Source organism: Pan paniscus, chromosome 12, assembly GCF_029289425.2.
Source record: "Pan paniscus chromosome 12, NHGRI_mPanPan1-v2.0_pri, whole genome shotgun sequence".
In the NCBI taxonomy this organism is placed as follows: Eukaryota; Metazoa; Chordata; class Mammalia; order Primates; family Hominidae; genus Pan; species Pan paniscus.
In genome coordinates this window covers 51485357-51591866 of record NC_073261.2, presented here as the reverse complement: position 1 = coordinate 51591866, position 106510 = coordinate 51485357, and the positions used below count along the sequence as shown (strand labels likewise).

Below are 106510 nucleotides of genomic sequence, written 5' to 3'. Positions count from 1 at the left end.
AGTTTGAGACCAGCCTGGCCAACATGGTGAAACCCCCGTCTCTACTAAAAATACAAAAAATTAGCGGGGCTTGGTGGCGTGTGCCTGTAATCCCAGCTACTCAGGAGGCTGAGGCAGGAGAATCGCTTGAACCCAGGTGGCAGAGGTTTCAGTGAGCTGAGATCGCACCACTGCATTCCAGCCTGGGTGACAGAGTGAGACTCTGTCTCAAAAAAAAAAAAAAAAAAAAGTTCTGAGTGAGAAAGTGGCAATTCAATAAAATCCTGCAGGAAGTGAGGGAGGAGCCATATGTGTACCTGGGGAAGCTCATTTCAGGAAGCAAGGGGACAGCCGGTGCTAGAGTCCTGAGGCATAGCACTAAGGAGGCAAGTGTGGCTGGAGCACAGTGAATAAGTGGGGGAGAGCTGCAGGAAATGTGGCCAGATTGCTAACAGCGGACATGCCGTAAAGGGTCTCACAGACATTACGAGGACTTTGGCTCTTACACTGTGTGAGATGGGAAGTGTATTCATTTTCTTGTTGCTGCTATCGTAAATTACCACAAATTTCATAGCTTAAAGGAATGTAGATTTATTCTCTTTCAGTTCTGGAGGTCAGAAGTCCAAAAATGAGTCTTCTAGGGCTAAAAGCAAGGTGGCTGCAGGGCCAGTTCCCTCTGGAGACTTCAGGGGATGATCCAGTCCTTGCACTTTCCAGCTTTGAGAGCCCACTGGCACTCCTTGGCTAGTAGCTGCACCACTCCAAACTCGGCTTCTGATATATCTCCTTCTCTGACTTGGACCCTCCTGTCTTCCTGTTTTAAAGACACTCATGATGACATTGGGTCCACCTGGATAACCCAGAATAATCTCTCCATTTCAAGATCCTTAATCACATCTGCAACATCTTTTTTACTGTGTAAAGTGACATCATCTCAGGTTCTGTGAAATAGGATGTGAAAATATTTGGGGAGAGCATTATTCAGCCTACCACAAGAAGCCATCAGAGCTGTGACAGTGTTATGTGCTTTCTAAGAGTCATTACAGATACTGTGTTGAAAATTGTTTTGGGTAGGCAAGAGTGGAAACAGGAAAATTAGTTATTATATCAAAGTCCATCTACTCTTTAACTCCTAAGGACCTTGTAGGCTGTTCCCACACAAATGAGCATGTGATTCTGTTATGGGCTGAATTAAGTTCTCCACCCTAATCCATATGTTGCAGCCCAATCCCTCAGTACCTGAGAATGTGACTGTATTTGGAGACTGGGTCTTTGGAGAGGTAATTGAGTTAAAATGAGGCCATTAGCTAGGGGTTCCTAAAACACTCTGACTAATATCCTTATAAGAAGAGGAAATTTGGATACACAAAGAGACAGCAGGGATACGAGGACACAGAGAGAAGGCCACATGAGGGCATGGCGAGAAGGCGGCCATCTGCAAGCCAAGGAGAGAGGCATCAGAAGAAACCAAACCTGCCACTCTACACCTTGGTCTTGACTTCCAGCCTCCAGAACTGTGAGAAACAACTTTCTGCTGTTTAAGCCACCCACTCTGGGTATTTGTTTATGGCAGCCCTAGAAAACTAATACCAATTTTAAATGCTTTCCTGAAACCCAGACACAGACCCTCCTCTTAATCCCCTAGTTCAGGATTCCTGTCAGGAAAGGAAGTCACCTAGTTGGCCAGATATTTTTGAAGCAATCCTCCCTACATCCTAGGAATGAACAATTGAAAAGAAAAGTCTTTTGCTCTTCAAAAGACACCATTCAGAAAATGAAGACAAATCAGACTGGGAGAAAATATTGGCAAAACACATATCTGATAAAGCACTTGTATCCAAAATATATAAGCCACCTAAATAAAACACCAGTTAACCAAGTAGGTAAAAGATCTCTACAAGGAGAACTACAAAACAATTCTGAAAGACATCAGAAATGACACAAACAGATGGAAATACATCCCACACTCATGGATTAGAAGAATCAATATCATGAAAATGACCATATTGCCCAAAGCATTCTATAGATTGAATGCAAATTCTATCAAAATGCCAACATCATTTTTCATATACTTAGAAAGCAATCATAAAATTCATATGAAATAAAAAAAGAAGAGGTTGAATAGCCAAAGCAATCCTAAGCAAACAGAACAAATCTGGAGGCATCACATTACCTGACTTCAAATTATGTTACAAGGCTATAGTAACCAAAACAATAGCATGGTACTGGTATGAAAGTAGATATATAGACCATTGGAACAGAATAGAGAACCCAAAATAAAGCCAAATACTTACAACCAACCAATCTTTGACAAAACATACAAAAACATAAACTGGGGAAAGGATACCCTATTCAATAAATGTGCTGGGAAAACAGGATAGTCACATGTAGAAGAATGAAACTGGATTTATCTCTCTCACCATATACAAAAATCAAGATGGATTAAAGACTTAAATCTAAGACTTGAAACCATACAAATTCTAGAAGAAAATCTAGGAGAAACTCTTCTGGACATTGGCCTAGGCAAAGAATCTGTGACTAAGACCCCAAAAGCAAATGCAACAAAACCAAAAATAAATAAATGAGATCTAATTAAACTAAAATGCTTCTGCACAGCAAAAGAAATAATCTTCAGAGTAAACAGACAACCCACAGAATGAGAGAAAATATGTGCAAACTATGCATCTAACCAAGGACTAATATCCAGAATCTATAAGAAACTCAAACAAATCAGCAGGAAAAAACAAATAATCTCATCAAAAAGTGGGCAAATGACATGAATAGACACTTTTCAAAAGAAGATATACAAATGGCCAACAACATATGAAAAAATGCTCAGCATCACTAATCATGAGGGAAATGCAAATTAAAACCACAATGAGATACCACAGCCAAAATGGCCATTATTAGAAAGTCAAAAAACAATAGATGTTGGCATGGACATGGTGAAAAGGGAAGGTTTATACACTGATGGAATGGAAATTAATACAACCTCTATGCAAAACAGTATGAAGATTTCTCAAATAACTAAAAGTAGATCTATCATTCTATCCAACAATCCCACCACGGGTCATCTACACAAAGGAAAATAAGTCATTATATCAAAAACACGTCTGCACTCATATGTTTATCACAGCACAATTCACAATTGCAAAAATATGGAACCAACCTAAGTGCCCATCAATCAATGAGTGGATAAAGAAAACGTAGTTTATATATACCATGGAATACTACTCAGCCATAAAAAAGAATGAAATCATGTCTCTTGCAGCAACTTGGATGAAGCTGGAGGCCATTATTCTAAGTGAAGTAACTCGGGAATGGAAAGCCAAATATGGATGTTCTCACTTATAAGTGACAGCTAAGCTATGGGTACACAAAGGCAAAGAGAGTGGTATAATGGACTTTGAAGACTTAGGAGGAGAGAGGATGGGAAGGGGATAAGGGATTAAAAACTACATATTGGGTACAGTGTATACTACTCAGGTGATGAGTGTGCTAAAATCTCAGACTTCACCACTACACAATTCATCTATGTAATAAAAAACCACTTATATTCCAAAAGCTATTGAAATAAAAAAGATGTATTTAAAAATGTGAGCAAAAGATTTGAACGGACACTTCACATTAGAAGAGATATGGCTGGCAAATAAGGGCAGAAAAAGATGCTCAACATTGTTAGTAATTAGCAAATTGAAATCATAATGAGATATCATTACATACCTACTAAAGGACATAAAAAAATCTGATGATATCAAGTGCTGACAGAATGCAGAAGTGCTGGAATTCTCATGCATTGCTTATGGGAATGCAAAATGGTATAGCCGCTTTGGAAAAGCAGTTTGGCAATTTCTTAGAAAGTTAAAGATATTCTTTACACATAACCCAGAAATCTCAGTCTTAAATATTAAACCAAGAGAAATAAAAATATATTTTACTGTATGGGAATAGCAGCTTTACTCATAATATCTCAGAACTGGAAACAAACCAATGTCCCTCAACTGGTGAATAAAGAAACCATGGTACATCCACAAGATGGAATCCTACTCAGTAATAAGAAGGACTGAACTATTGATAAGTGGAACTACATGATCTCGAAAGCAATATGCTAAATGGAAGAAAGCAGACATAACTGGCAGCATACTGCATGTCCCATTTATAAGATTTTTTTTGAAAAAACGAAACTATAGGGGCATAGTTCAGGTTATTGGTTGCCAGGGGCTGGGAGAGGATAATTACCCTAATTAAGACAACATATGCAGCCGGGCGCGGTGGCTCACGCCTGTAATCCCAGCACTTTGGGAGGCTGAGGCGGGCGGATCACCTGAGGTCAAGAGTTCAAGACCAGCCTGGCCAACATGGAGAAACCCTGTCTCTACTGAAAATACAAAAGTTAGCCGGGCGTGGTGGCACATGCCCGAGGCTGAGGCGGGAGAATCGCTTGAACCTGGGAGGCGGAGGTTGCATGAGCCGAGATCATGCCATTGCACTCCAGCCTGGGCAACAAAAGCGAAACTCCGTCAAAAAAAAAAAAAAAAAAGACAACTTATGCAAAAGTGTAAAATGCTACATGAGAAGATATTATAGTATTGTGAAACATCGACAAACCTTCCTCAGGAAGGCAATCCGTGGGAGAGAATGTCTTTTATCACCTTTCTTGAGGCAATGGTGCCTGCTGTCTTACACTTTGGCATTTAAAAGGAGGCCCTTGAGAGATTTATTTGCAAGCTTTGCACCAAAGTGACTTGCTAGCAACTTACAAGGTAACTTCTTTCACTAAGTTCTTTCTTTCCAGGCAGTTATCCTGTGGCAGTTGTCCTTTTCTGCTCCTCTGAGGAGCAGAATTAGAACTGATTCTTATTTTATTTTTTTTATTTCTTTTTCTCCCTATACTTCAATGGATGCAAATCTTATTTTATTTTTTATATGGCTCTGCATTTAAAAAAACAAAAGCATAGAAATGCGTATAGTTGGGGAGAGTTTGGGAAACCTCAAGAAGTCAGGTGTGGCTAGAAGTTGGCTATATGGGGAAGTGGCAGCAGATAGGGCAGGAGCTCTATGATGGCCGTAAAGGAGATTGTGTCTGTGGGGTCCTTTTTGCAAAGGTCCTTACAGCCATTCTGCTCCGGGTTTAAAGCAGTGGATCTCAATGTGTTACACCCAGACCAGCAGCATTGACCTTGCCTGAGAGCTTGTTAGAAATGCAAATTCTCAGGCCCCACCTCAAACATTTTGCATCAAAACTCGAATCGGGCTCAGCTCTGTGTTTTAATGAGCCTACCAGGTGACTTTTTATCCATGTTGAAACCTGAAAACCATTGGTTTAAAATATTTCCAATTTGAGATTGGAAATCTCCCAATTTGGCTAGCTCCCCAGTGAGCTAGCCAAAAAGCCAGCTACCTTCCTGATCTCTTAGCCCATCGTCTTGTACAGGGTCCCCTGTCTTGGTTCTCTAAACCCCAGCGAAGCCCTCTTCTCTGAAATAATGGCGAGGAGGTAAGTACTTGCCTCTGAATGAATAGATGGGATTTTATTTACAGGCAAAGAAGCGTCTGGGAGGGCCGCACTTCACAGTGCTTGCCCAAATCCAGATACTTCTCTCTTTGGGTTAAAAAGACCTAGAAGTAACCCAGAAGAGGTGCTCAGGAGGCACTGGGTCATCTAGTGCTAGGATGTTACAATGTGTTCTCTGCTGTTTCTCTAGATTATGTGGCTCTTTTCTGTCTGTTCCCATTATCTAAGGACAGAGCATCCCACTCTGACCTCCCTGCAGAACAAGGAGGCCGTGGCTGTTTGAAATTGCTGTGAACCCTCAGGGGCACCTCCAATGCCTTTGACTTTCAGACCCCTCACCTGGAAGCCATCTCTGCTTCACCAGAACTTACTCTACTCCCAAATTCTACCTGGGATTACTGCCTGTGTGTCTTGTTTTCCTTACAGTCTAAAGTGCTTAGCATATGGGAAAGAACCCAATAAATGATAATTACTATTTTTGGTGGGTTTTTTTTTTTTTTTTCATTAAACAGGGAGAAAAGAGGGAGGAAACCCTAAGGAAAGGGACAATTAGAGCCAGCTACATAATTTGCGGGGCCCCGAGCAAAGTGAAAATGTGAAGCTTGGATGCTGGAAAAACTCTCTCCTTCCCATAGGCCCACTCTTCCAGGCCATGTCTGATAGGTAACCCCCAAGAGGTTGCAACCTCCTTGCAGGGACATGCTTTGAAACTGAGATGGTTGAGAGGACCCACTGAGTGACTTGCCAAACACAGCATCACCAGGGCACTTGCAACCGAGGGCACTTGCAACCCAGGGCAGGGATGGCTGTTACCTTGTCCTGCAAGGAGCATGCCCAACCCTGATCCTCCCCATTTATGCACCCAATCCCTGGCTGAGGCTGGAGGGCAATGGAGGAATAACATCATTGTCACTCCGGCAGAGGGTGGTGGCTGTCACAGAATGGGAAGGAAAATATTGGCCTCAGGTTCAAGGATCAGGTGGCTAATAACTCATCCCAGGGAGGTGCTGGGAGGGGACCACACATGAATCATCTGACCATATCACCTTGTCTCATTAGTGACATCTGTGGCTTACCAGATAGAGCCACCCTCATGGGCATATGCCCCGGGTAGTCACACAGGGCCATGCTCAGAAGGGCCCCATGCTTGATGTGATACTCTGCTGTTGCCATCTTGAAATTCTAATGACTTTATCTTTGAACTTGTGTTTATTTAGTGAAGTCCAACAGGACAATGAAGCACACGTGTAAAGAGAGGAGGAATGCGTGTCCGCCATTCCTTTCTGCCCCATTTGCCTGTAGTATTCACAAGACCCCATGAGCATAGAATCTAGTGGACTCATGGCATGTAGGAGTTTAATGAATACAAGGAAGTGCACATGAGTGCAAGTTAAGTGTGGTATATCTATAACTGAGTAAGTAGGGGATATTACAGCCCTAGATGCCACACCTTCTGTTCCAACTAGAACTTGCTTCAAATACAGAGAGAAGGCATTTTAAGAAAAAAAGCAATCAAGGAACCTATCATCTTTTCTTACTGTACCAGTCAACCACTCATGCTGAAGAAGATGACATAGAAGGAAAGGAAAAGATTGTACAACCCATAGTTTCTCTTCCCTTCAGTCCTTCCTTCCCCATCAGTAAGCATAAGATAGTATTAGAATGTGCATGTATTGAGAAGTGGTACAAAAATAGTTGAGTTCGTTTTGCACAGCATTTCTACTGTCCTGGTAAGAATGAAATACACATGCACATTTGAGCTTTGAAATACAAACTGTGGGCCGGGCGCGGTGGCTCACGCCTGTAATCCCAGCACTTTGGGAGGCCAAGGCGGGTGGATCACGAGGTCAGGAGATCGAGACCATCCTGGCTAACATGGTGAAACCCCGTCTCTACTAAAAATACAAAAAAAAATTAGCCGGGCATGGTAGCAGGCGCCTGTAGTCCCAGCTACTTGGGAGGCTGAGGCAGGAGAATGGCATGAACCTGGGAGGCGGAGCTTGCAATGAGCCAAGATAGCGCCACTGCACTGTAGCCTGGGCGAGAGCAAGACTCTGTCTCAAAAAATAAAATAAAATAAAATAAACAAACTGTGTAATTTTAATGATTTCGAATATGAGTTAAATGTGCTTCTTTGCATTTAAAACTGGCATTGCCGGGTGCGGTGGCTCACGCCTGTGATCCCAGCACTTTGGGAGGCCGAGGCAGGTGGATCACAAGGTCAGGAGTTCAAGACCAGCCTGGCCAATATGGTGAAACCCCATCTCTACTAAAAATACAAAAATTAGCCAGGCGCAGTGGCAGGCACCTGTAATCCCAGCTACTTGGGAGACTGAGGTGGGAGAATTGCTTGAACTCAGAGGGTGGAGGTTGCAGTGAGCTGAGATTGTGCCACTGCACTCCAGCCTGGGTGACAGAGTGAGACTCCGTCTCAAAAACAAAACAAAACTGGCATTGGACAATATAAAGAAGAACAGTAAAATTTATGCTAATAATTTAAATGTTAAATTTTCTGTACTTAGAATGACACTAGTAGTAAATGAAAAACACCACGACGAATCAACAGAGAGAAAGTGGAAGAAAAAAAAGCCTTATATTTTAGTATCTTTAATGGCCCTTACTCTTTGAACAAAGGGTCTACATTTTAATTTTATACTGGGACCTACAAATTATGTAGCTGGCCCTGCCCCAATCATCCAGGACTTACCCTCATGTCCCACAGGCTTCCTTTCTACCCCAAGACCTGGCATCATGCTCTGCAATTTCAGCATTCATTTGACTGATCCATATTCCAGGTACATAATGCTTTGGAAAAGGGAATGTGTTATATTAAGACACAAAGTTGTATATGCATGAAAAACTTATAAAAAATGATCTGATTTTAGACAAGGATATTTATCTCAACACTTTTTATAATAGCAAAAATTTGGAACAACATATCTGTTACAATATGGGAGATCAATTTATTAAATGAATTTATGTCCATGCAGTGGAATATTTTGATCCTTTAAAACTGATGTCAGAGCTACATATTTATTGAATGGAAAAACATTCTTGCTATATTAATAAATTTTATTTTATTTTATTTTTTCTGAGACAGTGTCTCTGCACTCAGGCTGGAGTGCAGCGGTGCCATCTCGGCTCACTGCAAGCTCCGCCTCCCGGGTTCATGCCATTCTCCTGCCTCAGCCTCCCAAGTAGCTGGGACTACAGGCGCCTACCACCATGCCCGGCTAATTTTTTTTGTATTTTTAGTAGAGACGAGATTTCACTGTGTTAGCCAGGATGGTCTTGATCTCCTGACCTCGTGATCTGCCCGCCTCGGCCTCCCAAAGTGCTGGGATTATAGGCGTGAGCCACCGCACCCGGCCTATTAATACATTTTAAAAGTAGGTTACAAACCAGTAAGGATAGTGTGCTACCAGTTTGCTATAAAAGTACAACTGTGGCTGGGCATGGTGGCTCACGCCTGTAATCCCAAGACTTTGGGAGGCCCAGGTGGGTGGATCATCTGAGGTCAGGAGTTCTAGACTAGCATGACCAACATGGTGAAACCCTATCTCTACTAAAAATGGAAAAATTAGCTGGGTGTGGCGGCACATGCCTGTAATTCCAACTACTTGGGAGGCTGAGGCAGGAGAATCTCTTGAACTTGGGAGGCAGAGGTTGTGGTGAGCCGAGATCGCGCTATTGCACTCCAGTGTGGGTGACAAGAGCAAGACTCTGTCTCAAAAAAAAAAGGAAAACTGTAACCATACACTACATATGCATTTAAAGTATCTGAAAGGACAAATATAAAAATATTTACAGTAATTGTTCTAGATTATAAGGTTATAGCTTTTAAAAAATCTATGTCTTCTAGCTTTTTCTCAATGAACATGTATTACTTGCATAAATAAATAATATGTTTGGTTTTTGGTTTGAAGTCTCTGTTTCAGCTTCATTAGGCTAAAGATGTTTGGACAAACTATTCTTTTTTTTTTTTTTCTGTGATGGAGTTTCGCTCTTGTTGCCCAGGCTAGAGTGCAATGGCACAATCTCAGCTCACCACAGCCTCCACCTCCCAGGTTCAAGTGATTCTCCTGCTTCAGCCTCCCGAGTAGCTGGGATTACAGGCATGTGCCACCAAGCCCGGCTAATTTTGTATTTTTAGTAGAGACGGGGTTTCTTCATTTGGTCAGGCTGGTCTCAAACTCCCGACCTCAGGTAATCCACCCGCCTCAGCCTCCCAAAGTGCTGGGATTATAGGCATGAGCCACCTCGCCCGGCCAGACAAACTATTCTTTTAAATGTGATTATCACTTAAACCAGTAGACTTTGAGTAAAGCAGATTACCTTTCATTATGCAGTGGGCTTCATCCAATTAGATAAAGTCCTTAAAATTTAATAACATAAGGCCGGGCGCAGTGGCTCACGCCTGTAATCCCAGCACTTTGGGAGGCCGAGGTGGGTAGATCATGAGGTCGGGAGATCAAGACCATCCTGGCTAACACGGTGAAACCCTGTCTCTACTAAAAAAAATACAAAAAATTAGCCGGGCGTGGTGGAGGGCGCCTGTAGTCCCAGCTACTTGGGAGGCTGAAGCAGGAGAATGGTGTGAACCTGGTGGGGGCGGAGTTTGCAGTGAGCCGAGATCACGCCACTGCACTCCAGCCTGAGCGACAGAGCGAGATTCCGTCTCAAAAAAAAAAAAAAAAAAAATTAATAACATAAAATTAACTATCCTAGTTGAGTAGCTGAAAAAATTCACATTTTTATTAAGAAGTATTTATTAAGCACATAGAATATGTGATGTGTTGAGAGCATAAAGTTGGATAAAACCTAGTCCTTTCCCCCAAGAAGCTCCTCATCTTTTAGAAGAAGGTGGTCAAAGAAGCAGACAATAATAATACAAGATGATAAGAGCAATGGTGGAAAGGCTCCTGGAGGTGAGTGGGGTGTTATCTTTTTTTTGGGGGGAGCTACAAAATTTGGTATAAGTCTATGAAATGAACCATAAGATCAAGGAGCTTATGTCTGAATCCAGACGCAGAATGAACCAACCTCATGACTAAAGTTGTCTAGGATGACGTAGAACTTGGTTTAGACAAAAAGGTGACACTGAACTGCATCTAAAGAATAAGTAGAAATGCTAATGAAGGGGGAAGAGGACAGTGCATTCCAGGTTGAGAATGGGACGATGGGGTAGCACACAGCATGAGTCGAATCAGAGATAGCATGGTGCATCAGGAATTTGTGTTACTCAAGTGGGAAAAGTGGGGAGAGCCACAGGAAAGATTCTTGAGATCCATGAAGCAACCTATATTTACTGGGAGTCTGCTATTGCCAGGTACTGAGCATGTGTGTGGGTGTTGGGGAGGGGGGATGAAGTATGAAGAAGAGTGTGGTGTTTCTGCCTTCAAGGAGTTAACAGATAGGCTGGACACACACACACACACACACACACACACACACAGAGCATTCTGCATAGGCTGGAGTGATCGGAGATGGTTTTGTCCATTGTAGTTGTATACGTCTTGTGTCTGGGGTGGAAGATGGGAGTAGACCAGGGTGAAGGGGAGGGACAACAGAGAAAGGGTGCAGCCATATGTAAGCAAAGGTTCAAAGAAGGCTCAGAGGAGCCCAGTTTCCACTACCCTGGGAAGAAATCAAATTTGCTGGATAGAAGAGTTTGCATCAGGAAGGAGGCTAGGGCAGGGTGGAACTGGGAGAGTGATAAACACCAGCTGAAGTAACTTGGACTTCATCCTGTGGGCAGTAAGGCTTGATCAAAACAGGAGTGTGGCAAAATTTTAGGTGTGTAAGATGGTGATGTGGGTGTAGGAAGAGCAGCTGAAGTGTAGGGATTTTGAGGGAGGGAGCAAGATCAGGGATGGGGCAATATTATAAAGAGCTTTGAACAATAAGCTAAAGGCTTTGAAGTTTATCCTTCAGGTTACTAGTGTTTTTCCAAAAAGTTTTAAAGCAGTGGCACCTGCCCCCCTGTTTTTTTTTCAAAATAATCTTAGCAGAAGTTCAAAATATCAAACAGAAACCAGCAGCCATCAAGTTTGCTTGGTTCAAAAACTGCTGAAAGCAATGGGGATTCAAGGAAGTTGTAAACTCTGATGGCAGTGTAGGATCTGATTGACAGGAGAGAAGCTGAAGGCTAGAGGCAGGTTAGAAAGAGATGATGAAGGTGTGGATGGTGGAGAAGAAGGGAGCGAGATGGATTTGAAGGGTTTAGGAGGGAGAAGCAATAGGGAGGAGAGGGGAAGAGCCCAATCCCAGCCAGGAAAGAGAAAGCAGAGCCCTTGATGGTGGTTGTGGGGTGAGGTTCTTGGCTGCCATCAGGGAGGAGAACTTGAAAACATCTGGTCCAGTTGTGTGGCCTCTGCTACGGATGGACAGTACTGCCTGTCCCCTAAACTTTGTTCAGTGCTGAGACTTTTTGGAGGAACTTTTGGAAGAAGATTTGAATTTTGAGTCTTACAAAAAGTACAATACTGTGCATGTGTCCATGCAGTCTGAGAATCAGAAGTAAAACAACTCTTCTATCTGGGCTGTCAGAAAAGTTTTGTTTGAAAGTTCCAACACAGTGCCTTTTCTGTTTTAATTTTTATTTTAAGTTCAGGGGTACATGTGCAGGATGTGCAGGCTTTTTACATAGGTAAATGTGTGTTAAGGGAGTTTGTTGTACAGATTATGTCATCGGCCAGGTATTGAGCCTAGTATCCATTAGCTATTTTTCCTGATCCTCTCCTTTCTCCCACCCTCTGCCCTCCAGTAGGCCCCAGTGTGCGTTGTTCCCCCCTGTGTGTCCATGTGTCTATGTGACACAGTTCTTGGTATTGCTAACAAAAATAAGCTTGAGTCCTGGGCTAAAATGACCTATACAGATCCCTGACTGTCGAGAATTGTGAAGGATTTGAGATTTTGCTGTACTTGCAAGCTAACAAGCCTGACTCACAAATGCCAACAGAAGACAGAAGACTCCTGGGTCAGAGGCAAAGAACAGGTTAGTACTTAAATAATAGCAGCAGCCTAGTATCCCTATTTTTGCATTGGTTCCTCAAACCTCAATTTCCACAGGGTGACAAAAGACCCAGGTAATTCTTGCACTTGTTGTGGGTTACATTATAAGAGAGGAATTCCAGGCTTAGTGAACTCAAATCTTTTGTGATGGGCCAGGTGCGGTGGCTCACATCTGGAATCCCAGCACTTAGGGAGGCTGAGGTGGGAGAATTGCTTGAGCCCAGAAGTTGGAGGCCAGCCTGGGCAACATGATGAAACCCCATCTCTACAAAAAATACAAAAATAGTCAGGGGTGGTAGCATGCACCTATAGTCCCAGCTACCTGGGTGGCTAAGGTAGGAGGACGGCTTGAGCCGGGGAGGTCGAGGTTGCAGTCAGCTGAGATTGCACCACTGCACTCCAGCCTGGGTGACAGAGGGAGACCCTGTCTCAGAAAAACAAAATCTTTTGTGACAGACAATAAGCCTACCTGAACTTTGCCCTGAAAAAAGATACTATCTTTGTTAATACTGGGCGTAAACAAACCTGACCCTGCCCTGGAGGGAGACACTATACCTTCCAGGGCTGTTAGCTGCACAGACATCCTTGAAAAGATAGTCTGAAATAGAGGCAGGGAGTGCTCCGACTCTAAGATATGCACAAATGCCAGAGACCTGTGAAGAATTGTCTCCTAACATGACAAGGCTCTGATAATGCTGAGCTGAAGAGAAGACACATTTCTTTCACTCCATATCTTTTTCCTCCGTGGAACCCATAATACTAGATGACTTTTCCAGTTGACCTAAAAGGTCAAGTCTTCTCTCACACTGGAATTCTTTGAAGTGTCTCAGATATCTGACCACTAGGTATCTGAAGTTCTACCCTAAAGGGAAGTTCTACTTGTCTATGCATGGCTAGTTTAATGATTTTTCACTGACCATGCCTTTAAGTTACTTTGATTCTTCTTACCTCAAAGCTCTCAGCTTCTTTAGTAGCTTGAAATTTTGTAAAACTGAACCAATCCTATTTACTTGGACCAAATTGCTAAACTCAAAATTAAGAGGTCTATGAGGAACGTTCAGAAACTCTCCTAAATAATTTTCTCAAGTTTGAAAGAAATAAAATGCATATAGAGCTTTGCAGAAAGCAGTTGTAAAATAGAGCAGCCAACACATCATGGTGAAAGATTTAATGAGGCAATTGAAGAAAGTACTTCCATATCTTGCGGGTTCTTCTAAGCTACCAGTCTTGTTACTTTATAATCTCACCACACTGAAGAGTCACACTCTGGAACCTACAGATATGATGAGTTTTGTCAAAACAGCTCTGCATATGGGACGAGGAACTGTAGTTCCTTTGAGCCAGATCTCTAAAGGGGATCCCCTTACCCGCTTCTGAGTCTAGAGGTCTCCAGCAGAGGCTGCATCTTATTGCAGTGGACCCGCCTTGTATATCAAGTGAAACTAACTTTGCTTCTGCTGCAATAACTGATTGAACCAGGGATCATTACCCAAACCAAAGGCGATTGGGTATAGATTGGACATCATGGAGCTCAACCCATTGTGAGGTGGCTTGGAGAAAAATTTAGCTCTTAGTACAGGTGATCCACATCGGATGGGACAGAAAAACCCAACCAAATCTTCTCTATAAGGCATATAAATGTCAGATCCACAGAGGGATGTTGGCATACCCTTAGTAAACAAAGCTGTCGGTGGTTCGGTTCTCCTTGAGTCCTGGTTATCAAACCCAGCATACACTGGGACTCAGACAAACAGAAGAGTTGAGAAGAATAAACAGATCCTGCATGCTCTCACATTCCCTTGTATGCTCATCTCTATTTCCAAGCCACCCTTGAAATAGAAAAACATCATTATATCCTAAAACAATTTAAGGACCTTTTAATCAATGTGTAAACAGACCTAGGATTGGAGTTAAAGAGGTGGAAAGTAAATCCCACATGCAGAAGATCTGAGACCCTGGAGAAGAGGCACTGTGCTCTAGCCCAGCACTCTATAAGCATCAAGTTAGGCAGACATCTGCTGGTGAGGAGAGAAAGGTAGCTTCGCTGTCGGTACTGCCAAAGACAAAGGTGAAGACTTGCTCCCAGCTGCTGCAGGAAAACATTCTATAGTGTGGTCCACAATGTATGAGAGACTAAAAAAGTTCAAGCACATTAGGAATGAAAGCTTCTTTGTCCACGCCCCTTCAGTAGAGGATCTCATCCTTTCCCATGTCTCTAAATATAAGTGAACTTGACAACTCCCAAATTTTACCTGCAGCCAGATTTCTGATATGAACAGAAACTCATGTAACTGTCCACTTGTGATCTCCACTTGAGTTATCACAGGCATTTCAGTTTAGCATGTCTGAAATGGAACTCCAGATCTATCCATCAAATCCATTCTTCCCCATATTTCTGTCTCAATAAATGGTACTTCTCATTTGCTTAAGTCAGGAACCTGGAGTCGCTCTTCATCCTTCATATCCAATCCACCAGCAAGTGCTGTCAGTTCTATCTCCAAAACATGTCTTGACTCCACCCGCTTTTCTCCCTCTCTACAGCCGTCATCGTTTGCCAGACCACAATAATCTTTTGCCTGGTTGGCTCAGTGGCCTCCTAACTGGTTGACCAGTTCCCCTTCTGCTCTTTTCCAATCCATGTTCCAGACAACAGCCTGAGTGATTAAAATATCACCCCTCTGTATTTGCAGATTCTGCATTCAGAAATTCAACCAACTGCGGATCAGAAATATTTGAAAAAAATTAAAAATAACAATACAACAATAAAAATAATGCAAATTAAAAAACCAATACAGTACAACTGTTTGCATAGCATTTACATTGTATGAGGTATTAGGAGTAATCTAGGGATGATTTAAAGTATATGGGAGGATGTGTGTAGGTTATATGCCAAAACTATGCCATTTTATATCAGGAATTTGAGTATTTTGGTGTCCCTGGGGAGTTCTGGAAGCAATTCCTTGAAGATACCTAGGAATGCTGTATATATACACAGTCAACATGTCTCTTAACAATGAAAATATGTCCTGAGAAATGCGTCATTAGGTGATTTTGTCATTATGGGAACATCATTGAGTGTTCTTACACAAACCTAGATGGTAGAGCCTACTACACAGCTAGGCTGTATGGTATAGCCTATTGCTCCTAGGCTACAAACCTGTACAGCATGGTACTCTATTGAGTACTGTAGGCAATTGGAGTACAATAGTATTTGTGTATCTAAACATAGATAAGGTACAGTAAAAATATGATATTATAATCTTATGAGACTGCTGTTGTATATGCGGTCTATTGTTGACTGCAATATCATTATGTGGCACATGACATGTATACACACACACACACACACACACACACTGAACCATGCCACTGACCTGCTTAGTACCCTTTAGAGGCTTCCCATTGAACTTGGAATAAAAATCCCACCTTCCTCTCATAGCCTTTCAGATTCTCCCTGGAGCTGAGGTTCATCTCACGCCCCCTTCATCTATGCTGGCCCTGCTCTACTTCTCACAGAGGCATGTTCTTGCCAAGATATTTCCTGCTCCAGTGCCTGTGAGCATGTGGTTCCCTCTCCTGCAAGGCTTTCTGGCCCCCACTCTGCCTGGCACTGAGGCATGTCATGCACATTGTATTTTCATGAGCAATGTCCCTTAGAGCTGTCCATCAAGGCAGCCCTCTTTCCTGACCACACAACCTAAAATCAGCTGCCAGCTTCTCACTCTCAGAGACCACATTTTTTTTCCCTCATAGCCTGTAACACAACTTGTAATACATATTTATTTGGGTATTTACTTTTTAAATCTCTCTTGCCTCCTTAGACTGTAAGCTTCCTTCAGGTAAGGATCACACTTGACATGTTAACCACTGTATATCTATGGGCTTGATACAGTGCTTGGTGTAAATTGGTGTTCTGTAAATTCTTGTGGAATGAATGAAGGAAGGAAAACCCACAGGGCAAGGGGAACAGGGTCTAACAGGGCTGGGTGAGAGTGAATTAAGCAAAAATATGACACCAATACTGAGCAAACTCCAGGCTTGAGGGCATGGCATGCTGGTGCTTCTCTGAGAGTCCCATCTGCCAAGGCTCTTAGAACTGTGTGCTGATAGCTCTTTAAGTGAGGGTAAATATTAACACACCAGGATTACCCCAACTGTGAACTCAACCTATGTGGTCCGAGTTAAAGGCCTTATCTCTTGCTACAATCACTAGACACAAATGAAGAGAGATCAGTATTCTCTGCTTCTCTCCCTCCTCCCACACTTCCACTCCATATCCTGGTATTCTTTGCCCTTTCAAGCTTCTGTGCTCTGCCTTCACTATTTATTTATTCTTTTGCTTCTCCTTTCTCCATGCCCAGGAGGCTGCCCTTTCTTTTTGGCCCCTGTATTCCAGAGGGATCTCAGGCATTCTAGCCCTTGACTTGGGTCACCACTGCTGAATCAACCGCCCCATTCTCATGTCTTTCCTTCTGGTCTTTCGGACAGTCTTGGCTAGAGAGCCCCAGCCACCTGCCTGCCCCTGCTGACCAGCACAGGCTCCCACCGATCAGTCTGTTATCTTTGCTCCCTGATCCTCACTCTCTGAGGCTGCACGTAGCTCTCTCTCTAGAGGGAGGGAGAGCCATTTCTCATGCTCCTGTGATTTAAAAAGGCAGGCATTACTTTATCACAAAGCACCCAGAAAAACCATAGCCCAGAATAAAAACAGATCCCTTTCTCTGTGGTCTCTTTCTGCTTCCTTTTTAAACTTCTCTTTTTTTAGTTGTACATATAGTCAACAGAAATTAAAACCATCAGTCAGTGGATATCAAGTTACTGTTGGAAAAACTACTGGTAGCATTATGTGTATATACTTTTATTCAAAATGTCATTACATGTTATCATGATGCACATACTATAAACTTCAATGGGTGTGAAAGGTAGAAATGAAATGTTAAATTTCCCTTCTATGTCCACACCGCCCCACTTCCCCTTAGCAAGTTTCTTGCATAACATTCTGAAGATCCTGTGCATTTACAAACATGCATATAGCTGCACTTTCCTTCCCCTCCTCCCACTCTTCCATTGTTCTGCACCTTGCTCTGTTCTCTGAACAATATGTTCTGCATCAGGAATCCAAAAGTGTTCTACCTTTTTTTTTTTTCTTTTCAAGATGGAATCTTGCTCTGTCACCCAGGCTAGAGTGCAGTGGCTCAATCTCGGCTTACTGCAACCTCTGCCTCCCGGGTCCAAGTGATTCTCCTGCCTCAGCCTCCTGAGTAGCTGGAACTAAGGGCACGTGCCACCATGCCCAGCTAATTTTTGTATTTTTAGTAGAGATGAAGTTTCACCATGTTGGCCAGGCTGGTCTCGAACTCCTGGCCTCAAGTGATCTGCCCGCCTTAGCCTCCCAAAGTGCTGGGATTACAGGCTTGAGCCACTGTGCCTGGCCTCAAAAAAGTGTTCTAAGTTTTTATAGCTACATAGTATTTCATTTTTTGGACAAATCATAATTTACATTAAGAAAATGGCATGAAATTTCACACATATATTACAATATATTTATGAATAAATTCCTCAAAATCAAGGGGTATAAATACATTCATTTTTAATTTGATAGAGATTGTTGAATTGCCATCTGGAGTAATTTATGACCATGCTTGTTCTATACATCTTTGTCAGTATAGTTTACAAAATTTTTCTATTTTGCTAATCTGTGAACTGAAAAATGCAGTTATTATAATTTTAATTTGCTTTTTTTTTTTTTTTTTTTGAGATGGAGTCTGGCTCTGTCTCCCAGGCTGGAGTGCAGTGGTGCGATCTCCGCTCACTGCAGGCTCCGCCTCCCGGGTTCACGCCATTCTCCTGTCTCAGCCTCCTGAGTAGCTGGGACTACAGGCAACTGCCACCACGCCAGGCTATTTTTTTCTGTATTTTTAGTAGAGATGGGGTTTCGCCGTGTTAGCCAGGATGATCTCGACCTCCTGACCTTGTGATCCGCCCACCTCGGCCTCCCAAAATGCTGGTATTACAGGCATGAGCCACTGCGCCCCGCCGCATTTTATTTGACCTCAAGCGTATATTTGTATGTTTAGAGCAGGGGTGTCCAATCTTTTGGCTTCCCTGGGCCACATTGGAAGAAGAAGAATTGTCTTGGGCCACACAGAAAATACGCTAACACCAACAATAGCTGATGAACTGAAAAACAAAACAAAACAAAAATCACAAAAAAATCTCATAATGTTGGCCGGGCGCAGTGGCTCACGCCTGTAATCCCAGCACTTTGGGAGGCCGAGACGGGCGGATCACCTGAGGTCAGGAGTTCAAGACCAGCCTTAACATGAAGAAACCCCGTCTCTACTAAAAATACAAAATTAGCCAGGCGTGGTGGTGCAGGCCTGTAATCCCAGCTACTCGGGAGGCTGAGGCAGGAGAATTGCTTGAACCTGGGAGGCGGAGGGTGCAGTGAGCCGAGATCGCGCCATTGCACTCCATCCTGGGCAACAAGAGCGAAACTCCATCTCAAAAAAAAAAAATCTCATAATGTTTTAAGAAAGTTATGAATTTGTGTTGGGCCACATTCAAAGCTGTCCTAGGCCACTTGTGGCTTGTGAGCCGTGAGTTGGACAAGCTTGATTTTGAGCATTTATATTTCCTTTTCTATGAACGCTTCATAATCTGCCTATTTTTTCAAATGGAACAATAATTTTTTCCTTATTGATTTGTAAAAGTTATTTATATTTTCAGGAAGTTTGTTTATGGTGGGCTTGTCTTGAGTAATTAAAAAAATTTTAATGTAATTCAATTCAGCTTTCTTTTAAGGCATCTGGGTTTTTGTGTGATACTTAGGAAAGCTTTAATTACAGGGTATTACATACATTCTCCCATGATTTTTTCTAATAATTTGATTTTTTACACATTAATATTTGCTCCATCTGTAATTTATCTTGTTGTAACCAATAAGATAGGAATCCAAAATAAATTTTTCTTCCCAGATGGTCACCCTGATGTTCCAACACCATTTACTGGTTAATCCATCTTTTCCCTGATGACTTGAATAACCAAAACTTTATCGTATACTAAGCCACTACGTGGCTCTGGGCTTTTTATTCTGTCCACTAGTCTGTCTAATCATGTCTGGTGTCATGTCTTAAACTCTTTAACCTCTACTGTTATGTCAAAGGGTTTACAACAGTTTTTAGGCTAGCATTGGGGATGGTGTTGGTATCTGGCAAAGCTAACAGAGGGCTATATGGAGACTGAATCATTAATTCTGGCCGAAATAACTCTTCATTCAGCTCAGTGCCAACTACTATAAAACAGGTCCTGATACTTTTAAGGAACACTGGTCTGAGATGTCTAGACACCACATCCTGCTCTCAGTTAAGCCCCACAACCATCCTATGAGGTAATGTGTTCTTTGGATTATTTTAGTTTCAAGAAACAGACTCACTGAGGCTGGTTCAAATGCTAAGAGATATTATACTGATATGTGTATATGGGAGACAAGAATCTCAGCCATTTCATCAGAAGCCATGTCACAAGACCTCATAGGAAGATCTCTCTTTTATTTATTTATTTATTTATTTTTATTTTATGAGCTAGAATACTTGAATATAGTTTTTTTGTTTGTTTGTTTTTTGAGATGGAGTCTTCCTTTGTCTCCCAGGCTGGAGTGCAGTGGCCTGATCTTGGCTCACTGCAACTTCCGCCTCCTAGGTTCAAGCGATTCTCCTGCCTCAGCCTTCCGAGTAGTTGGGATTACAGGCACGCACCACCACACCCAGTTAATTTTTGTATTTTTAGCAGAGACGGAGTTTCACCATGTTGGCCAGCCTGGTCTCAAACTTTTGGCCTCAAGTGATCTGCTCGCCTTGGCCTCCCAAAGTGCTGGGATTACAGGCATAAGCCACCGCCCCAGCCTTGAATACAGTTTTGAGACAGAGTCTGGCTCTCACCCAGGCTGGAGTGCAGTGGTGTGATCACTTCTCTCTGCAGCCTCAACCTCCCTGGCTCAAGTGGTCCTCCCACCTCAGCCTCCTGAGTAGCTGGGATTACAGGCATGCACCACCATGTCTTGCCAATTTTTGTATTTTTTGTAGAAATAGGGTCTCCCTATGTCTCAAACTAGCCTGGGCTCAAGCAATCCACCTACCTCACCCTCCCAAAGTGCTGGGATTACAGGTGTGAGCCACTGCACCCAGCCTGAATAAATGTCTATTTAAAGACCTACTTGAAACATATTAGAATTCTAGCCTATGACAAGGGCTAGGAAGAAAAAAGGGTACAGGTATCAGGATTGAAGGGTAAAAAGAAAAAAAATGAAAAGAAATAAACTACAAATAGAGGGGCCCTCCCTGGGCAGATGACAGTGTGCTATGCATTAAAGAATAGTGAACCACTTACATCTGAGGTCTTTTAAAAAATTAAAAGTCAAAATGTAAAACTCCAAATGTTGGGATATGAAAAGAGAAGTAGGAAATTAGATAGAGGAGAGCAAAAATGGGGCAATACAGGGAGGAGATGTAGGAGGAGGCAGATGAATGGAGGAGAACCAGCATTTCAGGTATTGTATCAGTCAGGATAAAATAGGTTATACTGAGTTAACAAATGACCTCAAATCTCAGTGGCTTAAAATTAAAAGGGTTTCTTGCTACTTGTCCATTGCAGGTGGATGGGGACTCTCTTCCATGTTGTCCTCACTTAGGGATCCAGGATGACAAAGGCTCTCTCTCTGTGCTTCCACGATAGCCAAAGCTCAACTTTTTGTGTGCACTTGCTCAATTTTTCATTGGCCAAAGCAAGTCACATGACTTTATCTAACTATAAAAGGATATGATTATGCAATCCTACCATGAACTTAGAGAGAAGACTAGAAATATTTGGTGAATAGAACTAATGATTACTACAGGTAGTGACTATAGCTTTTAGGGATATGAGACATAGGGTGAATTAACCTGACTTTAAATGTTAGGACAGAACTCTGGGATGAAGTCCTGTTGGCTCAGAATCAGCTGATGTCCACTGGGGAGTGGTTGAGTCCTGGTGACACCAGCTCTCTGCACCTGTTCTATAGGCATGAGTTAGTCCTCAAGGCCTTGCCAAAGGCTTAGCAATCAGTAACACACACATGCATACACAATTCCTAGGAGGGCATGTCAACCCTGATCTTTGCCCTAAAAAGCTGGTCTCTATAATTAATGATTTTGTTTTCAGTCTAAAGAGATAGTGGATAAGTAACTGTTGCAGAAAAAAAAAAAAAAAAAGAACAGGGACATATTGTTCTTTTGGGTGTTTCAGCTGATACTTTAATCTTAACTCCCTGAGCTCCCATGTCCCCTTGGGATACCAAACAATGTTGCAAATGGGAGCAGCCAACCCCACATTTTCCTTGCTGGCTAAATTCTACGAATAGTGATGTCATGCTTTGCTCTCTGATAAGATTTAGAGAAGCAATTTTGTAATGTTCTCAGACTGGCCAATAAGTAAGTGTCTCAAGGCCATTTTGAGTGACAGCCTTCTCGTTCTGCAGCAGTATAAATATTAAATAAAGAATGTTAGCCTCACTGGGTTCTGGGATGATAGAGCCATATAATCTATTGTAATTAACCAACAATTTCTAAACTGTCTGTCTGGGTTACCCTGAAGGAGGCAGATGCTGAACCTCAGCAACTGTGAAGCACTGACATGGGGGACATTGCTGGCTGTCTACTACACCCCTTCTTCTCTCTAAAAAAAAACCCTAATATTGTTTGGGATCCATCAGATCACTAAGGGGAAGGTGACCCCATCCTCAGCTCTCGGGGTAGGTCCTGATTAGTCTAATCCAGGGTGTTTCAGTCTCAGCACTGTTGACATTCTGAGCTGGATAATTCTTTGTTGTGGGGGCTATAGTAGGTATTAGAGGATGTTTAATAGCATCCCTGCCAGGGGCATGCCCCAGTGCAGTTTAACAGCCCAAAATGCCTCCAGATATTGTCAAATTGTTCCTGGGAGTCAAACTCCCACCCAGTTGAGAGCCACTGGTATAAGCCCACCATGGTAATCCTTTTCCTCTTTCCAGGTAACTGGTTTAAAAATGGGTATGTGACAATTTGGCTAATGAGATTAAGGGGAAAGAAAGCTGCTGGGGGTTTCAGGAAACATTTTTTTTTTTCCTTATAAGAAAGAGACTCAGGAGGAGATGGTGTCCTTCTCTTTCTCTGGATCTTGTTGTTTACATTCGAAACCTGGTCACACTGCAGTCGTCTTAGCACCGGTTTGAAGATGAAGCCAACTCAGAGGGAGGCAGAGCCAAGAGATTCTCTGAGAAGCAGGGCCAGAGCCCTGATGCACCAGCCTGGAGCCTGGCCTGGAGCCTGGCCCACTGCTGGGCAGCTTTTTATCTGAAACAACAAATATCCTTATTGTTAGAGGCAAAGTGTCCTGTTACTTGCATCAGAAGTGACATTCTAACTGAAGTCATTGAAAAGAAGTGTCACAGAGAGAGGTCCTGCTGGAGCTGCCAGAAACAGGGCCCTGGCTCATTCCTGCTGGGACAAGTACCTTTCTAATTAGAAGGAATGCATTGCCCATCTCTAAAGTGACAGGAGATTAGGAAATTAACTTGGGTTTTGGCAAGTTCATAAGAAGGAAACTGAGCTCCCACTGTCTGGAGGGGAGGGATTAGGCAGCTACGAAGATGAGAAGCAGATGCTACTTATGCAGGAAGAGATACGGGCTCAGAGAAATGCAAAGGGATCAAACTAGTGCTTAGGGGGTGGAGGACTCAGATTTAGATGCTAAGACTGACACTAACTCAACAGATCTCCCAAACTCTGAAACCAAAACACTCGCAGTCATGTGAGAGTCCTGGTTTTTACCACTGGCTGCACTTTGGAATTGCCTGGGGAGCTTTAAAAATATTGATGCCTTGGTGCCACCCACAGAGTTACTTATGTATTGGACTGGGGTGTGGCCTGGATATAATCTTTTTTAATTTTTAAATTATAATTTTTGTGGATTCAGATGTCTTTACTACTCTCGTCCTTTCTACTCAATTGTGCTGCCTTCACACCAGTAGGTCGTTTTCTTAATTTACTTCAATTTTGTGTGTGTGTATGTGAAGAGATAATACTTGTGACTCGTACAAGGCAATACAATAAGATCTCTCTCCCATGCCTGTCTCCCAGTCCCCTAATTCTTCCACCTAGAAGATAGTTTATGACTATACACAGGTATATGTTTATTTTATTTTCAGTTACTCTGTATATACCAATGGTGACTTCCTATGCACATTGTTCTACATCCCCTTTTTAAACTTAACTGTATTTTATAGATCATTCTATATTAATATTTTGAGAGCTTATTTTTATTTAATGTGATGGCAAGTTAATTTTGTGAGTATGCTGTAAGCTACCTAACCAGTCCCTAAATGATAGCATTTAGCATGGTCTCAGTCTTTCTATGGCAAAGGATGTTGCAATGAATAACCTTACACAGCATGTATGGGTGTACCTATAAGAAAAATGGAGGCTGGGCGCGGTGGCTCACACCTGTAATCCCAGCACTTTGGGAGGCCGAGGCAGGCGGATCACGAGGTCAGGAGATCGAGACCATCCTGGCTAACATGGTTAAACCCCATCTCTACTAAAAATATAAAAAAATTAGCCAGGCGTGGTGGTGGGCGCCTGTAGTCCCAGCTACTCAGGAGACTGAGGCAGGAGAACGGTGTGAACCCAGAAGGCGGAGCTTGCAGTGAGCAGAGATGGCACCACTGCACTCCAGCCTGGGCGACAGAGCGAGACTCCGTCTCAAGAAAAAAAAAAAAAAAAGAAGCTTCTGAGGTTCAAGTGCACAAGAGTCTACAAAATATTCTCTTATTTGGCTGGGTGCGGTGGCTCATGCCTGTAATCCCAGCACTTTGGGAGGCCGAGGTGGGTGGATCACCTGAGGTCAGGAGTTCAAGACCAGCCTGGCCAACCTGGTGAAACCCCATCTCTACTAAAAATAAAAATTAGCTGGGCGTGGTGGCACATGCCTGTAATCCTAGCTACTTGGGAGGCTGAGGCAGGAGAATTGCTTGAACCTGGAAGGCGAAGGTTACAGTGAGCCAAGATCGCCCCACTACACTCCAGCCTGGGCAATAAGAGCAAAACTCTGTCTAAAAAAAAAAGAAAAAGAAAAAGAAAAAAGAAAAATCGGATTGCTGGGTTAAAGGGCAGGTGTACTTATAATTGATAGTGTCAAACTGACCTCATGGAGGCTGTGTTCTCCCACCTACAATGTATTCTACCCTTATAATAGTGAACAAGCCACAATGCTTGGGAACTTAAACTGTACAAGGAACTCAGAAGGCTAGAATAAGTAGAGAAGGTTAACAGTACTTCACGAATTTCATTTCCTCTTAGGGAAATCTGTTTACTTTAAAGAGTGCCTCTTTCCCTATGGTAACGTATGTTGTCATTATTTGATTTTTGTTCAGCTGATGGGCAAAAAATGGTATGTCGATATGGTTTAAATTTGCATTCATCATTATTCTGGGTGATGTTAATTATCTTTTCATATATCAAATAGACATTTGTTCCTTTCCTGTTAACTCTCTAATGTGTCCCTTACCCAAGGGTTGGATTTCTTTTTCTTAGTAATTTGAAAAAGCTCTTTTATATAGCAGGAAAATGAGCCTTTTGTTTCTGATATATATTTTTGTCTAGGTTGTTTTTTGACATTGCTTAATAGAGACTCTTTTGTGGGTCTTTTGTGACACTTAGGTTTTTAGTCTTAGAAATGGCTTCAGCAGTCTAATATTTATTTATTTATTTATTTATTTATTTATTTATCACCAGTCTAATATTTAAAAAGCAAATGAACAAGCTTCTTGCTATGGTTTGCAGAAATTTTGGGGGTAGTCCTACTTGTTTACTTTTCCATAGGAACATTATAATCAGCCTGGTTTCTTTTTAAGTTCATTATTTTTACGTGGATTGCATTTAAAATTTACAGATTAACCTAAGAGGAGGTGAAATTCATGAAGTACTGTTGGGACTCCCTATTTGTTCTAGTTTTCTTCTGAGTTCATTGCACAGTGGAAGTCCCCAGGAATTTAATATTTTTTCCACTATTATAATAGAAGAAAAGATGCCATTAACATCTTAAAAAAATTTTTTTTTAAAAGACAGGGTCTCACTCTATCGCCCAGTCTGGTGTGCAAGCGGCTCAATCATAGCTCACTGCAGCCTTGAACTCCTGGGCTCAAGCGATCCTCTCAGAGGCCTCAGCCTCTAGAGTAGCTGGGACTGCAGATGCACACCGCCATGCCTGGCTAATTTTTAAATTTGGTGTAGAGATGGGAGTATTGCTATGTTGTCCAGGCTGGTCTTGAACAATTGGCCTCAAGTTGTCTTCCCACCTCGGCCTTCCAAAATGCTGACATTATAAGCATCAGCAACCGCAGCCAGCCCTCATTAATATCTTTTGATTATTAATTTGGCATCAGGATTATTAAAAGCTCTTCAGGTGATTCTGATACAGTGAGTGGACAAGGAGCAGGAAGGGAGGGATAAGCTGGGCGCTGTGGCTCACGCCTGTAATCCAGCACTTTGGGAGGCCGAGGCGGATGGATCACAAGGCTAGGAGATTAAGACCATCCTGGCTATCATGGTGAAACCCCGTCTCTACTAAAAATACCAAAAAACCCAAAAAATTAGCCAGGCGTGGTGGCGGGTGCCTGTAGTCCCAGCTACTCGGGAGGCTGAGGCAGGAGAATGGCATGAACCTGGGAGGCGGAGCTTGCAGTGAGCTGAGATCACACCACTGCACTCCAGCCTGGGCGACAGAGCGAGACTCGGTCTCAAAAAAAAAAAAAAAAAAAAAGGAAGGGAGGGATACTCTGGGTCAGCTGGCTGTAATTCAGGAAGAAGTATTTTGTCACTGATATTGTTTAGAATTGCCAGCCTATGGTGATAATTAAAAAAACCAGACAGGGTAAAGATTTTATTATTGTTTATAAATTCTCTGCAGCAAGGCACCCATCATTGCCTGTACCCAGGGCCAACCACTCACTCCCCTTGGTACAGCCTGTTCTAAAGAGCAGTCAAGGATGAAAAGCGTTGTCTTGGAGTCTTCCAACTCTCTCCCACGTCTCTCCACACTCAATCACTTCATGTGTCCCGTTCAGGTTACCTCTTACATTTTCTTCACTTCTTTCCCCTCTTCTCTGTCCTTCTGCCATGAGTCTAGTAGAGGCCTCCAGCATCTTTTCTCAAGACTCTGGTTTCACTCTTTACTAATCTATCTTCCACATTGCTTCCAGCCCGGATACTATGTCTTTAAGCACTGATGGGATTCTATTACCTCCCATCCTTTCAGCTGAGCCCTGTCTACTTGCCCAGCATCCTTCCTGCCATTCCCCACGAAATTATCTCTCTAGACCAGAGCACTGCATTTCCATTTGGAACAAACCAGTCTCTCCCATGTACCTGAGACTCCACATTTGCTAGTCTTGACACCTGGACTTTTTTTTCTTCTATTCTTTTGAGACAGAGTCTCCCTCTGTTGCCCAGGCTGGAATGCAGTGGCATGATCTCAGCTCACTGCAACTTCTGCCTCCTGGGCTCAAGCAATTCTCCTGCCTCAGCCTCCCGAGGAGCTGGGATTACAGGCGCCCGCCACCATGCCCGGCTAATTTTTGTATTTTTAGTAGAGATGGGGTTTCACCATGTTGGCCAGGCTGGTCTTGAACTCCTGACCTCAAGTGATCCAGACACCTGGGCTTTTAATCACTGAGTTCTTATAGAATAGGGGACTTGATATTACAAGCAGTGTGTTTAGGAAACTAGATTCAGGATCTACTAGGTACCAGGCTCTGAACTAAAGATTTTGCCCATTCTACATCATGATATCCACTGTGCTGATGCGGAAACTAGGGCTCAGAAAGGCCCAAGACCACAGTGTTTCCATGCCAGCCTCAGCATGCCACCATGCCCTTCTCATGCGGATTGTTGGAGGGGTATACCTATGGCTCTATGTCCATTAGGATGAGAAGATCAGGCATGACAGGCCTCACGTTTGGGATGGCCTTGGATGGGACTCCCTGGCAACATTTCACAGTGGGCTTTTCCTTATCTTCTGTGACACTGACGGCATCTGTGGACAGGTGCTGGGTTACACCTTGTGTGTGGAGAGGATAAATAATCCAGCTCCATGTCAATTGATTTATAGTCAGATTTCCTGGTGCTGATTTGCCTCCTGACTACTTTTCCCCTGAATTTAACTCCAATCCAGTACAGATGTCTTATTTTTTAATCTTTCTGATATATTTCGGATGTCATAAAGCCAGTTTGTCTAAGGGCATTTTAAACTTAGCACATTCAGTGACTGTTGCGAGTGGTGGAGGTTTGTCAGGCTTTGGGACTGGCCAGCCCCTTTGAACATCTTTCTTATGTTTTGGAACTTTTCTGCATTATGGCTCCTCACCCCCTGAGCCCACTTTCCCAGATTCTCTTGCAGCGAGGGCATGGGAATGTGATCCAAGCTCTGCCAACCAGCTGTAAAGTGCCAATTTGGAAATAAATACCATAAAATAGGAGGTGCCATGCAGAATTCCTTTTATCAAGGGTGCTGAGAGACAGATATTCAGCTGTCAAAGGTGGCTGTGGCACCTCCAGGCTAAACAGCATCCCATGTTCAGTGTCAGGAGTGTGGGCAGAGATGCCAGCCCAGTAGCCATAGCAATAGCATCTCCCCTGGCAGAGTTTAGTGGTATAACTCGAGCATCACTCTTGGCTCAGTTAGCCTCTGAGCCTGATCCTCTGGCCCTCCTGAAGAGCCTGCAAGGGACTTAAATATTCTTCAATAAACTCATTTTCTGTATAAATTAGCTTGAATGGGTTTTGTTTGCAACTGTGACAGATAAAGTGGGGTGTTGTGTATCTATGTGGCTTCCACTTTTCTAACTGCTTTCCATTTTCTTTCTTTCCCAATCCCTCAAATACATACATTATAATTGAACTATAAAACATAGGGCACAGTATTAAATGTAATAGCATGCATAGACTCATGAGTATTTACATGCAGGGCAGGTCCACCCTCAGTCTTAAAATTTTCTACATAATACCATCGCTTATGATATGCTGCAAACTTGATAAATCCTAATTAGAAAAAGGAATATTTGGCAGTTGGAGGTCATTTGGCAAAGTGGTCTCTTCCCAGGACATAGCTCCCTGGAGCCTGATGGCTAGGCTAAGGTCAGTCATATGTGGAACCAGCACCAGCAGTAGCCTTGTGTTAAGATCAGGAAGCTGCATTTGCATCTGTCAGACCACCCTTGGCCAACTCTAGCCTGTGGCTCTGTCTCTTCCTCCTTCAGAACTCCACCATGTATAAAGACAGATACATATTTGGCTCTTAATGATAGGCTTTTCTATTCTGTAATATTTGTTTCATGTGTTCGTTTATATCTCTGACTAAACAGTTAATCCCTCAGGTGCAAGACCCACATTTTGTGTTTCTTTTTGTATTTCACTTTGAGGAGAGTATCCTGAACACTATAAGGGTTTACTAATCTTTGCTGATTGATTTCCTTCCTAGGGCTGTGGAATATAAATTACATGACCATCTGTCTCTTCAATTTTCAACATCTCTGTGTGTGCATGTGTGTACATGTGCACGTATGTATAAGAGAGATCTGAGATTCAATAAATAATAAACTTGAGGAATGGAGTTCGGAGGCAGAAGAACCACAGAAGCAAGTCAGCCTTATGTGGGTAGCCTCCCCTCAGTTTATTGTGTATCAATTGGGGTTAATAACAATTTTTTTTTTTTGAGACCTGTCTCGCTCTGTCTCCTAGGCTGAAGTGCAGTGGCATGATCTCTGCTCACTGCAAGCTCCGCCTCCCGGGTTCACGCCATTCTCCGGCCTCAGCCTCCTGAGTAGCTGTGACTACAGGTGCCCACCACCATACCCGGCTAATTTTTTTGTATTTTTAGTAGAGATGGGGTTTCACCGTGTTAGCCAGGATGGTCTCGATCTCCTGATCTCATGATCCGCCCACCTCGGCCTCTCAAAGTGCTGGGATTACAGGCGTGAGCCACTGTGCCTGGCCTATAACAATACTGATTCCAACCACCTCCCAGGATTACTGGGAACTTTGTAAGAGATAACATGTACTTAAAGTTCCTTATGATTATTATCCGGTTCACATGAAATGGGACCACAGAGGGGAGTGGAGAAGAGGCATTAAAACTAGTGTGTGAAGAAAGGATCATAGCTGACCCAACCCCACTGGCTTTGGTTCTACCTGCCTGGAGACAATACATTTTGTAGCACCAGGCTATTGAATTTCCATCTGATTCTAGGCAGCAGGCATCCTCCTCTTCATTTTCCTTCACCCACCCCAGCCAAAGCCATCAGTTCCACCTCTGACTTCACAATACCTAAACCCATAACCTTCCTCCCTGCCCCACTCTCATCTTGGCTTAGGTCCTAGTCTTACCTTATAGCTTCTGCCTCTTTCTGCCTTTGGTCTCTGACCTCTTTCCCTCCCCATCCACATGGAGGGCAGTTATGGCCCTAAAAAAGCAAACGCGATTGTATAATTTCCTGCTTTGAGAATCTTTGGGCCAGGTGTGGTGCCTCATGTCTATAATCCCAGCACTTTGGGAAGCTGAGATGGGCGATCACTTGAGGTTAGGAGTTTGAGACCAGCCTGGCCAACATGTCAAAACCATGTCTCTACTAAAAATATAAAAATTAGCTGGGCATGGTGGTGAGTGCCTATAATTTCAGCTACTTGGGAGGCTGAGGCAGGAGAATCGCTTGAACCCAGGAGGCGGAGGTGGCAGTGTGCCGAGATTGTGCCACTGCACCCCAGCCTGGGCGATAGAGCAAGACTCCATCTAAAAAAAAACAAACAACAAACAAACAAAGAATCTTTGTTAAATATCTAAGTCTATATATTTATGGTGTCTATATCTGAAGAGGGAAGCCCAGTTATGAGGCTGTTCCAGTCAGGTGAGAGATAACTGGGCATATGATCTAGGGTAGACAGAGAAATGGGAAAAGATTTGGGAAATAATATATAAAACTATAAACTCTATGTGTGTGTGTATTGTTACACAACATGTGAACAGTAGTCATCTCTAAGATTCTTCTATGAATTCATTCAATAAATGTTTATTGCATGTCTGCCATGCGTCAGGCACCATTTTAGGCACTGCAAACGTGAAGGAATGACAGACACAGACCCTGCTGTCTTTTAGCTTATCATCTATTGAGGAGAGGAAGAACATAGCGAAAATAAATAGGAAATCAACTAGGGCCAAGTGATAGTGACTTGGGGAACTATTTGAGATAAACTGGTCAAGGAAAGCCTTCTGATGAGGTAGAAGGTGGGGACTTGACTCTGGAGGTGGGGGCTAAGACTCGGGACCAGACTCTAGATTAGAGTTCCAGATTTAACACCTAGAAGTCACTGCCCCTTTCCATGGCAATGACTCAACAACCCGTTACCAACCTTTTTCTAGAAATTTCTGTATAATCTGCCCCTTAATTTGCATGTTAACTAAAAGTGGGTAGAAATATGAGTGCAGAGCTGCCTCTGAGCTGCTACTCTGGGCACACAGCCTATGGGGTAGCCCTGCTCTGCAAAGACCAGTGCCACTGCCACTTCAATATAAGCTGCTGTCTAATGCCACCTGCTTGCCCTTGAATTCTTTTTTTTTTTGAAATGGAGTCTCTTTCTGTTGCCCAGGCTAGAGTGCAGTGGCGCGATCTCGGCTCACTGCAAGCTCCGCCTCCCGGGTTCACGCCATTCTCCTGCCTCAGCCTCCCGAGTAGCTGGGACTACAGGAGCCCGCCACCACGCCTAATTTTTTGTATTTTTTTTTTTTTTAGTAGAGACGGGGTTTCACCGTGTTAGCTAGGATGGTCTCGATCTCCTGACCTTGTGATCCATCCACCTCAGCCTCCCAAAGTGCTGGCATTACAGGTGTGAGCCACCGCGCCCGGCATCCCTTGAATTCTTTACTGGGTGAAGCCAAGAATCTTCCCAGGCTAAGTCCAAATTTTGGGCCCTGCCTGCCCTGCATCATGAGGAGTTATCTGAGTGGAACCTCAATGAGGAGGAAGAATGAGTTGGAGACAGGCCTGGAGAAGAATATTCTAGATAGAAGGAAAAGGAAAAGCAAAGACCCTTGGGTGAGAAAGAGTTTGCATTTTTGAGGAAAGCATGCTAGTGTGAATGCCAAGCAGTATTCTGTGGGAAGATCTCAGGAGGTGTCTAAGGGCATGGAGATAAGTGGTCAGATGCACGGTCTGTTTTATAGGTGGAATTAACTGCTTGCTGATGGATTGACTGGATGTGAGGGTGAGTGGCAAGAAGGAATCGAAGATGAGTTAGGGTGGATGGCGATGCCATTTGCTGAGACAACTGGGAAAGAAAAAGATTTGGGAAAAAAAGTTGAGTTCAGCTTTGGACATGTTAAGTGTGATATGCTAGTCACTTCAGTGGAGATGACAAATGGCAAGCTGGAGAAATAAGCCTGCAACTCCAGGAGAGGACCTTGCTGTAGATTTACTATGGTGAGTCATCAGCATGCAGATGATATAACAGTCATGGGGCTAGGAAGTTAGTTTCTCCTCAGGGAGTTTGCAACTGTAACTAGTTCAGAGAAGAGGGTGGAGGGCAGCCCCAAATACCCCAGCATTTACCAATAGAGCAAACAGGGACTCAGGAGCCTGGGGAGTGAGGTTAGCCGGAAACCCTCAGAGTGGAGCACTGGTGCTCTTACTGAGCGAGGAAGGTGTGTCCAGATGGAGGATGTGATTAACTGTCCTCAACATCCCTGAGAGGAGGAGTAAGACAAGGGCAGGGAAGAGAAGAGAATGCAAGATTTGGCAACATGTAGGTCATTATGATGACTATGACAAAAGCAGTTTGAGCTCAATTCTGTGTGGAGTATAGGGAAAGAGGGTTGAGGACGTGCATTTAGAAGGGTACATAGTTCTCAAGAAGTTTTGCTGAGCACATCTGTAATCCCAGCTATTTGGGACGCTGAAGTGGGAGGACTGCTTGAGCCCAGGAGTTCAAGACCAGCCTGGGCAACATATCGAGTCCCTGCTTTAAAAAAAAAAAGGAAGTTTTGCTGAGAGGCTAGATGGATTATGATTTTTGTTTATTTTTCCTGTTTATCCATATATTATTTTTCAACAATGAGTATTGATTACTTATATAATAATTTTAAGGCTGTACACATTGCAGACAGCACCCCACTGTTTGAAAAACTCCTCCTCAGTAGAACATGGCAGACCTTCATCTTCCTTCCCTGAACCTTTTCCAACCTTAAGTTTGCCATTCTCCACCAGCGCTAATGTCGTGTCTCTTGAAATCTGTATTGAAGTCAGTATTTCATTCTTGCCAGTTTCCACTGTGTGTTTAAATTTGGAGTCTGGTGTCTAGCATTAGCTGGGATTGGGGCTTCCACTCCTCTCAGCATTGGTAAGCCTCCTCACCCACCCCATCCCATGTCCAAGATCACCCAGTTACACACTTACCATCTACCCAGTTCATTCACATCATCAGTCCCAGAGCTGCAGAGATGCTCTTTTTCTACCTCCTACTTCTCTGGCTCTTAGAGAGGCAGCATGGGATAATGGGGCAAGCGAATAGGGCCTTAAAGTAGAGGGACAGGGGTTCTCTTCCCTATCTGCCACTTATTAGCTATGTGACCTCGTGCAAGTCTCTTTTCTTTTTGAGACAGGGTCTCCCTCTGTCACCTAGGCTGGAGTACAGTGGTATGATCATAGCTCACTGCAGCCTCGAACTCCCGGGCTCAAGCTATCCTTCCACCTTAGCCTTCTGAGCAGCAGGGACTACAGGCACATGCCACCATGTCCAGCTGATTTATTTTATTTGGTAAGATGGGGGTCTCACTATGTCGCCCAGGCTGGTCATGAACTCCTGGTCTCAAGCAACCCTCCAACCTTGGACTCCCAAAGTGCTGGGATTACAGGTGTGAGCCCTGGCCTTGCCTCAATTTCCTCATCTGTAAAACGGGGTTAGTGAAACTCACATCCTATCAGTGGTTTTGAGGATGGGCCGACTCTTGTATTGCCTGCTCTAGTACAATCAGCAGCTAAGGCGGCTCACTTTCCAGCCGTGCTACAATAGGTAAGAACTAGGATGCTTTAGACGTGTGACTGGGCAGTGGGAACCCCTCACATGATCCCGAGATGCCAGACAGTGTCTCTCCGCACAGGGCGTGTGCTGGTCCAGTGGCCCGTTTTTCCAGTCGCCCCACACCCCGGGTCCGCGATCACGCTCCCCCCACCCATAGCCGAGCCTGACGCGGCGGTGGCTCATGCGCCTTTCCGTCCCAGCCTTTAGCCACGGACCACACGTCCCATCTCAGGCGCCCCGCCCCTCCCCCGCCCCCCGCCCCCGGCGCGCCTCCCCAGGCTGCCGGACCCGGTGTCTGAGCGGCCGCGCCCGCGAGCCGTGAGCGATGATTGGCTGCGCCACGGCGGCGGGCGGCCCGTGGGCGCACACACCCTCCCCGTGCAGCCAATGGGCGTGCGCACGTCACTGATCCGGAGGCCCGCGGGCCGGCAGCCCCTCAATAAGCCACATTGTTGCATGAAACTCCGGCGCAGGAGTCCCGGGCTGCCGCTGGCAACATCGTGTCACCCAGCTAAGAAAATCTGCGGGCCTGAGCCACGCGCCTGTGAATCGGAGAGGTCCCACTGCCCGAGTGGAGCCGGGCTGAGATTCTTCTCAAGTTGAGCCTCAGTGATCCTGTGGCCGAAGTTAGCGCCTTGACGTGGGACAACCGGACACGTCGCCAGGAGAGAACTGAGGCGCCTTCTAGCAGTTGTGACGCCAAAATCACGTCTCCGGAGACCCGCGCCCTCCGCCAGCCGGGCGCACCCTCGCCGGTAGCCTTCTTTGTGCGCCGTCCGGACTCCCAGCTCCCGGCCCGGCAGCCGAGCCCCAGCACAAAGCAGTCGGACCGCGCCGCCCGCCTCCCCTCTCGCGTCTCCGCCTCGGTTTCCCAACTCTGCGCCGTCGGGCCGCGGCAGGATGATTGCCTCGCATCTGCTTGCCTACTTCTTCACGGAGCTCAACCATGACCAAGTACAGAAGGTAAGTCAGCGCGGGCGGGGCGGCAGGCTGGGCTCTGGCAAAGTGGCCTGGCCTCCATCAGTCTCTTCCTCGACCCTGCGGGGACCCGCTTCCTCCCTACTCGGGGCCTGGGACGCGGAAAAAGTTTGGGCAGCCGGGACACTCCTGGGCGCCAGGAGCCACGTCCGCTAAGCACAGCCGGCGAGTGCGCGCGGGCGGGGAGCCGAGGTCGCGCTCCGCCTGGCGCCCTCCCTCCCTGAGCTCCGGCACGCGCTCACGCTCTCTCCCCCAGTCCCTTTTTCCCTGTTACTGGAGGGGCGGGTCACCCCGCAGGTAGTCAGGGATTGCTGCGCCCACGTGGGAGGGAGCCCCCTTCTGCAGCGCGAGTTCCGGCGAGAGCACGTGGAGAGAATCGTGGCTGCGGGAGGGTGCTCCGCTGCCGCGTGGGGCTGCCGGGGGCCGTCCGCGCTCGCGGACCGCGTGTAGGAGACGAGCGGTTCCCTTCTCCTTCCCCGCGGCCCTGCGGGGGTGGGCTCGAGGAGAAGCTGACCCGGGAAGGAGTAGGAAAGGGGCAGAGGAACTCCGCCCGCCGCGCCCCCTCCCCGGAACTGTGGCGCCCGGAACTGAGGCTCGGCGAGGGGCGTCCCCCATTAACCCCCGCCCCTCCAAATCAGCCTCGGGACCGCCCAGCCTCGTGTCCTCAGGATCTGCCTCTGAGTAAGGGGAGGACTTTGGTTGTTACTTTCTGGTTTGCCCTAAAAGTTACTCGGAGAGGCCAACGCGCCGCGTTCCTGGATTACTTGAGATTCTTGAGATTTATGTCCTTCCGAAAACGAGCTTTTTTTCCCTTAAGCCTCGACCTGTCTGTTCCCACCTCGCTCCGCAGCTCCCTACGGCTGAGCGCTCACCGCGGCCGGGTCATTTACATAAGAAAGAGCCTCAGGCCAAGCCGGGAATCTCTCATTCCCCGCCTCGGGGTATGGGGGTGGGGATGGGGCCGGGGCCGGGCAGGGCCAGGGGCGCGCTCAGAATTGAGTTTCTGAAATGCCCGGGATTAGGGGATTGGCTCCTGGCCCGGGCCTGGGCTACGATTTGAGGTAGGGGACAAGTTGGGAAGGGATTAGCTGGAGGGAGGTTGTTTTAAGAGCTGTGAGGCAACGGAGCGTTGCTCAATTACATACTTGGAATTTCAATATCTGATGGGAACACATTTTTGGGAAAATGTCTTGCCATTACCGTTCTGTGCGACAACCTGCTCATATTCCCATTCTGGCGGTCCCGAGGGCATAGGAGGCATATTAATGTAGTGATGGCGCGTGAACCTCCAAGAAAAGCAGAAGTTACCCAGCCTCAAGTCTGGAGGAGCGAGCAGAGGCGGTTGATTTACTTGGGTTTTACTGTTTGTAAATGGCTGTTATTCTCTAATTCCTGGGATGTGGCTCTGCACCTTGATTCAGTTTACTTAAAAACGTGCCTTTGATTTGAGCTGGCAGGATCTTGGTAACTTCTCAACTTCTAAGAACTCTTGAGGAAGGCTATCATCTCTTGGCAAGTCCTAAAATACACAGTGGAGCGTCATTAATCTCAGGGAGTTCTCCTTTGGGTATTACCCCAGGACATTTGAATCCTTGCATAAATTTACTCTTCCTCAATCCAGAGGAGGGCACCAGGGTTGGAACCCCGTTGGAGTTATACCACTCTCAATCTTGGAATGGGGTTCATCTCTCTTCCCCCAGAGTGGAACGGGAATTAACCAGGGTATCTGGAAATGAGTTGTAATCTCTGTCTTGTGGTTTATTAACCATAGCACCCTGAGCCTCTTTGGACAGCCCGTTTCTCTTTGTGAAATGCAATAATAACAGTAGGCTTGTCCACTTTATGGAGTTGCGATTATGAAGCACTGCAGTGTGCAACTGTCATTCCTGTAGGTTTTCTCTACCCTTGCAGCCACCTGTCAGTTTGAGAAGTGTCCCTGAGGACCCTTGGGTGTATTTCCTCTAAACTACCAATAGGGGCAGAATTGAATCAGGCCTTTAACTCAGTAATTGTCAGAACCTGGGATTTGACTCCCAGCTTAGGTGAGCGAAGCTGTTTGATTCCAGTGGCAGTTACATAGAAAGCAGAGACTCAGAGTATCTTGGAACCATCTTTCTGAGCTGCCATTGGAAAGAAGAATTAAGAGAGAAGAATGAAAATTTAGTATAACTTTAGAGTCTTTTGAAAAGACCTTTTGATTTGGACCCTTCTGAAATCCCCTTGTGATAAGATAATCTTACATATTCTGGGTTGTAGTCTGAGGACGTGGAAGGCTTGGGTTCACCTGCCCAACGAGGTCACTTGTCGTCTCCTGATGGACAAGCCCAGTGTTTTGGGGCATTAGAGATGAGAATCAGGGTTATTTCCTCACTTTTGCCAATTGGAACTCAGGAGCGACTGCAGAGCACCTACTGTGTACCTGGCACTGTTCTAAGCTCTTTAGGTATGTCAGCTTATTAACATTCAAATCAGTCCCATGAGGTGAAGACTGATTGTTATTAGCATCCCTGTTTAACTGAGGCCCAGGGGTAACTTGCCCAAGGTCACCAGCTTTTCTGTACGAGCTGGGAATCGAAGCCATGCATTTGGCTTTAGAGCACTACGCTCTTGAGCACATACTCGCCTGTCTCTGGGGAATGTGAGCGGACTCCTGGCCCGGGCCTGTGCCCACTCCTGGCTGCTGGTAGCACCCCCACCCATCATGACCACAGATGGAGCTAGCTCTTCTGTTGGTTTGATCAGTGGCACCAGTACCCTCTGGCTACTCCAGCTGAGAGTCCTGGATTCATTTTCATCAACTCTCTAACTCTGTCAACTGGTCTCTTGGTTACTTTGGAGGCCTGCTAAGGGTGTCCCTAAAACTCTTTCTGGAGCCAGACTGGATCATTTCAGGAGCTCTCTACAGCTCTTAATTGCCTTCCGCTTCTACCCCCCAGCTTAGCCTCATCTTCCTCTCCATCCTTTCATTCCTCTGTCCTGCCTGTTCACACTAGGTCCTTTTGCCCTTGCCTTTTTTTTTTTTTTTTTTTTTGAGACACAGTTTCACTCTGTCACCAGGCTGGAGTGCAGTGGCGCTATCTCGGCTTAGTGCAACCTCTGCCTCCCAGGTTCAAGCGATTCTCCTGCCTCAGCCTCCTGAGTAGTTGGGATTACAGGCATGCGCCACCATGCCCAGCTATTTTTTGTATTTTTAGTAGAGACAGGGTTTCTCCATGTTGGCCAGGATGGTCTCGATCTCCTTACCTTGTGATCCACCTGCCTCAGCCTCCCGTAGTGTTGGGATTACAGGCGTGAGCCACCGCACGCGGCCTGCCCTTGCCATTTTTGTGGCCCTGAACTCTGCTTGGCTTCTTTCCACTTAACCCCTTCCAGCTCAAATGCAGTTCTGTCTTAATTTTCTTTCTGCTTCCTTCTCCCCCTCCTGTGTGCCAACATTAGTGTGTTTGAACCTTGCATGACATTTGTTTCATTCCACCATCTGTTAGAGTTGATGGTTTTCAGTTTGGGTTCCTTCCTCAGGGCAGGGAGAATCTTGGCTGTTAGGTTTGTCGCTGCAGTTCCTGGCCACTGGTGAGGTGCTCGGTGAGTACAAGAGTAAAGGAGGAGACCTTTCTGGAGAAAGAAGCTAAACCAGGGCTGCAGGAAGTGGAGGAGCTGGGCGGGGGCAGCTAGTCTTAGGCTAAAGTGATGGTATATGGGTGGACACTTGGAGGGGCAGTTCGCAGTTATCTCTTCATCCAAAGCGTGACCTGAGGCCGGTCCTGAGGAGGGAGAGAGAAAGGGAGGAGAGTTTCCTGTCCTTCAGCAATCAAGACTGTGTGTCCTGCCTATGGAGAGATAGAAGAGTCTTTCTATTTTTTTTTTTTTTTGAGACGGAGTCTCGCTCTGTCGCCCAGGCTGGAGTGCAGTGGCGCAATCTCAGCTCACTGCAAACTCCGCCTCCCGGGTTCACGCCATTCTCCTGCCTCAGCCTCCCGAGTAGCTGGGACTACAGGCGCCTGCCACCATGCCCGGGTATTTTTTTGTATTTTTAGTAGAGATGAGGTTTCACCGTGTTATCCAGGATGGTCTCAATCTCCTGACCTCGTGTCCGCCTGACTCCGCCTCCCAAAGTGGTGGGATTACAGGAGTGAGCCACCGCGCCTGGCTGATTCTTTCTATTGATTGAGATAAGTTAGTATACAAGATGCAGGATTTTGTCTCTTAAGAATGGAGAATCAGGGTTAACCATAGAGATAAAATGAAGTATATACTCCTTTCTCTGACCATTGACCAAATTGTTTTAATACGCAGAGACTGGTGACATTTGCACTGGAATCCTGTAATAGACATAGCTCATGTAGATTCCTTGTTGTATGAGCAAGGGGTGACCTTCAATGCTGGGCTTGAGAGGAATATCTTGGAAGTGAAAAGATTGAACAGAGACCCCAAGAGTCAAGAAAGCCAAGAATTTTAATGTTTTTTTAAGAACCTGCAGTGAGTGCAAGGCCCTCTGAGTGTGATGTGGGAGACAGAAACCCAGATACTTTTCAGTTGTCTAGAGAGATATGGCCGCTAAGTCAAAAGAGTGAATTACCATGGGTGGGGCTGGAGTTAGAGCCTCAAGGAACCTTGGCACATTTTGGACACCTACCACGTGCCATTAGTCCGCACGTATGGGATTACAGTATCAAGAGTAAATTGCTGATTGAAACCTTAGTAATATTATTTTTGTCTGTGTTAATTTTGATTGGACGAACTGACATTGACAGGTACAATTCACTCCATTTGTTCAATATGTAACATCTTGGTAACCTAACTCTGTCCCTTTCTCTGCTCAGAAGACAACTGATGGTAGTAGGAATACTTTGTAGCTTTTGTTAACCATCCGTTTGTTTTATATTGCCAAACTTACATTTCAGAGAGAGCTAAGAAGCACTTTTTCCTCTACCTTTGAATGAATTAACTCCCCTGAGCTCAGCCAAAGTCAATTTTTTTTTTTTTTTTTTTTTTTTTGGTGAGACAGAGTTTCGCTCTGTCACCAGGCTGGAGTGCAGTGGCACAATCTTGGCTCACTGCAACCTCCACCTCCTGGGTTCAAGTGATTCTCCTACCTCAGTCTCCCGAGTAGCTGGGACTACAGGTGCGCACCACCATGCCCAGCTAATTTTTGTATTTTTAGTAGAGATGGGGTTTCACCATGTTGACCAGGATGGTCTCGATCTCTTGACCTCGTGATCTGCCCACTTTGGCCTCCCAAAGTGCTGGGATTACAGGCGTGAGCCACTGCGCCTGGCCTTTTTTTTTTTTTGAGATGGAGTCTCACTCTGTCGCCCAGGCTGGAGTGCAGTGGCGTGATCTCAGCTCACTGCAACCTCGGCCTCCTGGGTTCCTGCCGTTCGCCTGCCTCAGCCTCCCGAGTAGCTGGGACTACAGGCGCCCACCACCACGTCCGGTTAATTTTTTTATATCTTTAGTAGAGATGGGGTTTTTCACTGTGTTAGCCAGGATGGTCTTATCTCCTGACCTCGTGATCCACCTGCCTAGGCCTCCCAAAGTACTGGGATTACTTTGGCATGAGCCACCGCGCCAGGCATTTTTTTTTTTTTTTTAACATCACTTTTCAAAGTTGAATTTTTCCAGTACTCTGGGGAGTTTGGGGCAATTGGAGGTCCTTTTCCAGGGGGGAATTCAGAGCAACACAAACCACAGTTGGCAGTGGGAGTAAGGAGATCTGATGAACTGAAAGAACTTGGAGCCCCAGAAAACTGGCTTCCTTTGTTCAGATACTTCCGGTTTAAAAGACCAAATCTTGATAAGACGTTCCTCATTATCATCGTTGAGCTTTGAAGTCAGCAGGTTTGGTTTGTTTTCCAACACTGTACGTAGTCTGTCTTTGCCTCTTCAAAGCTGTGGGGGTTATGCCGGGCGCGGTGGCTCTCGCCTGTAATCCCAGCACTTTGGGAGGCCAAGGCGGGCGGATCACAAGGTCAGGATATCAAGACCATCCTGGCTAACACGGTGAAACCCCGTCTCTACTAAAAATACAAAAAAAAAAAAAAAAAATTAGCCGGGCGTGGTGGCAGGCACCTGTAGTCCCAGCTACTTGGGAGGCTGAGGCAGGAGAATCAGTTGAGCCCGGGAGGTGGAGCTTGCAGTGAGCCGAGATCGCACCAATGCACTCCAGCCTGGGTGACAGAGCAAGACTCTGTCTCAAAAAAAAAATAAAAAATAAAAAAAGCTGTGGGGGTTGGGATGTGGCAAATTAAATCCCACAGCTCACTGGACACGTCTTCATATCACACTCTGTGGATCACACACCATGCTTCCTTGTGCTGGAGTGGCTCTTTCTGCTTATCTTTAAAGCAGTTTTCTCAGCCTTGGTGCTATTGACATTTTGGGACAGATACGTTTTTTGCGAGGGGCTATCCCAGCCTATCATAAAGAGCAAGAATTTCCACCTTACTCAAATTTCCAGAGACAAAGCCTATCTTTTTAAAATTCTTCATTTAGAGCAGTAGTTTTCAACTAGGAGTGATTTTGTCCCCCAGTGGACTTTGGCAACGTCTGGAGACATTTTTGGTTGTCACAAAGGTTTGGGTGAGTGTGTGTTACTGACATCTAGTAAGCAGAGGCAGGTTTGGGTGAGTGTGTGTTACTGATATCTAGTAAGCAGAGGCTAGGAATGTTGCTGAATATTCCACCATGCACAAGATAGCTCCCCACAACAAAAAATTACCTGGCCCAAAATGTCTACAGTGTCAAGTTTGAGAAACTGCTTTAGAAGAACCTGGTCCATCCCCGCCACCCCCTTCTGTTTTCAGGTGTATTGCTGATGGTCATACGGCAAGTTAGTAGCCCTAGTTGGGATCAGAGCCCTGAGTTGTCAACAGTGTGCCATGTCATGTGACCGTCATAGTGGGAAATGGGCTTCTACAAAAGACGAACTTAAGATGAGGTCTACAGTTCACAGCAGTCTGCAGATGCCCACAGTCCCTTGCTGGGGGGCAGGTTTCCAGGGGACGGGAGCTAGTTGCTGTTTCTGTATTCTCAACCAGAGAAATGTGGGCAATACAAGTGCTCCAGAAAGCCAGCAAGAGGAGTTTACTCAGTTGCCCTTGGAAGATGCTCACCCTGGTGCTGCTGTAGTTTCCATGGAGGCTGGGCATGAGCCAGGCTTCCCAACAAGACAGGCATGTGAGCTGGTGTAATGGAAATTCAGAAGGCACTTGAGCTGGGGAGCAGAGGAGGTAGGCCAGTGACATCCATTGAGGGACAGCCTGACAGTTACTGGGAGAGGCTGTTTGATGAGCTGGAGTCAGGCTCCCTGGGGTTGAACTCTGGCTTTCTACATAACACGCAGTGTGAGCTTGGGTCAGTTATTCTACCTGTCTAGGCCTCAGTTTCTTTTCCCTATAAAATGCAAAGATTGTTTGGATAACACTTTAATTGAGTAGTTGTAAGAATGAAAGAGAAAGAGGGTTAACAGGTGTCAAGCTCTGAGAACTGTGCCTGACATATAGTCAATGCTTTATGTATTAAGTATTGGTACTTAACAAAGGTTCAACTTAATGATTTTTTTTTGACTTCACAATGGCACAAAAGTGATACGCATTCAGTAGAACCTGTACTTTCAGTATTTATATAACCATTATGTTTTGCACTTTCAGTACAGTATTCAATAAATTACATGAGATATTCAACACTTTATTGTAAAATAGGCTTTGTGTTCGATGGTAGGTTAGGTGTATGAAATGCATTTTTGACTTACTAATCGGGACATAACCTCATTGTAAGTCGGAGCATCTGTACATAGGGAGAGACACAGTCTTAGATGTCCCACTGCACCGTCCGCCTGGACAGGAGCAAAAAGAGGCCCTGCTTTACCCTGGATAACTCCCAAGGGCTTCTTTTAGAGTAAGTGGTTTCAGGTCCATTTGTGTCTCTGTGTGACGTTGGATTGAATCAGAGGACAGAGAAGTCAGAAGGATGGAAAATTCCTGAAGCCAGGGAAGAAGGATGCGTCCACCGTGCTTCTAAAACCTTCTCTTTCCTGGGCGTAGGAGATCCATCCTTAAGCTCTTCCTCTAAATTGCTTTTCTTCTGGTCCTCTACAGAGGTGGCTCCCCCATTCGAGGTCTCTGGGATGCCTGGGACATTAGTGCACTTCAGGTTGAAGCATCCTTGCGATGTCGCAGGAGACACAGCTGTGCTGAATGATCACAGGGTTAGTTCCAGCTCCTTTTCCCTAACCTCTCTCTCCCCGGTAACTAACCCAGAGAAGAGCAGAGGCTTCAGAGGGCATTGTGGAGGCTGCTTACTTGGGATTTCATATTCTTCTGCTGTGGAGTTTGTCAGTTAAATACTTGCTCACTCATCCTCACATCTCTCCCAGACCTGGCTTTCCACAGGGGAAATCATTTGCAGTGCCCTGTGCAGAAGAGTCACAGGACCCGCCATGATAGATTTGGCCCCACCGACCCCTGGAATTTCACAGAAGGGAATGGCCATTCTCACATTCTTTCGGCAGATTGGGTGAGGTTCCCTGGGCATCCTGGGCTTTGGCAGACAGCTCTTTGCCCCTCATATACAGACCCTGGGCTGTTGAGTGTGTTCCTTCCTGCTGAGCCCAGGGTGCCCTGGGTTCTTCACGAAGCCCAGGGGGATTCTGCATGTGGAACCCATACCCTCCATCCCACCTCTTGAACAGCCGTTGCCTTATCCACGTCAGGAGTCAGGAGTCTTGGCCCTGTTCCTGTGAACAGAGAATCTCATTTCCCCTAAAATGCTGCCCTCTTTTAGGGGTGGTCACTCATTTTGTTTGCAGATGGATCTCTAAGCATTTCCTGGACATTCTTTCCTGCCTTGGTTAAATCTTATCTCAGCGTTAACCAGGAGAGTGAGTCAGGCTCTGAGAAACTGGCTCTGGAAGCCCTTGGGGCCCACCCACCTCCCGCCCACTCAGCCTTCCTGCCTTTCCACCATTTCTGCCCTGGATGCTTGGAGGTGGTCCATGTTCTTAAAAGGCCTTTTTCCCAATCCCTTCCTTCTGGCATCTCCATATTGTCTGAAGGAATAAAGCCAGATGAACCATCTGACAGCTTTAATTAGGGTTAAATGAGGGCATTTGAAACTGCCACTTTTCCTTCTTTCCCATTTGAGGGACTTCCTCTTCCTGCTTCCTGTTTCCTCCCAAACTTTTCTGTCTCAGTCCCCTCCACGAAGTCCTGTAGCCTCTTCCCATCAGCTCTGTGTGTAGTAACTCAGGCCACCCTCAAGCTGCCCTCCAGGTAGGTCCTGTTATTATCTATTATTCAAATGAAGAGACCAGGCACAGAATAGGATAGTACCTTGCCCCAGGGCAAGCCAGAATCCAGACCCAGGCAATGTGACTCCAGAGCCAGTGCCCTTAACCCCCAGCACAAAGCTGCTGGGACAACTATGTTTCAGTTTCACTTATGTTTCAGTTTCATGGGGTTATGAGTCAGGTATCAGCTGGGAAGGGACCTTTGGGACCATGTAGTCTAAACAAACCCTTCATTTTACAGTTAAGGAAACCAGATGTTGTGTACTAAGGGACCAGCCCAAGCTCACATAGGATAAGCCCCAGATCTGGAACCCAGTTTCTTGATCCCCATCATGTTTTTTTAAAACACCGTTTGTGCAGCATGAACTCTTATCATTTTAGGTGTCAGTTTCCCAAGATCAAAGGCAGGATTTACTTAGCTGTATCTAGGGGGATGCCCTAATTGTCCAAACTGGGCCGCTTTTGAGAATGGAAGAAAGCACTATCAGTAGTTATGCCATGACCACAGGTGTAAACTGAGATTGTCTTGGGTAAGCAGGGAAGTGTGGGTACCTTGCCTGTGGTGGGTGTGATCTTGGGGTGGATGGGGCAGACTGGGACAGACCCAGAGGTATTTGATCCAGCAGGTGGACCGCTGGCAGCAGACAGGAGTGGGGAGTTCAGATGCCACTGTGGGGCAAGAGGCTCAGAGGCAGATTCTGGTCCCTGGCCTGGGGCTGTCAAGGGGTAGGCAGAGTCTGACTTCTAGGGACCTAGCATCCTAGGCAGGGCAGACAGGTGGACTGGGAGGAAACCATGCTGCTGCGGGGAATCCCATGCAGTGTGGGCGCCGGCCTGAAGAGCAAGGCCCGACACAGAGCACCTGGTCAGTCGGGAGTAGCCAGCTCTTCCCCTTCACCAAGTTACTTGTCCAACTTTTCTCTTTGGTGTTCCCATAGCCCCTTGTGTATAACTATAACAAAGGTTTCTTGAGCACCTATTATATCCTAGTATTGAGATAGCTGCTGCTATGACTGCAGAGAGGCCATTTATGCTGGGCTATGGAGGGTCAGTGGGAGTTTGTTAGACAAGGGGAGGGGATATTCTGGGCAGTGAGGCCAACACATACACATTTCTAACCATTTCAAGACAAACACTCCTCAGATTCACATTGATGTATGTGATTTAAGTGATTGTAAATCCATATTTTATTAATGTAAAAGAAACTGCCCACTGTTCTGCCCTTCCTGTCAGTTTGTAATTACTTGTTAATGTATCTGTCTTCTGCCAATAGACTGAGCCCCTTCCTGGCGGAGGCTGGTATCTCCTTTATCCCAGTATCCTCAGTGCCCAGCCCTGGCACACTCAACTTGGCACTCAGTCAATATCTGTTGGCAGGTGAACTGTGCCAGGGTCACGTGCATCTGGGACATAATCCCCCTTTGCTCTGCTGCTCCGCAGTCAGAACAGAATGTCTGAGGACAGGAGGACCCTGGGCCGGGTGTCCCAAATGCCCATCTCCTGGACCCTGGACAGGTGCTGCTGCCTAAGGTCTGTCTGGCTGTAACTTGATGCAGCTGAGACTGAGAACTGGAAGAACAGGAAGCCCTGTGACTCACAACCGCTGCAACAGGATCCTGGAGGAGTGGCCCGTATGCCTCCCTGGTCAGCTCTGCGCTTACCCGCTGCCTCGGGTTTGTGAGTCTGCAGTGTGTCAGAGCTGGCATTGGCCTGAGGTGGCATGGCTGCCCTGGCGAGGACAAGTTCCTTGTCCCATCTGAAGAAGTGGCATAGGAGATCTGAGTTTCGGTTCATGGGCTTTCAGAGGACAGGAGACTTACAGAATCCATGTTCTGCTGTGTGTCTTCCCCACGGCTCATCTTTTTTTCTTTTATCAGAAACATCTGGCCCTGCCCTGGCAACTTTGTAGAATAAACTTGCTGCTCTTTGTACAGCCTCAGCCTTCCCAGGAGGAGTCTGTGAGGGCATTATTATTAATGAGGTCACTGACGGCAGTTGCTTGGCTTTCCCAGGGTGGGCACACCTGTGCCCTAGGTTAGGGCACTCGGCTGGTCACTGGATGCTATGGGTCTTCAGGGACTAGGCCTGTGATTTGGGGAGGCTTCTCCAAGTCTTGGTTTCCTTGTCAGAGAGTTGTAAAACACTGGCAAAGGAATAATGCAAAAATATGAAATTCTTTTGAAATTAAGTTGCAAGCATGTGTCAGCACAGAGTCACTGGAAGTCTTTGTGTGGCCAGATTTAAATGATGGATCTCTCTTTGTTTGGCCTCTTTTGACCTCTTTAATCTTCTTTGGCTCTTTGACTGTGTATAGTGGGTAAACTTGGGCCAAGTCAGTGCCACCTGCCTTTTTTTTTCCAGCGTCTTTTGAATTGAAGTATAATGCACATGGGAAACTGAAAGCAGCAGGTAACCACCATCCAGATCCAGTAACAGATCATTACCTGAACCAGCCCCATGTTCTCCTACCCACCACCACCATCAAGTGTAATCACTGTCCTGACTAACAGCATAGGTCTGTTTTTGTACTTAATATAAATAGACTCATACAGGATATAAAAGATGCCATTTGTGTCTGGCATTTTTCAGCCAGTGTTTTACTGTATTTTGAGATTCATCTATGTGGTTGCATGTAGTGGTAGGTGGTGCATTCTTGTTGCTGTATACTATCTCTTGCACCACTCTGGCTTGTTTTTGTTTTTAAGAGACAGAGTCTTGCACTGTTGCCCAGGCTGAGTGCAGCAGCGTGATCATGGCTCACTACAGCCTTGACCTCCTGGCTTCAAATGATCCTCCTCAGCCAAAGTATTAGGATTACTGGTGTGAGCCACTGTGCCCATCCCACCACCCTGTTTTGACTGTGGTTGATTTAAAGCAGACGAAAGTAGTCATAATAAGGCCCCTGACTTCCAGAAGGTATGGTCCTTTCTAAGTTTCTGTCAAAGGGGCCAAATAGGAGTGTTGACCTAATATATAGATGACCTGATTGTATCTTCAGGACAAGAACATGCATGTTAAGAAAGGTGAAGTTCAATCAGTTGGTCTTCTAGGGTCTAGAAACTAAAAGGTAGGATTTTTAGCTGTGGTCATCTAGGGCACCTGGAGAGACGGTTCTAGATAATCAATTAGAAATATCCCAAGACTGGAGAGACAAAGTTCAGCTGTGCCACAGGCATCCTGCATCCTTTGCTTTGATGCTTCTATGCTTGTGGAGTAACTTTCTTATCCTATGTGATCACTTGAATTCAGCCCTCTACCAGGAGGGTGTGCCCTGCAGACACAAGTGATGAACATTTGCTTATTCATGTATTATGTATTTTCTGCTTGCTTACTAAAAGGATTTAGTGATTTGGTTCAGCTTTCAGTAAAAAGATTTCTAGAATGAGAGTCATCAAACTGGCGAGATGATTACTGAAAAACTTGACAGGCCAGGTGTGGTGGCTCATGCTTGTAATCCCAGCACTTTGGGAGGCCAAGATGGAAGGATTGCTTAAGGCCAGGAGTTTGAGACCAGTCTGGACAACGCAGTGAGACTCTGTCTCTACAGAAAAAATAAAATTAAAAAAATCAGCTGGGTACGAGGGTGCATACCTATAGTCTTAGCTACTTGGGAGGCTGCAGTGGAAGGATCATGAGCCCAGGAGTTTAAGGCTGCAGCCTAGGAGTTTGAGGCTGCGGTGAACCATGATTGCGTCATTGCATTCCAGCCTGGGCAGCCGAGCAAGACTCTGTCTCTAAAGTTAAACAAACTTGACGAAGCTCCAAGCTTCCTGACAGTCAAGGCAAAAAGGATAGTTAGTTCTCTTTGAGTCAGTCGTTTTCATCCCATCGGCCTATAACAGGTAGCACAGTGTGTCTGGGCAGCCAGACTCTCTCCTGACACTAAACCCTGCTGGGGACTGAATGGCTAGGGAAGCATTAGTGAAAGACACAGCAGCTTTACATGGTGCGGTGGTCTTTATAGTCTTTCCTGTGAGCCCTTGATTAAAAATGATAGAACTAAACCTATGAAGCATTTCATGGGGAGCTAATGTAAGGTTGTGAAGGTGAGGAGCTTTCTGTTCCTGGAATTGGTAATTTCCCTGGGTCTTAGGGGCTTGCCCATGCCTCCTGAGCCTTTTCACACTGCTGTCTCTAGGTGAGCATTTATCTGCTAAGATGGCTGAGCTCCAAAAGTATCCCCTTTGATTGCCAGTCTCTCAGGCCACTTAAATCTGTGACACTTCCCATGGGCTGCCTTGTATTCTGCCCGACATTCTTATTAGACAAGATTCATCTCTCCACGCGTTCTAGAGACACTCGTTGGTCTATAATATGAGCCAGCTTCTTTGATATAAAGTCCTAGAGGGCAGGGCTGTTGATTTCTTAAAATTTTAAAAAATTGTAATAAAATATTAATCACAAAATTTACCATTTTAACCATTTTAAGTGTACAATTTAGTGGCATTAAGTGTGTTATTCACATTGCTGTGCAACTACCACCACTATTCATTTCCAGAATTAATTTCTTGTAAAATTATGTTTCTGTACACTAGTGCTTTGTATATAATAGCTGTTCCATAAATGCCATAACATGGAAGATGCTGGGGTTGCAACAGTAGTCAGGATTCAGGGATTGAATGATACGGATCTTACAGACTTAGACATTGAAATTTAAGGTTTTGTTTCTTCTACACTTCCCTTTTAAAACCCTTGAGTACCTTACTCAAGGTAGGATCTGTAGTACTTCATATAAAAACTGTCAAAATTAGAATATTGCTGTCTTCTGGATGTAAATAATTTGATCAAGGCCAGGTTCCCACAGGGACCAGATGGGGTGGGCTCAGGATCCAGGCAGTGGCACCAGTCTTTCAGTTGCATTGGGCCTGCAGAATGACATGGGCGCTTCTGGACCAGAAGGGTTGACATTCATCCAGGTGGTCCAGATTCTAGTTTCAACTGTGTGACCTGGGTCGAGGCTGCTCCCTGATGGGCCTGGTTTCTCTGAGATCCTTTTCTTGCAGTCACCTCCAGGCCTTTCCTTCCTGGGCTTCCCCATACCTGGCCAGGACTGTGTATGGCCCACCCTGCATACTTCGAAGTGGAGCCTCCATGAATGTCCCCTTTTGTTCTCTCCATTTGTTGCTTTGTGACAGTGACACAATTTCCTCTCCTTTTTTAAGTGCTGGTCTGGAGGAAAATGCAGGTACTTAAGGGGATGGGTGTTAATGGCTTCCCATTTTGGGTATTATCTTATTTCCTAGAGAGTATGGGGTTAATTTGTCTTTAGGGCTTCCCCTGACACCAACCCCAATTCTGTAGAGGAAGTGGGCATGTCAGACTGGTATGTTATGGGAAAAACTGAAACTGACCAAAATTACCCAATGAGGAAGCTCTGATCTAACCCTTGCTGAAGAGATATCAACTAACAGTGCTATCTCTTTCTGTCTAACACGCCCTCGCTTCCTGGGCTGGCAGCTTGGCAGGCAGACGGGAAGGTAACCCGTTCCTCAGCCAGGCTTTGCTCTGGCCTGCCTCCGATTCCCCAGCCTGGAATGCCCCCTACTCCTTTCCTCCTCTCCCAGATAGAGATTTAAAGAGAAGCAGCCTTGTCCATGCCCATCACAGAAAGAGAAGGAATAGTTTGGGGAAACAGCCTCTGCTTTGTGACTAAGGAGGGTTGAGAAATGTCTGTGATTGCCTGAAGGTGCCCCTGGGTGGAGAGAAGCTTTAGAAGAAAGAAGGGGTGGAAGGAAAGGGGGGGTGATAGAGAACTCTTTTGTCCCCACAGTTATGCTAATGACTCTGTCATGTGGGGCTATTCATCCTGTTTTGTGGCGAGGAAGCTGGGGTTCAGATGAAGAGTCCTCTAATGTCGCACACCTGTACGAACGCTACCACTAGGATTTGCATACTGGTGTTGCTGATGCCAGAGCACTCCCTTCACCACCAGCTACAAATCAAGGGTTGACCTGAATGAGTCTGCTTCGATAGTATCCAGAAACTTACATCTCTTAACAACAAATGCAGAGTTTGTCTTCCCAGCTCCCAGCAGGCTGGATCAACACAGGATTACTTCACAGGGTCACACCTGGCCTAATATCTTAACCACCGACTCTCAAAGATCCCAGGCAGAAAAGTGATATGCGGTGTTGATCAGAACAGGGCCAACCACGATCACGTTATTGGCGTATTGGAAACCTCCCAGAGGAGAGGGGAAGGTGTTTGAGCCCCAGCCTTAGAGGTGTCATTTGGTTAGTCTGGAATGGATCCTTGGAATTCTTACTGTTTTTTTTAAAAGCTCCTTATGTGATTCTGATGTGCAGCAAGTTTGGAAACTCTTATCACAAGTGACAGAATGGAGATTAGGCAGAAGTATCAGAAAGCACATTTATCTTTGATTGAGGAAACTCTTTGAAACAAGTAGAGCTGTTCAAAAATGGAATTTAGAGAAATAGCGAGCCTCTCAGGCTTGGAAGTATTCAAACCTAGGCCACATGACTATCAATTAGGTGGAGAGAGACAAACTAGATAAATTCGAATACTATGTTTAGTGGGATTTTCGAACTAGTTACCCTAAGGGCCTTTCCTTTCTATGGATGAATACTTTTCAGCTGCAGTCCCACTGCTGTGTGTACATCTGCTATCACCTGCTTGGCTTTCTCCTTTGACTTTGGGCCTGGTGCTCCCTCCCACTGATGGCACTGTCGGTGAAAGTTGGCAAGATTCTGAAAATTGCATTCATCTCCTTCTCAATCCAGGAAAATCATCTTTGTATGGTGGCTGCTTCTTGTTTCTGACTTCTGCTTCTCTTGGCTACCAACACAGCAGTGCCTACCAGGGCTGGGTGGGCTCCACTGGTGTGTTTGGGAAACTGTGGCATTAAGTGATTATTAATTATCCCTTCCTGAGTGGCCCTAATAAGCTGAGTGGACACATCATCATGCCCTGGTGCCATCTGTTCTCAAGTTTTGAGAGTTCAAAGAGCTCTGATGTGAAAGAGGGGAAGTTTGGGCCAAGCTACTGGCCTGGACATTTTTCACTGTTTCATATCCACAGCTGTTTCATATCCTCTCTCTTAGTCTCCTCATGTGATGGAGAGGAAAATAAGGTCCCGGGGTCATCCAAGAAACCACAGGGCAGGCTGGGAGTGCCCATCCACACTAAGAGGGGCCCACAGGACAGGTGAGGGTAGCTGTCCTGACGGCCTGGCAGTGGGGCCAGACAGACCTCTGTGGAATCCCATCTCTGCCCCTCATTACCCAAGTGATCTATAAAACGGAGGTGCAGAAGTTTTATGAAGACAATGGAGAACAGGTCAGGAAAGCCAGAAGTGCCTGACAGGTGAGAAATGCTTGAGGAATGCTTAGCCGCTGTAACCATCACCCCATTACTGTTTTCATCTGTCATTGAACATGTGGAAGATGGTTATCTATGGGGCAAAAGCAACGTGGATAAAGGGTGACTGTTTAACTCGATTCTTCAAGGGTTGAGGATGAGAAGTGTCTGACTGGATTTCCAACATGTCTTGAAACAGTTTAAACATCGAAGACAAACTAAGATTGGCTGTCGTAGAATTTGCTTTTTTGTGTGCATAACCTCATGCTTCTGGACATGATGATAGGACCATTTAATGAGGTGGAACAGGCTCAGCTCCTCAGTGCAGGAACTCCTGTGCCCTTTGCAAACACCTGAAGCCTTCGATAGAGGGTGGAGGTGGGGCGGGGGCATCAAGAAGCTTCTGGGCCTCTCTTCTCTTTGGGAAAGTAGTGAGGTGGGAGTGTCTTTGTCAGGTGTCACCCTCATGACAATGTTCAGAGACATGTCTGCTGCCCCAGACCTGCTCAGTCACCTCTGTGTGCCTCACTCTCCACTGCGTGCTGTTCATGTCTGCATTGGGAGGTGACTGGAATAGAAGATGGCCTTTTAATGGATATGGACAGCCTGCATTCCCTGCAATGCTGTTTGACCTGTATAGACCCTGCTGTATCCAGGCAGGCAGGGGGCAGTCATCTAGCAGAGTGGACAAGAGCACAGACCAGCCAGACTTCTCTATCAAGCCAAACGTGGCCCCTCGTGTCTGTGTGACTTCCCCTCTCTGTAGAATAGAGATGCTGGCACTTCCTACCTCAGAGGGCTGTTCTAAGGATGAAATGAACTAATGGGAGCAAACCCGGAGAATAGGATCTGGCACAAAGCAGGAGCTACGTGAGGGCTTGCCATTATTACAGTTGCCCATGAGGGCATCTCAGGCTTTTCCTGGATGTGGCCTCGCATTGGCTTCTGGTCTGGGTAGCCCCAGACTTTGCACATTAGCCCTGAGATGTGAAAGTTGTGATGTAGCATTCCTGGGCCAGTCAATGTCTCATTGGATCTGGAGTGGGAAGCCTCCAGGGTGGTCAGAGTTACCCTTGAACTAGGGTCACTGGAGGTGGCTAGAGACTTGTCTGACACTTCACTGAAAAGGAAGGGGCCTTGTCTAGTGTCAGGCTGAAGCTGCACCGTTTTTCCTCCTGGGGAGCCTCAAATGTCCTTGTTGGGGAGGCCCAGGCCTCCTCAGGAGCACCTTGGTTCCCAGATATTGTAGGAACCAGAGGTCAGAGACCCAGCTTGTGGGATGGAGGGTGGGGGGCTAGTGCCCCACAGCCCTGGAGGTTGTGGTAGATTCCAGGAGTTGGAAACAAGCTGGGCAATATAGCAAGACCCTGTCTCAAAAATAACAATTAAAAGATTTAAAAAAAAACAAAACAAAAAACAAGTGAGAGTTATCTGATGCTTCTCATTCTCCTGGTATTAAATCTGGGAAAAGTTCATGTGAATTTATGTGGGAAACAGGATCAGTGAAAGAACTAGGGAGAGTTGCCTCCGCATGAGCACAGAGGCTGCATTATCATTTACATAGAGCCTCTCCATTGTGCCAGGCACCGTGCCAGCCTCCAGGTACGCAAAGGTGAACAAGCAGACATTGTTCTAGCCTTTGGTACTTATGATTTGGACCCTAATAAATATTTAGTTCCAAATTGTGGATAGTGTTGCAAAGGGAAAAGCTCAAGTTCTTAGAATAACAGGGAGGCCTGGCTGTTGTGATCTGGAGGATAAGAAGAGGCCTCTACAGAGAGAGGCCTGAAGGAGTGGTAGCAGATCGGCAGGGCATGTACCTGGAGGGCCTGTGTGTGTGAGCTCCAAGGCAGGGATGGGCAAGTTGGGGAAGTTGGGGAACTGAACCAGGGAGAGAATCTACACAAAGAGTCCAGACCTTCCCATAAGATTAGGAGGTGGGGCCGGGTGTGGTGGCTCGCTCCTTTAATCCCAGCACTTTGGGAGGCCAAGGCAGGTGGATAGCTTGAGTCCAGGAGTTTGAGACCAGCCTAGACAACATGGTGAAACCCTGTCTCTGCTAAAAATACAAAAATTAGCTGGGTGTGGTGGTGCACCGCTGTAATCCCAGCTACTTGGGAGGCTGAGGCACTAGAATTGCTTGAACCCGGGAGGCAGAGGTTGCAGTGAGTCGAGATTGCGCCACTCTACTCCAGCCTGGGCGACAGGGTGAGACTCAGCCTCAAAACAACAACAACAACAACAACAACAACAAAATTAGCCAGACATGGTGGCACGTGCCTGAAAGTCCCAGCTGCTCAGGAGGCTGAGGTGGGAGGATCACCTGAGGCTGGCTGAGATCTCATCACTGCACTCCAGCCTGGACAACTGGAGCGATATCCTGTCAAAAAAAAAAAAAAAAAAGATAAAAAGATTAGGAGGTGGCTAGAGGCCCGATCATGTGGGGCCCTGAAAGGATTTTGAGCTTTGTTCCAATGGAAAGCCCTGAAAGCCGGGGATCAGCGGAGTCTGGCTGGGTGTGGAAAGTGGATGGAAGAGGTAAAAGCGGAACTGGGGATTGTAGGCGTCCGGGAAAAATGTGATGGCTACCTGGCCTAGGGTGAGGGGCAATGGGATTGCTGTGACTGGCCGTGTCAGGTGCTGGGGGAACAAGAGATGAGGGTAATGAACCCTGGCTCCAGTGATGTTGTCACAGGCCTTCCGACTCAACCATTCTGAAAAGAACTCTCCTCTGTCCTAATAGGCCTTTCCTCAGGTATGCACCAGTTCTCCAAAAATTAGGTCTATTTTTATAATTTGAATTTTTTGGTTTTTTTTTTTTTTAAGACAAAGTCCTGTCAAATCGGTTCCTACAATGGTCTTTAATAATAACTTTCTGTACATAACAGATTTTGTTCTTTTGAAGAGCTGAGTGGTGTTCCATGACGTACACCTATGCCATAATTTATTTAACCAGTGGTTTCTGCTCTTGTCTTCCTCCTTTTTCAGGTTGACCAGTATCTCTACCACATGCGCCTCTCTGATGAGACCCTCTTGGAGATCTCTAAGCGGTTCCGCAAGGAGATGGAGAAAGGGCTTGGAGCCACCACTCACCCTACTGCAGCAGTGAAGATGCTGCCCACCTTTGTGAGGTCCACTCCAGATGGGACAGGTACTGCATCTGGGGGATGGCTCTAGCTGCTGCGTTACTCAGGGGTGATTTAGTTGGCTTTGCTCAGGGACCCAAATAACTCAAAAGCCTCAGAAACCAACCCTGGCTAAGGGAAGCATCCAGGGAATTGAATGGAAGGCTGTGTGACGGATGGACAGGAAGCTTGGGAAAAGCTGGCAGTCCTGGCAGTTAAGGGAGGGCACCTTTGTCAGCCCTACTGTGGCATCACTGTTGGCCATTTGTTTTCTACCTGTGTGCTGAGAAAGGCTGCTTGGCTCAGTTTGGCATTTTATGGTCCCACTGAGATTGCACGCAGTGATGGTGATGAACTACAACAAACGTACCTCACGTGGCCACAACTGTAGGCCGTGGGAGCCGCTCTGTGGCTCACCTGTGCATGCTCTAACTGGGACGCCGGACGCCGTGTAGGCATGTGGGAGGGACAGTGTAGTGCAGATTGACCTAGATTTTTTTCTTGAGCCCCATGTAAAAAGTACTAGAAATCCAAATAGACTTGGGCAAAGTATGGAGCGTCACAGTGCATATATATATATATTTTTGAGACAGTTTCACTCTTGTTGCCCAGGCTGGAGTGCAATGATGCGATCTCGGCTCACCGCAACCTCTGCCTCCCGGGTTCAAGTGATTCTCCTGCCTCACCCTCTGGAGTAGCTGGGATTACAGGCATGTGCCACCAAGCCCGGCTAATTTTGTATTTTTAGTAGAGATGGGGTTTCTCATGTTGGTCAGGTTGGTCTCGAACTCCCGACCTCAGGTGATCCGCCCGCTTCAGCCTCCCAAAGTGCTAGGATTACAGCTACCGCGCCCGCTGCCACAGTGCATATTAAGGAATTAAAGGCTCAGAAGTCCTGCTGCAATACGAACCTATTAAACTTTGTTTAATCATCTTATTTGGATACAGAGTCCTTTTTTTTGAGACGGAGTCTCGCTCTGTCACCCAGGCTAGAGCGCAGTGGCGCGATCTCCATTAGCCAGAATGGTCTATATCTTCTGACCTCGTACCCGCCCACCTTGGCCTCCCAGAGTGCTGGGATTACAGGCGTGGCTACCGCACCCGGCCCAGAATCCTTATTTTATGGTGCACCACCCAGCAAGTGATTTAATCAGGCAGGGGAAAAAGGATCACGGTGGAGATTCAAGTTGGAAAGGTCCAGTGGATTAGGGCTAGGTCACTGAAGGCCTTGAATGCAAGCCTAAAACATTTAATCTCTGCAGTAACATTGGGGAGTAAATGCAAGGTTTTGAGGGGTGTCTTGGTAATGTTACATCATTGGCAGTATAGGTAGAGTGGAGGGGGAGCGAGGCCCAGCTGGTAGAGCACAAGACATGGCAAAAAGAGTATTCAAGGGTGGGGCCCGGCTGTTGAGCCCAGCTGCCTGGGAATGGCAACATCCCAGAGAAGGGGACCGAACAAAGTTGTGTCAGAGCTTTTATTTAATCCTCATAGTAGGTGCCTCCATTTTAGAGATGAGGTGCTTGTGAGGCCCATGAGGGGTGGTGGGTGGGGGGTAGGTACTCACATCTAGAGGACAGGAGAGAGAACCCAAGGGGCAGCTGCCAGGGCAGAGGAAGAACCAGGAGGCACAGTGTCCAAGAGTCTAAGGGGGACGAGATCTCCAGGAAGCTGGCAGGTCGCTGGTGAGGCATCTACAGGGGCGTTGTTGGGAGGGGAGTAGGGACAGGGTGTGGGTCAGGGCTTGTTAATGCCACGCGCCTGTGCTATTTCCAGCACATGTGTGTCCTTGAGGCTCATCTCCCTAAGTGCCTCTAGGGACCTGGTTCGTCTGAGACTGTATCGTTCCCAAAATAAGTAAGTGTTTGCTGAAGCCTTGGGACCCAGCCTGGACCCAGTGCTGAGGGTATGACCTTGCTTAGGATTGTTTCCTGAGTGTGTTTCTTGGCCCTTCAAAGAGCCCCTCGAGGTGAGGGGCCTCTTATCTCTTCCATGTCCTCTAGATTGGCATGTTTACCTACCACTCCCTCTGACTGGAAACCACACCCACTTCTGAGATTTTTATTCGACATTCAGATAAATGTACACACTCCTGAAGGCCAGGGCCTTGTCTTTATTTCACCCAGCACTAACACTAAGTAAGTACCCTAAATCTTTTCTAAATACATAGGGGCTAAGGACTCTTTTGGGCATCTCAATGTATTAACTCATTTGCTTTTCAAAAACCTTTATGGTAAGAACAAATTTTATCCACAATTTTTAGATGAGGAATTTGAGGTTCAAATGTCAAACAAGTTGTCCAAAATCATACAGCCAGTGGGAGGCCGAGTTAGGAATCAAGCTTGTGTAAGCCGAAGTTCAGGCATCGGTACTGCACGTGATTTGTTATATGTGTTCATGTATGTGTTAGCCTGTGCACTTGGCGCTGGAGCACACTGCAAATGCTCAACTAAAATTTTTTTGGAACGGAGTTGGGACTGATTGTTTGGACTGTATTATAGGCAGGTGAATTAAGTTTATTGGGGAGAACTAATTATGGGGGAAGCTTTCAAAATTCTCATTGCTTTCCTGAAGCTGGAGGCTCCAAGACCTCCCATGCACCTTGAAGCTTGCACTGTTTGCAGCACATACTGGAATGTCTTACTCACTGAAACAAAGGAAGTGGCCCCTGGAATAATGGAGACCAGGTTGCAGGAAACCCACACCTAATCCCTTGCTCCGCATTTGCAGGGGGTCCATAGGTTAGCTCCTCACCTCCATACTCTCTGGGACTCAGCCTTTGCTTTTGTAAAGTAAAGAGGTTGGACCCAGCAGTTCTAGTCTGTTCTGCACGTCTACTAGAACTATTGTGCTAGTCTATTCACACAAACACTTCTGAGATCCTGTAATGGGAGATAAACCCTTGGTGTTCATTGGATGTTGTCTTAGTTCATTTTTGTGTTGCTGTAAAGTGGAACATACGTATATATGACAACTCAGCAATTCCACTTCCAACTATATGCCCTGAACAGACTCCTGTATGAATCCAAGGAGACATGGCTGAATAATGTTCATTACAGTGTTGCTTAATCGCACCTACAATCCCAGCTACTCAGGAGGCCGAGGCAGAGAGAATCACCTGAACCTGGGAGATGGAGGTTGCAGTGAGCCGAAATTGCACCACTGCACTCCAGCCTGGGTGACAGAATGAGACTCTGTCTCAAAAAACAAACAAAAATAGATAAATTTTAAAAAAATAAAGTGGTCAGCATCAGGGCTCTCCAGTTTTGTTTTGTCAGTTGGGGGTATGAGTTATGGAATATGGCAGTGAAAATAGGTGACTCCTAAGTTGATACAGACTATCAGAAATGAAAATTCTCTATTGTCAGCACCCCAGTGAAGTGCTGCGAGGAAAGGCCGAGGTGAAGTTGTGTTGGCGATTCCCCCCATGTGGTCGCACAGAGCCTGGGTGCCTGCCGCTGCTGCTGGGGGTGAAGCTGCATCCCTCTCCCACAGAAGGCTCGAGGCCTTTGCTCCAGGGGCACCTGTTCAGTGCCACCTTTCTCAGAACATTCGTTTCTCAGCCCGTTCATGGCTAGTATTCTTTTCAAATCTGAGAAACCAAACCCCAGATCTAGAGGGAGCCAATTTTTAAATCCATAGCTTTCTAACTTTTCTGGGCTATATCTTCACAGCAAGAAACACATGCATATAAATATTTATATGAAAGGAAATAAATTTGGGGACCAGAATTTATTCTTAAACATGATGAAGTTGGGTTTGTCTTCTATTCTTTAAGGAAGTTGCTAGTCAGAACCTACTAAATGTTTTTCACTTTGCGGTTTGAAAACCACTGCCTTAAATGATCCTTGGCCCAGTTTGGTTCTAGATGAGCATTTCCTTTCTTGCTGGCATGAAATATGTAGTTTCAGGACAGTGTGAGGTGAGAGGTGAGAATCAGAATTATAGGTTCAAATGGGTTTGAATTCAAGCTGTGTGCTTCAGAGGGATTTATGCTGTGATCCTCTATTTCCTCATTTGTGAAAAGGGGAAACTTCAGGGGGATCGGTTTTCTGAGAATTAAGGGAGAATCAGATATGTGACTTTCTCACTCCTGCAGCCACAAACCACCACTGCAAAAGGCACTCTCATTGCCAAATTTACTAAGAAAAGGTGTGTAAGACTCCCAGGTTTTAATTTTGGAAGATTGGCATCAAGGGAGCAGGTGTGAGGGTTCATCCCCATCACCAGGGGCCCTGCATTTTGGAGTGAAGACCAGGCCCCAGCTCTTATACCAGCTCCAATTATCTAATTGTAATCAAAGTCCTATTAGAAAATGTGGAGAAACCAGAAAGTTTCAGGCCATTTATTTGTGGTGGAGGCCTCCCCATCACAGCTTATGGGCTCTTGTGTGAGAAGGCAGGGAATATCAGTAGCCACTGAACCCCGTAGGGGTGAAATGTTCAAGGTAAATCATGAAGTACCTGTGCTTCATAGGTTGTGTGGCCTACACAGTGTGAAGAAACACAGTTGGCATAATTAAAAGTGCAATAGACATAAACGGTCCAGGAATGTCTTACTCAATGACTGAATTTGGTGTCAGCCAGAATACATAAAACATGGTCTCTATTTGTCGTTTTGCTTCTTTCCCAAACAGTTTTAAGAAGTTGAAAGAATTCTATAGTGGTCATCTATATTTTATTTGGTTTGCTTTATCAACCCCCCCATCCTTCTATCCATCAGTCCAGCTTGTTATAATTGATGCATTACAAAACATAAATTGCTGAGAAAGTATAGTAAATACTAATACTGAACTCTAGTTACTATGTATGCTGAAGTTTTAGGGTTCAGACGTATACTTACATAGTAACTAGAGTTCAATATTTGCTGTATTTTCTTGTGATGTAAGATCTAGATGAAGTGAAATAAATCTTAAGAGTATTATCTGATAAAAAAATAAATAGAAGGCCGGGCATGGTGGCTCATGTCTGCAATCCCAGCACTTTGGGAGGCTGAGGCGGGCGGATCACAAGGTCAGGAGATCGAGATCATCCTGGCTAACACGGTGAAACCCTGTCTCTACTAAAAATACAAAAAATTAGCCAGGCGTGGTGGCAGGCGGCTGAAGCAGGAAGAATGGTGTGAATCCGGGAGGCAGAGCATTCCAGGCTGGGCCACAGAGCGAGACTCCATCTCAAAAAAAAAAGAGTATTATCTGATGAATTGACAAATACACCTGTTTAATACAACCTCCATCAGAAAAGGGAATGCTTATACACTGTTGGTGGGAATGTAAATAAGTACATCCTCTATGGAAAACAGTATGGAGATTTCTCAAAGAACTAAAAATAGAACTGCCATTCCATCCAGCAATCTCACTATTGAGTATCTGCCCAAAGGAAAAGAAATCATACCAAAAAGATGCCTGCACTTGTATGTTTATCACAGCACCATTCACAATAGCAAAGATGTGGAGTCGATGCCCATCAATGGACAGATGATTGGATAAAGAAACTGTGGTATATATACATAATAGAATACTGTTCAGTCTTAAAATAGAATGAAATAATGTATTTTGCAGCATCATGGATGGAACTGGAGACTATTATTTTAAATGAAACAGCTCCAAAACAGACAAATACTGCACGTTTTCACTTATAAGTGGGAGCTAAAAAATGTGTCCACATGGACATAGAAAGTGGAATGATAGACCATGGAGACTTGGAAGGGTGAGGGTAGGAGGGTGGGGGCATGAGGGTAGGAGGGTGGGGGGTGGTGTGGATGATGAGAAATTACTTAATGGATGTAGTGGGTGTTGGATACACTAAAAGCCCTGACTTCACCGTTGTGCAGTATATCCATGTAACAAAATTATGTTTGCACCTCATAAATGTATACAACTAAAAAAAACTTCCGTCAAGATACAGAACATTACCATCACCCCAGAAAGTTACCTTGAGCCCCTTCCCAGTCAATCCCTGTACCTGATCCCCCCAGAGGCAATCACATTCTACTATTTTCCACATATGTGAGTTTTGCCTGTTACACAACTTCACATGTAAATCGACTTATACAGTATTTGTTTTTTATGCAAGTCTTTTTTTATTTGTCATAATGTAGGATTTATCTGTGTTGTGTCTATCAGTGTCTCGTTCCTTTTGGCTGCTGATTCCATGGTATGATTAGAATCTGATATGAATATTGATGGACACCTGGGCAGTTTCCAGTTTTTGGCTATTTGAGTAAAGCTGCTATGAACATTATTGCACAAGCCCTTTTGTGGACACGTTTTTAGTTCCTTGTATAAACAACTAGGAGTGGAATTACTGGGTCATTCATAGAATTTGGTATATGTTTAATTTTTAGAAACTGCCAGACATTTCCCCCAAATTGTTGAACCATTTATACTCCCACTAATAATGTATGAGAGCTCTGCCTGCTCCATATCCTCAACAGCATTTGTTGTCTGTATGTCCTTGTTTCTTTTTTTCAGTGGAGAGTTAATTAAAGAAAGCATTCATTTGCGTTTGCTAGGAATCACACCATCTTGACCTCTCTGTAGGCAGCCCTAATCTGTGCCACAACCCTGCGTGTGACTGTGGTACCAGCCCTAACACAGTTCTGTCAGGGGCCCCACCACACACATAGGGGCCACACATAGGGGCCTGGCTTTCAGAGGACAGTTCCATCTTAAAAGGGAATGCAGGGGTCGGGCACGGTGGCTTACGCCTGTAATCCTAACACTTTGGGAGGCCAAGGTGGGTGGATCACTTGAGGTCAGGACCAGCCTGGCCAACATGTTGAAACCCTGTCTCTACTAAAAATATAAAAAATTAGCCAGGTGTGGTGGCATGGACCTGTAATCCCAGCTACTGGGGGGCTGAGACAGGAGAATCGCTTGAATCTGGGGAGGCAGAGGTTGCAGTGAGCCGAGATCATGCTGCTGCACTCCAGCCTGGGCGACAGAGTGAGACTCCGAAAAAAAAAAAAAGGTGAATGCAGGAAGAATTGATAGCATTTAATGAGCACCCATGGTGTCTGTACTAGGCCATTTACATAAATCTGTTTTACTCTCCACAAAAACTTTACAAGAGAGTCATTCTCACTTTAAAAATGAGGCAACCAAGGCTAAAAAAGGATTGATGGTTGCCAAGGTCACCTGTGGTCAGATGGTGACAGTTGGGATGTAAGCATAGATAGTCCTGACTCCATGGCCATAAGATTCACAGTTTACATTGGCTTGTACTGCTGAACAAAAGTTTCTAGGGAAAATCAGATGATTATCTTTTTAAATGGATCCTAAATACGAGTTGGCTTTGTATCATTAAAATAAGAAGCTCAAGTACAACCCAACTGAAAATGTGCCAGCCGCATGTTCTAACTTAGAAATGAAGTAACTTTGTGGTGCCTTTATCACCCTTGTCTTGGCAAGATCGTTTGGTTATAACTATGCCTTATGAGACAGAGTGAGGGTAAGGCAGTGTCAAATCGATCATTTGACTCTTCTTCACCTCTGAATTGTGAATTATGTTCACAGGTAAGTATACCTCCATCCTCTAGCCAGACTTAAACCCTCGAGAGAGCAGGGAACCATGATGCTGATGGTGACGGTGATGATGATGATGATGATAAAAATTGTAGACATCGTTAGTGCCAGGTACTGTGCTAAACGCTGTGTTTGAGCTATCTCATCATTTCTTACAGTCATGCAGTGGTAGGTACGCTGAACTTCACTTTACAGAAAAAGACAATAGATTTGGAGCAATTAGGCAACTTGCCCAAAGTCACAGTGAGCAAGTGGCAGCATTGGGATTGGAACTTGGCCAGCCGAATTGCTAATGCCTGGGCTTTTAAGCACACCACCAGTGGCACATGGTGGTGTGCTGCTAGCACAATGTGTGGATTCTTCTCTTACTAACCTCGGCCTAGCTGTTCAGCTCATTCAACAGTCCTCTCCGAGGCTTGGTCCTCTGTGCAGCAGCAGTGTGCTAAGCTGCCTCGTGCCCTTTGAAGAGTGAAAGTTGTGCTGGGGAGATAAGGCCCATGTAGACAAAACAATTAGAGATATCGGGCCATATAATGCAAGCACATGATGTGATAAAGGGAGACCGGGCTGGTGATACGTTGCATGGAAGCTGGTTAAACCTGAAGGAAGCCCTTATCTTGGTTGCTCTGCATTATATTAACAACTGTACAGTGGAGACATACATCCAGAGCTAGCACACAGCAAGTTAATTAGTGGACTTACGTAGTCCAGGCAATATAAATAGAAGATTGTACTGATAGATAGCCTCAGTACAGCAGATGGCACTTACATTGTCAGGCGTTGTGCCAAACGCCTTACACTTCCTTGCACTGAATCTTGACAAGGTGTGTGTGTGTGTGTATGTGTGCATGTATATGTGTGTGTTTTCCTGTGTTCTTGTTCTGGGTTGTGGAGGGAGGTGCTGACTAGAAGGAGGTTATCGTTACCCTTTTAAAACAGATGATGAAATCTGAGTGTCAGATTTCTAATAAATTGCCCAAAGCCACATGGCTAATGCATGTTAGAGTGGGATTTGAACCCAGGTCTGCCTGCCTAAAAAGCTGAACATGCTCAAAGCTTACACAATATTGAAACATAATCATGTTTTAACCCTTTGAAGAGTGGTTTCACATCTGTGGGGCTAATTACACCTCTCTGTGACTGGCACGTATTTGGAGCTTAAGAAACACTTCCTGGGTAAAAAGAGCACCAGAGTGGTGCTTTCCAAGAGGTGTCCTAGGAGCTTTAGGGTGCCAGTCATGTGTTTTACGTGTTCCACACCCCTCCCTTCAGTTGGAGCAGCTCTGTTTTTCTCTATTTTACGTTGTGGCATTTGGCCCACCAATTTTATTTGGAAATAAGCATTCTGTTGCTTAAAATGGTTTGAAAACAAATGATGTAGAAGATCAGATCACTCCATTCCTAGTCTGTACCAGACACCAGCATTAACTGTGATTCAATGCCTTTAATGACACGGAGTATTGAATACTTCTGTATGGCTGAGCTCTTGAATGGTGGCCGGCATTGCATTGTAATGGAGTAATTGGAATCCTGGGGTTTAAAAAGAGGCTGCCAGGTGTGGTAGTGATCATGGCGATTCCGGGTACATGGAAAATACGTGCCTTGAGACCTATGTCTTGCTGCATTACCTGCTTAGGACTTGGAGATGTATCTTTTCGGTCCTCGTTTCATTTGGAGTATATGCCATACATTCTCAGAGCAGTCCACTGTTGTGTGCTAGCAGGTGCTTGAAAACTAAAGGAAAAAAACAAGATCCCCTCAACCCAGAGTCACCCCATAGAGGATGATTGGAATGTTCAGTGCAGTTACCTGGGGCCACTGGAAATGATATTGTAGGGCAGAAAGGGCAGGTCCCTTTAGGGGCATTAAGTTATAAATATAGGGCTGGTTCAGGAACTGAATGTGAAAGTATGCGTTTGTGACTCTGACCCACCTCCAAGTTTACGGCTGCATGCCTCAGGCATTGAGTGACAAGGAAGAGCCAGAGGCTCTAAGGTTGGATCAAATACAGTCCAGTGTTCTGATTTGCCCGAGCCTCTCCCAGTTTTGGCATTGAAAGTCCCATGTCATAGGAAACCCCTCCATCCTGGGCAAACTGGGATGGTTGGCCACCCTACATGGCCCTGGAGCTCATGCCCTCACTGCTGCTCAGCTGAACTATGGCAGCAGCCCTTGAGCTGCCTCCTTGTGCTATCCCAGCCCTCCACAGTGCCATTAGAGCCACTAGAGCCCTTTTGGAAACAGATCTGACCTTCTTAAGAACGAAAGAAAGTCCTTGGCAATGGTATTTGCTGTGCGTTTATAGCCATGTCACGTGAGCCCTATGTTGTAGCTACTCTGGACATGCCATTTTTTGGCACCCACAAATTAATGCCAACTTATAGTTATACCAAACCTCTGTCCTGCCTTACTGGACACCAGAGCATGCCACAAATCTCCATGGCCTTGACAGGGAGAAAGGGAACAACTACCTTGATAGGATCTATTAACGGAGGAATAATTTACTGTGTTTCTTCTTTGTTGTTGTTGTCGTTTGTTTGTTTTTTTTTTGAGACAGAGTCTGGCTCTATTGCCCAGGCTGGGGTACAGTGGCAAGATCTCAGTTCACTGCAACCTCCACTTCCTGGGTTCAAGTGATTCTCTTGCCTCAGCCTCCCAAGTAACTGGGATTACAGGGCTACGCCACCATGCCCGGCAAATTTTTGTATTATTAGTAGAGACAGGGTTTCACCATGTTGACCAGGCTGGTCTCAAACTCCAGACCTCAAGTAATCTGCCCGCCTTGGCCTCCCAAAGTGCTGGGATTACAAGCATGAGCCACCACACCCAGCCTGTGTGTTTCTATATGTTCACATACAACATAGTCCGTGTTTCACGTAAGCATCACAACTGCTGGGAGATGTCGGCATTATGAATCCTGTTCTATAGGTGAGGTGACATGCTCAGAGAGCCCTGTGATGTGCCCACACCACACAGGTAGTGAAGCCGCTGAGCTGGAATTCAAAATGAGGCCTGCCTACCTGTCTGAGATCCAGTGCCTAACCACTGCTCTGTGGGGGCCTCTCATGCGTGGGCATTAGGAGAGGGCCCGTCTCAGGATTGCCGAGTCACAGTGCTAGGCCTGCCTCAGATTCCGGACTTGGAAGGAATGCAGTCATTGGCTATGGTGGTTGTGGCTTCCTATGTGTGTGGAGGAGGGCTGCAGGGAGGAGGGGTGTCAGGGAATGTGTGTTCCAGAGGAGTCCTATAAGCAAAGCAAGAGAGGACCTCCTTCCTGGGAACAGGTTCATCAGCAATACTTTATTATTTGTGTTTTCCCTTCAGTCCATCAGAAAATCCTGCACACCACCCGTTCTTGGTGGAGCTGTGGCCTCTGAGTCCAGCTGGGCTGGCCTCGGATGATGACCCACCAGGGGCAGCCTCGCCACCTCGGTCCCCTGTGGTCACTGATTCAGCGGATCGCGTGTATCCTGGACTTGAGAGTGCTGATGAGGCATTTCATCTTTGATATCCCTTTCATCCCTCATGACAGCCACCACGTTGTGTTTCCTAGAATTTGGCTGAGTTCCCACTACCAGGGAAGGCTCAGAGCTGGAGTGTCTGGAAAAGCCACCCATGGCCATGAGGCAGGCAGGCTAACCCCAGATGAGGGCGATGTTGCTGTAGCTAGCCCGCAGCTGTAGCTAGTGGTGGGGCCACCTCTAGTCACTGGGCAGGAAATGGAAAATTAGTGCCCCTAAGGAGGAATGCTGCCGTCACTGGAGCCAATTCCAGTGACTTTTCTTGGACAGGTTTCTGCAATCCCTTCTGCTTTCGTTGGCCTGGAAGAGTCAAGTGAGGCTGTGGCACAGGGTCTGCCTAGAGCCCGGAGAGAGAGTACCTAGTACTTAGTGAGTGTGTCCTGAGTTCTTGGTCCCGCACCACACTTGTGTGTCTAATTTTTCCCCTCACAGCAACCCAATGAGATGCAATGTTCCCATTTTAGAGATGAAGCAGCTGAGGCTCAGAGGCTCAGGAACTTGCCTCTGCTAAATAGTGGCCGGGGTTCTGGAGCAGGTGATGTGGGCTCCAGAGCCAGTCTCCGTGTGTCACATCGCCTGACACACTTCTGGTTGTGTGGTCTCTGGTGGATGATGTCTACCGTTTTCCCTCTTGGGACCCTAGGGACTGTGGGTGGTGTTCTCAGGGAGCTGGGCAGATGTGACTTTTCTCAGGGCCTAAGTGCTGGAGGTGCTGAGTGCACCTGGGTGTAAAACAAACATTCTTGGGTTATTGAGTCAGAGCATCTCCCTGACCTCTGACCCATTCCGCTTCACTTCAGTGCTGTTCTCCCACCAGGAAAGGGGTTGAGTGTTGACAAACATGCCAATAAGTGAACCCCCCAGGAAATTGCCTTGTATCCTTGTATCCTTTGAGAAGGTTGTGGCAGGGCAGCAGAAGACTGGCGGTGCTGCTCGCAGTTGGGGCAGTCACCTGCGGATGCGCCTTGCCTGCTCCGCCAGCCCCTGCCCTGCTGCAGGCTCCGCGCCTCTTCAGCACTTTCATTCTGTGCCACACAATGGGGCCCTTCCCCATAGTCGGTGGTATTATCACCCAGGATCTGGATGTTTCCTGTCTACACTGCTGTTTCCTGGAGGGTAGGAACTGCACCTTCCCAGTGACACATGACAGTCTTCACCCACCTGTGTCGGTGGCTCCTTTCTGGAGTCTCACTCATTCTCTTTCCTGCTCCCTCACAGCTTTTCTGTTGCTTCAGTGGCCTGACTCTTGTCGTACATACATGCTCTGGGGTCAGCATTCTCTTGCATTCTGATAAGCCTGAGATCCTTTGAGGGGACACCTGCTTGCCTTATTCACCAGGCCTCAATGTGTTGGACCTCATTCCACTCCATCACATGACCCCTCTGATCTTGCTGCAGGACATGGCCCTCATAATATGCAAACATTAGAAAGTAAATTTAGTACTGCAATTGCAATATGCAAACATAATATGCAAACATTAGAAAGTAAATTTAATACTGTGCTTGCAATTTGGTGTTCTGGGGGTATGAGGAACAGGATGGAGGCATGCACCCCTGGCATGGGGCTTGCTGAAAGCACTGAGGAGGTAGTCGGCTCTCAGGAGGGGGTGAGCACATCGTTGGATGCGAAACTGTCTTATATTGTTGATTGAATTATAAAAGTAATGTATATGCGACAGAATACTACTCAGCCATAAAAAGGAACAAATTAATGGCATTCGTAGCAACCTGGATGGGATTGGAGACCATTATTCTAAGTGAAGTAACTCTGGAATGGAAAACCAAACATCATATGTTCTCACTCATAATTGGGAACTAAGCTATGAGGATGCAAAAGCATAAGAATAATACAATTGACTTTGGAGACTCAGAGGAAAGGATGGGAAGGGAGTGAGGGATTTAAAAAAAAACAGTCCTGTGAGTTTCCAGTTTTAATAAAGCTCTGAGAATTAAAAAAATAATAATGTAAAGGTGTATAGCATGAAATTAGACTATATGTAATGTCTGTAGAGGAGTGAATCCCACTGGCCGCCCCTTACCCACAGATATTCCTGGAGGGACTTGGAGTTTTAAGTCTCGGTTGGTTCCTGGAAGAATTTTGCCCAAAATTAATAGTGGCCCTTCCTTTCTCTGCAGAACACGGAGAGTTCCTGGCTCTGGATCTTGGAGGGACCAACTTCCGTGTGCTTTGGGTGAAAGTAACGGACAATGGGCTCCAGAAGGTGGAGATGGAGAATCAGATCTATGCCATCCCTGAGGACATCATGCGAGGCAGTGGCACCCAGGTATGACCCTTCTCTCAGGGCGGCCCCTGGTGACAAAAAACTTCCTTGGCATGTTCTTTCTGTACTTTCTCCAGCCGCTCCCAGCGTGTGGATAGGCAGTCACCCAAGACACTCATGGATGCCAGCACAGCTGTAAGGGCTCCCTCTCAGCCGGAGCTCAGGCTGTTCTGGTTGTATTTTATACCCAACATGTACTCAGTATTAAAAGGAGTGACTAGAGAAGAAGCATGAAATCCAAGTAAGACGCTGTTCAGTGTTGTCACATCTCGGGCCTCAGGGCTTGGAAGAGGTCAAGCCCTCTGATTCCTGGTCGGCTGTTCCCTCTCCCACACAAGGCTCCCTCCTGGGAAAGGAATTTCTGACCATGAGTAGAACACGCTGGGGAGATATTTTTAGACTCATTATTTGTCTTTGGGGTGGCCTTGAGGTAAACCTGCTTTCCTTGTTATCATGCTGGGGTTGGAGAAGGGAGGCTGCATCCCTAGGGCTGTGGGCATTTGAGCTTTACCGAAGTTGTCACGTGGCTCCAGTATAACGTCAGGAGGGACACAGAGGGTAGCGGCCCTTCCACTGCCACTCCTATGCCTGCACCAAGCTGAGGTATTAAAGAGGTTGGGCCCTGTATTCAGGCACTCTAGCTATGTGATTCTGGGCAAGTGATAGACCTCAGTTTATTCATCTGTAAAAAGGGATGATAGTATACGGATTGTGGTGTAGATTAGAGGAGATGATACCTGTTAAGTATTTGGCATAGTGCTGGTGCATAATCTAGTACTCTTCCTGTTTTTTTCACAGGGGTTTTTGTCTGTTTATCTAATTGCTTCTTGTGCTGTCACTTTCTGTGGCTAGTAATTGCATTGTTCCCTGTTGTGGGGGATGTGGTTGCCATTTCTTCCCGTTGCCTCGATCTCCTGCCTTGGGCCACATCCCCCAGATGATAAATATTTAAGAACCAAGTAAACTAGTTAAGACAAAACAAAACAAACAATAACATCTAAAGTTTGGCTGTGATTATGTAAAAGACTTGTAACGTGATGGTGACTTGTTAGGTGGATTTTTAAGTTTTACAAGAACAACACCCTCCCTGTTGCTTGTATCCTGACAACATGCAGGGCCCAGGCACCTTGCAGTCCCTGCAGTGTCATCCCTAGAGCCTGGCAAGGACAATGAAGTGCATCTCTGCCAATTGAGAAAAAAAATCCATTTTAAACATTCAAGATGTGAGTGAAGTTCTTCTTGAAAAAACCTTAAAATTGCTCAGACCACCTAGTTAGAGGGTATCAAGAAAATCTGCTCTCCATGCAATATATAAGAAAAACAGTATAGTCCGGATTAAAAAAAAAACAACTATGAGACCCACTTTGAAGAGCATTAAAACTGTTGAGATATTAGAAAGATTTTAAGTAAGTGAAAAACGCTATTTAAAAATGAAAAGGAAAGAAAGCTAGAAGAAAATATAGGTATCTTTGATCCTAAGGAATAGAAAGACTGCTGTGTACCTAAAAGCAGCAGAAAACACTTGGAAAAAAGGCTGAAAGGAAGTTCATTGTGGCTATTTTAGTGGTGGAATTACTGGTGCTATTTTTCCCATATTTTCCCCCTTTTTTGGTACTTGGTATCAGTATTTTACTTAAAGGAAAACAAATGGATTGTAAATATACACTTTGGTTAAGAACAAATCTTGGAATCCCAAACTTGCAAAGGTTTTTGAAGAATTGTGAACCTGGGCAATGGGGGTCCTTCGGTAAAGTCTGTCTTCCGGCACATTAACTTCTCCTGAAGAGCAGTGGATTGCAAACCTGAATGGCAGCCACTTTAAGATTTTAAAAGTATATCTCGTGGAAAGGGAAGTGAGCAGATTTTCAGACCAGTAAGGAAAAGGAAACCATTTTAACTTCATAAAATGATGCCCTTTGAGCCTTTTTATGACAGGAAGGTGTTAGCTCTTTCTCTGCATCTTACCCATAGATCCTCCTCAAAGAGAACGAGATTGTCTTCCAATTCAAGGAAGCAGAAGGTCTCCTCTTCCCACTTGAGAAAAGATGTAGGTTCTTTGAACCCAGCACTAGCCAGTGGAACTTCTTGCAACAATGGAACTGTCTCCTATCTTCCCTGTGCAATACGATGACCCTGTGGCATCGAGCCCTTGAAGTGTGGCTTGTGTGACTGAGGAACTAAATTTTTAAGGTCTTTTCTTTTTTCTTTTCTTTTTTTTTTTTTGAAACAGTCTCACTCTTGTCACCCAAGCTGGAGTGCGGTGGCACCATCCCGGCTCTCTGCAATTTCCGCCCCCTAGGTTCAAGCGATTCTCCTTCCTCAGCCTCCCGAGTAGCTGGGACTACAGGTGTGCACCACCAGGCCTGGCTAATTTTTTGAATTTTTAGTAGAGACAGCTAATTTTTTGAATCACCATGTTGGCTTTGAGCTTCTGACCTCAAGTGATCTGCCCGCCTTCGCCTCCCAGAGTGCTGGGATTATAGGCAGGAGCCACTGCGCCGGCCTGTTTTAAAAATTCTAATTAATTGACATAGCCACAGATGGCCAGTGGCTACTATATTGGGCAGAGCAGTATTTAATGCTTCTTCACGGTCTATTTTTCTCTACCTTCCTATGTTAGGAGCGCAACTGGAAAGAAAGCAGTGATCAGAGCTGGGGGAGGAGAAACCATTTTGCTTTTCCCCCTTCTAACCCCCACCTCCAGTCTTTGATGATTGGCCTTATCTCTTTGCACAACTTATGCATCTCCCTTTTTTTTTTTTTTTTTTTTTTTTGGGATAAAAACTATTTGTACTAAAGATCATTTTGACTAGAGTACCAGGAAGAAGGTGCTGGGAATTTGTTTAATATATGCATCATATAATTCATCTCTAGTCACCTTCCCGACAGAACAGAATTTGCTGAATATTTCCCTATTTTCATGTTAAAATACTTGAACTCTGTTCAAGGGAGCTGACTCACCTGCACTGGTGATCCCCACGGCAAGAGAGCCTTGTCCTCCCCAGCCTTTGCTCTTGAAAATGTTTTGGTTTGGAGGTCGAAGGTTCAGCCTCAGCTGTTGTTAACTTTGCATGGGATCAGACAGAGGGACAGACAGAATGGATGTGGGAAGTTTAGTTAGATCTGGCCATCTTCCAGATTGGGGTGGTCTTGTCTTCCTGGGTCCCTCCTGCTGACCATACCCTAGGCATCAGGAGATCCAACAGGTCTGTCAACTTCCCTCTCCCAACCTCTCAGTTCCTTTATAAATGTAAAAACTTTCTGTGGTTTGGCATAGTGGTTCTCAACCTACTGCTCCAGGATCACCTGGAGGGTGGAAGGCTTGCTAACAGATGGCTGGGCCCCACCCCCAGAGTTTCTGCTATAGTCTGTGGGCGGGGGGGGCCTAGACCCTAGAATGTACATTTCTAACATGTTCCCAGGTTAAGGGGGTGAGGTTGCTGCTCCAGGAGCACACTTTGAAAAGCCATGGTTTAGTCGAATCTTCTTGCACCTTCCTGGATAGGAAAAGGATAGTTGACCTCTTACCCACCTTGGCTTTTAGATTTTGCCACTTAGTCAACCTGGCCCTTGGAATCTGCCCAGCCTCTTTGGCCTCTGCTTACTTTTTACACCTGAATGCCTCTAGTCTCAGCCTTCACCTAAAGGGTCAGCAGCTTCTCTTTGAGCGTGTGGGAGGGGGGGGGCAAGAAGGACGCCAGGGGATTGTGGGCTTTGGGGCTGATTGAAAGCCTGGCTTATTATGAATACAGCTTTTTTAAGGCTTAGGAGCTCTGGGTCCTGCACAGTGAGTGTGTGCGGTCACGGTTGTGAGGCTGCTCACCCACAAAATACGATTTATTTCTCAGCGCTCTTCATGGACTTACTGGATGTTCTGTTTAGAAAGTTAGAAAACAGATAACTTCTTTGAATTGCCCTCAGGAGATTAGTTTTCTAGAATGGAGAAAAAAAAATAAAAATTACTTGTTTTTGTTAAGTTGGTTCATAGAATGCCAACAGAGAATGCTGTCCCTGCAAACCACCCCCCACCCCATCACCAGAGACAGGGGTACTAAAATACTTCTTGGCAGCAAGATGGGCTGGCCTTTGGTATGATCGTCAACTGGGCTTCCATGTCAGTGGGTTTCTGACAGGGCCACCAAAGAATGTTCTGTTCCCCGGGCATGAAGCGACTTTCTGATTAATGTTGGCCATGATTTCCCCTACCTCACAGGGTTATCTTGACAGCAGTTTAGATAAATGGCTTAAGTAGGGGACAATATTTAGTGGGCAAAAACTAATGTTAAGCCTTTATGTATTGACTCATGTACTCCTTTTCGTAACTCCATGAGGACAGGTCCAGTATAATTCCCTTTTTGTAGGTGAGCAAATGAAGATATCAGAGGAGATATGGGTTTTGCACACATTCAGCTAGTTACGTGCTGAGCCAGAAGTGCATGCCCTTAATCTCTATGCTGTTCGACCTCTCTGCTCACCACCCTGTGTCATGTATCCTTAGCTGTTTGACCACATTGCCGAATGCCTGGCTAACTTCATGGATAAGCTACAAATCAAAGACAAGAAGCTCCCACTGGGTTTTACTTTCTCGTTCCCCTGCCACCAGACTAAACTAGACGAGGTAAGATGGGCTCTTCAGACACTTGTTGCTTCACTCTTGGGGCTGGGAGGGCTGAGAGGGACTTCTGAGCCACCTGCTGTGGTGGTGGTAGCACTGGAGGATTGTGGAGATGAAGTTCTGCCTTTCTGGGTGACTGTATATGTCGATGGGGGGGTTGGTGAAGAAATCTGGGGGGTTAGGAGTGCCCTTTATCACCCTCTCTCCCACACACATTGCACAGTATCCTTATCCCCTCCACGGAAACAGGAATGAGAAATCAGGAACTCCCCAGTCTAAAGTGTTGTGATAAAGACCCTTGGAAGAAAGATACTTGGAGAGTTAATGATGTAAGGACACAAGTACAGTCATGTATTGCATAACAATGGGGATATGTTCTGAGAAATGCTTTATTAGGTGATTTCACTTATGTATAAACATCATAGAGTGCACTTACACAAACCTAGATGGTATAGACTACTACACACCTAGGCTGTATGGGACAGCCTGTTAACTCCTAGGCCACAAATCTGTATAGCATGTTACTGTACTGAATGCTATAGGCAATTGTAACACAGTGATATCTGTGTATCTAAATAGGCAATAGGAACTTTTCAGCTCTATTATAATCTTGTTACCACCGCAGTATACACAATCTGTCACTGACTGAAACATTGTTATGCGGCACATGACTGTGTCTTATAGTGCCAGTTGTCCTGAGTTTCTTTTTCCTAGGCTAGCCAGAAAGTAATACACAAATTCAATCATGACTTTACCCCAGTGGCAGAGGTCTCTGCTAATGACGGAGGTTTGAGGGGTGTGGTGTGAGTTTCAGTTTTAGTGCGAAATCAATATTCACTTCTTGGTCCCTTTCCAGAGTTTCCTGGTCTCATGGACCAAGGGATTCAAGTCCAGTGGAGTGGAAGGCAGAGACGTTGTGGCTCTGATCCGGAAGGCCATCCAGAGGAGAGGGGTGAGTGGGGTGGCAGGAGCTTGGGGTCTGTGGGCTTTTCTGGGTCCACCCTGAAGACTCCCTGAGTGTCCTTGACTCATCATTGTTTGCTTACGTGGAGCTTAAGGAGAGTTCTCTTTTCCCTGACACATGTACTCAATAATTTTGTATGTGATCTGCTGCTTTGGGGGTTTTTAGATTATCAAATGGATAAATAATCTTAGCCTTGGCACAAGAAAAGCTCTTTAATTCTTAACCTGAAGAAGACTTGAATGTGATTTCCAAGTAAGAAAGTTGGAATGATATTGACATGGGAGTGGAATGGCTCAGAGAGAGAATGAATTATCACAGGAGAAAGTCTTATCACAGTATAAGAAAGTCTTATCACAGGAGGAGTTATGGGGAGGGAGTGGGGAGAGAGAGAGAAGAAGAAGGAGGAGGGTGAGGAGGAGGAGCGATGTATAGCTGGTGTTAGGAAAGTCGCCCTCTGTGATGATGAAGGTCAGAGCCCTCCCATTTGTCTCCACAGGACTTTGATATCGACATTGTGGCTGTGGTGAATGACACAGTTGGGACCATGATGACCTGTGGTTATGATGACCACAACTGTGAGATTGGTCTCATTGTGGGTGAGTGAACACCGTGCATGAAGGGCCCGTGCTGGCCAAGGGATGGGGGTGTGGGCTGGAAAGGGAGAAGGGGCCCATGGGCTGGGTGTTCCTTTGTAGTTCATATTAGAAGATAATGGTCCAGTCACTTTGGAGAGCAGAGCAGGGACTCATGGAGTTGGGGGTGGCAGAAGATTAGACCATGTATTGTGATGCCCCCAGAGTCTGCAGTGAGAAATCCCAGCCACCCTGGCCGGGCAGTCTCGGGACAGTAGTATAAGAGGGAAGAGGGGTGGGAAGGGGCCGGAGCAGGCGTGTGCATAGCCGTCCCTTGTTTTGGCAGGCACGGGCAGCAACGCCTGCTACATGGAAGAGATGCGCCACATCGACATGGTGGAAGGCGACGAGGGACGGATGTGTATCAATATGGAGTGGGGGGCCTTTGGGGACGATGGCTCGCTCAACGACATTCGCACTGAGTTTGACCAGGAGATTGACATGGGCTCACTGAACCCGGGAAAGCAACTGTGAGTAGGCCCTTCCTGTGCGAGTGGGCTTGGCGGGGGCCTGGAGCTGGTCGGGGCCAGGGGGTTGTTTCTTTACAGTCTTACATCCCCAAAGCTTGCCAAGGCGGCCACTGGTCATAGGAATGTCTGTGACTATAAATTGCTGAGAAGATCTAAAACAGAGAGCAAGCGGATACACCAGATTATAGCTAATAATGTGTTTCCTTCACAGGAGTCATTTTGGAAGGTTCTATTCTGAGTGTAAGTGGGTGGCCCTGCTCTTTCTTTCCACCTTCTATTTGTAAATTGTCCATGGGAACTGTGAGCCACCTAAGGAAAGTTGTGTTGAGGTGGCCAAGATTGGGGTCTCTGAAAGCTCCTTTCATAGCTCCAACTCCATCACCACCCAGAGGACAGGCTGACAGCTGGCTGCTCATTGCTGCTCCCTGGGGTCCCAGGGCCTCCTGCTGCAGCTGCAGGCAGACCCATGGCCTCTGGAGACATTGGCTGAGGAGCTTCCTTGGCCTCCTTCACTTGGACCTTGGCCCAACTATGTCCTGGGATGGATTGGAGGAGGGGCGTCTAGCATTTTGGATCCTGAATATTGTATTCTCCAGCCTGGCCTGCCTTTGTTTTTAGTTGCTTTTATCTCTTACAAAACCTTATTTCACCCTCACAAACATTTGCCAAATGTGCGTGTGAAAGATCTTGAAACAGGGATTGCTTCAAGGTCTGAAGCAGTTGCAAAATATTTTGAGCAATACAGATCATCTCTGGTCTTGTGACTGTTGTAGAAAAGCTTTTCGTGCAGATCTCTACTTGGACAGGAAAATTGAACCCTATAAATCAAGTCAGTGGTGGGTAACCCAGGAGAGTCCTTGCTTTCGTTTTTTTTTTTTTTTTTTTTTTGAGACAGAGTCTCTCTCTGTTGCCCAGGCTGGTGTGCAATGGCGCAATCTCGGCTCACCACAACCTCTGCCTCCCGGGTTCAAGCGATTCTCCTACCTCAGCTTCCTGAGTAGCTGGGATTACAGGCGCCTGCCACCACGCCCAGCTAATTTTTGTATTTTTATTAGAGACAGGGTTTCACCATGCTGGCTAGACTGGTCTCGAACTCCCGACCTCAGGCGGTCCGCCCTCCTCAGCCTCCCAAAGTGCTGGGATTACAGGCGTGAGCCACCGCGCCCGGCCTGAGAGTCCTTGCTTTGTCAAAGCATGGTTTATTTATCTAAGTCACAAGCTTGTTTCACATGTTGAAATGAGTCCTTTACTTGAACTTTCTGAGGATCATACTGGTTGTGTCTGCCATGGCTGATGAGAGGTTTATGAGCTGAAAAGTCACTCAGTGTCTGCCTCCATGAATGAGGCACACCCAAGTCATTCCGAGGAACTAAAGGCCCTTTCAAATGTCAAAAGACAAATTTGCCAGCCAGACCATGACAACACACCCCCGGCTTATCCTTTGACACCCACCAAATTGTCATCCATGGTAGCCCTGAAGTCACTACAGACAATTTTTGTCCCCTCTAATATATTTCCAAGTAAGTATCTTCCAAATGTTGACTGGAACAAAGTGTTTTTAAAAACTAGAATAAAAACTTAGCAACACGGAGTTCCTTACTGTTGAAGCCAGGCTCCCATCCACGCTGGTTTCCTTCTCCTGAAGCTCTGCCTGTGTGGGTGCACTAACATTTAAAATGCGCGCTGTCATCTTCACAATTTTGCCAGCTCTCAGTTAGCCCTGATGCTGCTGTACTCGGCCTTGGGTCTTGAGCAGGCTGCTTCCTGGAGGCCTGGGTTTCCTCTCGGAAAGGTAACCTTGGAATCCCTTCCACATCTCAGTCCTGGGCCTCCTCCTCGCTGGGGCTCATCCTAGTTAGTGGCAGCAGGCCCATGTGCCTCCTCTAAGACACAGGTTCTTTCTCAAACACCCAGAAATGGGCCTTTTGTCAAAAAGAATCATCACCAGGGCTTGGTTTCCTCTCAGTTCTAGTCAGAAAGACCAATTACGAAAGAAAACAGTGCCACCTAGTGTTAAAATTAAATCACCGGACCGCACTGCCGGTTTGGGGGCCGTCCCCTGCCTTTCTAAAACATCTTGTCACCTGCCTGCTTAGAAGCCTGTTTCACTCCCAGACCCCTGAGACCTGTCATTTAGAGCTCAGAGCCCAGTGCAGATTCCTCTATCCCAACCTGCCTTTATAATGTTGCCCCATCATCCCCTGCCCCAGGTGGTTTTCACACCATTTTCTCTGGAGCCCATGAACGGCTTGCAGGGGTGGACAGTATGAGCTGATGAGTTTCTAGGCCTGTGCTACATATCTAATCAGATCGCCTTTTTTCTCTTGTAAATAAATATTGGGCTATGTAAGATATTAATTTTAAAAATGATTTCCTGGCTAGAGAAGAATTTTAAAGATTACCACCCTACGCATAACTTTACCTAAAATACAGGCTGTTCCAGAATGTTCCATACTCCCTGTGTGTTTCATTTGGCTGCTTAAGTTTCATTTATTCTTCTCCATAGGTCAAGGCCCATCAGCCTGCAGGGACAGCCCAAGCCAGCCCCTCTGAGCCGTCACCTCTCCACGTATCTTACTCCTGGGCCGTGCTGCACACATTAACCCTTAGTTGTGAAGTTGCACGTGTGCGCATCTTGCTTCAACAGGGAAGCTATGAGTACATGGGCAGTGGGGACTTTATGTTTTTGGTTTGTGTCTTCCGGCAGGTTTGAGAAGATGATCAGTGGGATGTACATGGGGGAGCTGGTGAGGCTTATCCTGGTGAAGATGGCCAAGGAGGAGCTGCTCTTTGGGGGGAAGCTCAGCCCAGAGCTTCTCAACACCGGTCGCTTTGAGACCAAAGACATCTCAGACATTGAAGGGTGAGCTTCTGGCCAGCCCCCTCTATTCGCTGGATCACCACACGAGTTGACGGGTAGTTGGGGAATGAGGAGGGGGCTGTACCTTTTGACTCTTCAAGTATAGACTGCAAGAGGGTCTCACATGACGTGGACCATGGCGGGCCTGTGGCTTCACTTCACTTACCAGTCTCCACTCTTGTCGATTTCGAGTGTGATTGCTACCAGTGACTCATGGTACTGGGAACGGTGGTTGGCCTCCATATGCAGGGACTTGGGCTGTTGCACTGGGTTTAAAGCTGGAGGATCCCAGAGGGCCCCTGAAAGACTTAGCTGCATCTGCCTCCTTTTCCTTCTCCTGAAGCTCTGACATCTGATTCCCTATTGGCGATTCTCAAAAAGGACTCTGTCATGACCCCTGCTTCATAATAGAAAGCTAGGTCTTTGAATTGGCCAGAGATATAGCTACCCAATTAATTCTAATAAGTAGAGCTGGGGCCTGCATTTTCACAGCCCAGCAGGGGCAAGAGTGAGGATGGCATGATTTTTTTTGTTGTTGTTAACAATATCCCAAGAGTCAGGCGGGCCTCGTTTGCTGTTCTTGAGATTTCCACTTGTAGATTGAAGAAGTCCTGGTGTTTCAGGGACCAGATGGTGGAGAGGAGGTGTCTTTGGAGCCAAATGGAGCAGTGGAACAGTGCCAATGACTTTGTTTTAAGGGGAAACTCTTGAAGGAATGGGGCCTACTTGTTGCTATACCGCAAGGTGATGCAAGTACCCCAAGGTGATGCAAGTACCCCAAGGTGATGCAAGATTTAGTTCCCTTGAGAAGGGTGCTAAGGTTATAGCACTAGCCCCTTACCAACCGTCTTTAGACACAAGCTAAAGCAGTGCCAAGTCCATGGTGAAATGCAATAGACTCCTACTGCTTTAGAGAGAGAAACCAGGTGGGCATCACCGCAGGGTTCACATGTTGAGAGTGGCTGACAGCAGAGATACTGTCTGTCTCCCCTAACACAAGCAGATGTAACACAAACTCTCACACACACAACTTGGTGGTAAAGCACCAAGAACAGGGCCTTGTTTTTACATAGCACATGCATAAGAAATACTTGTTTTTCTCAACTCCGTGTGTCTCTGTGTGTGTGTGTGGTGTCTGGGAGAGGAGCCTCAGGGTGGCTGTGCTATATTTTGCACCCCCTTCTTCCTCCTCCTGCCCCTGCACAGGTGGACTAAGCAATGAAGAGGGATTCTGTCCCCACTGGGCGGTCAATTTGCTGGAACTAAAGGGCTTCCTTGCCACCCCCCGACACACACACTGGCCACAGTGGGTCAGGCACGGGCCCACATGCTGTCTTTCTGTTTCCCAGGGAGAAGGATGGCATCCGGAAGGCCCGTGAGGTCCTGATGCGGTTGGGCCTGGACCCGACTCAGGAGGACTGCGTGGCCACTCACCGGATCTGCCAGATCGTGTCCACACGCTCCGCCAGCCTGTGCGCAGCCACCCTGGCCGCCGTGCTGCAGCGCATCAAGGAGAACAAAGGCGAGGAGCGGCTGCGCTCTACTATTGGGGTCGACGGCTCCGTCTACAAGAAACACCCCCAGTGAGTCAGTGTGCAGGGCCTGGAGATGCAGGGTTCCTGGAGTACCTGGGGCTGAGTGACTCCTCATGCCAGCTCCATTTTGCATTTCAGGGGTGGTGTGGAGGGACCACCACACCATAGAGCTGAGGGTCTTGGTGGAATGAAAGTTCCCACCTGGGCAAGGGGGAATGGGAGGAAGTCATATCTGGTGTGGGTGGAGGTGATTTCTGAAGGCTACTGATGACTCGGGCTCTCTGCAGAGCTCCTCTGGCTGCTGGACACTCTCTTTGCCACCCTCTTGTATGCGTTATTGTTCCTGTCTTTACTCTTAGAATTCTTGGTGATTCCTGCAGGTGCTATGTCCTCTGCCAGGGACCACCCCAGCCCAGTGGGGGTTACCAGCTTCTCTGGCTGACCTTGGTATTAAATTGATCCTGCCCTGTCCACATTTTGATCCCTCAGGTCATAGGTACCAGAATATTCACATGTCAGCTGAGACCTGGAAGATGTCTCTTTTATTGTGCCTACTTATTTCCCCATCATTTTCACCTAATAAGAATGCCAGGTCAATGTGCCTTTGTTTTCTTAACTGGTCGGTGCAGGAGGCCTCAGCCCTGAGATTCCCTGTTCCTACCCAGTGTTGCAAAAACTTGAGTGTGCACGTGAATCACATGGGGATCTTGCTAAGAGGCAGATTCTGATCAGAAGGTCTGGGGTGAGTCTGAGATCCCGCATCTCTAACAGCCCCCCGTAGGCTGCAGCCTACTCCTGCACTTGGAGTAGGAAGGCCCTGGAGACCATGGCTCCAAGTGGCCACTACCCAGAGAGTTCCTGGCTGAACACATTGTCTTTAGCTGTGCAGACACCTTTGGGATCATTGGCAGAAACTGGCAAAAGAAAGGCTAAAGTCCAGAAGAACATCTCTAGCTTTTAATTTTGGGTCTTTCCCAGACAGCAGCTAGTGAAATGAGTGATAGAACAAGACAGGTAGGTGGCATCAGAACCACCTAATACCATAGGGCTGCTCCAGCAAAGAGGCTGATGGTACCATGTTGGGCAGGGGAGCAGTGGCCAGGGGGCCTTCTTCAGTGAGGAAGAGGAGGTCTTGTGTGGCTGCATGTAGGGGACAGTGGCTTATTAAAAGGTCTTTTCCTTTCATTGGCGGGGGTGAACCAATCCTGGGTGGTCATAGTTGATATGGTTCTTGTAGTGGTTCCTAACTTGGGAGAGTGGAGAGAGGATGTTTAGGGCAGCACCCACTCCTGCAGGTGCCTTTTGGCATTTGGATTAAGGCGGTGGGCAACTGTCTAACTATTTGCACCATTGACCCTAACCATGGACACCTGTCTCTTACCCGCCCTGGGGAACTGTAGTTTTGCCAAGCGTCTACATAAGACCGTGCGGCGGCTGGTGCCCGGCTGCGATGTCCGCTTCCTCCGCTCCGAGGATGGCAGTGGCAAAGGTGCAGCCATGGTGACAGCAGTGGCTTACCGGCTGGCCGATCAACACCGTGCCCGCCAGAAGACATTAGAGCATCTGCAGCTGAGCCATGACCAGCTGCTGGAGGTCAAGAGGAGGATGAAGGTAGAAATGGAGCGAGGTCTGAGCAAGGAGACTCACGCCAGTGCCCCCGTCAAGATGCTGCCCACCTACGTGTGTGCTACCCCGGACGGCACAGGTACACGGCAGGGTTGCCACCTGGCTCACATGGTGGGCCTTTGTCCTGGTGTTGATACCCTGGGAGGGATCCCTTAGCATTAGCATTGGACATTTGAACCAGAACACGTTTCTTCAGCCATATTACTAGGGAGTTCTAGTCTTTGATAAACTCAAACAAGGTGCTCCTCTGCAAACAGTAGTAATGGTCAACACTTATTGAATGCTTACTGTGTGTCAAAGCACTTTATGTGTATGAACTCATTTAATCTTTGTTAACTGTTAAAAAAATATTAGCAGTTAATTTTATGTATTCACCTATGTTTGACAGAAAACTGAGGCGCAGAGAAGTTAAGACACCTGCCTAAATTCACACAACTAGAAAATGTCAGAGCTGGGATTCAAACCCAGGAATTCAGGTTCTAGAATCTGCTCTTGCAATCACCACATTGGTCTGAGTCAGGGTTGGCAAACTATGGCCCATGGGCTGAATCTGGCCCACCACCTGTTTTTGTACATAGGGTTTTATTATTACACAGCCATGCCCATGCGTCTGCACATTGCTTATAGTTGTTTTGCACTGTCTTGGCAAAGTTGAGTGGTGGCAGCAAAGACTGCATGACCCACAGGGCCTAAAATGTTTGCTGTCTGGGCCTTTACAGAAAAAGATTTCTGACCCCTGCTGTAAGTCTTGTAACCTCAGAAATGGTGGTCTTATTCCAATTCAGAGAAGACAGTCGATGAGCAGGCCAGTGTAGCACAGTTGTTACAGGTTCCAGAGACAGACTGGGATTTGGTCCCTGCTCTACCCTGTCCTGGTCGTATGGCCCCGGGCAAGTGATTTAACTATCAGCCAGATCCCAATCATCCTTAAGAGAGGAATGCAGTGTCTCCCTCACAGGGCTGCCTAAGGGTTGAACGAGGACTGTGTGTGAGGCATGTGGCACACTGTAATTGTCCAACAAGGGAGGGTTTTGTCATTTTAAAAGATTTCCCTTCAGCTTCCTTCAGGGAGCTGGACTCTTCTGTTCCTTCTGTATTCTAGAATGTAATATAAGGTGGCATTTGATGGAACAGGAATGGTGTATTTGGATAGTTTTAAGTGTACTGTCTCCACATTCCCCATGTTCTGCCCCAACTTATCACTTCCCTGGGCTTATTTTCCAGAGAAAGGGGACTTCTTGGCCTTGGACCTTGGAGGAACAAATTTCCGGGTCCTGCTGGTCCGTGTTCGGAATGGGAAGTGGGGTGGAGTGGAGATGCACAACAAGATCTACGCCGTCCCTCAGGAGGTCATGCACGGCACCGGCGACGAGGTGAGCAGGGCGGCGCCTCCAGGAGGGGGCCCCTGGTGGACGTCACCTCTTGCCTTCGAGGACAGTGCTTTCTCTGCTCATCTGTGACCCTGGGGAGGGCTAGCTGGACCCAGGGCTGCAGCCTGGTCTTGACTCAGGTTTGTGCCTGAGCTTGCATTTCTTCTGGGTGGAAAGAAACATTGATGTCGTGCGCAGGCCCTACTGGGGGCAGCCTGCCCTGCCCAGGGCCCCTCCCTCAGTGTCCTAACTTCTCCCTGCAGCTCTTTGACCACATTGTCCAGTGCATCGCGGACTTCCTCGAGTACATGGGCATGAAGGGCGTTTCCCTGCCTCTGGGTTTTACCTTCTCCTTCCCCTGCCAGCAGAACAGCCTGGACGAGGTAACAGCACCTTCCTGGAGGGCTCTCCTGTGGGCTTTATTGACTCTAAACAAAACCAGCCAGGTATGGAGCAGGGGAGAAAGTTGAGCTAAGACTAAGGAAAGAAGGGCGTGAGTGACCAGTAGTGGGGAGGGGCTCCTTGATGGGAATGAGTAAGTTGAGGCTGGTGGAGGTTAAGTAGGTTAGCTCAGCTGTGACAGCCTTTGGGACAACGATGATGATGCTACTCAATGTTAACAACTGCCGGGCGTGGTGACTCATACCTGTAATCTCAGCACTTTGGGAGGCTGAGGCAGGAGGATTGCTTGAGGCCAGGATTTCAAGACTAGCCTAGGCAACAGAGGAAGACCCCATCTCTATTGAACTTATAGATATATATATATATATATAGCATTTTTAAGCACTTACTTTATGCCAGGTACTATGTTAGGTTTCTTACCTGCATTATCTTGTTTAACCCTCACAGCAACCATATAAGAGATATGTTTGAATACCCATTCTACAGAAAGGAAGATAAGCCCCACAGAGGTGCTGGGTGTCTTGCTCCAGGTCATAATAGCTTGGGACTGGCCAATCCAAGATTTGGATTCTGGGTTCCTGATGCCTGAGCCTGTGCTGTCAGTTATGCTGTGGGGCTCCTGAGGCCCTTGTTATGGGCTCAGGGCATTTTCATGCCATATCCTGTTGTTTGGATGCCCTGGCTCTTCTCTGGTCTCATCTTGCTTCTCACTCCTCTTCAGGTTACCTTGGGTGAATGAAGTAGGTTCGTGAGGATCTGGCACTCCCAGATGTTCTGGACATGAGTGCCCCGAGAAGTGGAGGAGAACTGAGTAGGCAGTGCTGGATCTGCTGATGACTGGTAGCCCTAAGCATTAGGTATCTGGAGACTGTTTTTAAGCAGTTGTGTCTCTGTCTCAGTCATGTAGGAGCGCACGTGCACGCTGCCGGTGTGTGGTATGTTGCACATGCCACTGCTAGGTATAAAAGGCATGGCTCCTACCTTTAGATGCTTACAAACAAGCTGGGCTGATGAAGCAAGCTCAGAAAAGGAAGAGCTGCTGTTTGGAATGTGGCCCTCATGGGATGGATACTGAAGCCCCCAGGACAGGTAGTGAGACAGATGTTAATCCGAGTGCATACCTGGGGGATGTCAGGAGGACTTGGAACAAGTCAGAAGAATGAGTTGATGGGAAAGAAAGGTGAGCAGGCTGCCCATTGTGGAGAGGGTCATGTAGGTGGGAGCAAGTGACAGAAAGAGCTGGGCCAGCGCAGAAGAGCCTACCCTAGTGACAAGGAAAGAGCAGCATTTCCCACAGGGTCCCTACAACAGTGGCCCTCACCTTGCTTCACTGAGTTTTGTAGATGCCTCCTTCTCCTCCTTATCTGAGAGAATTCCCCATGTGCACTAGTATAATTAAGGTTTTAGGAAGTTCTGCAATAAAAACTCAGCTTAGTCTGGTATTTCTCAACGCCTATTAACATTCATGTAGTGTTAACCAGACTAGCGTTGCTTTATGCCTCATGTGGACAAATTCTTATGTATTATTTAATGGACCATTACTTATTATAACAAAGATATTAGAAACAAACTTGCTGAATAGTGAGATAGTATTTAAATAAATTATGGCCCACTTATTAGCTAGTATCAGCCACTAGTTATTTGTAATAAATTTTAATCACATGAAAAATTACTGGTGGTATGACTAAAAAGTTTTAAAACTACTTTTCTTTAGAAATGGTAATCTCTTTATAAAAAAACATAAAATACAATTAACGGGATGATAAAAGCATAACCCTCCAGTGTATATCCTTCTTCTAGACTTCCTACCAAAATATTTTCAAGTAGATACTATCTTAACTTTTCATGCCAACAGGTTATATATTTATTTATATATTTGCCAGGGAAACCAGAATGTGTGTTAACTGTTTCTGTCTGAATTGTGAGATTCCAGGCCATTGGATTAGGTTTTATTCTGTGTTCCAGGTTTCTGTGAGGAGCACGTGTTAGGTCTAGAGCCGTAAAAATTAAGAGCAAATAAAGCAGAAGTCATTTCTTCCTGTGGGCTCTGGCAAGATCCTCCTGTGATGGGGAAATCCCACCAGTGCAGAGGCCCCTGGGGTTAGAGACCCCAGGGCTCTGTGGCCCCCAGCTGTGTTTCCCAGCTGTTGGGCCTCCACTTGCCTCATCAGTAAGGATCACCTGAAATTATGTTATTTGAACATCCCGTAAACACAAACTTGCGTCAAACATGTGAAGCTAACTTGTAGAGAGCTGGGTAGAGATCAGCACACACTGGTCAGCCAGCTCTCTGAGGGTATGTGCTTTGTTTTTCTGAATCTCCTGGGGTCTGAACACAGTGTGACACCTCCAGGTTGATGTGAATGAAATGCCAAGCTGATGGGCATGAATCCCTGAGCAAGGCCTGGAGAAATCATGCAAGTGGGTGGGTTATGAGCACACAGCTCATTTATGGAAGCCGAGCTCTTGGGTAAGGAGTCTGAAGCCCTGAGGCTTGTTTCCTGATGGGCTGTGGCAGCAGAGAGGGCATCAGGGAATAAAACCCAAAGCATTTCTCCCAGGTTCAAAGCCATGAAGCATCTGCTCCCAGAGGACCACATTGAAGGCAAGGGGCCACTGAGGATGCTGAGGAGGAGCCTGGAGTTGTTTTCCTCACTGAAAGACATGGGGTGGTGGTGAAGCCTAGCTGTCACCCAGCTGTGGGCAAAGCACTTGTTCGCCAGATGCTGGAGTTTGAAAATTAGGAGACATACACTGACCCTTCTGATGTAAAGGATAGGGACAGAGCAAACTGCTTTGCCCAGTGAGCGAACCAAGCACATAGGAAGAAGTTGCACAGCAGGGTCAGCTGCGTGGTGCTTATGAGCCCATTCACTGGGGTCGGAGGGCCTCGGAGTGCATCCTGCTTCTCTCTTCCAAGCTGTAGGCCTTGAGCAAGTCACTCCAGAGCCTCAGTTTCTTATAAAGTGGCCATAAACATGATAGATGTTCCACAAGGGTGCTGTGAGGGTTAAATAATGTAATGCATGATCTATGCTTAGCCCAGTACCTGCTACACAGTAGGTGCTCAATAAATCCAAGTAAGTACCTTAGGAACAGTTTAATTTGTGGGTGAGATGATTGGTGACTCTGGGGGATCCGTCTGACCTGTGAGGTTGAGAGCTAGAAGCACAGCTGGACCCCCAGAACTGACCTGGGAGCTCTTCCCTGATGTCCTTTCCATGCTTGTGTGTGATTTTTAGAGCATCCTCCTCAAGTGGACAAAAGGCTTCAAGGCATCTGGCTGCGAGGGCGAGGACGTGGTGACCCTGCTGAAGGAAGCGATCCACCGGCGAGAGGTAGGAGACACATGGCACGAGGTCTGATGTGTCAGCTCCTCAATGATTGGCCTGGTCTGTGTGTTCAGAAAGTGAGGGCAACAGTAAGTGTGGCTGCATGGGTTGGGAGGAAGATTAACTCAAGTGTCATTCAGCAGTTGTTTAGTGTGCACTGTGTGTCAAGCAATGCTCTCAGCACTGGCGGTTCAGGAGTGACCACAGCAAAGCTTTGTTCTATAAAGTCCATGACCTAGTGGCAGGTGCTGTTAAGAGCTGTGAAACACACACACACACACACACACACACACACACACACACACACACACACACATACACAAGTAAAGGAATAAAAGAATGGCCACTCCATAAGCAAAGCAGCCATGAGGGCTGCTGGTTGCGCATTTTTATGGTTATTTCTTGATTATATGCTAAACAAGGGGTGTATTATTCATGCCTTCCCTTTTTAGACCATATAGAGTTAAAAAAAAAAAAAGAAAAGGAGCGAAGTGGGGTGAGGAGAGCAGATGGAGCAAGTGTGCTGGAAAGGGGCACTGTTAAATAGCACAACTTGGGAGGGTCTCACCAAAGAGGTGACATTTAAGCACAGACCTGAATGGAATGAGAGGGTCAGCCATGGTGTATGATATATATTTTATATACCTGTAAATCTCCCATGCAATTGTCTGAAAGGAGAATATTGGGGTTCACCTGTGAACTGGGCATCTGCTTCTTCCCTCTCAGGAGTTTGACCTGGATGTGGTTGCTGTGGTGAACGACACAGTCGGAACTATGATGACCTGTGGCTTTGAAGACCCTCACTGTGAAGTTGGCCTCATTGTTGGTAAGGACCCAGACTGTCCTTTCCACATGGGGATGCACAGCCTTGGGTGTGGAGGGGATGGTGCTGAGTGAGGCCCTGGTATCCTGTGATTGGCAGGCACGGGCAGCAATGCCTGCTACATGGAGGAGATGCGCAATGTGGAACTGGTGGAAGGAGAAGAGGGGCGGATGTGTGTGAACATGGAATGGGGGGCCTTCGGGGACAATGGATGCCTAGATGACTTCCGCACAGAATTTGATGTGGCTGTGGATGAGCTTTCACTCAACCCCGGCAAGCAGAGGTAGGCACCCAACTGGGGCCCTGTTAAGTGTATCCCAGGACTGGATGGCAACAAGTGATCAGAGCTTCCACAGTGGCATCTCCCAGGACGCTGGTTCTCGTGAGATGTTAATAAAGGAGGTTTTCTTGGAAAGGGTTTCTTGTCGAATGCACCTGGAAAGTTCTGAGTTAGTAAATGTAAGAAGCATCTCCCACCCAAAAGCCTAGGAGAACAGGTGGGAGAATACTAGACCCTAGGTCTGGCACTCTAAGGAGAAACAAGTAGAAAGTTGAAGCACCTGCTGCTGCCAGGCTGAAGAGCATCTCTTGGGTGATGCAGACAGGAGCAAATCCTCTCTCTCCTCCATCTTCCAGTGCCGAGCACCACCTACTGTCAGAATTGAGCAAGGGGCCAGCCCCAGTGTCACAAGGTCCTGTGCATGGTAGGGGAGCGGGGTCTGAGCTGAGAGACAATAGCTTAAGATCTAACACACTTCTCATTAAGATGTTGTCTGTAGTGTTTCCTAACTAGATTAATCAAACACCCTAATCCTGCAGAATACGCTTTGCAAAACATGTGTCTAGAATAGAAGTTACAGACTAAAATGCCTCTAGGGGCCAGGCAGGCAACATTAATGAAGGAAGCAGGCTGGGTCAAGATAAGATGGGGTGGTGATGGGCTATTGGTTGAAACTAGGGACCTCGTTTTTTTTTCAAGGCAGGATTCAGGACCAAAAGACCCTCAAGCCACTGCATAATAACGTTTAGTTCCAGTGGCCAGGATGGGGACCCTACAGCTGGCAGTAGTTACTTGAGTAATGATGATTAGGTCCAAGAGAATGTATGCTGAATGCGTAGTGAGGTTAAAGATTAAGACTCAGCATTCTCCCCTGCTCCGAGAAGTCCAGTGGGGTTATGGTGTGTTCCTTCTCGAGTTGCTTCTTGAAATTTCGAAATAAGCCTTGGAAAGGAAATGAGTTCCTTTCCCTGTGGGTTCCTTTCCAAGGCTTATTTCCCCAGGAGCCCCACGGGCCTCGGGCACTGTGGTCAGTGTTGCTGAAGGTTGTGAATTAGCATGCAAAGACACCAGGGATCCTGCCCAAGCGAATCAAGTAGCAATTCCTTTCCCATCAGGGGAGTCTGCCTGTCTGCCACTGCTGATGCACTGGGGGTGACTAAGCTGGCCTGTCCTGTCTCAACACATCCCTCCACCTTCCTACTTAACCTCTATGAATGTTACTTGCATTGCAGGTTCGAGAAAATGATCAGTGGAATGTACCTGGGTGAGATTGTCCGTAACATTCTCATCGATTTCACCAAGCGTGGACTGCTCTTCCGAGGCCGCATCTCAGAGCGGCTCAAGACAAGGGGCATCTTTGAAACCAAGTTCTTGTCTCAGATTGAGAGGTGAGAGCTTAGGGCTCAGGGTAGCAGGGGGCCATGTCCTTTTTTCTCACTGGCAGACAAACTGAAGGATTTCCATAACTCAGGGCATGACTCATACAAAAGTCAGTTTAGTGGCAAACACATTCATGTCTATAGTGTTTACTAAAAGCACATTATGGGCAGTTGTCATTTTAAGGGCAAACAGAGCATTCTCATGAAAGTTTGTGCTAAGCCTGGCCTGAGGTCATGCAAAGTGATATTGTTGGGTTTTAGACCATGTATCGAAGGTAGAAAGATACCTGCTCATAGCATGTAAATTGAAATGCACAGAGGAAGATAACCTATTAAAGCATCCACACTCGGCTTGAAAGCCCTTCCTAACTGCTGGCTGCAGTAATCAGGCAGCCAGGATTGAGTAAAGGTTGGAACGTCAGGCAATGCAGACACATGCCACACAGTGGCTCATTAGAGCAAAGCCTCCCTCCTACAGTCAAATGGTGGAAAATCTCCAAATTAGAACAATGAATTTCAGAGCCCTTTAAAAATTAATGCTGTGCCATTACTCTCAGGGCAGAGAAGAACAGGAACTAGACAACTGATGTGAGTAGACCCCTCGGGCATCTGCACCAGTGAATAGAAAGATATATTCTAGCTTATAGGTCTGTTATGTTCAGCGAGGTGATTCCAGGCTTCTAAAATAGCTTTCTTTATATAGGAGGGTTTATTTTCTTTCTATAACTTTATTTACACTTCCTTCGTAAATAGCATATAAATACAGTTCAGACCACCCAGAGCAGCAGAGCAGAAATAAAGCACGAGTCTAATGCTGCTTGGTTAGTTCCTGCCCTGCAAACCCATGAACAGCAGCGAGAGAATGGACATGAAAGAGCTTTGTAACTGACCACTGTGATAAACAGTGAATTTGCTTTGTTTTGAGTATCTACTTTGTAGTAGTAATGGTCTATCTGGAGTAGGAAGAGTAGAATGAGGAGCTGTTTGTATTCCTGTCACCCTCAGGAAGAGTCAGTGCAGTGCAGTAGGTTGAGCAGTGGTCTGAATTTAGGAATGGGAACCACCTCGAGGGGCCAGCTTCTGGAGAGCTAGACCCCCACAGAGCCTCCCCTGTAAGGACTCAGGCCCTGGTGTGGTAGGCTACCAGCCTTCTTGGTGCATGACTGAACACTTGCTGTCTCCCTCCCACCCCAGTGACTGCCTGGCCCTGCTGCAAGTCCGAGCCATCCTGCAACACTTAGGGCTTGAGAGCACCTGTGACGACAGCATCATTGTTAAGGAGGTGTGCACTGTGGTGGCCCGGCGGGCAGCCCAGCTCTGTGGCGCAGGCATGGCCGCTGTGGTGGACAAGATACGAGAAAACCGTGGGCTGGACGCTCTCAAAGTGACAGTGGGTGTGGATGGGACCCTCTACAAGCTACATCCTCAGTGAGTGCCTGATCCCAGCCCTCCCTGCCTACCTTCTTTCTGTCTTTGTTCTTTCCCTTTTCTTTCTCTCTTTCCTTTGTTACTTTATAGTGAATTATCAGCCATTCCAAATAGTGTATATAATACATGGATTATAGTTTAAAGATTCATAATCAGAAGTAGGCCTGTGTTTCAACCCCCACCGTGGGAAGCCCCCCCCGAGCCCCTCCAGAACTGTGTCATCATTCTCCCATGCCAGGGGTAAGTGTTGTGCTGAATCAGTCCCTTGCTTTTCTTTTCCACCTCCATATATGTAGGTATGCATCCATATTGTTTAGTTTTACTTATTTTTGAACTTGCCACAAATAGAATCACATGGTATCTCTTCTGTGGCTGGCTTTTCTCACACAGTGTTTGTTTTGAGATGCATCCGCATTGAAGTATACAGTTGGTAGTTCATTAATTTTCAGAGCTGTATAGCGTACCTTTGAGTATGTTGTTTTTTCTATCGTTGAGGTGATATTTAGGTTACTTCTAGATTTTGACCATTACAAACAGTGCTACTGTGAACATTCTGGCAAATGTAATGCTAGAACTCTGGAGCAAGATTTTTTTTCAACATTCTAGAGCAGGGGTTGACAGGCAACAGCCACAGGCTGTTATTGTACATAAAGTTTCATGAGGATTGGGAGGGGGCAGAAGCCCAGCCACCAACCCTGGGACATGGCATCCTCAGCTTTGTAGATGGGGAGGGTGTCCTGACCCTGCTGTATTGGGGCAGATCACAACTCTCTCTTTCTCTGGTCCATATAGGAAGGATCTGTGATCACTGTGATATCCTAGCAGTGACTCTGTAAGTCTGCTTCTTTTGCCTCCGATGACATTTTGGAGCACATGTGGCTCTGATATGAGGCTATGCGCCAGGAAAATAGAAAATCACATTCATGAGTCCTGGTCCTGGTCTCCCCCTCCAGAGTTGTGCTCCTCTGTTAGGCACACTTGTGGCTTCCATGGTTGTTGAACTTCTCTTTTACTGACTATTAGTTTTAAGAACACAATTTGCCAGGATCTCAGACGTTTGTCCCAGAATTGAATCCTAGCTCTCCTAATGGCTGATATGATGTGGAAATTGGGCATAGTACTAGTGTCTCCAAGCCACGGTTTTCTGGTACTTAATAATATATAGTAAATGTTTAATACATTATAGCTGTCATCCTTCTCCTCTTCTTAATTATTTCTGTGTTTCCAGCATCGCTTCTTAGCTTTCATTTCTAAGTGCAAATACAAACCAATCATGACTAAGATGGTTTTTCCTGTGTCTTCCTCCCACCTTTTCCAGCTTTGCCAAAGTCATGCATGAGACAGTGAAGGACCTGGCTCCGAAATGTGATGTGTCTTTCCTGCAGTCAGAGGATGGCAGCGGGAAGGGGGCGGCGCTCATCACTGCTGTGGCCTGCCGCATCCGTGAGGCTGGACAGCGATAGAACCCCTGAAATCGGAAGGGACTTCCTCTTTCTCTCCTTCTTCCCTGTTTTAAATTATAAGATGTCATCCCCTTTTGTCAGAGACAGACCCCTTGGCTTTTCCTTGGCAGAGAGGACCCCACTGGACTGGGTTTTGTGTCTGCATCTCATTGTAGAGCTTGGTGGCCGAGCTTGGCCCTATTAAGATAAATATAGTTCCAAATAAGGATTTGTTCACATGCATCATAACCATTCCCATTGGTTCTCTTAAAACATGAAAATTATCTCCCTTAATATTCCCCCTTGCCAAATTCCATGTCCCTGTATAATTCTACAGGATGGGGACACTAATGAAGATACGGTTGCTTCACCTTGGAGCCTGAACATGACATTTCTAAGTGGGGTGCATCCCCCAGCACTGATGTTGTTACTGATTCTCCTGTCAGAGATCTGGGAGGTCTCCACTGAGGATGTGAGCCTGATTGTCCTATAGGCAGACGTGGGGAGGGTGGAGGGGCGACAGTGGAGGAAAATCCATGGATATCCACGCAGCAGCCCCTCTTTAACCTCATCTACAAGCATTTGCCCTGTGGATTCCAGCATTTGCCATTCCTGGAATCAAGGAATCCTGAGTCTGGGCAATGAAACCAAAGCCAGGAGTTGACGCATCCTGCAGTTGGGCCAGCCGTCGCATCTCAGCGGGGCGCACATGTTATCCACAAGCAATGGACCTTTGGGGAAGGGGGAGTTTTTAGTTTGTTTTACAAATTTTTCCTGCAAAAGTGGAAACACTGTATTTTCATTTTAATTTATATTTGAAATTTTATTTAGTTCTTGAAGTAGATCTGCTTCTTCATCTTGACATGTAATGGTCAGTTGTACGTAATGTATTTATATGTTAATTTGTTATGTATATAGATATGCAAGTCTTGTCAGAATTGGCCTCAGTGTAGTTAAAGGGCAGAAGGGGAAGATACTGACTAGTCATAGAAATACCTCATTCGCCTGTGGGAAGAGAAGGGAAGCCTCTTCAGGGTGAGTGAATGGCAAAGCGGTTGCTTCTGGCTCCTCCTTCCCCTGTGGTCTTGGAAATGTGTGGAAGGCAGGGACAGAGATGGAGGCTGAGCCAATAGACTGAAGAGACCACAGCAATTGGCTCCTCCATCTAGAGATTTTCTTGGCAGTATTCCATGGGATGTTAAGCAAAGGAAACCAAAGGAATCGTTTCAAATGGACTCATGGCTTAGAAATCTTTATTCTTAGGGCAGTCAGTAGTATTCTAAAGCTTTCTGACAAGATAAAGGAAGTCACCAAAATTTCTTTTTTTAAATTGTATCTAATCCTCAACAACAAACCAAAACAGAACAATTAAACAACCAAATAAAACCTCAGGGACAACATTTTTGGTGTATTTGAGCCCTCCCAGCAAGTTTCACCTTGGGTTTGTATTTTAAATGTTTTACAAGAATTGTCCATGTGCTTCCCTAGGCTGAGCTGGCATTGGTCTGCTGACCTGTTTTTGTGTTTTTCTTTTTTTTATACACAACATTTATTTCAAACTATTGGGAGGGATGAGAGTGGCTTAAAAACTTCCATCCCTACTTTTCAAGAGTGCAGTTGATTCTGAATCTGAAAGCCCGCCTCTGTCCTAAAATACAAACAAGCACAGACATTAAACCTGGATACTATATAATAAAGAGGGATGTAACTATTGAATTGGATACAAGGATCAGAATGGAAAGAAACTCACGATGAAATTGAACCTGGTTTTTGTATATTTATCAAACTTGTGCTGAGAATAGTGTCTGATTATACGACTTTTAAGCAAAGTTGGGTGTAATTAGGTGAAAACAGCCCAGCTCCTCCCGGGAGCACAGAGGGGCGAGGGGCTGGTCCTTCTCGTTTGCTCTAGTATCGCTTTGCTGTCTGGTGTAGCTCCTCTGCTGCTCCCATCTGCACTAATTGACCCAAAATGTGGGTGTTTCCTGCTACACAAAAGCCAAAAGGTTTCATGTAGATTTTAGTTCACTAAAGGGTGCCCACAAAATAGAGATTAATTTTAACTTAAATTTTAAGCTTGAAGATTAGGTACTATCTGTGAAGTTACAGTTTTTTTTTTTTTTTTTAAAGGTAGAGATGTGTGTGTGTGTGTAGGTATTAAAGATGTGTTGTTGGTTTCCAAAAAGGAACACTGGAAAATAAATTTTGAATGTTTGTGTTCTCAGAATCAGGTTGACAGTCCCTTGCTGACATGGCTTTGCTTTGTGTAAATACAGTGGATCTCAATCTTCGGGGTGTGATGAATAGCGAATCATCTCAAATCCTTGAGCACTCAGTCTAGTGAAGATGTTGTCATTATGTACAATACATAACTAGTTTAATTAACTATGTGATGTTAACTATTATTAATAAATTTTAACATTTTCCAAAATAATCAAATGTGATTCATGAGTGTTTTTAAGAGTGTAGTCATCTTCCAGTTGTATCAGTACTTCCTGGCCAGCCCGATGAATAATTTATGGGTGTCTTGATTTTGAGTGTGTGTGTTTGAGAGGCATGTGGCTTTTCCAGAAACTCAGTCCCAGTGGAATTAGAAGGCAGCTTTTCCTGGACTGCCTTTGACCCCTTAGATTTCAAGCCACTGAAGAGCTATGGCTAGTCCTGCGGTCTACTGTTTAAATAGCTTGGCTGAAATTAGCACCACCCTGAGGGCCTCTGGCTGGTCTTGGTTGGCAAATGTGATTCTTATTCAGGATATATAGCTCTCGTGAACATCCAAAAAGCACTTGCCTCTGTCCTCTCCCTACCAAGCTTTTCCTTCTCCCCAATAAGCAGAACACAGGTCTGGGGAGTAAATTCATCAAAAGTCCCTAGTGATACCCATTAACGCTCACATGGCCATGTTTGACAATAACCGAGGGAAGAAGATGACCATGGCTAAGAGGATAATGGAGATAGCCAATGGGTGAGGGAAAGATTAAAATTAGACCCTATTTTTTTCTGATATCAAACTGGTGAGATTATGGGAGCATTCTCCTACACTGTTGGTGGAAGTATGATTGGTATAGCCCTTCTGTGGGGAAAACAGGCAATATGCCTCACAGCAGGTTTTGTGTAATTTTCTAGAAATTTGTGCTAAGGAAATACACATAGTTGAGGACTAAGATTTAACTTCAAGGATATTGACTATCATATGGCTTATAATAGGTAAAGAGAGAAACCGTCTCTATATAATAGACCCACTCACCCTTTATCAGGGTACAGTCAGGAAAACAATCCATTCCAGTCATTGTAAACATTTTAATACTGTGACTTGGTTACATAGGTGTTGGCAATGCTGAGAAGCCAAGCAGTACAGAGAAGCAACCCAGGGATTAGCAACATCAAGAAAAGTAGCTTCAATTCCACTGGCTGGATCCGAGTCCCAAAGCTGGGGTAAGGGGGCAAGTACTGGGACTGTGGAATGGGGTGGGAGATGAAGAAATTCTCTGCCTTCCTCCCACCCACTCATTTTCTGCAGTGTTTCCATTGGCTGAACCTAGCAGGAAGTTTGTTGGCACAGGGAGCCTGGGAAATGGAGCCTCCTGTGATATGGGGCAATTAGGAAAGTAACCGGCATGCGACTTATAAAACCACTATGTGGTTTTATAGAATATTATTGAGCAGGGTTATAGGAGAATATTTAGTAATATAGAAAACATTGCCAGTATGCTGCTTCATGCCAAAGAATATTTCAGAACAATGTATTGTGATGCTGTTTTTGTTAAAAAAAAACTTGTTAAAAATTACGACATATGACATAAGAGTTGTAATGGGTTTCCCTGAGTGCCTCCTCTGCCTTGCTGAATTCTGGTAGAGGCCTCAGCCCCCTTTCTCAGCAGCTCTCCCTCAAATGACTCACCCCTCTGGGAGTCTGCCTGCTGCAGTTCAGCTTGGTGGTGTTCACCAGCCTTAGCCAGGCTGCTACTCAGTGCAGTTTTGGTGCCACCCACCCTCCCTAGGCCACTGCTGCCCCCACTTCACAGCCTCAGGGAAGAGCTGCACTCCCATTTCCCACTGGGGGCTCGAAGTGGACATAGACACATTCTCCACAGACCATAATACTGGCAAAACATTCAGAAGATACTTTCTGAGATGGTTTGGCTCTCTCTCCCTACCCATATCTCATGTCAAATTGTAATTCACAGTGTTGGAGGAGGGGTCTGGTGAGGGGGGAGGTGATTGAATCATGGGGACGGACTTCCCCCTTGCTGTTCTCATGATACAGTTCTTAGGAGATCTGGTTGTTTGAAACTATATAGCACCTTCTCTCTCTTCCTCTCGTTGGCCATGTGAAGATGTGCGTGCTTCCCCTTACCTTCTGCCATGATTGTAAGTTTCCTGAGGCCTCCCCAGCCATGCTTCCTGTGCATCTTGCAGAACTATTAGTCAATTAAACCTCTTTTCTTATAAATTACCCAATCTCAGGCAGTTCTTTGTAGCAATGGAAGGATGGATAAACACACTTTTTTTAGTGTATAATTTAACACAGGTATTTGCACTAGAATGCCCTCCAAGCCCTGGATTCCCCATGCTCATGGCTTCGCTTGGGCTGCCTCCCTGCCCAACTCCCACCTGCTCTGTGGGATTCCTCACCACAGGAGAAAGCCATGTCCTTTATTGGGACTCAGAAAACGATATTCCAAAATAATGGTGCTTTGACATGCTGAATGAAGAGGCAACCTCAAGGTCTTTATATCCTCCTGCCCCACCCTCAACCCCATTTCTCCCAAAGCAAAGGATAAGGCTTTTCTCTGATATTCCCTGATCTGTGTAAAGACTGAACCCCCTCCTCACAAGGAGAACACAACTGCCTTCTGTCCTTTTCCTGAAATCTCTTAAGGACCGGACCCACCTAGAAGAACACAATTGTCCTCTATCCTCTCTCTGAAATTTTATTATCTGTTGCAGAAAGGAAGACTGAGGAATGCAACCACAGCTGGATGGTTTTTTTCACAAGATAATGTTTGTGGATTCCAGCATTTCATTCAAATTCCAAAGAGAATCATTTACAAGTTAATTTCTGTCTACCTGGCACATTCATTCTCTCTAATAAACATTTACCGCCCCTTGAAAAAGTCATCACATTTCCCCTATCTCTCCTTCCCCTATGAAGAAGGGTGTATAAGCATCTGGACTTCACTACATTATTGGGTAATCATTCTGTGATTCTTCCGTGTTATGTATGTTAAAATAAATTTGTACACAAAATGAAACTGCAATAGGAGAACAATCCTTTTAATTTGCCTTTTGTCAGTTCATCTTCAGAAAACCTTCAGAGGGTGGAGGGGGAAGGTTTCTCTCTTTGCTTCTGCAGATTTGAGGCTGTGAGCAGGATAAACCACATCTAGTCTGCTCTTCTGGAAACCACAGTCAAGGGAATCTAGGACCTGACAAACTGGCAAAAAGGGTAAGAATTTCTCACCAGTCAGATTCCCAGGTGTCTGTCTGTGGAATCCAATAGAGCAAATGGTAAAAATCACTGTCTCTGTTTCGTTTCCAAATTCAGGTTAGTGGGGAGAAAAGCATTTGTACAGACTTGCCTTAGGTTTAGTGACCATGGTATATTTTTATTATGGGGGCTGCATTTTTTGCACCCATTTAAAAAATGACCCATGTTATTGTAAATCTAGAAAGTTACCTTTGGGACTTTCCATAAAGAAGGCTTATTGGTTTGAGTCACTTATGGGATAAATAAATCAGCCGTATTTAAACAACTGTTTTGCCAGTTTGTCAAGTCCTAGGTTCCCATGACTGTCTTCTTAGTACCCATGAAAAGACACAAAAGAAATACAGCCTTAGAGACTTATTTGACAAGAATAAAAGAAAAACTTTGTTTTAAACCTAATATTAGGTTTAAAATATTAGGTTTAAAACAAAGTTAAAATCCTTCAAATGCTCAAACTGTCTGCTTTGGATTTTATAAGCAACGCACTCTAGCCTGTGGTCTAGTGGTTAGAATTCAGTGTTTTCAGTGCTCTAGTCCAGGTTCAATTCCTGGTCAGGGAACCAGTTCTTTGGAAATAAAAGTCCTTTGACTCAGGAGGGGGGAAAAAAAGCATTTATGAGAGTTTAAATTACTTGTCTTGAATTTACATTTCTATGACTCTTGACTTTTGGAGGTATCCAGTCATTTGTAATCCTTTCTTCCCTCATGAACAGCATCAGGTTTCCTGCTTCTATTTTCCATCCATTGGGTCACATGTGTTGTTGGGTCTTTGATGCAGGTGACCAGCTGAGAGGTTGGGACCCTAGAGAATATGTCCAGACGGAGGTGTGAGTTGCACCCCATTTGCAACTGGTGAAACTTTCCTTTTTTTAAGTTGTCGTTGGGAGTAGTCTGGATCTTGGAAATGTTGCAGCTTTTCACTCCCCTTTTGGAGACCTTGGTTAAAGGCATAAAGGGCTTCATGGTTTTAGTCTCATATGTGTTCATTTGTTTCCGTTTTGAGTCATTTGTAGTTATGCCTTTGGTTTAAAACTTTGGTTTGTGTTTAGAGTGTGATGGCAACTCCCCACCTCCCCCTCCCCGCCGCCGCCGCCGCCCCATTTATTTTACTTTCTGGGCAGGACAGCCAAAGCCATGAGCAAGCATGGTGCCTCTCCCAGGCAGAAGGGGGAGATACTGCTCCCACAGCCACGGCTGCCACAACTACCACCACTCCTCAGCTCCAGGGAAGGTCAGTTGCTCATAGGGTGGAAAGTTTGCTGCTCGTATATGTAAAAGGATTTTTGTTAAGACCTATATTGTATGGTCAGAAGTCAGCTTAATTAAAAGCTGATATTCAGGTATTTCTGTAAAAGTTATCTTTTAGGTCCTATTTCTCCTGTGGGAACTTCTTAGTCAACTAGGCCTCTTTTTCTGGGACCCCTGATAACTAGAACTTCATTGGTCTTCTGGGAAACTTAAAAACTCCCCAAACTGGCTCTTCTAAGACCTGTTCTTACACTTACTTAAGTCCAAATGCTTTTCAAGTTCATGTCACTTCAATAAATCTTTGGTAAATAAAGTTAGTTCAAAAATTGTTGGTAAAATAAACCTGTCTAACCCAGGCAAAAATGTCAGAATGAATGTTGACAATTTTGAAATGTCATGTCAACATTCATTCTGACATTTTTGCCTGAGTCTACTGGTTAGACAGGTTTATGCTGTCTCTGTAGATGTATTAAAGTCATAAAACTTGCTTCTGTGATATTTTTGATACTTGCTTGATTTGTTGGTAAGCTAAAGCTGTAAGGGCTGGCTTCTGGACTCCCCCAAAACCTTACACACATCTTGCTGCAAGCTTATATCTTGGTTTTGAGCAGCTGTATTCTGGGGTCTGGATAGGTGGCCATGGTGAGTACTTGAGATATGTGCGTGCACAGCACAGGGCAGAGCCAAGCCCAATATGACCACATCTTCCTTGGCTCAGCTCTACCTCCTGGCCATGCTGGGAGACACTGGATTCTCCAGGCATTGTCTTCACAGCTCCATCCTCTGTCTTGGGCTCAGCACTCGCTATGTAAATCCAGGACACAGATAGGCCCTACCCTTCATAACTGCTCTGGGTACCACATTGGTATTTGGGACCTAGGATGACTGGGGCTGAGAGGCACATTGAGGAGAGTACCTGTGTCCAGTATCTTAAAGATCTTGGTTAAGATGAGATTGGCTAATACAGGGTTTGCTTTTTCAAAAGAAAAAATAACATAAATGGCTTACTTTTACATGAGCAATTCAAATATAATTGTTAAGAATGAGCAAATTAGGTAAGTGTAAATGGGATAAATGCTTTTATAAGCTTGCCATCATTTCAGAAATCTTTTTGGTAACTTAAAATCTTAAAGTCAAGTCATGTTCGATTAAGTAATAGATAATCATAAAATATCTCACTCATTTCTCAGTAAGTTAAAATACAGAAATATTAATTATTAAACATAAATTTATGTTTATACATTTTGACATATTATTGTACGTGGTATAGAAAAGCTAAACATATCTGGATCTGTTAATAAACAACAGAAAAAAAATGGAGGGAACATATATTTCTCAAGCCCCTGGCTTCAAGCACTCCTCCTGCCTCAGCCTCCCAAAATGATGGGATTACAGGTGTGAGCCACCATGTCTGGCCAGGAACATATATTTCTAAAAAATACAAAATGTTTTTCATCCACAAATACTTATACAAAACAATTCAAAATAACTTACTTCCTAAGTTTTCAATAGAAATTATAGCCACCAAGAGTTAAAATTATAATTAATATGTATAATTAAAACTACTATCTCTAAGAAACATTCTGTATACAGAGTATATGACGAAAGTAAGATGTTATAAGGTATGAAAATAGGTATTTTGTTGTGGAAAGAAATGTTTTTGTCTAGGGGGAAGTTATTTAAAGTTCATTTTAGAATAAATGAATAAAGGAACAAATGATATAGATAAAACTAAATGAATATAAAAAGTTGGGGGAAAGAAAGAATAAAAAAGTTGTAAGAGATTATAAAAGGTTTATGAAAATGTTATTTTGTGTGGTCAAAACTGAGATTGAGTGGATTTATTAGGTTTCATTAAAATTAGCTTTAGTATTGATGAGACAAAAGTAAAATTTGTTTTTCCCTTTTAGATAAGATTTTCTTGCATCAATAAGATAATAAAAGACTGTTCACCTTTTGCACAAAGTACAAAAGAAATTTTAAAAGGGAAGAGAGAGACAGATTCTGTATGCCTCATGCTGTCTTTCTTAGTTCTTTTGATTACTTGAAAAACTAAGTATCTATTAAAGAGTAAAGACTTTTGCTTATTGAAATTTTTTTTTTTTTTTTTTGAGACAGAGTCTTGCTCTGTCACCCAGGCTGGAGTACAATGGTGCGATCTCGGCTCACTGCAGCCTCCGCCTCCTGTGTTCAAGCAACTCTCTTGCCTCAGCCTATTGAGTAGCTGGGGTTACAGGCGCCTGCCACTATACCCATCTAATTTTTGTATTTTTAGTAGAGATGGGGTTTCACCATATTGGTCAGGCTGGTCTCGAACTCCTGACCTCAGGTGATCCACCCACCTTGGCCTCCCAAAGTGCTGGTATTACAGGTGTGAGCCACCCCGCCTGGCCCTATTTCTTGATTATATACTAAACAAGGGGTGGATTATTCATGAGTTTTCTAGAAAAGGGGTAGGCAATTCCTGGAACTGAGGTTCCTCCTCCTTTTAGACATATAGGGTAACTTGCTGATGTTGCTATGGCATTTTTAAACTGTCATGCACTGGTGGGAGTGTCTGTTAGCATGCTAATGTATTATAATTAGCGTATAATGAGCAAGGAGGATGACCAGAGGTCACTTTCATCGCCATCTTGGTTTTGGTGGGTTTTGGCCAGCTTCTTTACCATTTGCTGTTTTATCAGCAAGGTCTTTGTGACCTGTATCTTGTGCTGACCTCCTATCTCATCCTGTCACTAGGAATGTCTCACCTCCTGGGAATGCAGCCCAGTAGGTCTCAGCCTTATTTTACGCAGCCTATATTCAAGATGAAGTTGCTCTGGTTCAAATGCCTCTGACACTTATATTTGGACAAACTTTGTGCATGCAAACTACAAACAAACAAAAAAATCTGTCAGATTGCCACAAATCTTCTTAACTTGACTGCCTTCTAGACTCTAAAGAAACCAGCTTATAGACTACTGCAGACATTTGTTTTTCTTATTTCCATAGAAATGCCTCTAATTAAGGATCTTTTTGCCAAATCATATATGGAGGCCTACCTTTGAGATCCCATCTGCAATGCCAACCATTTATTGAACTGGTCTGTTCCCAAGAGTGCGAGGCTGGTTGAATGGGACCCGTTGCCATTCAGCTACTAACTTGATTTTTCTCTCCACAGCTACTCACAAAATTTTTAATATATAAACCTTCTAGGAAAGTTTCAGACAGGGAATGTTGGGTCTCAGAAAACAATACCCCAATATAAGGTGCATGGACATGCCAAATAAAGAAGCAGCTTCAGGAGCTCTCCATACTCCCATCCCGCCCCAAGCCTCTGTCTGTCCAAAGCATAGGATGAGGCTTTTCTGTAATACCCCTTTATCTGCATAAGGACTGGACCCAACTGGGAGAGCACAACTGTCCTCTAACCTCTCCCTGATATTTCGTTGTCTATTTCAGAAAAGAAGCCTGAGGAATGCAACCACACCTGGACAGACTTTTTCACAAAATAATGTCTGCCTCTTAGGCTCATTCAATTTCAAAGAGAATTATTTACAAGTTAATTTCTGTCTTTTGAGTCCAGTCATTCTCCCTAATACCGATTTATTATCCCTCAAAAAAATTGCCACATTTTCCCCATCTCTTCTTCCTTTATGAAGAAGGGTATATATGCATCTGGACCTCATTGGGTTATTGGGTAATACTCTTGTGATTATCCTGTGCTTATGCATGTTAAAATAAATTTGTATGCATTTTATCTCCAATTAATCTGCCTTTTGTCAGTTCATCTTCGCAAACCTTCAGAGAGTGAAGGGGAAAGCTTTTTCTCTTTATCCTAAACCTTCAAAGAAATGGGTGGTCTGTGCCTAAGTTGTTTGTGGCTTGGAAATTGCTTTTCCACCTTCTTCCAAGCCTGTTGGGTCCTTTTCTTTCTTTCCTTTCTGCTTTGTTTTCTTTAGTTTGGGCCTCAGGTACAGAAGCCTAAATTACTTATAGTTCTGCTTTATTCAGGGCCTTTTCTAGTCGTTGCATAAACCTTTCTTGCTTTTTCATTTTCTTATTCCCTTTTATCCTCATTTTCCATTCTCTACTTACAATCAACAAATGTGTTATTGTGTTTGATGTGCAACTTATTTTTGTATGTGTTTTTATAAAGCATATATTGTGTGCATGAAATTTTACGTGCACACAAAATTTACAAAATTCTATTGGCTAAAAGTCTCTTTTTTCCATCCACTAAGCACCATACTTTTAAAGATCCACAGACGCTGCTATGTGTATGTCTCATGCGTCCGTGTGAAGAGGCCATCAAACAGGCTTTGTGTGAGCAACAAGGCTGTTTATTTCACCTGGGTACAGGCGGGCTGAGTCTGAAAAGAGAGTCAGCAAAGGATGGTGGGCTTATCATTAGTTCTTATAGGTTTTGGGATAGGCGGTGGAGTTAGGAGCAATGTTTTGCAGGCAGGAAGTGGATCTCACAAAGTACATTCTCAAGGGTGGGGAGAATTACAAAGAACCTTCTTAAGGGTGGAGGAGATTACAAAGAACCTTCTTAAGGGTGGGGGAGATTACAAAGTACATTGATCAGTTAGGGTGGGGCAGAAACAAATCAAAATGGTGGAATGTCATCAGTTAAGGCTATTTTCACTTTTGTGGATGTTCAGTTGCTTCAGGCCATCTGGATGTATACGTGCAGGTCACAGGGAATATGATGGCTTAGCTTGGGCTCAGAGGCCTGACAGTGTACATCTAACTCATTACTTCCAGTGGCTGCACAATGTCCCATTGTTTGGATGCACTGTGTGTTCCTATTCACTCCCTCAGTGGTAAATATGTGCATTGGCTCAACTCCAGCTACACAAACATCATTGTAATAAGCATCTTTGCACATGTTCTCTTAATTGTCTTTGTGATAATCTCGCTGGGCGTCTACACAGGGGTACAATAAGGGGGATCACAGTGTGTACATTTGTTTCTTTTGACCCTGAACTACCAAATTACTCTTCTGAAAGGCTGCCCTACCCAGCCCCTAATCCCACCAGCAGCAAATCTCCACTAACACTGGCATTATCCACTTCCTAATTGCTGTTAATCTGTTGAGTGGAAAGTGAGATCTTTTGGGTGTTTTAATTTACATTTCTCTAATTACTATGAACTTGAGCATCTCCATGTTTCTTAGGCTTTCTAAGCCATGTTTCTAAGGCTTTTCCTTAACTGCCTTTTCATATTCACTGCTAATTTTTCAACCAGGATTCTTTCTTTTTCCTTCCTGATTTGTTAGAGTTTTTTGTTTAATCTAGATTAGTCCCTTGTTGGCTTTAGATAGTGCATATATCTTCTCCTAACCTGTTGTCCATGGTGTCATTTAATGACCAGGAATCCTTTATTTTGGTGTAATTAATTCCACCAGTTTTTTTTTGCTTTATGGCTTGTACTTTGGACCTTTCTCAGTCTTAGACCACTAACATGGCCTTCTATTAATTTTATTTGTAGGTTTACTTTTTACCTTAAAGGCCCTGTTTCCAATCAATTAAATGATTAACAAAACCCTCAGAGAATCCATCTTTTTATGTAACATTAAGTAGGTTCTTGTTTTATTTTATTTTTGTTCACATGATTAGCAAGTTATTAGATTTTTTATTACTGATCTGGGACATCTTTTTTTTTTTTTTTTTTTTAATGAGACAGAGTTTCACTCTGTCACCCAGGCTGGAGTGCAGTGGCACGATCTCGGCTCACTGCAACCTCCACCCTCCGGGTTCAAATGATTCTCCTTCCTCAGCCTCCTGAGTAGCTGGGACTACAGGTGCCTGCCACCGCGTCTGGCTAATTTTTTGCATTTTTAGTAGAGACGGGGTTTCACCATCTTGGCCAGGCTGGTCTTGAACTCCTGACCTCGTGATCCACCTGCCTCAGCCTCCCAAAGTGCTGGGATTACAGGCGTGAGCCACCGCGCCCGGCCTTCTTAAATATTCTAAGTTTGCAAGAGTCTGTTTCTGAGTGTTTTATTCTGTCTCATTGATCTGTTTTGCTTGTTCTTGGGCCAGTAACATACCGTTTGTATTACCAGGGCTTGACAGCGTGCCCTAATATCTAGCAGGGCTAGACTCCCTTCTTCTTTTTCAAAGCTGACTTTTGCTATTCATGGCTCTTTATTCTTCCATGTAAATTTTAGAATAAGTTTATCTAGTCTCTGAAAAAATTCAGTTTAAGTTTTGATTAGAGGTGTAATGGATGTACTGATCTAGGTGTAGAATTGACTTTTACAATATTTGCCAGAGCATAGAATATCTCCCTGCATAAAATTATAAAATTATAAAATTATAAAATCTTTTTTGCCTTTTTATCAGTTTCAAAGTTTTTTCTATAGTTTTGTGAATTATTTAAGTTATTACACAGACAGTTCATAGCTGCTGTGCATGGTCCTTGATTTTTATTATTTTTTCTGGTTGGTTATTGCAGATTACAACACAATTTTTCAACCTCAGCATTATCAACATTTCAGGCCAGGTAATTCTTTGTCACGGTGGGAAGGAGGGTCTGTTCTGTGCACTGTAGGATGTTTAGTGGCATCCTTAGCTTATATACATCGGATGCCAGTAGCACCCCAACCCTAGTTGTGACAAAATGTCTTCAGATGCCAAATGTTCCCATAGGATTGACAGATAAAATACAGGATACCCAGTGTTTTGTTTCAATATTGCATGGGACAAAATTATACTAAATAATTACTCATGGTTTATCTCAAATTAAAATTTAACCAGGTATCCTATATTTTTATTTACTAAATATGTCAACTGTACCTGAGGAACAAAATCATTCCTGGTTGAGAACAACTGGTGTAGAGAAATGTTAGACATTTCTATAAGTTGATCTTATTCCTGAGAACCTTGCTGAATTTTATTATTAATTATAATGGGTTCTTTGCTCTGTTGGTTTTTCTACGTAGACAATCCTACCATAATGGCAGTTTCATCTCTTCTTTTCCCTTCAAGTAGCTAAACCTGCTTTTTTTTCTTTAAATATTTTCTTTTCTTACAGTAATGGTTAGGATCTCCAGTACCAAGTCATACAATAGAAGTCACAGGGCATTTTGGTCCCATTTTCAATCTTAAAGGGAATGTGCCTAAATTTTCTCTATAAGAAAAATGTTTGCTATAGATTTTTTTTTGTAGCAATTTAAGGGTTTTCTTTCCCATTTTTAGTGTCTTAGTCTGTTCAGGCTGCTCCAACAAAATGCCATAAATCTGTGACTTATAAATAGCAGAAATTTATTCCTCAAAGCTCTGGAGGCTGGGAAATCCAAGATCAAGACACTGGCAGATTTGGTGCTTGTTCATAGATAGCATCTCTCCCTTCATTCTTACATGTTGGATGAAGAAACTGTGGTCTTTTCAGCCCCTTATAAGGGTTTCACCTCATAACTTAATCACCTCCAAAAGAAACTATTTCCTAAAACCATCACATTGGAAATTAGGTTTAAATCTATGAATTTTGGGGGGGTCACAAACATTCAATCTATAGAACTCGGTTTGCTAAGATTTTTAATTATAAAAAATAGCTGTTGAACTTTATTAAATGGTTTTTCTGCATCTATTGAAATAAATGTACATTTTTCCTTGTTTACTCTTTACTGCAATGAATAACATGGATGCATTCTCTGATAAGTCTTCCTTATATTGCTGGGATAAACCATATCTATTGTTTACTGCATTGTTGGATTAATTCAGTTAATATTTTATTTGTTATTTTTGCAGACATCTTGTATTAGTCTGTTTTCATGCTGCTGACAAAGACATACCTGAGACTGGGAAGAAAAAAGAGGTTTAATTGGACTTACAGTTTCACATGGCTGGGAAGGCCTCAGAATCATGGCAGGAGGCAAAAGGCACTTCTTACATGGTGGCAGCAGGAGAAAATGAAGAAGAAGCAAAAGCGGAAACCCCTGATAAACCCATCAGATCTCATGAGACTTATTCACTAGCACAAGAATAGCAAGGGAAAGACTGGCCCCATGATTCAATTACCTCCCCCTGAGCCCCTCCCACATGTGGGAATTCTGGGAGATACTGTTCAAGTTGAGATTTGGGTGGGGATGCAGCCAAACCATATCATTTTGTTCCTGGCCCCTCCAAATCCCATGTCCTCACTTTTCAAAACCAATCATGCCTTCCCAACAGTCCCCCAAAGTCTTAACTCAAAAGTCCACAGTCCAAAGTCTCATCTGAGACAAGGCAGAGCTTCTGCCTATGAGCCTGTAAAATCAAAAGCAAGCTAGTTACTTCCTAGATACAATGGGGGTACAGGTATTGGGTAAATGCAGCCTTTCCAAATGGGAGAAATCGTCCAAAACAAAGGGGTTACAGGGCCCATGCAAGTCCAAAATCCAGTGGGGCAGTCAAATTTTAAAGCTCCAAAATGATCTCCTTTGACTCCAAGTCTCACATCCAGGTTATGGTGATGCAAGAGATGGGCTCCCATGGCCTTGAGCAGCTCCACCCCTGTGGCTTTTCAGGGCACAGCCTCCCTCCTGGCTGCTTTCATGGGCTGGCATTGAGTGTCTGTGGCTTTTCCACATGCATGGTGCAAGCTGTTGGTGCACCTACTATTCTGGGGTCTGGAGGATAGTGGCCCTCTTCTCAAAGCTCCACTAGGTAGTGCCCCAGTAGGGACTCTGTGTGGGGGCTCTGACCCCACATTTCCCTTCCACACTGCCCTAGCAGAGGTTCTCCATGAGGGCACTGCCTCTGCAGCAAACTTTTGCCTGGGTATCCAGGCATTTCCATACATCGTCTGAAATCTAGGCAGAGGTTCCTAAACCTCAATTCTTGACTTCTGAGCACCCGCAGGCTCAATACCACATGGAAGCTGCCAAGGCTTGGGGCTTGCACCTTCTGAAGCTGCAGCCCAAGCTGTATGTTGGCCACTTTCAGCCACAGCTGGAGCAGCTGGGAC

The 106510-nt window shown here is 45.4% G+C and overlaps 1 protein-coding gene across 2 annotated transcripts; it reads left to right on the top strand.

Moving 5' to 3' along the window:
• The first annotated feature begins 30627 nt into the window (after positions 1–30627).
• HK2 (hexokinase 2) lies at positions 30628–93271 on the top strand. Of its 2 annotated transcripts, none has more exons than XM_003810321.5 (18): positions 30628–34608; positions 54215–54377; positions 67534–67682; positions 72178–72297; positions 73151–73246; positions 73755–73854; positions 74177–74360; positions 77068–77223; positions 78570–78803; positions 80156–80460; positions 81606–81754; positions 82015–82134; positions 85396–85491; positions 86212–86311; positions 86408–86591; positions 87821–87976; positions 89162–89395; positions 90714–93271. In XM_003810321.5, exons 1-18 carry the CDS (start codon positions 34546–34548, stop codon positions 90856–90858), a joined length of 2754 nt encoding a protein of 917 aa, XP_003810369.1. In that variant the 5' UTR covers positions 30628–34545; the 3' UTR covers positions 90859–93271. The 2 variants fall into 2 exon arrangements, with proteins under 2 accessions (XP_003810369.1, XP_008960919.1); XM_008962671.6 differs by lacking the exon at positions 30628–34608 and adding an exon at positions 35176–35304.
• Positions 93272–106510: the final 13239 nt, after the last annotated feature.

What these genes read in the sequence shown, in the direction of transcription:
- HK2 (XM_003810321.5), top strand. Translation starts at nt 34,546, where the DNA reads ATGATTGCCTCGCATCTGCTTGCCTACTTCTTCACGGAGCTCAACCAT. An exon ending in AGGCCATCCAGAGGAGAGGG is followed by an intron (nt 73,247 to 73,754) that starts GTGAGTGGGGTG and finishes TTGTCTCCACAG; the next exon opens with GACTTTGATATCGACATTGT. An exon ending in TGCACGGCACCGGCGACGAG is followed by an intron (nt 81,755 to 82,014) that starts GTGAGCAGGGCG and finishes TTCTCCCTGCAG; the next exon opens with CTCTTTGACCACATTGTCCA.